The following is a 101,966-nucleotide window of genomic DNA, read 5'->3' on the forward strand; positions in this document are numbered from 1 at the left end:
CACCATCCCAGGCACTGACCTCCTCTAGCTTTTCAAAAGCCCCAGTTAGAAGCTGCTTGGTACAATCAGATGAAAGTGGGGGCTTTGTGCTTTATCCAAGCCTGCCTGCAAGGCAGTGGTTGGTTACAAAACTGGTAAGGACTCCTGCAGCTAGTACTGCCTTTCATGAGCACGTAGAAGTTGTAACAGAAGTGCTTGATTCTTGGAGCTGCTTCTTGAGTGAAGTCTCCCTTATTCTCTCCCTGATATGCTGATATAGAAAAAGGGAGAATAATTCTTTCCTGGGGACATCCATTTCTCTAGCTATGGGGGTCTGACAACATCAAAAGTGTAAAAACTTTTAGGTTTTGTATCTGACAGGACTCTGGCCTGCCATGGAAAGCTTGCCTACACTGGTAGGAAAATGATGTCTTGTTGCTGGCTGCCTCTGCTCACCAGCACCCTGGCTCTCCTGCCCATCCAGGCTCATCAGCCCTAAAAGCAGCTCACCTGTAGACGTCAAGGTTATATGGCTCTGGGGCCACCTGATTTAGCAGCTGGGGAGAGAGGACGTGTGAGCAAGGGCACTGAAGTACTTTGCAGTCATGTAATTGAATGTAAAAAGGTTCAGACTGACATTAAGCACACAAAGGCACACACATGAGCTGGGATAGGGGAGATCTTAGCTCTCTCAAAGTGTTGGAAGACCCTTACTGGTGACATAACTTCTGTGATGCCTATAGATACACATAGAAGGAGCCAGACTTCCTGATCCATCAGGGACAGCAAACCAGCTCTCCATTGTTTGTCCCTGCTGGGCATTGCTGCCCTGGGGGATGCACTGTCCTGTGGGGCACCTTGCTTCTCCCATGGCACAGCTTTTTCGGTCTGTGCTCACCTCCCTTCCTGGCCCACACCACTGTGAGCCTCGCTCCTGTGAACCCCTTCTATGCATCTCGTTCCCATGGCAGGAGCTGCCTTGGCATTTCATTTACCATGCAATAAAATTCAGTTTCAAACATATTGCTGAGGAACCCTTGGCTGCCAAGGGCAGAACACCATTTTCAGCTGTGAAAACCTGGTTTCTGAGCACATCTAGTTTCCAAAAAATACACATTGTAGATATATGGATACGTGTCTTCTAGGGAAGAAATACATGATACATAGCATTCCTATAGAAGAAATTCCATAGCTTTATTTTTGTTTTAGGTCCATTATGCCGTACTTCTGAAAGATATTTGTCGGCTGAATATGAGCCAGCAGTGTGCTCAGGTGGCCAAGAAGGCCAACAGCATCCTGGCTTGCATAAGAAACAGTGTGACCAGCAGGGCTAGGGAGGTGATTGTCCCCCTGTACTCGGCTCTGGTGAGGCCGCACCTCGAGTACTGTGTTCAGTTTTGGGCCCCTTGCTACAAGGACATCGAGGTGCTTGAGTGGGTCCAGAGAAGGGTGACAAAGCTGGTGAGGGGCCTGGAGAACAAGTGCTACGAGGAGCGGCTGAGGGAGCTGGGCTTGTTCAGCCTGGAGAAAAGGAGGCTCAGGGGTGACCTTATTGCTCTTTACAGATACCTTAAAGGAGGCTGTAGTGAGGTGGGGGTTGGCCTGTTCTCCCACGTGCCTGGTGACAGGATGAGGGGGAATGGGCTTAAGTTGCGCCAGGGGAGTTTTAGGTTGGATGTTAGGAAGAACTTCTTTACCGAAAGGGTTGTTAGACATTGGAACAGGCTGCCCAGGGAAGTGATGAAGTCACCATCCCTGGAAGTCTTTAAAAGACGTTTAGATGTAGAGCTTAGGGATATTTGTTTTAGTGGGGACTGTTAGCGTTAGGTCAGAGGTTGGACTCGATGATCTTGAGGTCTCTTCCAACCTAGAAATTCTGTGATTCTGTGATATCTGGACAATGCATTTAAGCAAGATGGAGTAGGGTAAGAACAGCTGCCAGCCATCCAGGTGTTGACATTCACCTATGCTGTATGCATATGACATTCTGACATCCATGTAAGCACACCCATGTTTCATGAACCTATGTATTCTTCAGTAGTGTATCTTGGGTAGGGACTGATTTTTTTTTTAAATGCACAAATTTCAGTATGGCCCTGACCCTCTGAATCAGGGAGAAAACTGCATCATTATATGCCTTGAAAGAAATAAAAGAAGTTCTGTGCAAAACCTTTAAAATTTTTATTCTCTGATTCCTCTTCAGTCCATTATGTGTTATTAACTACTATTATCACTGATAGCATAAAGATGTAAACGCTTATTTGTTCACAGCTTTATATACAACATCACAGAAAAGGCTGTTAGGTATGTGACATTAAAAACCGAAAACAAAAAAGAACAAAAAAGCAAAATCAGAGGAAATGTATGGTGAATTACAGTATGAAAAGGAAATCTATTTACACACTTTAATCTATACAACATCATAGTCTGTACAATTTGTAAAAAATAATCACATTCATTTACATCATCTTTAATTTTTACTGAACTTGACAGATAAAAAGTTATGAAGACAACAAAAGAGAATTTCAAAACAATGCTCATATTGATGCTCCAGGAGAAAAAAAGCTGCAGGTTATAAGAAATTTACTACAGTGTTTTGGGAAATAAAGGAGTTTGGGACATTTCAGTCACTGGTTTAGCGGACAATGGAAATGTTACCAACTTAGATTTAACTACATGCTGTTATCGTTGGGCAGAACCAGGTTCAACACAGAATGGTTAAAGCATATAAAAAAATGCTCTTTTAAATGTTGTGTTGATGTAATCCTATAACACATCAGAATTTATTATTATCATCATTAATTCAATACTTTTTTTATTCAATACTTTCAATACTTTTTTTTTTTTTACTCGACAGAATAGCACTGTGTACTAACTTCTGCTATTTGGTTATGTCAGGGTCGTACTGACAGCCCACAGCTTATATAGGCACTCATGGTAGTGTGAAGGTACTTCATTAGTAAAAGGTCTTCCTGTATCGCAGACAGCAATTGCTCAGGCAATAACCCTTACTTACACAGAAGCCTTCTCTGCAGGTTACTTGCCAGTTGTATTTTTTAATCAGGCATATTTAATGCTTATTTTTTTTTAAAGATGTCTGAACAAAACCTGTGGAAAGTGAGTTTGGACTTTACTCACGATCAGTGCTAAAATGGACAAATTGAAAGTCAACAGGAAAAGTTTTTTAGGACTCACAAAAATAAGAGACAAATAATGGCAATGACTCATCTCATTCCGAACACTTGGAGTGTGAGACCTGTGCACTTAGCAATGCCTTATTTCATAAGCAGTCAGACATTCTCCAGTTTGCTGAGGCTCTGATTCTTGCTTTCCCCTTCATCATGTTAAAGGCAGAGGGAAGCCGGTCTTGGGGTGTATCAGGATGTGGAGTCAATGCTCAGATGGGCAGGCTGCCTCTGACTTGACTCTAGAACGATTTTTGTAAAGTGTTTTGTCACCTTTTGCCACCAGTAAGTTACTGCCACTAAAGTACAGTTCCAACATATGCTTAAACTGAGCAGTTCCTCAGCTGGCTATGTGCAGCACTCATCACCACCCTGGTCGGGTGCAATCTGTTGGGCTCATGTGAACTCCAGAATGGTGTGCATGGAGTACTTACTTAAATATGTCTAACTCAAAATGTCATGAAAGCCATCACAGCTCTCAATGGCTAAAAGGATGCTTTCCACAATCCTAAGGTTATTTTGCAAAGCACATTACTGCACCTAAGCCAGACTCCAAGGTCAACATATTTTAAACAAGTTATTACTATATACAGAAAAAAGAAAAAAAAAAAAAATAGGCCAGTAATGTTTTCACTTTATACCATTAACCAGTTCCTGGTCAGCAGCTGAAATGACTATGCACAGATTGTAATGATATGACCAGGTGAACTGCAAGTGGGAGTGAGAAATGTGGTCAATGGTGTGTGCACTCCTGAAGGGATATACTGGAATACTTCCACCTTCTTGTGGCTGAAACCATTACAAATTGAATGGGGCACAGAAGAGAAACGAAAAAAATGAGAAAATGCCTTGCAGTCAGGGTTTTAGAGATTTTACATGTTTAGTTTCTTGGGGAATTAAGACTTGATTTCAGCAATGATTCAAAAGACTTCACTTAAAGAAAATTTCTGGTATTCAAGAGCACTTTGTTTTGGTGTATGACCCCTCTACAAAAGACAAAAAGCCAAACACCTAACATAATACAGGAAACAACTGAAAGTTGAAACCAGGCAAATCAAAACAAGACAGAAGGCCATTGGTTTTATCATGTAAGGCAGTCAACCACAGGGACATCCCACCAAATGAACTGAGGGATCCTCCATTGCTTGAACTTTAGAATCACATTTTTGAAAGATAACTTTGACCAACCAAGTTATTTAACCTAAAAATCAGTATTTAGGTATCATCTACTATCAATGTAACTGAATGGCCTCTTCTGGAGAGCTCTGTTTAACCTAACTGTAGATGTGAAGTGAGAAATATAAGTTCTATTCTATTCTATTCTATTCTATTCTATTCTATTCTATTCTATTCTATTCTATTCTATTCTATTCTATTCTATTCTATTCTATTCTCATTGTATAGTAAGTACAGAGAAAAAGGTGGTTTAGTTTACATGCTTGAGCAACTGAACAAAGGATGAAGCATTTACAACTAGTGCCTATCTCTCTATGAAGACTACTGAAGGCACTTAAAAAAAGAGTCTTTAGCTCAGAAAAAGATATCTACCTTTTAGATACCTAAACCAGGACAGATGAATCTCACCTGAGTTTATCAAGCACCTAGATGAAATCGGCGATTCTGAAAAGGAAAATTTAGGTCAACTCTCTGTATATTTGGATTTTGGTCACAGTTAGCAACTGAAGAGTAATCTGTCACTGTTCCTCATGGATCATTAGCAGGTAATGCTGATACAAATCACTTAGAATGAATGGTGCCACCATTCAAAGCCTGTCAATGGCTTTTTAATGGGCACAAACAAACAAACAAATAGTTTTCCTGCTCTGAAGACTTTATGACTCAGTTTGGACCCTTCCACCAAAGGGAGAAAGGCAGTAAAGCAATAACGATGAGCAGGAGAACTAAGTGACAAGGCCATGTGAGCAAAGCACATGCCTGCCTAAGAATTATGTTTAGGGATGACAGAGGGCTGAATGATGATTGAGGCCTTTTGACCCTCAGAAAACCACAGCACAAAGCAGGACCATTTAACTCCAGTTTTGTGCAACATCAAAATCAAAATGAAGCCATGAGAATCTATCTTGTTTCTTTGCATTGTAAAGATGCAAAACACTGATCAAGTACTAGATTCATCAACTGGTTTTCAGTTTGTGCATACATTTTAATATACTGTGTACCTGTGTGTGAAAAGGCAGCCGGAAGTCAAGCAGATCCCATAATGATGGGGTTGACGCTGGAACTTTGCATAAGGTTATTTGAAGATCAGAATTTTCTGGAAGTAAAGTGAAGTAAGCACAGCACCTTCTGGGCTTTTATAGAGATAGTTCTCTCTAGGATACAACGAATTCTAAATACATATCATTGGTGATGCATCTTGCACAATAGACTGATGGAACTGATGCTTTAAGTCCCTATATCTATAATGTTTTTCTCTCTCTGTGTCAACTCAAAGAACCTCCTTTGAACGTAATGATAAGTGTGTTTGAATGCTTGTCAGGCAGGTGCACCTGTCCACTCTAGGAATTCCAGGAAAAAAAAAAAAAAAAAAAAAAAAAAAAAAAAAAAAGTACAATGTGCATTTCAAATCTCAGGGAGCTGAGCAGTCCCAATGACACTTCAGTCAAAGAAGCCTGAAGTGTGTAGTTTGAGGTACAAGAGCAGTCCCCAGAGATCAAACGTGTCTTCATATACTTGCAGAGTTTGTTGATAAAGTTCTTTAGAGATCCAGGAAGAAAGCCTAAAGGTTAGTAGCTGTTTCTGAGACTAAAGCCTTTGGGAATATGAATATATGTGGTTTGAATACAGGTGAAGGGGATCTTTTGACTCTGTAGGATTGCCATTAGGCAGCCTACTTCACTCCAGAATTTCATATCTCACCAAGTGACAGTCTATAACACTCTGAGTAACTGAAGGTAATTGCTAACTTCTTTAAAGTCAAATTTGGCGAAGTAACGACTCATCTACTGATTATTGTTTATCAATACCTAGATATACCTAGAATACCAGACAACACCTATTACATGGAGGTTGGTTTCATGCAACACTCATGAGTGCAGCCCATGGGACAGTCATGGAGCATTTACTCTCTTTGATCTGACATAACAATGTATCACTCCAGGGTAACCCCATCAAAAATAAATTGTGTTTGACAGATAAATAGCTAAATTAAATCAGAGCAAGAGGTGTACAGACATTTTAATGGCTGCCAACAATATTCTCAGTCTTGTTAGTATGTTCAGGAGTGTACGTGTATGACTGCCAAGACATACTCTTGCTGTCATTCTTCCCCTTCCCTGGCAATATTATTGACCTTGGATTCTGCTGGCTCCCTATGATCTATTATCTGAAATATCAGTGGAATTGCTTTTATCAATCAGAGGTACTCATGCAAATGTACATTATTCCCACTTGTTACTTAGAGTGGACATGGTGAAGCGTGACATGAGAAGTAAACATCACTGGGTTTATTTCTTTTAAGACTGCAAATGTTCCATGTGTATTTCTAAGAACTTATCAGTTCTACACCTTCTTTTAGAAAGTGGCAACATAAGAGGCTTGGTGTTGTTGAGAATTCCTTCTATTTATGCCCTTTATAATATTTTTTATGGATTGTGATTATTTATTTATTTATTTTTGCTGGAGTCATGGGCAGGACTGAATCAGCTTAGATAGATAAAGAATAGTATTAAGTTTAAAAAACTTGTAATATTCCTTAAATGGGAGTTATATCTTTATTACAATATTCCTTGTTTTAGCTGCCAAGTATGTAGTTCTAGAGATATACTTCAATGAAACTATTATATAAAAATGATACTTTCAATGGGTAATGTGATCCAAGGCTATTTATCCTATGCCAGACTGTTCTAGCAATAAAGCACCTCTTCAGAAAATTGTTTAATAAAAGATCAACACAAATCTCTTTGATTTTAAACAGAAGAGTACAACTGGTGATTACAACAGCACTATTGGCAAATGCTGATGTTTTGATCAAAACTATTACAGTAGCCATTTCTATGTGGAAGGACTGTAAAGGTAGTCCTACTTTCTGCATCAAAACATAAAAACCAGCCACTTTCAGAAGGGACTCAAACTCTGTGGAACATCATCTTTGAAATTCATACAATTAGCCAAGAAGCACTGCTTTTTTTTTCTTTTTTTTTTTCCTTTCTGTATGATGTTAATGATTTCCTAGATTAGCACATTAAAGTCCCAGTGTAGTTAATTATAGCCTTACATTTTTCTTTTGTTTTCCATAATTAGGAAGGAATTTCCTGGTCCTTAAGGAAATAAATGCTACCTCAAGTATAAATATAATGTAAGAAATTTTCCTGCTTCCCATCATAACCTTTTCAACATGTACCAAAGTAGTCTGCATTGAATGGGATCCCACACATCTGTCTCATAGACTGGTTGGAGGGAAAAGGGACCATTACAGCAAATGAGTTTTTGTATAGTTATGGCTAGTAAATGGCAAGAGAACATCAGAATTAATGTGAAAGTCGTAAAAAAAAAAAAAAAAAAAAAAAAAAAAAAAAAAAAAAAAAAAAAAAAAAGCAGGAAGCATGCATGGGGCAGGTGTTTCTGTTATTACCTGGTTGGCTGCACAAACCAATTTCCCAAATACCAACATGTAGAAAAGCAAAGCACTAAATTTTACATTTTAGAAAATACCTCATCAAGCTGCATATAACAAATGATATAACCCACAGTTTTTGCATGTTTGGGGGGACATAGTTGACTTAGATCATGGTGGTCTCTGTCTGCACAAATGACTGAGCCCTTGAATTCCGGTGGAGCTGAGAAACACTTTCTGATCCATTTCGAGAAATTGAAGAGCTGTGGAGTCTGTAATCTCTGCCTGCTGTCTGCTTCCAGCACAAACTCCGCCATTTTCTTTTCAGCTCTCCTTGTACCTGTGTTAAAAAGTCAATGCACAAGATGGGCTGAAAACATCCTTTCTATGTGAGGAACTTTTCCACATTTATTGGCTATCAGATGGGGAGCTCTGGGAACAGCTTCTAAACAGGTTTTACAAAATTGAGAAGGCTGTGCCTACACTGTCTGTGAGAAGCCCCAGGGCCACTTTCAAAATCAGATTTGCATCACTTGTGCTGCCACAGTGGCTTTTATTAAAATACTAGCTAGTTATTAATCACTTGTACTTAAAACAAAATCAAGTTATTAGGCCCAAATGAGGCATCTCATGAATACCAAAGACCAAACTAGCGCTCAGGAGACCTGTATGTCAATTCCCTGTGCAAGCAAGTGCCTTTTTCAGACAGATTCCTCCTGTCATACACTGAATGCTGTTTAATATATATTGTACCTTAAAAAGTGGCTGGAACAAGGAAGGAATCAACAGGAATTCCTTCCATCTTCCTTAGTCAAGATGAGAAAAGCTGCTACATGCCGAGCACATCTGAAAACCTGCTGCTGTGCTGGAGTTAGATTCTCTCAAATTACCCCTAAATACCTACTAAAAGATATTTCTGGTTTTGGATGATTTTCTAGTCTTGTTGCACCTCACTTGCACAATACACATTACTTGTACAAAGGCTAGAATTAGTTCACACCAAATAAAGATGCCCTTACTAATACCTCAATTTGCAAGGAATTAGATTTCAAATGGCTCTTAAGTCTCCACCCAAACACGCTAATTTCTCCCATTGCACAGAAATGTATATTCTATAAACAGGAATGCAAACATCTGCTAAATCAGCTTCTTGTTACATAGACTGTAATTATTGGGACACTTATACATTTATTGAAAAAAATAGCTTATATCCTCAGTAGGAAAGGTGAGACTTACCTCACTGTTCAAAAAACAATACAGGACTGCAACAATCAACCCCTGGAAACAGACAATATTCATTAGTTAGTATGCAGTATTAACCTAAGTCAATAAATCTTGAATAAAAACCTTAAAATTTACCTGAAAAGATCCCAAACACAACTCAAAGATTATTTTGTAAGTGCTGGAAGTGCGTTCAGGAAACAGAGCAAACACTGTGTAGTGAACTCCAAATAATGGAATAAGCAACAATGTGGATTTTGCAAGTCTCCTGGGTAAATAAAACAGAAAAATAAATAAATAAATAAAACGAGTTTAGTGATAAATTGTTATTTTACTAACATAAGAAGCTGATGCAATGTTGTTTCAATAAACCTCATATAACTTCAGTTTTATAAACAAAATGACACTTATGAGTAAGTGTCATTTACTGATTTTTTTTTCCTTTCAAGCTTGCTATGAGATTAGCCACACAGTAACATTATAAATTAATGTGTGCAGTTCCATGCTGTATTTGATCTTACAGATCTTGCAGTCTTCCAAAAGCTGGTAAAAAGCTGCAAGGCCTTTCTAAACCAAAAGACCCTTTTTCTGTTGACCTCTGGACAGCCGCTGGGGTTGGATTTAGATGGTCTTTAAGGTCCCTTCCAACCCAAACCATTCTGTGACTCTATGATTCTATGATTCTATTCCTTAGGACCATGTTTTGACAAACTGCCTGTGAATCCACTGAGATGCTGAATTGCTAATTATCCCTTATCTGTCACTCAATTCACTCTAATAACATCAGTTTTATAGATTATACAGGACCAGTCATGCATGATTATGGATGTCTGGTATCGGATGAAATTCAAGAAATTGTAATGTTGAGTCCCAGAATTCATCACTGTTTTGATGAATATAACCAGATTCAACAAATAAAGGAAGCTGCTGTGATTTCACCTATGTTAATAGAAAAAAGTCACAGTGTCACAAGCAGTTTTATTTATTTATTTATTTATTTACTTCCTTTGCATAAAGTGTCCCAGAGTGCATCTGTTTATGTGGAAATAATCAGTTCTGACAGCAAAGTTTCTCAAGAATAGTAAAACCCTCACACTTAAAGGAGATACCAGTAAGTGGGACCAACAGGGTTTCTGTGGCAGAAGAAATTCATTTACAACTGAAGATGATGATGTCAGCAATTTTCCTGTTTTCCCAAGTGAAGAGGAAAAGTGATTTTATTTCAACTTAACCCATCCCACTGCAAAAGTAAAATAAGCAATGAAAAGGACAGAACCAGGTACAAGCAAATGGGACACAGGAAGGGAAGAAAAACTTGAAACGAGTAGTATTTGTTTTAAACTCACCTTTCACTTCTGATTCATTCTTGTTTAAATAATTTTTGTCTAGGTGATATAACTTCCTGTATACTTCATTTACATTTTAGTGAAGGAAAGAACCAGGCAAAAATAGCCTTATTCTTCTCTATATTTTAGAAAGTGCATTTGCATTTTGAAAAATGAGCCTCCTAGACCTTTGATTTGATCTGTAGAAGCACTATTTCTTGAGGAGGTTAATCTACTGTTCCCATGGGTATCTGCTAAAGACCATCCAATCCAAACTTAATCAGGCAATCAATTGCTAAAAGCAAAGAATTCACAGACCTAACAATGAAGGACAAGGTTGCTATTACAAGCACTACAGTAAACTGTCAAAAATAATGGGACACAATGATAATGATAGCTAGAAAATGCCTCATTTTCATAAAATATGTTAATACCACAGGGAAACAAAAAAAATTTTGTGTCACAAAAAGTAAACTTGAGTAGATTTCCTGCCTGTATGTATATATGTATATATGTATATATGTATATATGTATATATGTACATATGTATATATGTATATATGTACATATGTATATATGTATATATGTATATATGTATATATGTATATATGTAATTGTGTTAAATAATGCTGTGGTGACTGCATAATTTCCTTTAGGTTGATTTAACTCTCCCAGATGTTCAATTAATTCAATCAACAAGCACACACAAAAAAGGAACTGTGTAGGTCTGTGAAGCACAGCCTTCTGCCTATCTAGTAGCATCTTCTTGATGCATCAAAATTCTTTTTACATTTAAATATGTCACACATTGTAAAACACAAAATGTCCTCTTGGCTTTAAAGTTATCCTTTACTGTAGCACACTATGATCTTTGCTGTTTTAGAACAGCAAATTCAGGAATTCAGTATTTTTTAATTAAAGAAAAGAGGTATTATCCAGGAGCCCATTTCCAAATGATACTTGTATGGTTTTGAATTTTCAGCGATCATCTTACTTTTTGTCACTGAAACATCATATTAGTGTCAAAAAGTGCCAATTCGGAGTCTATATTTGGGCTTTCAAATAAGACCTAGTAAAACAGAATCTTGATTACAGGTTACAGTATTCAGCAGCTACTATAATAAATAATAATAGCTGATATGGTAATATAACAAAGAACAAATCCAATTTTAGCAATGTATTTAAACTACCCCCCAAAATTCTGTGATTCTAAAGCTGTGGAAATAACAGATGTTAGGATTAAATGATGAAATCAGAACACAAAAAAAGAAAGCCTAAACAGAAATTATGTTGATCTAAATCAGAAAGTTTTTGTTGTTGTTGTTGTTGTTGTTTTGTTTTGTTTTGTTTTTTAACTCTGAAAAAACAAAGACACTATTTTAAATCAAAGATGCTATTTCTTTTTCTTTTATTTCTGAGAGCAACATAACTTCCTTCCAGCTCTTAAAATGCATGTAAGTATTAAAGTGTATTTTGGAAATGGAAAAAAAAAAAAATATATATATATATATGTTTTAAAGTAGATTGAAGCAATAAATTTTGATCTTCCAAAAACTTTTTTTGATCTTGAAATATAATAGATATACATTAAATGAAAGATAGTACTCCTCATATTTCTTGCATAAGCATATTATTCATGGAATTAGACTCAAATTCAAGAGTAGTTTCTTGGCCGTTATGAAATTGCTTTTTTTTTTTTTTTACTGAATTTGGTATTTGAAAAAAAGTTAAACTCTACTTCAACATAATGTTAAGATTTTTATTAAACCACATTTAAAAGTAGTTACTCCTGAATTAAATGTAGTTATAGTATCATAGCAATGGCTGCTAACAGGTTTCAGCACAGTAAATCTTACCAAGATTATTTTGGTTCTGTATGTAATTTCTAAAAATATGACTCACTTGTACTGTGACTGGTCATTTCCTCCAACATCTGGAGATCTTAACTTCTGCAGTAAGATTCTTATAATACTGATGAAAAGTATAAAATTCAACTGCAAAGAAAACAAATAGAACAGTGATTTCTGACTTCTCCATTCCATACGCAGCACAAAGAAATGCTTATCAAGTCAGACTAATCAACTCAGCAGCGAGTGTTTTATATCTCCTGCCAGAACATGTTAAGCTCTACACTGTCAAACCTATTGTCTGTTTTCTGCCTCACTAGCTTTGTTACGTCCAGTGCACCTCTACATGGCTACCAGTTCCAGTCTGGCTGGCTAAAGCCTTTCAAAGCCCTAGTTGTCAGCAATGACCTTCTTCCAAAATCTCAGTTGGTCTCAAAACAGATTTCTTGTCAGGATGGGATGTGGGATGTGATCTGGTGCCATCAAGCATTGCCCTAAATTTTCATGTGGATTCACAACTGGAAGCCCAAAGGACAACACGAGTCCCATATAGTTTTGACCCTCTCTTGCTTCTCATGTTAACTTTTATTATTTTCTGACTGGATTAGGGGAAGAGAAGTTCGTTGCATAAGTGATCTGCCCACTCCCATCAAGCATGAAGAGAACTTTTCACATATCTGTCTGCCTTGGGTACTGATGATCACTGATGAATGAAGGAACTGAATCCTTGCTGTTGAAGATTTTAGTTTCATAACATTTCTCTGAGACGCAACAGTAGTATTGTCTTCTTTCATAGAAGGAGAATGGAGGCATTTCATTATAAACATTATGATCAAGTCCTGATCAGTCTAGAACATTCAAGATAAAAATTCAGTAGATCCTAAATCTCATTCTCATAGTATCTTTGTTGGCGTCTTGCATCTTGTGTTCACCATGTTTTCAAGTTGAATGACTTTTTGTGTCTTCTCTGAAATACCCAGTACAATTTGTGATGTTAATAAATGAACTGTGATAGTAACAACTGCATATCCCCCTGTACTTTATACTTTGTTTGAAATGACAGGTAATGTGAAGTGACAGAAACTGACAGGGATTAAATAAAAAGCTGGGAAACTTCAGTATTTTTGAAAAAGAAAAATAAAAAAGAAGACGTTAGAAAATATAGGCCTTTAATGAAGGCCTTTAATGAAGTAAACACACCTTATTCAGGAGGTAGACAAATTTCAAGTTGTACTTGATTAAAGTCTCCTATAAAAGTAATAGGTAGCAGCCAGTATTCTTGGTGATTTTATCTACATAATTACATATCACAGCATAGTGTACAGATCAATGGAGATACATTTAGTATGGTACTTGCACTGGAGCTATTATTTGTGAACAAGGAGAGAGCTTCCACTTCATTGTATATATGTTAGCCACAAAATAGGAGAAAATAGAAAAAAAAATCTTTACTCTGCATTTGCACAGAAGCAGAATATCTTATTATTCTTGACAGGTCTCCCTGTTTTCTACTGCAATAGTCATCCTAGTACAACTGTTATTCTTTTGGATTCTGAGGCATCACATCAGCTGCCAAACTAGACACAGGTGACTCACATTCTTGACTGTCATTCATGTACTACCTCTACATCTGTTTTCAAACATGTCTCTTTCTCTCTGTAAACACAGTTTTGGATTAATGAAAAACATGCGTTCTTGTTTGGAGTTTGTAAGACTCCTTGACACTAATGACCTTGTAAATCCAGCCAGAGGACACTGGGTATTGGGATCTAAAAGTTGCAACTGCCACTGCCTTACTGCAGTGCAGCAATTTAATTTATGTAAGATTATCATTGAATAAATCATTTGTTAAAATCCTTTGAAATATACATCTGATCTAGAATAATATGTTTCAATGAAATATGAAACAAGCAGCGCCCTAAAGTTTCACTTTTAGTATTGCAGCTTTTCAGCCCTGTAAAACGACAAGACAAGAGACAGTGGGTACAAACTGAAACACAGGAGGTTCCACCCTGGTATCAGAAAATGTTTTAACTTGTTTTTGCTGAGGGTAACCAAGCACTGACACAAGTTTCCCAGAGAGGAGATCTTCAAAAGCCACCTGGACATGGGCAAGCAGCTTTGGGTGTCCCTGCTTGAGCAGGGGGTTGGACCAGTGGACTTCCAGAGGTCCCTTCCAACCTCAGCCATTCTGTGATTTTGTGAAGATCCTCTGAGCATGACATCTTTAAATAGAGTATAATATGTATATTGTTAAATGAGTATCTAAGAACAGTATAAAAAGAAAATAATGTGAATGCAGAGAAACTGCAAGAGTGATGACAAATGATGCCTCTTTGTTGGAATAACACCAAGATGCTGCTGATACTCTTTTTTACTTGCTGACTTCCGAGTTTTTGAGTCTAAATACATGGCCTGAGCATGCATCATTTAAACTATCTTCATATTGCTCTTGATATTTAGTCTATCACACTAGCTGCAATGTGAGATGAACATTTTTCAGATACTTTGAAGTAATGTAAGTACTGTTTCCACCTGAACACCACTCTTTCTCAAATGAAAGCAGTTTATTGTAGTAGAAGTATGGAGAAGGCAGCTGTGGAAGCATTTGCCAAATGGGTGGTACTCCAAATTAACTGTCTGGAATAGTCATCTCCAATTAAACAACTTTGAAATGTGTACAGCATGATGCATGGAAACCTGCCAGCTAACTTTTCTCAAGCCAATATTGTCAGAATGAGATGCCAGGGAAGGCTTCTGACACACTGCATTAACTGAAGCCATTCCCACTTTGAGAAGTGACTTCAGAACTCGCTCTCACCAAACTATTTATTGTTGGGTGATAACAGCATAGATAATACAGTCTTCTAACCAGTGAAAATGTTTGGAGGTAACAGAGAAGTCAATGGAAAAGAGTGAATATGGCATGAAGACGAAGTGAACTTCCAGGTAAATCAAATGCAGTTAACCTACTGCTTCCTATTTGATTTCCTCCTTCTTTCAAAAGTATATTCATGGCATTATCTTCACAAAAAGGCTCTATTCTACTGTTTTTTCTTTACCCTTCTTCCTATCTTAAAGATTTTCGGTATCACCCATTCTCTGTGTTTTTCTTCCATGCCATTACACAAGACAGTCTGTAATGGTTTTTAACTCCTGTGTTCTACTCTCCTTTATTTTCCTGAAATCCAGCTTCTCTCAGAATCCTGCTTTGCCCACCTAATTGACTAATTACAAGTCTTTGTCCTTCCTAATAATGAAACCATTTGTTACTCATCATTCTTTTCACTATTCTAAATTTTCCAATCCTTCTACATTCTCAAGAACAGACTGAAGGTTCTGTGTGAGCATGACATTGGCACATCATACTTTCATTCAGAAATGTCATGACTTTCACAACTCCTATTCAAAGAACTTGCAATGATCTATTTTAGTTTTTGAATGGGAGGCAGCACCGATTCAAATACTTTTATCTTCATATTTTATTTTTTCTTAAAGGGGAGTTGGACCCGACGATCTTTCGAGGTCCCTTCCAACCCCTTCAATTCTGTGATTCTGTAACTGAAAACACTTACGTATAATGAATACAATTTTCCCATGCATGCAGTATTTTCATTCATCAATTACTAATTTTACATGACATTTCACTAGCTACTTTTACTCTATGAATGCACTCTGCACAGCAGTACAGCAGTAAACTTGCAAGGCATCCTAGATGCCACAACAAATGTGATGTCTGCAGGTTGATGCTCCAACAAGATATGTTACTTATCCAGCAGGAAAGGGTGAGTATCACTGCTTTATATAACTCCCTGTACTTCTGAATTCTCCTTTCACAGCTTAACTTCCTAAAAGCAAAATGTGAAAATGATCAAATCTTCTGGAGACTCATCTAATCAGAGAACTAAGTGGTTTCACATAGTACATAATGTTGCCGAATCACTTGGCCATCTTTAGCTGCTCTCATCCCTAAAACATGCCACTTAAGACAAAAGACATCTCTGGAAGGCAACAGCAGATTCTAAACATGTGCATCTGGCAAACCAGGAAAGGTCATTTGCAAAATGTTTCTGCATGTTGTATGCATTCTGCATACAATCCCATTGTATGATAGCAGTAATAGAAACAGTATAAAAATAGAGCAAGGCTGTTCCTTCACCTCCGTGATTAGGGTCCATGTTTTATGATACACTGGACTTTTGCTGACTGACCAGTTAGTACTCCATTTTCTTAATGCCTGATGCGTTTACTAGTCTATGCTAAGATCCAGCTGGAGTTCAAGTCTGCCAATGAAGACTTGGATAACTTATGTCTCTTGGTCTAGGATTTCTTTGGAAATGTGCTGCTTTCTGGCACATGAAGTCTCATCTGTCTACCAGATAGCTGTTTAAATAGAACCTCCAGAGAACAGGCTTTTATCTTTCTGTAAACACTAGGTGGTTTGTTTTGCTTTCATCTTTGAGTATATTTTCTTTTCTCTGCACCATACCCCGTCCTCCAGCTCCTCTGAGGTACACATATCTTTTTCATGCTGTAATTCTGTTGCACACCTATTACCTGTATAATAAAACGTCTTTTCTAGGAGTCCTTACCTCATGTCATTTCACACATATATGTACTCTGTTTCTCATTAAAGACTCTAGAATTCACTCTGATGAAAATGCTAGGAAGTTCTCCCAAAATTATTTCAAAAGGACCAGACTGAAAGGAAAGCCCAAGTGTAAACGCTGGACTAGTTTGGACTCTTGAAATCGTGTATAATCTAATAACGCCTTAACTTTCTGACTGAAATGTTAAAAACAAAGCACGTGTATCTGAAATGAATTAATTTGCACTGTGACTATTTTCAGAAGTGGACATAAACAATAGAATATTATGCCCAAATTTAATCACACAATCATCACAATGAACAGGAATTTTGTTATGCTACTCCAGTAATTCTAATGAGCTCCACATATGAAAAGCTCCATGAAACATTCTCAGATAGTATTCTTTTGCAAATATTTCATGTTCATTATGTATTTCAGTAGACTACCAATTAAAGAAAGATATATACAGCTATATTTTTTTATGGCTGCAATAATATCAGATTCTTAGTTGCAGGGCTATCTATTTACAAGCAAAATCAAATCTGCATTTCATTGAAAAGTGTAATTAGATTTTTGCTTCCCCCAGGCTCATAAACAGAAGGGATGTTAAAGAAAGAACAACATACAAATAAAAGCATTTAATAGGAGGCAGATAAATTTTGAAGGCAACAAATTTTAATGGCCCTGGCATCTGTTTAACATGTCTCCTACAGTGCAATTTCTTTTCATTAAAACAGAATTCTGGCCTGTCTGTAACTAGCAGTAAAGAATAATGGCTATATGCACTGCACAATGCTGAACTGATATATAATTCATGCTTCAAAGTTTACTTACTATAATAGAAATTAAAATTGGTATTCGTATAACCCACCAGGGACCACCATGCTCATTTGTATCCCAGCAACTACAAAAAAAAAAGAGGGAGAATGGTGTTGACACTAATAACATCTGGCAAGCATGACCTATGAAGAGAAGTATTTGGTATATACAAATCAAAGAGCACTAAAAAATGTTCTAGCCTAGAATTTGGTATTTTTTTTTCTGTGTTTACTTTTTGTTTCCCTGTTTTCAATATGCATATTCAAATCAGCTGAAACACCACGCACCATTAGAAATTATGGAGATCATCGGCCTTTAGGGAAAGTAAGCTTAGTTTCACTTTGAGTCAGGATACTTCTACAGTAAGCACTTAACAATAGCCTCTAGGTAGCAGGAAGATCTAAAGCAACTGACAGATACAATTTAAATGACATAATTTCCTCGTGGGATATTTAGGTTGCGGATGGCTGAAACTGGTTTAGGAAAATATGAGACTGAACCTGAAACTTCGTCTGAAAAAATGAAAATTTAATTTTCATTGTCAGCTCAACAATTTTGGTCTGAGTACTCTGAGAATAAATATTCTAAAAGACTAATTAGAAGCAACAGCAATACCCTTCAGAGTTCCTCTAACTATGATAGTAACAATGAAGGAGAAAGGAGTTAGCCTACAGTCTACATGGTCTTGCAAGGAAAACTTAGAAATTATTTAGGACATGATTTTTCAGTATAAAAAAAAATCAATTGAAAAATATAAGACAAATCGAAAAAAACGTGAGTGTGAAAACCATTTGCCCCACTAACTAAGAAAGCTCTCCCATTCCTTGGGGCTAGCAGAAAGAAGTCTGATCTTCCTACAAAACTCTTATCTCAGCTCGCCTTCACATGGCAAGAGCCAGGCTTAGCTCTAGTTAGTGACAGTTTTACCTGAATACATGCACCTTACATTACATTGCTTTACAATTACATTACATTACATACACCTTTACATTACATTGCTTCTTTTCTGGGAATGTATTTTAGATATACCAAAAAAAAACACTAGATTTCAATCTTTTGCATTGCTAGTTAGCAAATTAGGATGCCCAGCAACTTACAACACTGTATGACAGCACTGAACTCAAGGACCCCCACTGCTATTTTAAGTAGTTTGACCTCCAAGGCAGATAGTTCTACATGTGGGTTTCAAGGGGTAACGTTAGTAATAACCTGTCTCTGCCCACTCCCGCCCTTAGCATTTCCAAATAAACAGGAAGTATAGGCTGCATGTCAAAGAGCTCCTAAACACCTGTCCCTTTACTGTCATTTCTGAAATTTTAAGTTCTGTGTTTGTCTCCTTCAGAACAGCAAACTACTTTAGGATGAACAACACCACATCCAAGGCAAGATTAGCATGGGCTAGTCTTGATGGAGGCTGTAAGCTTTCCCTCCCTGACATACTTACCCAGTGTCCTCTAAAATAATCCGTGTCACTGTCCATGTAATAATGAATATGGTAGGAATTCCTAAAGAAAAAAAAAAAAAAAAAAAGAAAAAAGAAAAAAGAAAAAAAGAGGTTTAGAGAACGATCATAAGAAAGTAAGTCCATTTTGCTAGTAAGCATCTATTTCCCAAATATGCAGCATACAGAAAACAGTTTAGTGAATGGAGGGAGAGGCCCATCTGATGAGCTATATGATGTAAACGATGTGTTTCAAATACTGTGGGGAAGTGAGCATATTTCTTATAAAAATGTAGCTATAACCACTAATACACAAAGCATGTATCTTAGATTTCTTTCAAGCTGTCCAAGTGATCTATAAGGATATAGATACAAATTCAACATTCCCAATGTATTTGCATGGACTACAATATAAAACCAAAGAGTAAATCATTTCATAAGGAACCATTCCCACACTGGTTTATTCTCATTTCCAAGCAATACCTAATGTTTTATGACCACTTATTACTGGAAGCTTTAAACTGCTCCATATATATATCATTGCACTTTCTGTAAGTGAATGGAACATGTATTTAGAAACAGATGGAAAATATTATTGTGCTTTTGTAAAAGGCAAGTAGCCTGGTGCTGTGCAACTAAACTTCCTCTCCCCCCTGCTAAATTAGGACAGCCTGAATCATAATGTTTTGTGGTGGTAGTCCCACACCATCCCATCCCTGAACAACCCATGAGTGTTGTCAGGGAGTGCAGATTGGCAGAGGTCGGAGCCAGCCAAGAAGCAAGCTAGCATTTACAGGTCTGCAGAAACTAGAGGGATGAGCATGGAGGTTTTGTGCCCACTCTCCTCCATGCCGCAGTGGCTGTACCTACACTGGAGCTCAAGAGAAGAACTAATGTACCCAAGAGCTCATGCCCACAGGCCAAAGTCATCCAACAGAAACTGCATGAATGCTTGGTATGAAATACTGAATTTGACTAATACACACATTGAATATATATATAATTGGAAGATGCTTAAGTTCTTACCCCAACCAATCAGCAGATAGACTGTGAAGTGTCTGTTGGGGGAGAATATTAGCACAAGGAGGATGTGGAGGTAAAGTCCTTCAACTAATAGCCAGTAAAAGTTTGCCATAACGCCATACTGAAAAAATACCAAAATAGCCTTGCAGCCCACCTGAAATGTGAAAACAGGGAGTAAGATTTTTTGCAGGAAAGATGCTGTATAATTCTGTTATTAATATATCCTACACATCTTAACTCTCCATGTAAAGCTAGTCCCAGGTTCAGTAGAAATTATTTTCCCTCAGTCAAGCAAATTGAGACATTTTAAGTGTTACAGTATATACATAAAAAGAAATTGAATTCTAAGGAAAAAAAAAGCACACATTTTCAATAGTTAGTTAATAAATGGCTATTAGATTAAGTGATTGTCCACTAGGTGGCTAATAAATACATTAAAATTTCATCTGTCTTCCTAACAGTAAAAATTAACAAAGCAATTGCTTTATTAGTTTTTAAAGGCTAAACTGGAAACAGTGCAAAGAATAATTTCATATGCTGAATCCTCTAAGCAGACTTAGAAAAAAAAATCTGAATGGACTTTTAAAAATTTTCTCTTTATAAAATGCTTTAGTGTTTCTTAATTAACAAGACACATAAGCATGTATCATAAAATGAAGTTCCACCATACTTAATAGTCTCTGTGCTGTTCTTCAGAATTAATTTTCAGATTTCTGCTCTGCTGATGTTCCACAGTGCTGGCTGCTGCTACTTTGGCACTTCCCAGCAGGAATCTGGGATGTGTGAATTGAACATAAAAATGCTCCTGCTGAGACTGAGCTGAGAAATGTGATGATATGGTGAATATAACAGACTAAACAAAATGGACTAAATAAAACTTTTATTTTCTTCTATTTTCTGCCTGCTTTATTCTTTTCCCCACTTTAAATACCCTTCATACCTGCACTGTTTCTGTTAAAATTCCAGGTACATCAAATACCTAAGTAACATGCTCCTTTAGTGATTGATTCCACTGTCTAAACAGGTGTCTGTTAAGTGAAATGCTCTCAGGTACCCCAGCCTTCAGCTACTGGTCCACAATGGCATGGGTCTCCCAGAGACATCTTTGCATCCATCAGCCCCGTGTGGTGTCTTGGATAACTCACTGCATCCCCAGTAACACTATGTGCCTGTATATATGTCCATATTCAGACAACTAAAGAGGAGTCCAAAGTCTTGAATTCATCTCATCCAATGTTAGCTGCCTAAAAGTAAGGCTTCTGGTGTAAGCTAGACACCTACTTGCCCCTTCTACAGCTTATAGAGACAGGTATGTCTTGAGAAAGCTCTCCTGAGATAAGTTGCCCAGTGAGAAAGACAGAAACGCAGAGAAACAGCTTAGTTCGGTCATCTTGTTTGGTAAAAGTAACTTTAGCTCCAGACTTTGTATGCATGGAAGGAATATCCATTGCAGACCAGTATTGGGCCAGAAAATATAACACGGAGAACATTAAGTATTTTAAAATGGAAGTTAAACTTTGTTTCGATGTTTATGGCTGCTTGCGAACAGATTGGCAGTGAATGTCTAAATTTTTTGTAAATCTCTTCAAAATTCCACTACAGGTTTACCACACATACTCTCCTGTATTATATACTTGACTTACATACCAGAACCCTGTGTTAAAATATTTTCCCTTCCTCCTGCAGTTAATCCTGTATCAGGCACATTTCTAGATGCTGAACAGTCTATCTTTCATTGAAGAGTCAGCCAAAATTATGGTTCTGTGTTATTCAGATCTAGTTACCCTGCATTTTGAAGTGTGCACTTTCAAGCATCTTTGTGTGCAGCAGAACTGTGGAACATCACAACCATGATGAAAGGGGTCACTCCTGCATGCTGTTATGTAAGGAAGGTAGGATCCTGCCAACACAAGACAAAACAGCCTTGCCCATCTGGTGTCAGATCACCCCACATATAATGCAGTAGACATTATTCAACAGTCCACAAAACTGGGCAAATTCATTTGCCCAGTTGCTGGATGCCTGATATAGCTGCAGGAACACTTCCAGACAAGCTGCCTTTCACCCTTCCCATCTGATGGCACTCTTAATCTTAAAATCTCCCAGGATTAATGCAGTGGTTATATTTATTCTCAGCTATAGCAGGTTGTGACTTTTTTTTGGCAGATTGACCTGCTGTCCATACATGGACATGCAAACCAACAGTAACTTCTTACTTCTTCTCTGGTTACTTCTAATAGACCTCTTGATTGGTCATTATATTCTCCGCAGAACTGTCTACACAGACAACTCAGTATTTCTGAATATTTACAAGGACCCAGGAGGAAAATTTAGTGACACAACAGTATTATACCAGGTAGTGAATAAGGTTTATTACCCATGAGGTTTGATCCTCTGCACAGGGAGTAGTGTTGGAGCTGGAATAGAGAATATCATCCTTGACTAAAACAGAGATTGCTCTTAGAATGAAGGAGAGGAACAGGTTCAGATGGATGTAGTTCCGAGTACAGTGAAGTTTCCTAAGAAATTAAAAAACAGGCATTTTAGATTTCAAGACAGAAAGGCTCTTGAACAGGCTTGTATTACTCTCTGGTTGTTTCTTAGTATATAGGAACCTTAAGAGCCTACCCTTTCTTTCTCTGTCATATTGTCAGTACTGCCTTGTTGTTTTCTTTTATCATCACCATCATCATTATGTGCTGTCCAAAATATACAAATAAAGTTTCTCTTCCACCTTTTCAGTATCACAGACCAAAAGATCACAGTGGTGTTTTAACATAAGTTGACAGTAAACATAGGTTATCATATCCTTCTGTGTGTGCACTCATTTTCTTGCAAATGAAACATTGACTAGCCTGGAAACATTTCAGAAGTGCTCCCTTCTATTTTCTTCTGGTTTCATTTTTTACTTTTTTAAACTCCTTTATTTCACTATATAATGCTTTTTTTATCCTACTATGTGAGTCTATGCAGAACAATTAAAAATACATGCAAAGCATTAGATGGCCTATCCTTCCTGTCCAGTGAGACATAAAGCTTTGCTTCTTTAGTCCAGCAGCCATGCAAAAGCCTTACAAACAAACGACAAATTAAACCTTCCAAGTAAGTGAATGGATGCTCAGGAGGAGTGAGTTAGAAGCCAAGGGCATTTCACTTAAGACACACTCCTGCTAAGATTTTTTTTTTTTTTTTTGGTCAAAACCAGAACCTTGAACTACATCAGTAATGAAGCCAGGGCATTTTAGCAAGTACGAATAATGAAAGAATGAAGATGCAATAGGATGCTATTGCTAGTCACTGTGGTGTGTGATGTCAGCTTCCAAGCAGTCTTCAGGTTTTGATTTTTACAGAACACTGAATAATGCATTCTGAAGTAACTAAAGTAAGCACAGTTACAGTGAGCATTGGGAAATAAATAATAGATCCATCTTGCTAGCCTACGGTTTGGCAAAGGACATAATACCAGGCTAAATTTATATCAGTTGTTAAAAAATCAGTGATTTCTGTGGCTGTATGTATCCTTTGCTGAAAATGGTTCTGAGAAAAACTGAAATACCACTATTACTCTGGACTGTATCACATGTTCCTATAGGACTCAGAGATATGTGCAAGATGCGAGTGGGAGAAAGTACTTTTCATGAGTGACTAACTTAGATTATTAGTTCTTCATCCCTTTCAGTAGAGGAAATTATAAATGTTAGATCTATAAAAGGCTGTCAACATTTTGGAGGCGGTGGGCAAGAAAGTCTCTTTAATTAGGGTTAGGTGTTATGATTCAGAATAACAAAAAAATGCTGGTTTTTTTTAGCAGTGAAACAAAAGGTGCTATCCTCTTTTCCTGTGATAAGGCTAAGTTATGACAGAAAAATGTCATGTGAGGAATGCTGACAGTTAATGCACGGGAGCACAGCTTATAAAAATGATTGAGATTGATATTTTTCTCCTTGCTAATAAACACATATTAGAAAAACTGACACGCTTTTGGTAAGGTTTTACTATACAGGAGTTACCCTGAAGAAAGTATATTAAGGTAACCAGAATTTCAGTGTTAGGCAGAAATATGCTATTCTACAACTTGTTTTCACTCTGAGTTGAAACAAACCAATGTTTTAAAATATCTGAAAAATACTTCTTTTCAAATCAATTGTTTTGTTTCCACTTTTCTAAAACTTTATGCCATGTTAAAATTCAGACATTCAAAATGAAGAAACATGCATTCTAAGAATGGTAAAGGCACTTCCCTTGACTAAATCAAAATTATTACTTTTGATGTTCATAAAATATTTATAGAAATGAGAGTGTGCCTGACAAATTGGCAACCTCCAAGAGAAAAGTATTGTGCCAGAAAATTTACAGTTAGCTTTAATCATAGTAAGTACATAGAGGATTATGTGGGGAGTGACACTGTGGTAACTTGAAAAATGCTGCCAGTTTAGTCAAGCAAGGTATTCTGAGACATTCAGATTGTATGTCTTTGTTCTGAGATTAGAAAATCAGCCAGAGATAAGATCCTTTTCTTTTACAATGCTTCTAAACCTGTCCTTTATATTAATAATGGGAGCCTATATACCATTTCTATAAAAATTAAAATCTAGTAAAGTGGCAACCATCTTTCGAATAAATGTAAAACAGGATATTACAACCGCATGGAAACTTCCACCAAAAACAAAACAAAACAAAACAAAACAAAACACAAACACTTTTCAATACCTAACAGTTCTGCCTTTCATGTGTTTAAAATAGCTGGTACTTTAAGCTGATGCTCTAAACTGCAAAGCCCTAAGGCTGAATCTGCTTTGCCAGACAAGACATAACAATTTATAGTGGAGTGCAGAAGTACAGCAGTAATACCTAAAAAAGAATTTCCACTTCTTTGTCATGAACACAAAGCCTACAATTAAATTAAATTCCACAACACTCCATGTTCTTTCACAAAATAATACTGCACATATTTGGGATTACATGCAGTATAATGAAGTATAATGAAGCACACATATACAAATCCAGCAATGCACAATTTTAATTATCTCTGGGTTTGGTAATATCCAGAGTTCAAAACCTAATCCTGCTGCAAGAAGTCAGGATTTTTACAACTTTACTGCTTTAACAACTTTTTAACTCACTACTTAACTACCAAATCTCCTTTAGATAGTTTGACTTAGAGAAGTTGTTCTTTGGTCTGCTTTTTAAACATAGCAAGGTGAAAGTTTGCAGGTTACATTCAGAGGTGAATATATCTCAGCAGTGAGTGAACAATCTTAACAAACTCAATATTGACGTTGTCTATAAAGAACCCTGGGAGCTGTCAGGGTAAAGTATGCTTTTTGGGTAGGAGGTGTAAATAGCTAAGTAATAAAAAGTTAAACCTTAGAGAAACATCCAAATTTTCCAGTCTCTGTCCCTAGAAAAAAAAAAGAAAATGTATGGGATGTCCTAAAATGTGTCAGAGATGTGCACAGACATACATGCATAGCCCCTTGCATTCATTTCTCTCATTGTTACTTTACAATTGCTTTAGCTGCAGTCTTACACAAGAACTGTCCCTCTGCTACTTGCTTGGGAAACCAAAACAGGGGTATTTTTACAGTTTATTTGGGTTCCTAATTATCTAGGAGTCTAGATGGATTAGGAGTCTAATACCCCTAGATTCCTGTAGGTAATCAAAAGAAACAGACAGCTTCAGGGTGAGACTTAGAAGACCTTATGAAGCCCTGAAAAAACTCTGTCTTTCCACTGACCCAATAGAGAGATTGGGAGATCTCAGCTTGGATATTTAAATTGTGAAGTTGCAGACATGAGTGAACCTGTGAAATTCTTGATCTATTTGTTACAACTGACTTCTGGAGATGGACAACATTCATATGCCTATAATATAATGTCTTCAATGTGTTATTAGGTTTTAGCAGTTTTGAAAATGCATGATTTGCCTGTAGTGTTTGGTAGTAGAAACCAAAGATAACTATGAATGACTTTTTTTTTTTTTTAAGATATTCCAAAAGATAATCATAGGTCATGTATCCGCTCGTAATCATCTCTGAATATTTAAATATTGAGAAAATTTTATGTTAGTTTGAAAGATTTACAGAACATGGCATAGGAACAGTTTATTGGAGGACTGAGGCTCTGTCAAACAAACATGCAGCCATCTACAAATTACATTCACTTTTTTTTCCTGCTAATCTGAGAGATGTATTTGCTTGTTCTTAGTGCAGAGTGGAACTGAAAAGTTGTATGAAGTTAATAATGGAGAATATAAAAGTTATTCTATTAGACAGAAGTGAAACATAGAGGCACGAAGGTAGAGAAAGTGAGAACAGCTATGATATCAGTAATAAGATTTTGCTCTTTATTTTGCCACCTGGGGATTCCTTTTCATCTCAGAAAACTCCCAGAAATAAGGCAAAAACAATACAAGCAACTGCCTTTCCCAACACTGTCTAAAGAAAACATTGTACACTCAACACTATCCTTCAGCACAAGCACCCACACCCTTGCAACTTCTCTTGGACAAATTAATGATTACCTTCAGTTACAGTACCCCTGGAGACAACTCAGAAGCTTCTGAAAAGGATGGCTGCCCACTTGTCTGGTGTTAAGACTAGCATCCTCCTAATTTTCAAGACCAATTTGTGGTATAAATTTTTAAAATCAAAGAAAAAATACTTTATAAGTCCACTCCTAAATGACCATTCTTTTTTTACATAGGCTGTGATGTCTGTACATTTTTTAAGTGCTTTGACATTTTTAAAATGATTAATACGCTAGCAAAAATCACGTTAGCATCACATTACTGTCAGCTGTTTGAGAAAAAAATGTAAAAATTATGCATTTTCTAAAAATCAGAGCAATCAGTTATCAAACAACAATTAAAACTGCCTTACCATTGTTCATATTTGCTCATGAAAAATACATACCTGAAAAGGCAAAGAATTATACTTCCTGTTGTAAGAGCAATCAGAGATACGCTGTGTCCAAGGGTATAAATTGCCTTCACCCTTACATAGAAGTTGACCTGCACAGAAATATATATATGCAGAAAGTACTTACTGACATGCAGAATTGACTGAAATTATATAATTTTCCATTAAATACACCTGGAGACTAAAAATATAGCATTGTTTTAATTCTTTGCTCTACAGAATGTGATGAGAATGTCTTACATTATTCCATCATATTTTTGCAATCCAGCACAACAAGCCAATTGACATCTGCAGAAAATTCAGCGTCAGGAACTCAGATGCACAAACTGGTGCAATTTCAGCTGATTATTCCATGTCAGTGAGGTCAAAGAAAGTATGAGATTTTAAAACTTCCATAAACAATTGAAATGAAGAATGAGCCACAGTTTGAAGGAATGTATCATCTCCAAAAAGACAATCTCTCTGTCCTTCTGCTCCAGTGTGCTTAGTAATGCATTTATACATGAGCTTAATTTTAAAGACATCTAAATCCCATTAATTTTGTAATCCATATGTTCAAATACCTGTCACCCAAACAACCCTTTCCTTATTTAGTTAAGTTCTTTGCTATAACTTGGAAAGGAATTTTTTCAACTGAGGAAAAGCAGACTGAAGCACACAGTCTGTTGATTAACTGAAGTTATGTGCAAATTTGCCAGCTACATACTATATTAAATCCCATTCTGAATGACAACATCAAATAATGCTAAATACCTCAGAATTAAGCAGCTTCTTCATTTGTGCCTACAATGAAGTCATTAGACTGAGATTGTTTTCAACTGAAGCTAAATAAAATATTAAAACTGTTAAGTTCTTTATTAGTCTGAAACTGTTTTTAATAGCAGTGTAGAATGTGCTGTGTAAAACAGACAGAATTTCAATATTTATTGCACACAGTTATAACATCCAGCTTCTAAAGCAATGCCTGTAAAAAGCAGCGAGAAAGAAATACCTTTAAATAAACTGAGTTAGCAAAAGTAAAAGTAAATCACTTAATATATTTATTTTTATAAAATTTAAAAGGCCGAGTGAAGAGGCAACTTCAGCAACTTCGACTCATGCTGAAATTAGCTGGACATTCATTTAACAAATATTATACAGATCGTGAACAAGACTAAATGAAATGTGTTAAATGAAATTAAGAAACTTGGAACTACAAGTTGTGGTTAAAGGGCAAAAACAAGGAAAACAGATTAACTGCTGTAGTTCTGAAGACTGTTCATTGCAACTGTCACGCTTGTTAGGAGCTAGAAGTGGTACGCAAGGTATCAGAGAAAACAAAAATCTCTTTTTTAAATTAGAGAAGGAAGATAATGACCTTTTTGACAGCAGTCCTGACATTATAATGCTTTGTATGCTTTACGTAATATTCATTTACTGCACAGTAAATACAAATACAAATACAAATACAAATAGAGACTTACTGAAGATTCCAGTGTAACTAGAATGACCATAATAAAGTTTTTCAGTTAAAATCCTGAACAATAAATATTGCTATAAAAAGGGGGGGGGGGGGGGGGGGGATGGAGGAGGAGAGGGGAACAGGGGGATAGGGTCCCTGACTGGTTAAAATAGTAAAAGATAAAGTATTATTTTATTGCTCTCTCTAGGACTTGACCCTATAACAAGTCTGCAGCATATTTGGAGAGCCCCACTGACTTCCTATGGACTCCGCAGGCATAAAATATAGGCTCAATTTCACCTAACATTAGGTGTCAATACTGCAAACATTAACATTTAAGATGGTGTAGTGTCTCTATAAAGCCTTCTATGAAGCTCTTACTTTAACTATATAAGCAGTCAATATGGACTTCACTGGATATATTTCTACTGAGAAGCCCCACAATGACTAATTCTAGTGTAGCTACTCACAGACTACCAGCTCGCACTTGGATGCCTGACAAAGTTCCTTTCTCTCGACATGAATCCCATGTTTGCTAAATAGGACTTCAGTGTTTCTTGAAGTTATTTCTAAGGTAGTTCGCTAGGATAATTCTAAAGTTGTGTGTGTGTCTGTTTTTTTTTTTTTTGTTTGTTTGTTTGTTTCCAAAATCAACATGATTTCACACAAAATCAGTTCTGAACTGCCCTTCAATTCCCTGCTAAAATGGCAGTATTATATTCTCCAATTTGGCTCATTTTTGGACAGCTCTAAAAACTATGCCTAGAGACAACTACTCATGAGCACTGCTGTGCTTCTTTAATTTGACTTTTGTCATAGCAAAAGGAACAACAGACAATCTCCAGGCAATTTTATGGTAATAATGTAATAGTTTCTCAGCAGCAACTACTACAGATCATGGCAGCAGGAATGTTACAAATACATTGGGCACCCTATTTCACCTATTCAACCTGACCTGCTCTGCATAATCACAAAGAAAGGATGTTCCAATAAATTACTTATTTTGGCAGCCTTATATCCCCGTCATCAGTATTCTGGGAAAAAAATGAAAATGCTGATCTTGTGCAGATCAGGAGTTGCAAATGTAGTCTGTGAAGTTTGGAAACAATGCACAGCAGAACCACAATATGTTCTATTTGTTATCATCTTGTTGGCATTTGGAGGCCCCATTAAAACACATTTCTACAGAATGTACAAACAGAAATCAGTAGGGTCTCTAAATCAAAACTTAACGTCCACTATGTAAATATTGTAAGCTTGAGGGAGATAAATGTCATTTGCAAAAGAAGTTGCAATGACAATAAATCTGTGTTGTTTAAATACTGACTGGAAATTTTTATTGTTCTCTTTCTCAGGGGAAAAAAAAAAAAAAAAAGCAGAGAGACCCTTTTACTAACAATGATGTTCAGCTAAAGAGGAGTGCTGTAATAGTAGAGTCAGGGTTTCTCCAGGTGTGCTAAAGGCATGCATGAAAAATCTGGTAAGAGTGGACACAGTGACAACTTTAAAATGCTCTCTTCTTGTACTGGGAACTACCAAGTAGCTTAACCAATGCTTAACCAAGTAGCTTTAAAACAAACAAGCATTGTCTTCCTGTAAATGGTATTTGCAGTCTTCAAAAGGTAATCAAATAATCCAGGACTTCTGATGTAAATTGTGTCCTGGCCCAGTGAAAATGTCTTCTTCCCTCTCATTCAGGTTTTTCACTGTGCTAGAAAATCTTAAAAAAGCTGTAAGGTCCCTTTCTGCTGCACAGTAGTGGAGTAGTTCTGTGAATTGGTTATAAGAACTGCTCCAAAGACAGTCTGAGGTCTGCCTGGCTAAGCAGTAGAAATAACTCCAAGATAAGTTTGTGAGTTTGACATGTGCCAGCTCATGCATTTGCTGTTAAACAGATGGTTCAGGTGACTCAAATGTATACCTCTCTAAGTACCATGGTCTCTGTTGTCCAGACTTAAGATTAGTTCTCTCTGTCTAGCACCTTCCTTTACCTCCTTACTTGATTCAAAAACTCTTGTGTTGACTTTCTCATTGCTGACATTTATATTAGGCCTTGAACCCCTTTTCTGCAGATTCTGTGAACAACTCTGCAAATATATAGAATCCTAGAATAATTTAGGTTGGCAAAGACCTCTAACAGTCCAGCTGTTAACCTAGCACTGCCATGTCTACCACTGAACCATGTCCCTAAGCACCAGATATACATGTCTTTTGAATACCTCCAGGGATTGTGTCTCAACTGGGCAACCTGTCCCAGTGGCTCACAACTCTTTCAGTGCAGAATATTTCCTCATATCCAATCTAAACCTCCCTTGGCACAACTCAAGGCCATTTCTTCTTGTCCTATCACTTGTTCCCTGGGAGAAGAGTCCAACCCCACCCCACTACAACCTCCTCTGAGGTAGTTGTAGAGAACAATAAGGTCTCTCCTGAGCCTCCTTTTCTCTAGGCTAATGAATGACCCCAGTTCCCTCATCTGCCCCTTGTAAGACTTGCTCTCTAGACCCTTCATAAGCATCGTTGTCCTGCTTTAGACATGCTCCAGCACCTCGATGTCTTGTTGAACCTCATACAGTTGGCCTCGTCCCATCAATCCATCCTATCCAGATCCCTCTGGATAGGATGCCTTGGAGAGAACTGGGCCTAATACTGAGCCTTGGGGCACACCATTTGTGAAGGGTCTGCAACTAGATTTAACTCCATTCACTCTTTGAACCTGGCCAAAGTTCTTTACCCAGCAAAATATACACCTGTCCAAGCCATGAGCAGCCAGTTACTCTGGGAGAATGATGTGAGGAACTGTCAAAAGCTTTACTAAAGCCTAGGTACACAGCATGCACTTTTCATTGCTATTTTGATGTAAGGAACCATAAGAATATTTAAATTAATTAAATACATGTACTTGCAATAAAGATACTAGCAATTTTGTTTATATAATTCTGTTGCTAATGACTACTTATCCAACGTTTACTTGAGTGATCAAATAGTCCAGCAACTCTAAGAAGTAATTTCATCTTATGCATTTCCTTTCAATAGTAGGATGTAGCTATTCTTGAATGTTTCACTTTTTTTGAGAACCCATTACTCAAGTATTTGGCTTTTGCTTGACACTGAATATAACATTAATTTCTCAAAAATGAGTCATAACATCTTTTACTATTAATTGACACAAAGGATTATCACATCTACAGGGAGTGGATTTCAAAGACTGTTCTATGGGTACACATCTTTATTGTTCTGAGTGACTAATCCAGGCTGCATAACAGACACAGACACAAGCATACTACATGTCTTACTATCACACAGAATGATGTAAGAAAATTCTGGTAAGCTATATCAGCACCTTAATGTTTAATGTCTTAAATCATATTTAGTCAGAAGTATGCATTTTACTGACCAGTTCAGAATACCACAGTTCATTGATATTCAGTCTCCTTTCAAATTCATAAAGGAAAAACAAACAGAGAATAACAACCTTCTAGCTAAGAAATATCTAAGCAATAAGAAAACCATTATTAAATTACATTTTTGCTGGTCAGAATAAATAAAATGCCAAAATTATTTACTCTGAAACAAGCATGCCAGATCTAGCACTAGCTGATTTCAGATCAGTACATGAGATAAGAACAGCTTTGTCAGTAATCATGAATGATAATTTATTACCAAGTGAGACAGGATGGAGATCTAGTCTCATCTGCCACAGTCCCACTTGCAATATTTAATGTTGTCATCATGTTTACCCAGCTTTTCTGACTTTCATAGCAACACACATACTAGCTCTCCTTCTGCAGCCAGAGATACTGATTACAGAAACAAGACCTGAAAAAAAAATGCAGTCAAGAGAGACATTCAGTTCATTCTTAAGTAGACATTACCTTTTGCTCAGCACAATCCCACTAATGTAATTAAGTACGTACTTGCCTAAATGTAGTCAACTAGTACCGCTTGAAATGCCCCATGGCATCTAAGACATCTGCATGGTAGATATGACAAAGGGCCTCTTTGCTGGAATGTAAGTGGTGCATAAAATGATGCCAGATGTTTAGGCAAACACATTAAGCCCTGTTTCCACACACTAGTGATTAGTCAGCTACATCTCAAATAAATATCGAACTTTAGGAATTCTGATTTGCAAGTTGGATTTCAGCCTTCCAGTTTTTAAAATACATGGTAAGTAAGCTTATGTAAATGACTGGAAAGAATTCAGTGTGGTTGACTGTGCAGATATGGACAAGACTGAAAGACACAAGAAACTTGTTCCAGCACAAGACCTGATATTTGCTATTCAACAAGCCCATTGCTTGCAAAACAGACACCACTTGTGTTATCATCTAATTCTCATCTGTGTATTGCATTTTTATGATGTTAATAATATTTTAAAAGGCCTAAGCATACCAGATCTAGAGAGAGATAGTATATTCTCCTTAATTTTTGTCTTGGCTTGGAAGTATTTGCTTGGGAAATATGTAAATTGTTTGGTGCCAAGTATATCACATTTATATCTATGTTTAGTCTGCAGTGCCTTTGCTCACTTTTTCCATATCTTTGCCCATCTTCACTTCAGAATGACTTGCACTGCTCCTACATTCATTTCTTCCCTTCATTGCCACCCTAGACACAGAACCTTGTATACTTACATAAATAAAGAACACAGAATCAACTGATTTACAGACAGGAATGACACAAGGTCACTCCATTCCTTAGATGGCATGCACCAAGAAGTTTATAGGAATGATTCTGGACCAGAACTCATTATTGGGAAATTGTAGGCAGACCACTGTTCCCATGGGAAACCCTCAATTCTGCTTATATGTTCTGAATTACTCCATGTCAAGAACAACTTGAACTCAATATATCTTTTCCTTTCCCTGTTCTTGGAATCACAAGGGATTCCATTACACTGAGTAAAAGCACTGACATTTATCTGCTTTATGCAATTCATATAAGATTTTTTTTTTATGGCATAATTTTTTGGAGATCCCTATAAAATCGATCTTAGGAAAAGCAATTTCACTTCCCTGTAAATATATTCCATGCCCAGGAATGTACAGTTTCTGTTTACTTCCTCAAAATAAGTTAGAATAAAGTGCTGGATAGTACAGTGAAATAACAGATGCACTAATGCATCTGTTACTGTTACATCTGTTGAATGCAACAGATGCACTTAAGCTGCTGAATTTTGCAAAGGTTAGTTCATCTGAACTAGGTACCAATTTTCTCATTATAACCTAGGAATAGAAGCAGCAGTGTTATTCATCTTGTCCTACAAGAGACATCTAAAATAATTTAGAGGGATAGTGAAGTAAAAACACCTACTTCTTCATTAAGTACAAAGGGAACCTAGAAAGACTAGAGCAGATGCAGATGATAGGTGTCTACATTTAGTCAATATGACTATCTCAGGAGTTTCTCCACTGACTTTGTTGGCCTTCCATCAGGCAGTAAAAGTATTACACAACTTTGGCTCTTTATTTAAGATTTTTTTTCCTTTATATACATATAGATATATTTTTTATTTTTTTCCCTATCTTGTTTTAAAGGCAAACATTTGAAGTTTAGCATTTGTTTTTCTTCTGTTTGGAAGTTTTTGCAACTGAGGTTCAACTCCCACAGAATTTCAGATACGTTTTCTCAGTAATAATATCATGAAAGCAACAACCCTAATATATTCTTTAAAAAAATTTCAAGTAACTACCAGTGGCTAGGTGAAATGAATAATGTAGGTCTCCTTTAGCTTAATCCATATAATGATGATATCTAATCCTTCTAAAGGGTAGGCAGCTCAACAGAACTAGTCATTCTCTCTCCTGAGAGACAGGGAGTCAGTGGAGGAGAACAAACTCTTCTATGCTATGATTCATGTTCTTCACTGTGCTCATGATGATTCAAAGCAATTAGGAGGAGAAGATTTGCATCCAGGCTCCAAAGACTTGGTCTATTTTGACAGGCACGGGCTGTCTGGAATAAATGCAGGTGTGTATATTGTACGATGTAGTCAGACAAAGTTTGTCAGTTTTAAATCTTAGTCACATGAAAGTGTGTATTTTTTTTTGTTTACTATTCAGAAATATCAGTTTTGTGATGTGTCCTTATGTTACCAATATTATTATTGTTGGTAACTACACACAATCCTATAGCAATACCAGCATGTAACACAAGAGCATGTGTCTCAAAGTTACTGAAAAATAATGAAAGAGAAAACAGTAGTGTTTGGTACAGAGATATTACAGAGAAGTAAGAGAGGAGACATTTTTTAAAATGAAATTTACCTACAGATCAGGTGTTAGTAGCTACTGATTAAGGTGTGCTTTAAATAAACAATCTTTTGAAATAGAAATATATAAAAATTATGGGTTTTTATATTCTGTTGCACCATTCTTACAATATATAAGACCTTTAATATGTATATAAAGCTGTATATGCACATATATTATGTATATTTTATAAATCAGTTAGATGCTAAGGTAGTTCAAGTAAACCTGATTTAATCAGACAATGTTCTTCAATTCAACTTAGTTCAAAACCAAAGTTTAACTGATGAAAGCATAGCCAGAGTTTGAGACTCCATCTTTTTAATTCCTTTCTTCTGTTACTATTTACATTTATTCAGAGTAAGACATCGGTGAAAGGACTTGTCATTAGCAACAGATCTACAATGAGCAAAGTTCTTCACACAGAGGACATGAACACATCCCAATTCTAGATATTATAATCTTCAGATGTTATTTTTGTTCAACATATCCTGTCCTTTTCTCTTAAAATGCATCTTGCAGAAGACAATACTGCAGAATGATTTTAGAGCATGTCAAAAAAAAAACAAACAGGATGTCCATTTCAAATTGGTTCCTTCTTAATAGCATCCCTATGTTACATTTGTGCAAATAAAAGTTTTGATAAAAACTTCAACAAAAGTTAAAATCCCTTCTCTAACACATTTTTTATCTTACAATCAATGTCTTAGAGCTATGTTGCCTCTTATTAACTCACCATATAACTTGCCTTTCTGACTTGTGCCCTCTATTTCCTGAGCTGTGAATCTAAACTTAAATAGGTAGATAGTGAGAGAATAATGTCATTGAAAGGTATTTTTTGCCTCATGGCCTCCATACCTTAGGAATAAAATACTATCTGCTGTTTTTACCAATGAAGTAAACTCCACTGTATGGAGTTCTTGACTGAGCTGTCCATAGTAATATTTCCATAATTTCCTGGAGAGTTGATATCTAATTCATAACCCCGGGTGCTCTTGGTTAAATGGACAAATTGTTCCTTTCAGGTCTGCTTTCAGCTGGCTGGTCCAGACTATGATCTATCATGTTGCCACGTTACCCAACTTTGGCTGCTGCAATTTTGCAAAGGCATTAAATGAATGGGCAATAGCAATTTGTAAGATAGTAATACTAGCAATAGTAAGAAAAAAATGAAGGATATTCCTATCAAGATTGTTCACGAACACTGAAAGAGAATGAGAGCAGTTTAAACGGATTTACAGGCTGTCTCAGAATTCAACACAAATTTGTCTAACAGCATTTCTGACATTACTGTTGTTTATATAGTGAATTTCCAAAATCAGTAGTAAATAATCTGCTAAAGAAAATGGTGAATGGTCAAGAAAACCCCTGAAGGAAAAACGGGATTCCCATGTCCTTTACTCCAGTTCTCTCCTGGCTCAGCTATTATCAACTTGTTACCGAGGTGATCTCAGTCCTTAGAAATTTCTTGGAAAATTGGGAGGGGGGAAGGAGAATACCTTGGGAGGCACTCCTGAAGGGCAGAGGAGTCCAGGAAAGCTGGACACTCTTAAAGGATGAACTCCTAACAGCACAGGAGCACGCTGTCCCCATGTGCTGAAAGATGAGCCAGAAGGGAAGAACAGCCTGGCTGAACAGAGATCTTTGGCTAGAGCTTGGGAAGAAAAAAAAAATATTTATGAAATGTGGAAGAAGGAGAGGACTACTCAGGAGGACTACAAAGAGGTCATCAGGCTGTGCAGGGAGAAAATTAGAAGCACCAAAGCCCAAGCTTAAACTCAATCTGACTTCTGCTGCTAAGGACAATAAAAAACCACATTTTTATAAATACATAAATGAGAAAAGGAGGACTAAGGAGAATCTCAATCAATTACTGGATGTGGGGGGAAACACAGTGATGAGAGATGAGGAAAAGGCTGAGCTACTTAATGCCTTCTTTGCCTCAGACTTTAGTAGTAAGACCAGTTGTTCTCTGAACAATTCAGCCCTCTGAACTGGAAGATAGGGATAGGTTTGCAGATGAAACCAAGTTACGTGGGAGTGCTGATCTACTTGAGGGCAAGAAGCCTCTACAAAAGGATCAATGGGCCAAGGCCAACTGTATGAGGTTCAACAAGGCTAAGTGCTGGATCCTGTACTTGGGGCACAACAACCCCATGCAACGCTGCAGACTGGGACAGAGTGTCTGGAAAGCTGCATCGAAGAACCTGGGGGTATTGGTCAATAGCCAGCAGTGTGCTCAGGTGGCCAAGAAGGCCCACAGCATACTAGTTTGTATCAGAAATGGTGTGGCCAGCAGCATCACTCAGGAAGAGTTTGTCCCCCTGTACTCAGCTCTGGTGAGGCCACACCGTGAATACTCTGCTCAGTTTTGCGCCCCTCATTACACAAAGGACATCGAGGTGCTGGAGCGTGTCCAAAGAAAGGCAAGGAAGCTAACGAAGGGTCTAGAGAATAAGTCTTACAAGGGGCAGATGAGGGAACTGGAGTTGTTTAGCCTAGAGAAAGGAGGCTCAGAGGAGACCTTATTGCCCTCTATAGCTACCTCAAAGGAGGTTGTAGTGGGGTGGGATTGGACTCTTCTCCCAGGGAACAAGTGATAGGACAAGAAGAAATGGCCTTGAGTTGTGCCAAGGGAGGTTTAGATTGGATATGAGGAAATATTCTGCACTGAAAGAGTTGTGAGCCACTGGGACAGGTTGCCCAGTTGAGACACAATCCCTGGAGGTATTCAAAAGACATGTATATCTGGTGCTTAGGGACATGGTTCAGTGGTAGACTTGGCAGTGCTAGGTTAACAGCTGGACTGGATGATCTTAGAGGTCTTTTCCAAAGTAAATGATTCTATGAAATTTGGTGGGTGATTCTATAGTAAGAAACATCTGAGCCATTACATTAACATTCTCCTCACACACTCCATTTATACACTACAAGTCACCTATTGAAGCAGATGGAACTATATCAGTTATATTCACTGTATTCATAGGATTTGAAAATTGAAAGGTCCTTCATCTTGTCAGATTTTGAAGACATTGTAAAACCACATAATTCAAGCTGGGAGCTGGATTATTGTATAATAACACTAACTGTGGATGTACATGTATGTATATAAATTGCATTCAGCTGCATAAACTTACAAAAGTCTTTGCAGTCTATGAACAAACTTACATGACAGGTTTTGAGAATACAGAACTGAAAATGTTACTTTAAATATTTTTCAGCCATTAGACTATAATAAGAGAGGGTTTTTAATTTGGTGTAAAGAAAGTAGTTCTGGTTTGAATTGCAGAATCAAAGAGTCTTAGAATGGTTGGAGGGGACCTTAAAAATCACCAAGTCCAACTCCCCTTCCATGGGCACAGATAGCTTTCACTAGAACAGGTTTCTCAACACCCAGTCCAACCTGACTTTGAACACTTCCCACGATGGTTCATCCACAACTTCTCTGGGCAGCCTGTTCCTGTGTTTCACCACTCTCGTGGTAAAGGATTTTTTCCTTCTATCCCATCTAAATAGTGTTTGGTTGATTGAAACATGCCCAAAGACAAAGCTGGACTTGTTTCATTCTTCTATCAGAATTTCTCTGATAGAAGTTACTTTTGTACTGTCTTGAAAAATCTGAATATATTTCAGAGAAAATCCTTTGACCAAATCTTTTGAAATTGGACTTATCTTACTTGTATCTGAGTTCAGAATTATTAAATGAAGAAAGGATGAAACCCCACATGAACTTTCTAACAAAACATCAGATATCCAGCCACACTAATGTAATAGTGCCTCTAATTTAACCTCTAGCTACATACTCAGCTTGACAGTAACTGTCAGGCAGCTTGGATGTAAAATGACTCCTGTCACTTCTACCCAGTAGGAAGAGGATGTCTTCCTGCAGAAGAAAAAAACATACATTATTTAAAATAACGTTTCTGGCTTTCTGTACACACACATGACCCCTACAACAAAAAGTCTGACTAAAACTAAAACAAGAATCCTGTGTACTTTTAGTTTAGCTTTCAGTGCCAGTAGGACTGAATCTATCTGCTGGCCATCCACCTGCCAAATGAACAAATACGAAATAGCTACATGGAGGTATAAGTCAACATTGAAGGAGCAGACAGCTAATCAGCCAAGAGTACTTTCACATTACCATAACACTGACCATGGCCATTTTGTTCAAACTAAGTACAAGCAAATAAAGAACAATTACACAATAGAAATGATTTTATCATACACATTGTGCACACAATGCACAGATTTTTAGGTAAATCTATTCTACACTTGAAAATGTGGTGAATGAGCACATTCCTTCTTTCAGGTCATTTTACTGGTCAAGTATTATATGATTTTCTACTGATCAAAAGATAGCCTTGCTTCTCAAACTATTACAAAGCTAAGTTAATGCAAATAGATCTTGAATCTGTTATTTCAAAATTTATAATTATTTGAATTTGTGTGTTAAGATTTGCAGAAACAAGTAAAATATTTAGCTGATTAGCATTACTTTACCAGGTTCAATATGAGAATGGATGTAATCCTACTCCTTAAATTTTCTGTATGAGAGTAAACAAAATATCTTACTATGCCTGTAAGACCTATGTAACTCTTACAGACTCAGAAAAAAAGGAAAAAAGGAAATGATGTTCTGAAATTATGTATTTAATAAATATTAAAAAAAAAAAAAGATGAAAACCCACATTGTGTCATGGCAGTCAAAATACAGAAAAATAAATTACTTTAGAAAAATCCTGACCTAGATATAACTATCAAATATTTGTCACTACTCTATATTATTTTACATTGTACAATTTAGAAACAGACTCTTCATATTGTATTACTCCAAAACAAATAGACAAAATAATACAAAATCTGATAACAAGGGAAAATTAATCTCTTTCATGTAATCTGGGCATATTTTATTCCTTATTCACTATTTTGTGTCAAACATAGTCTGCCATAGTTAAACTTCAGCTTAACCTCTAGGCTTAATTAAAAAAATTAGACTGACAGAAGTAAAATGAGTAAAATGAGTATAGACTGACCAAACCAGAATTTAAAACTAAATTATATATATATTTTTGAAAGATATTAACAAAGAGAAAATATCAACCCCCCTTCAGAATTTGTAACTCCATTCAAATCATAAACTGATTTAAAGCACGCATTGAAATGACAATTAAAAATTAAAGCACGGAATTGAAATGACAATTATGAAATTGAAATGACATGAAAATTTCTGCAAGTGTAACAAAAATGGCATTTTTGTAATGTGATTAAGAATAGGTGGCCTTGCAAAATATTCACATGGTTATTTGAGCAATACTGATTCCAAAACTGAAATTCAACAATTTACTTTTTGTGTTTTGAGGAAAATACTCAAATTACAACCAGTAAACCAACTCAGTTGGTGGTTAGGCACTACAAAAAACAGTAGCTTATGATTTTCACAATTGTATGGAAACATTTACATTATGTCTATTTTCTAGACAATAAAGACCTAATACTAAGAAGTTTAGACTTTTTTTTTTTTTTTTTTTTTTTGTGGCTAACTAATTTTAATAGATTTTACAAGTCTATGAAAACACTACACACAAAAATAACTTGTTTTATTATAAATTTGTGTAATTTGTGTAACTTGCCATACATTTTTGGTAAGATTTGTTCTTACGCACTCTTGTTTTGTTTACTTTTGGACAAAAAATGGACAACTTTTTCTGCTAATGCATCCTTCAAAGTTAGTTTCATGTTATTTTTATTAAGTTTAGGAGACAGAAATACTCTTTGCTTATAGAACAGACAGTGCAGAAAGTTCCTAGTAAAGGTTACAGTTACCCAGGGGATCTTTCCACGTCAGCCTTGGTTTGGAAGGACCTCTAGGGGTGAGAGGGTAATTCTGTGCTAAAAACGTGTCGAAAGAAGTGAGGTATAGGAGTGGATTCTTTGTCCAAAGGAGTTTCACTATTGACCAGATATTACCATTGACATAAAAGATGAACACAAACCTCCCTATTTATTTCATCAAAAAATATAACTACTAATATATATAACTACTAAAATATCACTACTGAAGTATGATCATTATAATCACAGATGATGCTATTTTATTTATTCTGGGGTCCAGTGTATTCCTGTAATACTGTACGTAACAGTCTAGTATTCACAAATGTGATTTTTGCAATTATATTAAAATATGAGCTCTCACGTTTTTATAATATAGGTGTCAGAGTACATTCCACAATATTCAAATGTTGATATTGGATGAATGTATCAGAAAACCTTAAACTGCACAATCAATATAAAATTATTTGGGCCTCATAAATTAGTTCAGTGCATTAGAAATACTGAAACCAGCAAATGTAAATATGAATATTACAAAAAAAAAAAAAAAAGTTCCTTCCTTTTGTAAAATTAACTTCAACAACACAGTAGCCATTTCTAAACACTTGTAGCACTTAATATGAGAGTAAAAATATATACTGAAATAAAGAAATGGATGATATGTTATGTACAATTTGCTTATTTATTATTAGGCACACATTTTTAGTTGACATGGCATGGAACAGAATTTACTAAAAATATATCTAATAAAATTTGTATTCCTCAGTATTTAACCATCTGTATATAACAAATTAATGATATCCCTTTTTCAACATGGTTCTCCTTCAGTTCACTTGAAGCCTAAATATCATCCAAGAAAAGAAGAGACCAGCAATGCTTAAAGTACCTATTAAAAATAGAGATTAATTTTAGCTGTTTAATGAGAATATCATCTTATTCAAAGTTCAAATAATAAAGGAGAGATGACAATTTTAACAACACAAAAACCTCATTACTTTCCTGTGTAAATATATACCAGTATATGTGTACCGGTGAATGTGAACATTCTCAGTATGTACAGACATTTCGCAGAGTCTGTGGGCAATCTGCAATTAATAAATTAAATTTCCACTGCACTCCCACAGAAGAGAATATCAGATTATATTCAAGCCCGGTCCTTCTCACTTGAAGCCAGTAGAAGAAGATTTTGTATTTATTTTAAGGTATACTGATCTCTTAATTGCATCTTATGAAAAAGTAATGAAAACTGCGGAATGTAATGTAAATAACAATAGCATGACTCACAAGCACACAAAACAGCATTGGTAGACAGCAACCTGCATTACATTTTCTTGAAAGGGAAGCATTCAATTTAGATTTGGGACAAATGATCTAGGGCAATGATGCACTTCATAGATAGTAGTAATTGATCTGTTTTCTAAAGGTAGCTACAGAAATTCAAGACAGAGTTTGTCCAAGTCAGACAAACCTGACCTCGCTGCCATGACTCCAACTGTCTTGGGTTGTGTACCTCGAGGAACACACCTAGGATATTATGACAGCAGCCTAAGAGTGGTTGCTTCAGGCAACTTGCCAAACAGGAGGATATTTCTTTCAGCAACAATGCTTCCACGTATACACAAGCAGTATCCTCATGTGTAATAGCACTGAGGATCTTTCTCTTCATATGACCCAAGTATTCAAATCACATAGCCTGTGACTTATATTTATTGTATGGTGTGTGATTTAATAAACCTTGGGCCAATTTAGACTAAAATTAGATAAACTGTATTGACTGACCCACTCAGTACTTTAAATAAAGTGTACATATTTCAGTCCTTTACATTCACCATGCATCTTGCCTTGTGTTAGTAATGCAGAGAGTCTAATACCCTATGAGGACAGCTAATACTCATGAGTCTAGATAAAAGATGTCAAAATATATTCACATGAAAAAAAAAGGTTGCAACAAGACTTAGGTTGGGTTAACACACCTTGACATATTTTTCTAGCATGGTCAAATCAATTCACTCATTTTGCCATTGTGGTGCCACGAGCTCAACAGAAATACACAAGGAAAAAAAGAAGATACTTATTTGAACGACTGGGATGAAGCTAAAACATGATCTTGAAGGTTAGCAGCATTTAATTTTCTTATAGGAACGAGATTGGAAGTATATAATAAAGGTTTAAATACACAGTCTTATGTGATGACAACAATTGTTCAGTCACACTTGCCAAAGTAGTCTATAAATACAGACAAGCACTGAAGACTACTAAACTAAGATCTAATATCAAATAAAACATTCTATTTAAGGATTCTGCATCAGCAACTTATTGTTAATTTCAAAATGTTATGCAAATATTTTCTTTTTATAGAATCTGCTAAAATACCATTTGACATAGAATAAAAATTGAATGCTTTAACTCTGAGTAAAATCAATGAAAACTGTGGAAACAGTGATATTTTTCATACCCTGAACAGTATCGGTGACCTTGGCAGAGAAATAATGGGTGACCTGCTTTCAGTATCTTATTTAAACTTTCTCATTTCAGTGCACTTTCAGTCTAAAAATTTGGTACCTATGAATTAATCACCTCTTCAATATTTGTTCGCCAATGTCTTTCTCTCAACCTCTTCCATAATATTCAAAATTGCTTGAAACAGGTGCATATCTGGAGATACATATGTGTGTGCATACATATGTGTGTGCATACATGCACATATATTTAAATAAATATAAATATAAAATATAAAATATAAATATAAATATAAAATATGTATGGAAATATACATACTTATATTTACACATATTTATACACATAATACACATATTTATAGAAATATACATATATATTTTGAAGTTAGAGATATAAGTCCGTATCCTAAAAGACCATAAAAATAGAGAATAAATAGTTAAAATATGTAAAAGACCAGAATAAATACTTAATTGGATATCTAATGGAAATTCATTCAGCAGTGAAGTTACAGGCAGCAACCTGCAAAGAGAGTTTCTATCTCCTCTCCAAACATTTTCTTCAGAGAAAGCATACAAAAGAAAATTTAAGACAATTAAATACAATAATTAAATAAAACAATAAGAAAAGTATTTTGTCACCTTTCCTAAAATATTATGGCCTTAGTTACTGTAACTCTGAGAGTAACCTCATACATTGCCTGCAAAGCATATTGTCACATGAAATTTTTGTGTCCAAAGTATTTTGTACCTGAAGACTTAGGATTTAATTTTTAACTCTTTTTGTTGAAATTCTAGGTCAAATGCAAATGAAATATGATGACTAATGTTGAGGAAAAACATTTTGTTTTGAGGTGCTACCACTGAGCTCTAAGATTCAAATAGAAGAAAATATCTCCTTTCTGTGTTAACAGTTGGCATTTGAATGCCTCCTGAAATCTCTGAAATCTACTGAAAGATACTATCATTATTTATATTTCCTCCCACAAAGAGATGGATTTAAACATATGCTTTCCTGTTTCCCTTTTCAGATTATATTCTGATAATTTCATCCTTTCTTTAGCTACCAAAGCCAACCAAACAGCCCTATGACAGTTGCATATTTGCATTAAAATATAGTATTTGCACAGGAACAACCTGCCCTGTGGCAAGCCAGCACCATTGTATAAATATTTATTTTTGACTTGTCAAATTGAGGTTGAAAAAGAGTTATTGCCATGTCTCACCAAAATAACCAGCTTATGATAGTCAGGCAAAGAATATTCTCAGAGCAATGACACTGGTAGATGAAAAAAGAGGACAAAGACCCTCAGGCCATGTTGCTTGAAATGCATTTTCCACTTTCCATCCCTGCAACATGCTATGCGCTCGTGTCATATAGTATCTATGGTAGATGTCTAGGATATTCTGTCCATTGTGCTGTTGCTAATGTTTTTTTTTCTGTACCTGCTTTCCATATTTCTTCTTTTTTTCTTCCTTGTTGGTTTATTATTTGCTCTTTATCAGGCTTATTCAAATGTCACTACTACTTCCTATTTCCAGTTTCTCTAGGTTAATTCCTGCAAGTACAGTCATTTCAAATTACTTGCATTTCAATTTTCATTCAAATTTTCAGTACTTGCATTTCAAATTACTACTTCAAATTACCAACAAATACGTAAAACAAAAACTGTTTTTCAATTCATACTACTTCCTTCTTCTGCTAATTAAGTAAATCTTACTACTTGAAATAATATCATTTGTTAATTTAATTTTTTTATGTCTTGACCAATTTTGCCACCATATGACAATGTTTCAGATGATTATAGTGTTTTAAAACAGCAGTTTTAGCAGTTACGTGTGTGTTATGAGCAATCAGATGACACTGATGTTTTGGAATGTGTCTACAGAAAGGACAGTAAAGCAACATATTCTATTTTCTTTATTACCTGTTTTCAACTATAGTGCTGGAAGGGCTTTTAAATACAGAAAGAGATGACAAAAACTGCATATCTTAGCTAGAAACCAGCACACCTCTGTAAAACAGCTGGAAGAGGTCTGCTATAGTTGTTCCACACATACTACAATTCAGGAAAAAACAACCAGCAAAGTATTCATGAGATGACTTCATCTGTTCATGATAACAAAAGTTCTACTGACACTGTGAGCTCATGCCTGTAAACAAAATCTTGCACTGCTAGTCTCAGCAGACAAACTGATAGAAAGTAGGTAAGATGTCATGGAAAAAGCACTACCCTCAACAACAGAAAACAAGGAATAGTTTTACAAATTGAACAAATTAAGGTTTCCATTTTTGCTATATTTAAGATATCTCAATAGCTTTTTGAACCATTTCTATTCAGTAATGCAATTTGAAGTCCAATGTAAATCTGATAACTTAAACACACACAAGTGATCAAGTGGTACATATATTATCAACAGATTATTACTTTATATACACTGTTCACAAGCCCAGTAACACTGCAGTATCAGAAATACAGACCCATGGTGTTACAGACAAAGGTGTTACTGAAATTAACACCTGTTTATAGTCTTGAGTTTCAGGAGGTCAATGAGTTCCACATTTCTGTTTTTGTCTTTGTCTTTGAAATCCAAGCATATGGCAATTGATGTTACCAAAAACATCTACAGAATTCCATTAATTCTGATAGAGCAAAATGTGAGTTATTTGGAAGCAGACCATGTTTCTTTTGAACACCAGCATCTAAATGAATAGAAAGAATGTTTTTCCTACCTTATACTCATCCTCATAGTCATTATATCCACAAGTACTGAAGATGTCAGGAAAAATATCTGACCATCCATTACTCGTACAATTTTTGCTAATATTTCCTGTAAAGCAAAATTTGAGAGTTTAAATCAGGAGGACTCAAAAGTCTGCTCATTGATGAACTGTTAATCAATCTAACATTGCCATCTTCTGTAAATAACAGAATAGAGCTAACATGCTCTATTTCCTAGCTCCCCTGCATACTCAGCCATTTCCTCTCATGTACTCTTCATTAATTTTACTTTGGCTTTTAATGTTGTTCTGAGTTGCCTTTGCACTGAAGAAAAACAAAAGCAATTCCAAGCTGTGATTGCAGGCTTCTGCTCTGGTATAATAGCTATTTCTATGACATCTGCAAAACTCTGAAATTTATTTTGTCTAAAGTATACTGAATGAAGGCTTTCAGCTCACTCTATAGAAGGGCTAATTTGTAGATAAGGTAATCTGATAGAAAAGAAATTTAAGTGATAATTGTTCTGAACTCCTATTTAAGCTTTCTTGAGAAGGCAGTAACAAATGAACTTATGAGTTATTAAAGCTCTTAAATATTAAGGTGAAAAATTACTGCTACAGCAAATTTTGGTAGGGTTGGTAATGCATTCTAAATGCCAAATTTGGTGATACGTTGAAGAACAATGAAATAAATACATATCTTGAATCTCATCCTTTGAACCAAACATTGAAACAATGTAGTTATGGAAGGTACAGGAAATGTGTAAGTATAGTTAGAAAGTAATTTTGAACAGTTTATTTCAAACTAAGCTTTTGATTGGAACTGAGAAGTTGACTCTTTTCCCCTGTAAAGTCACTCAAATGAAATTGGGACAACCCATGATACTACTCCTTACTCTAACAAATATGCACTAATGTGTATATAGTATGGAACAGCTTAAATAGAAAACTGAAGAGTCTGATGTCAAAGTAAAGGATAGTCATTAAAATTATTATAACATCCTTACAATGTTAAATCTTGAGCTACTTCCCTTCACCTTTCCTAGAGAAATTTTTATATCTATGATGCTTGAATTTATAACAACATATTGCTATGGTTTGGAGGTTACTACTGGTCTTTAACTGATATGGAGAAGTCTGTTTTCCATCACCCAGGAACAATTTTACGTGTCACAGATCAGCTTTGTCCAAAAATAACTAAATGTGTTTATATACACTCCAAACTAAAACCTTTGTGATTTTTATCTTGCTCATTGGTTACTGGAATTTCTTCTTTGTATAAAGTCTTCAGCTGAAAGTTGTAAATATCCTACCAAAGGGTTGACCAACAAACTACAAAATCTCTCTAGCTTGTAACTAGACCTTGACCTCAACCCACAGTATCTTCTCAAACTACAGAACCACTTCTGCAGTTTGGCATAGACATTACATTTTTTAAAGAAAATGTAACCTATTTATACATTCTGAAGAGTTTTCATTTTAAAAGTACATGAAGATTCTCTGATCAGGCAGAGGAACATTTTAACAGAACTACAAACTATGTCAAAGCTATTTTTGCAAGAAAAAGACTATGTATGCAATATGTTATAGTATTTTCTTCTGTAAGTATTTTAAGGCCATCTAACTTAAACAGTTAGGCCAAGTTCTATGGAAGGCATTGGGTATTTCTGTACCATCTTTCTATGCAATTAATATTTCAGATAACAACCAAACTTAAAACCTATGATGTTACTTGACACATACATTTTAATATGAAACTTCACTGAATAACTACCTGATATTCATATATGTACATTGGTATGTAATACGGAAGCACTATAGAATAATATGACTGCTTTTATAGCAAACAGTCATTTAAGGTGAAGTCATTAAATGTTCAGTAGAGAATTGCGTGGTATGCTTAAACTATAATTCTGATCATCACAGAAGAAATTAAGAGCCAGTTCTCCAAGAGCTGTGAAGATGAGATGACAACTATTTTTTTTAAATTCCCAGTTTAAAATAAGAAATCATTTAAAGAAATGTATTAAAGGTATTAAAAAAGTCTACACATAACTTGGAAGAATTCTGTGAATAATAAAGTACTCCAGATATTTTTTGTAGAAGAATTTAAATTTCCTCCCAGGAAAAAAAAATACATCTCAGTAGTCTAGATAAATAAAAAGATTTAGATTTCTCATTTATAGATATTTTGATAATTTCCTGTCATAAGATTCAAGTTAAGTTGCAATGTTCTGTATACAAATTAAATAAACAATATATTGTGGAACATAAACAAATTATAAAGGTGCTGAGATACTTAATTAGGCCATAATTGAATCACCCATGCAAGATGTTTGCTGTCTTCCTTCTCTGAAATTACAGAATTACAAGATTTTAAAAGACCTCTTAATTGAACAGGCACCTCTAAAAAAATCACCCTATTAGTTCCACAAGCGAGCAGTAAACAGGTGGCTATGAAAAAAAAGCTGTGTATAAGACAAATTATGGCAAATGATAAAAAGGAAATGACCTTTTTGTCCTGATGCCCAAGTGAGATAGAGTTTAAAACATTGTGAAGAGTTTAGATAAGAAAAAGAAAATGTTATTGTAATACAAGATACTAAGAGTTGTTAAATATCAAAAGTCTAAACTTTACATAGAGAGTAAGCATGTTCTAGCTTTTGGCAAAGAGAAGTAGTGTGATTTAATTCACATTAAGAATGTTTGATATTTATTAGTTTGCCTTGTCTTATGCCAACACAGTATTTTCTACTGAGTAATTTGAACGCTTTTATAGATTTCACAAGATTTTGTCAAGATTACACATACTCGCTCCTTTATAAACTGTTTAGACTATCCGTGATAAACTAATCAAGATTCACCAGCTCCAGGAATGAAAACCTTTGCTCATCTGTAAATTGCTTTATTTGTCTGCTTTTTACTGGAAAAAGACTTAATCAGCAGTTTTCAGAATAAAGGTATTTTATTCATATCCCAAGATAGTATTTCTGCACAAAGTTTTATTTTTAGAAAAGGGCTCCACAGACAGATTTAGAAGATTAATCATAATTAAATCACTGTGGTAAGTTTTGCGTAGTTCCTCATGACAAAGATTTCTCACCTGGGCAACAAGGATAAGAATTTTACTGCTGCATTTTGAGATACATATGTGAAAAGCTAAGATTCCATGATCTATTTTTAAAACCCCACTGACAAGGCAAAGTGCAAAATTAAACTGTAATATCACATGATATATCAACAAGATTGTGCAGAAGACAGTGGACTTAAAACAGGTCTCAGCAATCTGATGAGACAATTGGGAAGCTCCTTTCAAGTTTCACTAAAAAGCAGTATAAAAGGAATATAAAAAGCACAAAAGGAACAACCTATATGTGACCCATTGGCAACTGTTAAAGAGGTCTGCCAGGCTTGGCTGCATTAACAATTAACATAAACAGGTCATAAAAAGCAAACGATGTCTTTAGCCTGGATGAGCAGTATCAGAACGTATGTTTAGCACCTCAGAGAATACCATATGGACCACAAAGACAAATTGGTCTTTTCACAATGTATCATGAACAGCTCTTTACAAAAATAAAACCGATTGCAAGTAAACATTTAAAACATATTATTTTATCAAATACTAAAGAGCACAGCAAAAATAAACCTTAAAATGAAATACCTGGTTTTCCAGAAAAAAAACTAAATACTTTTGGGCAAGGGACAGTGACAGTCTCTCCAATCTTTGCAGGACGCCAACAAGTGATGTTATCCCAAACTCCAACACATCCTGTAACAAAAACATTAATAACAGACATGAAAGCTCAGTTTGGTTCTAACCACCCTACTGTATATATCCTGTAAATAGGTAAGACTTGGTAGAAGCTTTGGATAAGTAGTTCAAGAAAGTTTAGACTATTTAAAGAAATAGGCAAAGATAATATTTTCTATGAAATTTTTAAGGGAATCATAAGTCTGTTGATTAACCAGCTTCTTTTAAGTCAGTTAATATACTTGTTTGCAAAATGTCTCATCAAAACTATGTCATTTTGATGGCATAATGCTAAGATACATTAAAAAAATGTAACAAGCAACTTCTGAGTATTAATATAGTTTACAGGCAATCCAAAGTTTTGAGACTCTCTTAATCACTGTTTAATTAACTTTTTAATTTGCATTAACAGACAAACTGATGATCACAAAGAAATATTTAAGTAATTTGTTGAACTCAGCAACACAGACATCATGACTACATCATTACTGGAGAATTCTTGGAACAATGTGTATGTACTCACAAAATCATCTCTCCAAAACTAAGTAACAGAGAATCAAAGAATGCTTTTGTATATTTATTACAGCTGAGGGTCCAGAAACACAGGTAAGTTTCCTTTCTAAGTTAGATCCTCCCCTACATCCTGCCACTGTCACCTTTTATGCAATTTGTAATAAAGAAGATGCTATTTCTCTCTTTTATAATGCATAAATACTTGTCATAGTCGAATAGCATTATTGACTAAGTGTTGTTAGTGGCAGCTGATGGGCAGGTAAGAGGAGGGGGAAGAAGTGTTTCTCAGTTATGCCACCTGCCATCTTCTGTATTGCCTCACTGCTACAGACTACTTGTAGGCAGCTTTACTACGTGTTTTTGCTTATGCAGTAGGCTGCAGGATGGCACTGAGCAGCCAGGATGTCCTCCAGTAGTATATGGAGCTGAGCATACAGATTCATCTACTGTCCTTAGAGTAGGTCTGGTCCTGAAGTATATTCAACTGGCCAGACATGCCCACTGTTTTCTTCATGGAAGTACACGCTCTTTCACTCTCTCCACCTCTTCCTCTCCATGACTTTATTTTATGTTTTATTAGATTGGGAAAACTGTCCTGATAGGAGGCTTCTGTTAATTATAGGAGGTGGAAAGAGGTCAAGAAACAATCCTCATCCTTGTTAGATAACAGGAGGAATCCTTGTTCTGATGCAACCTCAGAAATAGCAAAACTTTTCTCAACATCCCATATACCCATGTTAGTAAGACCAGAAGATCCAAGCAATGACAATTGCTTAGGCCAGGTCCTTCTGTGTCTCTGCGTATTATGCATGAATATTTATGAAGTGAGCTCCAGGAGATGGGGTTATTTTCTAAGTCAATCTGTGAGTAAACATCGCTTGGGCAGGTCCACTAAACTTTGCTTCTTCCTTACAGTTAAAAGATCAAGAAAACTCTTCACAGCTTAGAAAAAAAGGAGTTTGGGTTATCCTCATTCTTCATTATTAAAAGAAGAAGTAGTAGTAGAAGATTAATAGTATGCTCTACTAAATTAGGCTGTGGTTGTCAAAAGGCATCTCAATATTTGAGAAAGGCCTTCCACAGTCATGCAGTTCCCACTGGCCGTGTTTCACACAACTGACACTTTTGCACTGTTCTTCCCACATTACTTATAGCTGGTGAACAAAACCACTTGAGGCTCCCGGCTCAATATCACACCTCCTTTTCAAGGTGTGGAAAGTTACTGAACAAGAATTTCAGGACACAAATTTCCATATGATTATTCTCAACTTATTAACCAAATACTATGACTTATACTGCCACCTGGACTTTTGGGCCCATACACAAAAGCAGTTTTTCCATTTGTCAGCACATTGAACATTCAGATTTACTTCACTAAATGCAGACATTGCATTCAGCGAATATAATTAGTGGAACCTAAGGTATAACTCATTGAATCACGGAATAATTGACCTTTAGTCAAGGTCAATATGAAACTGGGTCAACTTTAAACTTGTATCAGATTAGTCAGTGGTGTTTCCAGTTAAGTGTCAAAAATCTCCAAAGATGGAGATACCACAACCTGTCTGGGTAACCCAGCCCAGTGTTTGACTACTCTGTGAAGAATTTTGCCATGCATCTAACTAGGATTTCCCTTGCTACAGATTGTTTTCATTGATGTTTGGGTTTCTTTTCTTTTCTTTTCTTTTCTTTTCTTTTCTTTTCTTTTCTTTTCTTTTCTTTTCTTTTCTTTTCTTTTCTTTTCTTTTCTTTTCTTTTCTTTTCTTTTCTTTTCTTTTCTTTTCCTTTCCTTTCCTTTTTCTTTCTTTTCCTTTTTCTTTTTCTTTTTCTTTTTCTTTTTCTTTTTCTTTTTCTTTTTCTTTTTCTTTTTCTTTTTCTTTTTCTTTTTTTCTGTGCACCTCCAAGAAGAACCTGGTTCCATCTTCCCTATAAGCCCATTACATAGATGAAGACAGCAATTAGATAACTCTTCTCCAAACTGACAGCTTTCAGTCAGTCCTCATATGCCACATATTTCAGTGTCATCTGTGTGCCCTCTGCTGAACCAATTTATGTCTTTCCTGTACACAGGACGCCAGAAATGGAGCCCAGATGTAGCCTCAAAACTGCCAAATAGTTGCTTCCCTTGATCTACCAGGTTGCTAATGCAGCACTGTATACAAGTAAACCTCATCTTCCTAAGGGTGCACTGCTGACCCATGTTTAAATTTATATATTTCTAAAACAGATACCTAATAGAGTTTATAGCAATTTAATCCTAAAAATGTTTATTTCTTCCCAAGAGATTCTGAAGTTATTAATTCAGTTGCAGAATCTAGACCCTAAGTATTTGCATTTGTTCTAACTGATCCCTTGTCTGTTTAATTCTTTGTGTCTAACCTTGGTTTGTTAAGTTTTCCAGTTTCTTCAAAATGGACTAATTGCTTTGGTTCCTTTAGTAACTCTGGACTCCTAGACCAATATATCTGACTTCTTTTAACCTTACCTTAGGGTAAAGACTTAGGACTAGGAACTGTAAGAGTATTCCATCTGTATTCCAAAGTCTGCTGAGAAGTTCCTGTTCCTGTGGACAACTCACTCACTCACTCTTACCTCTTGAATGAGCGTTTTTAACAACTGACTGACAGTGCAACCTGATTCTTTGAACTCCATAATCACCTTCTTTTTCTCTTCATAAGCAAAAAGCATGTGTGCTTTTTAGTGTATCTGCCCCTACAGTTCATTCACACATTTCATTAAGAATTGGCTCACGAGTTTTACCTTACACTCCCTCTGGCACATGTAGTTTTTTTTTTTTTTTTTTTTTAGTGTTAGTAGTACACTAACACATGGCTCTGAGGCCATGCTGACTTGGCCATCTGTATGTAATTTAAAATACGAACTTTAAATCTGAGCAAGTCATCTTGATACTCATTGAAGTCAATGGGACTTAAACATGCTTAGGTGCTTTCTGAGTTTAAAATTAAGTCATACTCTCTATGATGTAACACCAGGGCTTATGCAAAGTAAAAGAATGCTAACCCTAGCCAATTCAGGTCATGCTTCCTTTCCAATTGATTTTAAGCCAGAAATAACGTCGACAACATCACATAGAAGTAATCAGAAAGACAAAGAAACTATTTTCTTCATCTGCCAGCACTCAGAACTATAGTGGCAAAATGAAACTCGTTTGGCTTGGATGGATGCACTGCTTGAGCCAGCATAAACAAATCCTGGAGTACACAAGAATAATTAGCGTCTTGTGCGACTTCAGACCTTTTTAGTTCATCCCCATTTTCAGTAACAAGTGAGAGCTGAGATGAGTCATGAAGTGTTCATGCTGGCCATAAAAGCTGATGACTTTCACAAATTTTCTCTTCTATTTAACACATACTCTGTAAGATGGTGAATTTGATACAGCAACCTGCAAACTGTTCAGAAGCCTTTACAAATTGATGCCATGCAACTAAATGGACTGGATTAAGGCTTTGCTAAAAAGGCAGCTGAACAATGTGGACTTCAGAGCTCCATTAGTATCTGCCCTGCGCCCCAATTCTTATTCAAGCTCACTTACATAAAATATCATATAGAAATATGGAAGTCCAAGTCCTATTCCAACCAAAATCATCAATAAAATTTGCAACAGATCTTGAAGCTACCTTGAAGGAAGTAAAATGATATACAAGTTTTTGATGTTCAAAATATTACAAGTCACAAACAATTTCCAGGGAATATACTTTTTACCCCAGTTTTTCCCCAGTATCCTAGGACTTTACAGGTATATACCCCAGAGAAAAGAATGACACTTTCATACTCCTTAAATCAAATAGATGAAATAACACAAAAGATGTATTTCTGAAAACAAAACAAAACAAAACAAACAAACAAAAAAAAACCACCCTACATTCAAATTCATCAGCAATCATGAAAGTGAAACCTGAGTGGCCGTCATCAGAATTCCAAGAACATTAGGTCTCGATTTATGCATATTTACTGGCTTATTTATTATTGTACAGGAAATCTGAGAAAACTGCTGAAATGTCCTGGAGGCATTTATATTTACTCAATGACTACAGTGTGTTTCTGAAAACTGGTCTATGGATGAAAGCTGAAATTCTGGTGTTACTGAACTCTGTGCTGACAGAGACTGCTGAAAGTACAACTGCTAAACAATATGCACTTTTCTGGTCTCTCAGCTTACACTTTTCCTCATTTCCCCCTCCTATTACTACATAGTTTTGACAAGATTGCAGTCATATATCATTTTCTTCTCTTAGCAAAATGTACCTGTTCTGCAGAGGTGGGATACGATTAACAAGTTCATACACTTGCATGAGTTTGTCTCTTCCACCCCAACAACATCCATCTACTGTATAGCATAAGCTTAACCATGCACAATTAAAAATAGCAATTAGTTTCCCACTGATCTTGGAAATTCAAGATGTGTCACACCTGGAGACCTAGGTGGGATTCACAAGACTTTAAGCAGATACTGCTCTTTTGCCACCATGGTCTCCTTTTACAGTTAACACGAAAACATAAAATATTGTCAGAGGGTGACAAAACACAATTCACCCCATTCTAAGACACATGAAAATAGGCCAGGTTGATCACTCCCTACAATTGACTGGTTTTCCCCAGTGGCTGTAGAGCTCCCTAAAGCGCTGCAAATATCTATACTGTTGGAAAATGAAGGCGAGATAAGGGCTAGGTTTAATGTGTCTCTGTACATAGAATATCTAGCTTGATTGATTTCTTTCTATACTCACTCTCTACTACTCTGTCAAGACATTTATTCAGTCAGTGTTAGGATTTCTGGACTGTTATTCATCACTTCCACATTTCAGAAAATCATTCAGTACGCTCATTCTCTGGAAGTTTCACCTATCTCCCGCATACATAAACCTGATTCCTACTGCCTCCAAAGGATATTAAGTAATTCTTATACAAAACATTTAAATGAATATCTTTAAGTAAGGTTTTATGCCTTAGTTATAATAAGTATTCTATCAATAATTGCAGTAATATTTTTAAAAGCTTATTAGAAAATGTCAAAAAGTAAAATGTTCCAATGTTTATTTCATATAGTCCCTGCAATTTTCTATATTTAACACATTTAACCAAAAATGTTTATTTTATTCTAAGTATCCAAAATTATATTTATGTTCATTTAAAAAAAAAATAAATTATGCTCATTCATGGATTTAGCCTCTGTCTTTGTATACAGCTGTAATAAATTCTCAAGCCTTGAATGTTTTTGTACTTTCACCTTGATATTTACACACAGAAAAATCAACTCAGCTTGCTGCTCTGCCTTGGCTCCCTAACTTTTCTGAGTATCTCTACTGCCATTCTCTTTACCTCCTACTTTACCTATTAATAAGGCTAGCAAAGGAAAAAAAAAAAAGGGGGGGGTTCTTCATCCCTATTTCTGTGACGCCTAGAAGAACTCTTCTGCACCCTACACATAAACTCTTTTCATCCTCTTCATGTCCATCAGTTACTTCCCTGGTGAGTCACTCTCAGTCACTCTCTATCCAAGCAAACAATCCATCTTCCCAGAAAATCTTTGTTCAATGACTCGCTCATAAGCTTGGCTACTGTGTCACTACTCTGATGCTCCCCCCGTTCCTCCAGATGATATTCTTAGTTAGTTGAAAAGAGATTACTTACTTATTTGAATGTTTGGTCTTTAGTGCTTGTGATGTATTTGCAGATAATTCATAGTGAAAGGAAATGTAACAGACTATAAGCATCATTTTATTTCTCTTTTCTTTTTCAGCTTATGTATTGCCACTGCATTCATCATCCTGCTGAAATCCAGTCTGCGAGCTACAAGTTTGCTTACCTATGTCTGCTTCTTCACTTGTAAAAATATGTAACAGTGGGTTTATACCGGAAAGTTTTGTTTATATACACACCTTACCCAGATATTGACCACTAGGTGGCACTTTGCATTTGTATTTAAAAATTGCCAATTCAAGGAGAAGTTTGCCATTTTTTTAAACTAAGCGTGTATGATACATGAAAAAAAAAAAAAAAAATGAAAGAAAATTTGCCAGGAAGTTGTCAGGTAGTCTATGGTTTATTTTTCAAACAGGAAACATTTTGATTTTTGTACTTAACTTGACAAAGCAAAAGCAAACTCACCTCTTACGGGCAATCTTTTCTAGACTGTAGGTCTGAACACTGCAGCATGCAATTTAGGCTGCATGAGAATTTATGAACATATAGAAACTGCAAGACTGAAACATTATGAATATATAGAAACTACAGACTTTTTTTCCTGCAATTTCACACAAGTAATAAGAAAGAAAGGAAAAGGAGGAGCTCAAGAAAAAATGAGTTAGCAAATTGGAAGCAAAGAAAACACAGCAGAACTGCTTAAAGTGGTAATAATCAGAAGACAAGGTACAAAAGCACCACTGCTCCGAGCTACTTTGCTGAAGTTATTTGCATCTGTTTGTCCAGACCCTGAACACTCCAATAGGCCTTAATGTCCCTGACCAGCATCACCTGGGGACTGCCCTGCTCCCCCTTCCCATCTAACCTCAGTTTTGGGCTCACCTTCAGCTGTCTGTCTTCAGCTTCCTCACCAATGCCTGTGCCTGCCTTGGCCTGGGCTCTGATCCACCCCAATGGTCCTGCCCAGCCATCCTGTGGCTGTGTCCAACCCTGATTCTCTGTAAAAGGCTTGATCCTGACCCTCACCCAACGGCTGATGTCCCCAAGGAGGTGCCCGATGGCCCCAGCCTGCTCTGCTCCCTGGCTGTGGGTGGGACAGGCCCCAGGAGCTGGTGGCCTGTGCTCCTGTGTACATGAGGACACGAGCTGCAAAACTGTCCAGAAGTAGCCCCATAATGCCTATGCTGAACTATAGCACTGTTGTGAAACCATGCAGAATGTATACAGCCTCTGATCAGGCACAAACACTGAGGAAACATGAATATAAACATTTTTTAATTATTGACCAACTAAAATGATTCACACACAGCAAGTAGAATTTATGGACGTTATACAGTATACACCAGATTTAACTAGTCAAACAAAATGAAAAATACAATAGGCTTTATTTCATATCCAACTAAAATGTTTTCTGTTTATAGATTTTTAAAAGCCAGTCCTATTACTAGGAATGGCAAAAATGCTGCTACTGAGGCTTCTGGGGGATTACTGGCTTTCACTAAATTAAGAAATTTCAGAAATACCATAGCTCCTTTCTGAAGAACAGTTTCCCACCAGAATATCAAAAGTATGTAAGTCAATTTTAGTTTTAAGGTAATTTACTTATTAGAGTACTGTAATGAAATACAGAAATTTTGAGCTAAACATTTGAAAAAAAAAAAAAAAGCTCTGAAAAAGAAAATACATTTCCATTCAAATTTTCTACCAAGTAAATCTTGCTGTCTAATTACTTAAAATGTTTCTTGGAGACAACAGCATATGTTTTTGTATGAATATTGTCTTATACTAGAAAAATACTCACATGTATAGGCAAAGCTGTAAGAGCTATGTTCACCTTTGTCTTGCCCCAATTCAGACATGCTGTCCATTCTTAAGAAAATATCATTAAATATCAGTCCCCTTTTCATACAGAATTCACAAAATATTAAAAGTCTGTGTAAGGTGCTGTTACTATACATTTCTGCTTGGATTACTTCTCACTCATGTGCTATTTTCTTTATTATTTGGCATTTTTTTAAAGTGCATTCAGGACTGTTTCTTCATGGCATGTGAACTTTGGATGTCATGGAGAGTAGACTGTCATGGCCAAAGCTGTCTCTATCAAGACTCAAATTCAAAACTATGTGTGTCTGGTGTTTCTTTCAGAATCTTCCAAAAGCTATAATAAATTATTTTATGGTTGTATAATTAATTTCTTCAGGGTTCCAAATGCCGTTTGTTAATATACACTGATTAATTTCTACTCACCTTTTGGAGGCATAGAAATTTTAGACCTTCAAAATTGTAGAATATCGCTCTTAGTAGCTTCATGATGTGAGATTTGAAATGAGGCTGACCAGGACATTTTCTTGGTCTTCACCATTTTTTTCACGTTGATTAGTTTTCCATAGGCAACTACACTTCCCATACCTCATTTCATTCAAAGTGCTTTCTCACCTATGGCCCAGCTCCTTAAAAGACTAGTCAGCTCACTCTGTCTTCTGTTCTCAGATAATTAAGATCTTACACCAAAGCCCAGACGTTGACAGCGTTTTATGTGGTTTCATTAACACTCCAATTAAAGGAAGCCACAAATAACCAAACATTGAAAACAGTCCCCTCAGCTTCTTAAATATTTGAAAAAGAAAAAAAAAAAAAAAAGGCATGAACCGAAATTTAGCAGCATGCCTTTTCCACAGCTAGAAAAGCAGCAACACAGCTCATAAAAGTTGTCCTGACAAGAGCTTACTGGTGCTGTGTGAAAGGAAGTTCCTTGGTCCCTCTATCTTTAAACTCCACTTTTAATGCCACCTCAGATAACTCTAAGCAGTGCTGCAGTCTAAACTATTGACTCATCTTACAGAGAGAACAGCTGCAAAAAAAAAAAAAAAAAAAAAAAAAAACATTAACTGATTAAAGACCTTGATGAGATTGGGAGGATTAAGAAAGAGGGAACCTTGAGGAGGTTCCTTTTCATGCAGCAGAAAAAAGACCTCATCCAGCTTTGTGTACATCTCTTATTTGCTGATGTGGAGGAGAAAGTGATCTTCAGGCTGGTATACTTACACTCACAGTTAGTCCTTCAGACGTATGTATGTGTGTATATGTGTGGGTTTGGAATACACGATAGGCACCTAACTGTAGAAATAACCTTAACGGCAGAGATTTGTTAGACAAACGAATTTTTCAACCAATATTTGAATCCCATTATTGTGAACAGCCTTCAGAGAAATTTGGTGCTGCAATCACTGAGGGAAATTCTGGCAGTGTAATTCAGGAGATTAGATTATAAAGTAACATTGCTTCCTCTTGCTTTAAATGTATGAATAAGTGAACATATCATTTTGGTAGTCCTGTCCATTTTAATTTCCCATTACTACGGGCATTAAGAAGCTGCTCTTTGAAAGGTTTATGAAATTCTTTCCAAAGACATTTTTCTTTCCATCTACATCCTTTCCCCAAAGTTAAGATGTCATATGTAAAAATAAATACATTGTCTGGCATATGGGTCTCACAAAAAAACATTTTGGAAAGAAAGAAATGAAAAGATTTATTTAACTGTGTAGCCACTCAAGCCAAAATGCTTTATATATTTTTTTAATTGACTTCATTTGTTCATACTGAAATCATTTTAGAACTTTTTATTGTAAAACCCTTTCATAAAGCCTAATAACTGAGTTTCAACATTGTTGATTATAAGATTTCACTTTTCATTTAAAGGTGAACAGAAATTAATCAATTGTTCTATAAAGGTAAAATTATAAATACTGAGCAAAGACAGAAACTGGCAGAGTATTTTTGTGCATTTGTAATCATTTGTATTGAGATCTTTTTTTGTGTGTGTATGTGAGAACATAAGTCATGGGTAGAATGTAAAATATGAAATAGTGTTTTCTCATATGAACCTCAAAGCCCATAAGTTACGGGCAACTTAGAATGGAATTATTCTGCCCTTCAAAAGCAGGACAGCAACAGCCAGAGGTCTCTTAGGCTTCAAGCTCAGGTGCATCCATACCTTTCATGTCAAATTATAGAAGGAGAAAACAAATGTGGATGGAAGCTAATGCTGTCTACATAAAATAAACAACTAGATTTGCTAAGATCACGATCACTACACAAACGAAGGCACTGCCATGGATCCTTGGAGAGTGTCTTTTTCCTTAAATGGAGTGTAATACTCTCCACTATGGAAGTAAGGCTAATGCCTGAAATTCCCCCAAAGGGTGCAAATGAGAAAGTCATGTGCTTTTAATATATCCTTAACATTGTTCAGAGGATGTTTACAGAGTATTTATACAGTGTTTCCTTGCAAAACCCACTATTGCTTTATTAAACCATGAAGCAAGCGGGTCCTCCATGGACTTCATCACCAATCATTTTAGGCACACTACGGAAATTATGCAGTGAAGTAACTCTTCAGCACTTTATAAAGCAGCTCATGATGACTATAATGTTTTATGGTATAAAAAAAAAAAAAAACAAAAAAAAAACACAGTCATCATTAAATCTTTCCTTTATGTATTCCTAGCACATAGATGCGAAGTATTAGTACACATACAGTATTCCACATGTAGTTGCTATTTAGGCCAAAGGGACAAACTGCCTGTCCTAGTCCTATGAACCATCCAAAACTCATTAACTGTGCATGACAGTCAAATTCTGGAGCATGTTACACAGATGTGAAGGCTTCATGGGTTCTCAAGAAGTTAATGGAAAAATTCCCACTGATTTTGATAATGCCTTCAGTGAACTTGCATTTCCAAATTCTAGACAGGATCTTGGATTTCACTGTAACTTTTGTGAGGCAGGTATCATATACTGAAGTCAGAAAAGTGTGACAAGGGTTGTATAACTGTCTTTCCTGTTCAGGAAAAAGTGAAGTGGGTTTTGTGGATTTATTGTAATGAATTATGTTTCAAGAGCAATACAAGTTTTAGGTGTGCAGCTAGAGCTTGTACTAGTTCCAGCTTGCCAATTTTCATTAGTAACTCTTCTTTATTAGCAGCCAGAGTATTGCTGTGAAAATCTGCATGTCTCTGTTCAAAATACTCCTTATATCTTAGTATGAATTCAGAGATTTTATTTGGAAAATAAGGACACATTAATATTTTAGTAAAAATATTTTTAACACAGGCTCTTCTGGACAGGTTGTTGGTAAAGGTATCTATAACATGAAGCATAGGATAAATTCTCCTGTAACATTAAACATAAAGTTTATTACCATACAGGCTTTATTACAGTCTCCTACAAAATGGAATATTCCATTTGTTTCAGTCAGGCATTCAGTTAAATTTATAAATTCTTCCACTGCTCTTTTATCTCTACCCACACGGCTAAATCAACAGCATCAAAGATACCGTCTACTTCCAGGTTATAAAGTTCTTACACAGCATTTTGTCTTCAGGAAACCCCACTCTTCCAGTAAGAAGAGGCTTTGAAGGAAATATTGCCAGAAAACCTCTTCACCAAGGAAACCCAAAATAAAACTGGCATGCATGACAAGGATATCCTTAGAGCAGCCCAGCATCTGGATCACAAAAATGCATCTTGAAGAAAACTTCACTTTCAAAACCTGGTAATAGCTAATAGCGAATTTACTAATTCATAATTTAATTCATTAAGCTAGGCTAGTAATTATTTCTCCATATGGCTTCACACTGGTATTATCTATGTAACAGACATCTCTCTTATCACTCATATAAATAAAAAAATCTAAATGTAAATAAATTATTCCATTAAGAATTTGCTTGGAAGAGAATCACTGTTATTATAATTTTTCTAATTACTGATCTGGATTAATCGAAATGAGAAATGATAGTAAAATACAAACCGATGATGATCCTTTTAATCATTGTATACAGATTGGTATTAGAATGTGCACTGAGGGATTTACAAATTCAAATCAAGAAAAGAGGTGGAGAAGGGATTATGATTTGGGACTTGTGTTTATGCTCAAAGGGCACTGCAGATGACAGGTCCTTGAGGTATCACAATCATCTTCAGAGACTATTCAAAATGGATAGATTATGGAAAAGCAAATATACTACATATCACTTAATTCAGCCAAGGAAAAAATACTGCACTTGCAGTCTTGCAAGGAACCAATCTGAGATGATATGTAACGGCACTACAACAGCAAAACTCAGGACACCAATGAGACATTTCAACTAATTTGAAGTGAAATCCTTCCAACCACTTGAAAAACATTTGACAACAGAAAGTTAGTGATTAATTTCAGATGTGACATTACTCTGTAAGAATCAAAATTTTCTTCTGAATCCCAAAATGTGCCCTTAGGTCTAAATTTTCCTTCCATTTTTTGTACATCTCACTGAGAATCCACCTTTCCTTCAATATTCTACATGTTACCAGAGGAGTGTTGGGCAAGTAATGTATACAAATGAAGCACTCCAAGAAGAACTTTTACCTTTTCACTGGGAGGGACATAGAGACTGCTGTCAGCTCACAAGTTCTGGCATATGGCTTACAAAATATAACTAATTACAAAACATTAGTACATTTGTCAGTTAAAACAAAACAAACAAACAAACAAAAACACTAATACACAAATGTAATAAATACAGATTCCAACTTTCCTAAAAAGCCCAACTTAACCAAGTTCCTGGCATCCTACATTAATGTTACAGATTTGCTTTTCATTTTCTGGCTGGATTTATCTGTCACCTTTACATTTTGCTTGCTGAACAAATGGCTTTATCCACAGCACCAGCTTAAAAGAAAACTGTCATACTTCTCTGTTTGTTTGTTTTTGATAAGATTATATTGTACTCACATGAAACTGTAGCAGGGAAATCTAGGAAAATTTTAAAAAAAATAATACATATATATATACATACATTCTCCTCTTCTTTTTTTTTCTCTGTCAAATTCCTGTCAGCTATATCTGCATCTGTATATTTCTTTCTGTCTAGACAGAAGATAAAAATGCTACAGTAACAGAGTAAATTCATTTTCTGAATGTAACACTAGTGTGCAATTTTTCCTTTGCATGACTGTGGCCTTATGCAGGTGAATCTGATCTCATGTCTAAAACATTGCTCAGTGATCTTTCCTGCCACAAGTATTTTACTTTCAACCAGTAAGACACTTGGAGTGAGACACTTGGATCCAAGGCTTTCAACTTTTCTCAGATTTGCTCTTTCTGCTGGTCCTATCATCACCACCCTGCAGCTTCTCTGCCTGTGAAAAATAGTAGCAGCAACAGCCTAAAACATCAGTGCAAATTTTCTCCCATCTAGCATGCCTAGCCCAGCACACCTCTCACCACATGTTTGCTGTGGCTGTAATTTTAAGGCAAAAAGCTTTTTAAAGCTTTTTTTTTTTTTTTAATGCATTTTAAAATACATAGAAATTATAAGCACAATACAAAGAAATATGACAACTGCAATTGAGCTAGCAAAGAAGGTAAAGGGAAAAAAACCTCAGTACTCAGTTGTCTCGACATTACAGCTCGTCTTTTCTTACCTTTGTAGTCCACTGGTTTGGCATTCTTTAGAAGTTCCATGCACCTTGTTTCCTCCTTGTGAATCTCCAACTGAAATCTGCATTCTGGATGGACACCATTCACCTGTGTCAAATTAACAAATGGGCCAGAGTCTTGAGACATGAATTAAAATGCTTTATAAAGGATCCAACTACCAATAACAAAATCCACAAGTTAAACTGATACTATTTTTGCCTAAGTATGTGCTCAACATTTTATGCACACAAACGGTGCCCATTTTAGCTTCTCACGCACTGACTTTTCAAAACAAAAGGTTAAAATAATGCACTAGAGCATACACTAATTCCTGCCTGCAGCATTCTAAGGCTAACTTTCATTTACAAGAAAATATTTAACTTTGTAGTGCATTTGCCAATACTTTCTTCCTCCAACAAAACAATGAGTTAAACTGAAGCAACAAAGTAAACACAGAACATAAAAACAAATCAAACTGCATTATCTTTGACATGGTAAATTTTGATTTTCATCCCTTTTCCACCATGTATATTTTATATCATGAAGGCCTCAGAACATGATTATTTGATTCAAGCAAGTCCTACACAGGAGAAAAAAAAAAATAAAAAAATTAAATGAACACAATATTGCCTTTACTCACTTACGGCCCTGCCCCCATTTACTTATGTCCATGGGAAGAGACAGGGATATAGATGGGGAGAGAAACAAGACACTAGGAAGCTGTGCTGATATCAGTGGGATTCACAGAGATCATAATGAAATAAAACATGAATATGCTGTTCTTCAGTCATTCTCACACTTTAAGTTACAAAGAAAAGGGTGTCATCTCTTATTTTTTCTGGGAGACATTTAATAGCAGGATCTGCTAATAGTCTCTGGTTCTTCAGACACTATTTTTCAAAATTGCAATACTTAACGAAGCTGTGATTGGGAACCTGGAATTCGGAGTTAGGACTGACAGCCTGGTTATTCCACAGGCTCCCTGTGGGCAAGCCAGTTGCACAGCTTTTAAAAATACACCATGATAACCATAAGCATAGCATAGCTTAACCGTAAGATAACAGCAGGAGATGCTACAGAAACTCCAGAAATCTGTCTCTTCTCCTCAAAGTTTGTCATTTCTTCATCTATGAAAACAGAACCTTACCTCCACTCCCTGTATTTTGACTATTTAAATTATAAGCTTTCTGGACAGGTATTTTTTTTAAAGGAATTTTTACAAATCCTTAACTTAAATTAGGATTCCTAGCCGTTACCATAGAAAGTTCAGAGTTAAACTGAAAATAACAGCATATTGTTATGTATTATGTGCTTTCCAGATAGCTCCTATTTAGAATAAATGTAAACATAATGACTTTTACTGCATTTTCCTTCCACATAACAGATTTTGTAAAAAATAAATAAATAAATAAATAAATTAAATAATAATTTAAAAAAAATGTAATTTTGTCAATTGCAAGCATTCACTAGCTGACTGTAGACCTCTTACTCATCAAAAAGTATGAGAATTAATGGGTGTTGGAAGGGTAGATTCCAGTTAATGGAAATGTTAAATAAATGAGGAGTAAATCAAAGCAGCTACTGCCCTGAATGAAATTTACAAAATAAGTACTTAGAAAAGAACCACAACTTTCCCACTACTGGTGATCTAATATTGAAGATTACTTCAAGAACATAAATTTGGTAGTACCCTAAGGTAATGCAACATTACTTTTCAAACACGGGACGCATGCCAAACTGTAACATACTTTGTTCCAATACACAGCCCAGTTTTCTTCAGATGTACTTCACCCAGCTAAAAAGATTTAGGGCTCAAGACTGTGTGGCACTGATGGTGTCCCAAAACACATCAAGAACCCCAAAGTGAAATTTGAGGGCACTCACCACCCTTCAAGGCCGGCCAGATACACGTATCTGTCTTTCCTTCTGCTTTACCAAGTGTAGGTTATTCTTTGTAAGTAGTGGTTACTGACCTGTGTGCACTGTAGTGTGTATTATAAAGGTACACAGGGACTTGGAGATCCAGCTGAAGAGACTCTCAGCATTCTTAGTGGCTGAACAACCTTTAAGGCACCCAGAATAGCAATCGGTCGGCAAAAACATTTCGTTTGACAAGTAGTTTACATTTACCTTCAGCATGTTTTCCCAACTCTTGTTGGAAATGGTCTCAGATTTTAAATTTACAGTAACAAAGCGGTTAGATTCAGAGGGTAGATTTTTATTATTTGAGGTCATGTTTTTGGAAACATTGTACTTTTAAAGACTGAAAGAAACTGAAGTTTCTTACTACTGAAGAAACACTTAAAAATATACAGATGTGGAAGGAAGATACCTTAAAAGAAACTATTTTAATATTCTGAATGCTTTTTTTAATGTTAATATCACAGAGGGATTAACCGTGCACGTATTACAATTGCTAATGACCCTCCAGACCGTACCACGGCAATGCTCTGCTGTGTCTGTGGAAACTCTCGGTGAAACAGTTTTCAGGGACAGCCGAAATAACAAAAACAACCGTGAACAACCCACAGCCCCCGGGAACTAAGCCCCAATAACCGGGAACAAGCGCCAACCCCCGGGAACAAGCCCCAGCCGCCGCCGCCCGCTCCCCTCAGCCCCGCTCGGCCGGGGCGGAGCCGTCCCGGCCCTCGAGGAGCGGCCGGGGGCGCGGGGTCCCCCCGGCACCGCCACCTGCCGGGGTGCCGGCGGGGCTGAGGAGCCCCAAATCCCTGTTGAGAAGTGGGGGACGCTCGCCGTTCTGCAGTTACAGCGGGACAAGTCGCGTATCTCCCGCCCGGAGACAGTTTGCCCAGCCGAGGTCTCTCGCACCTGCTACGGCTGCCTCGGAGCCCCCTCGGGGGAACGGGGGGAAGCTGCGAGGGAACCGCCACGGGCGGCTCCGGGACAGGAGCGGGGCAGGGCTGGAGGTGTGGAGCGAGGGGCGAGCGTTGCTCTCCCGCCGCAGGGTGACTTACCCGTCCCAGGCTCCAGCAGAGGAGGAGGAGGATCGGCAGGTTCCTCATGCCAGCCAAGCGCCGTTGGGCTCCGCTTGCCCCCTCGGAAGGCGGCGAGCAGGAGCCGGGTACCGCCGCGGCACCATAGGGCCCGGGGGCCGCCGCTGCCCGGGGCCGCCGAGCCGAGCCCCCCGCCCCGCGGGCGGCCGCCGCCCTGCGGCTGAAGGCAGCTCCCGCACCTGCCCCCGCCGCCGCCCGCTCCGGCGGCCGTCAGCTCCCGGCCCCGCCGAGTCCCTGCCCGTCTCTTCTCAGCTCCTCCTCTACGCCCCGGCTCGCTTCCCTCCCGCTTCTCTCCTCAGCCCCTCTCCGCCGCTGCCTTTTCTCCTCCTCCCCCTCGCCGCCACTCCCGCTCCCCCCATGAGGTGCGGGTCGCCCCCGCCGCCCCTCAGGTGCTGCCGCGCCGCCGTGGGGCTGTGGGCAGCGCTCGCCCCTCGCTGCCAGCCTCCAGGAGCCCGAGAAGCCCCCTCAGGCTTCTTTTTGAGGGTCCCGGGTGCCCGTCCCGACGGTGTGCCGGGGCACCGGTGCCAGCTTTGGGATTTTGGGGTCCCTGCTGCCTGTCAAAGCACCGAGGCGATCAGGCGCGGTGCCCCCGGAGCAGACCCGCACACACAAACCTACACGGTGGGGTGGGGTCGGACAAGAGACCCCTGGGCAGATCAGCAACTGTATTACAAAACCTTTCGTGCCACCTAGCTGGTTTTTTTTCGAGGCACAATGTTTTAAGGCAACTTTGTAAGATTGCCGGGCGGTTTGTACTGGGTGTAGATCTTGCTTTTGCCTCACAAGGCATTTACAATATATAATGAAGTGAGAATCGTGTTAATCCCTGTCTATTGTCACAGAAAAAGCAGAGTTCATGCGCTGGCTTTTAGCTGAGAATGAGAATAAATTAGATTTATCTTTCTGCTGTCTCACATGTGCTGTAATTTCAGTGGTGTATATTGAAAGGGACTGAGTAGGCAACATAAGACTTCTAAATAGTCTTATGCCACCCAAAATAATCAGCTATAAGAAAAGCCAAAGACACTCCTGAGACAAAGCTGAAGAGAATTTTCATATTTTTTTAATGTATTTGAGAAAATTCCCTTCATATTTTAAGAACAAAGATCTGATTATAACCTCTGCGATATCATTAAAAAGAAACACTACAAACTGTAATGAGCAGTGTTATGACCTGCATGCTGAGAGCAGAGGGACATATTAATGTAGAAATAAAAACTTCTTCTAGGATGGCATAAGATCAAGTAATGAAAATATTTTCATTACAGCAGAAAATTGTACCCCTTCAGATTTACTTTGTTCTGTATGAGACAGATGAACTGATATGTCAGATTGCACCTACTCCTAAAACAGCTGGGTCGGAGGAGAACCCGGGTATGCCGCTAACTCTCAGACTCTAAGGTCAAACCTCTTGGAAATGAAGAATTGCACGTTGCATCCCCTCAATTCCTGAGACCGGTGTCCAGGGTTCCCCTTTGGGCTCCTGGTTGCTGACACATGCTGACTGGGGATGCTCTTAGCACTTTCTTAAGAGCTATAGGGCTTTCCAAAATAGCAATCTCAAAACAATTTCTCCATTTTTTTCCCTGTTACAGGAATCTGATGTCTTATAATTTCAAGGTTTTGGAAAATCCTTACTACCTCTTTCTTTAGAAGTTATTTCTTGAACTTTGTGATGAATGGCTAAGAAAGCAGTCATTAAATGCAGTCACTCTGAAATTTCTGTGTGTCAGGGCTCTTCAGATACTTCACGTACAGCAGTAAACCCAACGGCAGTCCCTGTGTAGAGGAGCTATCAGGCAGACTGTCCACCAGCTGGACTCCCCCAGCAGCTGAGGACACAAGGGATGCCAGACACCAAATCCCAGTGTTTGATTCTTTGAGCAAATGATTCATTAGGCTGCTGAAGCCGAGTAGCCTGGGAAACCAATTAACAAATTAGTGTTAACGTTCTGTGTAGAAACAGTCTTGGGAACTGTCATCATTACTCCTTTTGTTGAATGACAGAAACTCATATCTTGGGTATAAGGCAGTCCCCATGTCCCAGAACTAGCAAAGAATTTTTGGAACTTATATACATTCTGTCAGAAGGTTTTCCGGAGTCAGATTTTTGTCATGTTTTGTTTTCAAAGAATCAGCGTTTTTGGACAAAAAGAAAAATTATCAGATATTTCCCAACCATCAACAACAACAACCATAATGATGGTTATTACTTCTGTCACTATTCCTAATGATGACTCTTTGACATGAAAGAGACAACAGATGAAAGAGATGCATCAAATACTAAGATTTTGTTTAGATACAGATGAGTGCCTTTTTTTTTTTCCTGAAGAGAATACAAATCATTCACAGATGAAGCCCAGAAAATATGGTTAGAATTCTTTTTACTTAAATGTAGCACCATTCAGTGCCAGTTGTTGAAGGAAAAAATAAAGAACAAAAAGAAACTTAAACTTGATATATGGAGATATATAAAAATTAGTCTGATACACTTATGCAACAAAGACTGGAGAGCATTATGAAGGAAGCAAGGGGGCATATAAATTTAGATAGTTTGTGTAGATTTGATATCATTTCTAAGAATGTCCTAGTGAATTTGGAGGAAAGAATAAAGAGATATTCTGTGGAGGTTGTGGAGATATCCTCTAGGCACAGACTGCACAGACATGGAGGAAAAGTATGAATTCCAAAAAAAGGGGAGAGAATTTACAAAAGAGGTTGTGGAGAAGTTTGACTGAAATGTTTATTCCTTGGAATCAGCAGGGCACAGGTGTTACAGAGGGGGCAGTGAAGTGATAACGGAAAGTTCAGCATCAGGTAACAGACCCATTGACAAGCAATGCCAAGTTCCTGCAAGCTCTGTGCTCCCCTAACACTTGGAGGAGCCAAAAGGTTTGCTCCAGTTCCAGATGTTGGAAAAGTATAACATCATAGGAAAGGTCCATGTCAGTAGTTATCCATGACAAGTACTTTCTGTTCTGCCTGGCCAGCTGTCTCTTCAGAAACCTCTAATACATGGTGTAGGCAACAAGTAGCTGATTTTTGTCAGGCACATGGAGAAGCTGACAGCTTTCCATATTGAAGCAATGACATCAGCCCCATTGAGCTGAATCTTTATTTATGTTGTTTGTGGAGTTCAAGATGTTTTGACAGTTTCCATTCTATCCACAAATCATGCTCTTGTCATGTGTATAAAGACTAAAAACCGTTGCTTCCATTGTTTAAAAGTTTTTATTTTCTTCAATCATCTAACAATCATTGTTTACTGAATTCATAACACACAGTTGCCAGAAATGCCCAAGCAGCATGAAAAACTTAGAAGGCATGTACAAGCTGTCTTAGATAACATACCACTTTCAGAGCTGGTTATCTCTTTAGCTGCTCAAGTTATTTTACATGTTTCCAGTCCTTTCTAGACCTCAAAGAGATCTTTTTCTTTCACTTTGTGCAGAACACAGTACTAAGTCAAAGTGCAAAAGGAGTGCTCTTCACACTAAGCCTTCATGAGATATTCCTAATCTCCCAAAGATTCACTCTACAGTTATCTTGCCTTTTTTTGTTGTTGTTTGTTTGTTTGTTTGTTTTTCTGCAATCCAGATGTTTACAGGAAAATTTCATCAGCAATAGAAATAGACTTTAGAGAGGGTTTCCATGAAAAAGGGGAGTTTTGCTTCTGCCTTTAATGTACATGCTGTTTGGATCTGTCGTATTGAAGAAAATGAAAGTTCCCCCAATTTTTAACCTTGGTAATTTTTCTTGAACTGTTAATGTATGATATTATTGAGCCTGGTTCAATGATCAGATCAAAGCACAACAGAAAAAGTGCCTTTTCTATGTATGTATGCCTGAGTGGGGCAAGCGATTATTGTCCAGCTTGTGCCAGTGGGAATTCAAACCTTGCCAGGCTCCAGGAGACTGTTGGCTAAAAAGCCATCTTATGAGAAGCATCAGTGTTGCTTCAGATGACCCATCAGTACCAAATGCATTCAGTTGCATTCAGAGGTGAATGTGATGTACAAATTCTCTGAATGAACAGAAGAAATATTAATCAGTGGGTTTCATCTACACTTCCAGCAGATGTTCATGTTCAAAAAGTCATCCTAGCTATTTTGAACTTTTGCTGTCATTACTGGTCATCTTCTGTCTACCTGATCTCTTGAACTCTACTCTTGTTTCTTAGACAAAGAAGCAGCGTGATATAGAGAGGAAGTTTTCTAAGGAAAGGCTTAAGTGTAATTTCAGCTTTTTCATTGTCTTCCAGTTCAATATCACCAACAGTGCCCTTCTGTTTCTATGCATGAAGAGAGCTTGAGGCTATAGTTGTTATTGTGCCTGTTAGTAGTAATGTTCAAATACCTCCATGAACTGATTTTTCATTTTATCAATGGCCTGCAAAATGACAGTTTACCAACTGTCATTACCAATACATGCCAAATACATCCAAACAGTGCAAATAACTAACCAGCAAAATAATGATATAAAGAAGTCTTCGGAGTAATCTTGCTATAATTTGCAAGTATCTTGGCTACTAAAAATATATTCCTAAAGACAGAGAAATTTTATATATATATATATATATTAAAGAAAAAAAAAAAAAGCCTTTTCTTTTTGCTACGTTAAGAACTCATATACTTTAAATTGGTTTAATTAAGATGTCTGTAACAATGAAGTCTTCAGTCTGAAGACAGGGACACTGGTCACGGAAGACTTAGAGTGTAATCTATAATAGTTAGTGTAAAGTATGCAATTTCATCCTCTCTCCCTAGAATTTGCAAGACTCTCAAGTCTTCTGTGATTTCAAAAGAGCGAGAGAAGGTCTCTTCAGAAGATTTTCCAATTTTGTGACCAGAGTATTCAGATTTTCCTATTTCCCTTATAGGCTGGTCCTTTCATAAATACCTATTGAATGCATTAAATTAATGCATATTCTGTTCATTAACATAGACAGAGAAAATAGAATCTGATATTTTAAATTTATGAATTAAATATAAATAATTTGATTATATGACATATATATATGGCTAGAAAATTCTTGGCTAATGCCATGTCAGCTGTGATTTACTACAAAGTTTCAGGTTTGATCAATGATTTTTGAGCCCTCTGTTGGACATGAAATAATTAAGTATTTATATTAGTGAAAATTACAAGTATTTTATATACTAATACAATGAAAAGAAAATTGCCCCTCTTGGTTTTAGGGTTGTTTTAATGCCAGCAAGCCCTACAGACAAACCTAAAAAAAACTCAAAAACTGCAGGAAAAAAGAACTGATAAAATGGCAAACATGGCTATAGAACTGTAAAGAAGAGTAAGTACAGGAGGGAAGACAAATGAAAAACAGAATCACATACTTTACTAAGACATATAATCTATGGAAAGAAAATGCATCAGACTTAGTCTCAATAGCTGTCAGTGAATCATTTGATACAGTGTCATACAAATAGCTAGTTAAAACTGAAATGATGGAGCTTTAAAATTTGTTATTTGGCCAAAATGGGGTAAAATGAACCTGGCAAATAATGCAGATAGGTAAACAGGTGGATAAAAAGAAATAGCAGTGAATTTCCTCAGAGATCAGGCTGGGGTCCTATTTTGTTAATTTCAGTAATGATTTTCATTCTGACAAAAAAAAAATCTCTAGTGATTCAAGATGTCAATAGAAAGCAGGATCTGGGTATCTTATGGAACTGGAACACCTGAAAATGAAGTACTACAAAAAAGTTGGAAATTTAATAGAGCAGAATGGAAGGTCATCTGCTAAAGAACAATGAACAAGTGTTTCCTCTATAAGCTAAAGTGCAGTAGCAGGAATTTGTGTGTGTACAAGTCAGTGTGTGGCAAATATTAGTGTGACATGGCTGTGAAAAACAAATGTGATCTTAGGACATAGAGGAGTGATAATTGCTGTAGAGTTAGAAAAGTAATGAAGCTAGGTGACACACAAAGGATTGTTCATATCTCGTCAAGAGTGTTGTGTATAGTTTTAGCAATCCATGGTCAAGGCAGATGAATTCAGCATGTGCAGAGCAAAGAAATTAAGACAAGAATTCTAGAGAAAGCTTGGTTCAGTAAACTGCTAAAATATAAACTGAGATAAAAGGAAAGAAAATGAATTATATAGGCTAAAGAAAATATGGCAGAAAAGCAGGTGGATTAACCTAGGTGAGAGTAAACGTAGGGATTTATATCCAGGTAGCTGTTCAGTACAAATATTTTAACAGCAATGGCAAAGAAAGAAATCGGTTTGTAGGGTAGAACTTGATCAGCCAGTGAAAAGGACTTCGTAAACTCTGTGCATCAGTAGATCAAGCTTTTCTAGAGGTCTTTCCCAAGCCCCTGTGCTATTCTGTGGTAAGCAAACCCTCTCCAAATGTTTCCATCAATATTGCTGTTCTATAGAAAATTGACTGCTGGATTCTTTGGCTTTTTGCAGAGACAATTTGGTTTTCTATATAAAGCGTCTGCCTTTGTGGAAAATTTCTATTTTCCATCACAAATAAAAAATATGATGACTATTTTGGGCAGAAATACAAATATTAAGCATTGGGATAAATTTTTCCATTTGGAGTTTTTCAAAAGCAGCATAAATTTTGCTAGAGAGGAAAAGAAGTGTACCAACCTCTACCTTCTGAGGAATTTTGTTCTGTGACACCTTCAAAACAAAGCAAATTTAAGGTCAGTTGACAAGAGTTGGATCTGGATTTTCATTTTTTGGTAATCTGGGTGTATTTGTAACAGGAACCTTATACTGGGCTCTTCTCCAGCAAGGGGGAAAATGTACTAAAGGATGATAGAAAAAGAATGAAAAATCCAGGCCACCCTTAATCTTGGTAAAGAAGGGAAGAAATAACACTGGTATAGGTAAAAGACTGAATGCTATTTTGCATGACTTTAAAATCTTGGAATAGAACCATACAACTATGTAGTGAATATTCAGTTAGAGTAAGTTACAGTTTGAGGTTGTCTTGATTCTTTTTTTTTTTTTTGTATCTTTAGAATAGAGAAAGAACATTGTTTAGGACATGATTTTATTATTATTTTTTTTTCTCTTACTCCAGGAAGAAGACTGAAGCTCATCATGCTTTAGGAATTCAGAACACCATTCTGTCAAAAACTTCAACTAACCATCAGCCTAATACAAAAAGCAAGAATTTTAGAAAGAAGAGATATGAGATTTCAGTGTCATCATCAATATGGTTTGTGATTTCTATTGCTTAGCTCAAGTCTACCCAGGAGATATAAAAGGAGAAATTTCATCTTTAGTGTAACCAAACTTTTAAAAAGTCTAAAATTGCAGTCTCCATTAAGAGAAAAATTCAATAGCATATGGTAGTAAGCACAGCCTAATAGTCCAGAGCAGTATGAGTTGAATGACATTCTAATCAGGAATGGATTAATGAAGGTCATATGAGAAATTTTCCCATGTAATATGAGGATGAGAGAAATATATGTTGACAAAGCAAACCCTTGTAATCCTCAGGAATGTTCTACAGACAAAATCAATACCACCCACTTCAGGTGTCCAAGTTAAACAGTAAGCATCTAAAAAGCAGGAAGAGTCAGGGTAGTTGTGACACAGGCTGCCAGTGTTAGTGGGTGAAGAAAGATAGGCATTCAGGTAAGCAGGGATCTGTCCACAAAATGAAATATTAGGAGCAGATGTGTGCTCTGTCATTCTGTAGAGATTGCGTGCCTTTGTCCATTCAGGATCTAGAAGGCTTTGTGAAGAACAAAGGCCTACTTGAACAGAATTCATTCCTAAAAAAAATAAAAAATAAAAAATAATAATAAAAAAAACACACTGAAAAACAGAAAATAACCTTAAAGTAGGAGGAAGTAGATATGAACTGTTGTGGTGTAGCAGTGTAAGGTTTGCTGAAGACTTCGTTTCCATGTCCAACTTGGTCCAACTTGAATCAAGGCTATTGTTGTGACTGAGAAGATTGTGGCTGGAGAAGCGTTGAGATTGTGCTATTCTCTGTCACTTAGTGGTGGTGACAGATAAGCCTCTTTCCTATTTGGTCATCTGTTTCCATGAAAATTACATCTTTGATACTTTCTCTCAGGCTGAGACAGGCTAACTGGTTTTAAAGTTGTTAAAAACAGATGGATAGAAAATAACAGCCACCCCCTCAAATATGTGCTCACTGATAGTCCTGATTTTATTACAGCACTAGTTTAAGAAAACAGAAACAGGGACCAGGACTTCCTGACACCCAGGCAATGGCAACCCTTTTTGTCTGGTCTTTTCCTGGCCACATTTGTGGCTGCATAATGGCCCAGCTTCAGGACATGTGGAGGACATCATCCAGCAGAGCCTGGTGGACTGGACATCTAGTTGTTGTGTCTAGGTTTACATGGCCCCGGACACACACATTTTTCACTTCTTGGGAAAATGCATTTATTACAGAAGTATTACACAAAATGTGTATATTACATAAAATATGGTTTCAGTAAATTTAATGAAGTGTGTGTAAGCCCTAGATGCTTACATTTTGCTTGAGAAATGTACGTACATGAGCTGAATCTTGCCCCATATTCCCTGAATCTTTCTTCACCAAATGCCAATGAACACCTGAGAATCTAACTTCAAAATCTCTTGCTCTGACTCTGAATGTCCTTGGGATTGGGTAGCTGCAATGGGTATTGAGGAAGCTCAGACTGGAATCATCGAACCCTCAGGACAAACCAAGCCTGCTCCCTTTAGCCCCACATTTGAGGCCCAATCCTGTTTACCTTGAGATCAATGGCAGCAATCCCATCGACTTCATCTGGGAGCAAAACCAAGCACTTGGCTATGGAACCATGTAAATTCTGCTCAAACATAAAAATTCTATAAACCACCCTGCTCTTTTTGAGTTGAGTGGCTTTATGATCATCAGAGAAATAATGGCAAACACTCTCCTCCTTTTTAAAGTATCTTTTGACTGCTGTAGTGTGGGACATCTTCTACACTGAGCAATGATATGCATTAGCTATATATGTCAGCAATTAGCTGACCGAATCTCCAGAACTGAAATGTCAGTTCAGTTTTTCCCCAATCACAATGGGTTGGAAACTTAGAAATTAATCCTAAGAGATGCAATTTTTCTGCTTTAATATATACTGTTTTTAATGGAATTGTGCAGCATGATTAGTGAGAGGCAAATGTCAAAATACCAGACAGAAACTGACTCACCAGTCTCAGGACTTAATATTAAGGTCAGGCTATGGAAGTACAATGGAGCTCAGTCTTTATTGCCTTGCACCTTATGTGGTGATTTACGTTTTAGCAAAATGACTGGAGTGGAAGTAATGAGCTGTTTTTCCAAATTTGACGGTGTTTAACATATTCCTTCCACAATTGTTAGAGATGACACAGGGCACAAAGCAGTTGAGACAAGAAACCAAAACAAAGGAACAAGCTCAGAATGTCCTAGATGATGATTATGAAAAACTGGGGAGATTTTCAAGTGTGTGTGTTTTTGTTTTTGTTTGTTTGTTTGTTTGTTTGTTTTGTTTTGTTTTGTTTTTTTGTTTTGTTTTTTTTTGTTTTGTTTTGTTTTGTTTTTTTTTTTAAGGCTGGATTGTGATGCTAAAGTTCTGTCCAAACAGAGCAGAGCAAGCACATACACAGTGCATGCATTCCCTTCTTAGTCATTCCACATTTTTCCCCTTTTTCCTAATGCATTTGCATATGCCAACTAGTAAGAAACCCTTAATGTTGATATTTTTTATTTGAAAAACAGCTTTCATTGCAAAGCTTTGATTGCATGGACTGCTCTAAAGTAAATGAGCTCCAAATTACATTATGCTTGAAGTAACGGCATCTACTCACTAGAAGTATCTCAGTCCACAGCAGCACAGGAAGACATGAAAGACTGTAAGATCAAATGCTAACACCAGCTTTCATGCAATGTTAAGCTTACATGTTGATGTTATTTATTTACCTCTTTTGTGTTAGTGAAAGAGCTCCCAGCTTTCACATCCTGTAAGTCTTTGGTACAGTTCTGTGCCTTAACTGATATTCATCGCCCTGTGTCATTGACTTGCATTTTGGTTGCAATATGACGATGAATTACAGGGCTCAGATTCAAAGTATCATCTACTCGTGTTCTCACTGTTTATTGTTTTGTCTTCCGGCCTTTCTGCACTGCTCTCTATCCACCTTGTTCTAACTGAACACTAGATAGCATATGGTAGTAATTTCACTCTTGTTTTCCTCGGCAGCTTGTTAAGGTCATTAACCAACTTCAACTTGTCAAGCCATGATGCTAACTTACCAGGGGAATGCAATATATGGTGAATATCTGGATTTCAAAATACCCAGCAGCTACAATTTGACCACAGTAGCCACAGTCACTTTAATACTACTTCATTTTGAATATATTGCTCATAGAGGTCACTTACCTAATTAAATTTGAAACCCTTAGTTTCAAGTTCCTTTCTGTTATTTCTGGAGAGAAAAAAAAAAAAAAAAAAAAAAAAAAAAAGTGTTTCTGAAAATGAATTGTATGTTCTACTTTTCTGTAGCTACTCTTGGATATGAAAGGTTTGCCATTCTGCCAAGGTCTGAGTGCATTGATTATGATAATGTTGTTGGGAAAAAAAGATGCAGACATGACACTGCAGAAAGGATGCATTAGGGAAAAATCAAATTCAAGGAGTTAACACAAAGTTGAAGAAATAGATGATTGGTCATAGAATGATGAGTTGCATTAAATGTTCGTGGACTGATAAAGTATGAAAAGATTTTTAGTATTCTCAACAGACATACAGTTTCTATGGAGTGTGTTGCCCTTGAGCCTCATGAGTTAAAAGATTAGTGATGACTCTGGGAAAGTCCTAGATGTTGGTGTCATTTTGAATTGTCACAGGAGCTACATAATCAAAAATGCCACTCTTGTTATTCTTGTTTTAAACAATAAGAATTACATACAGGGGAGAAAGCTCAATAAAAGGGGTGGTCAAAGGGCAAAACGGTGGCAAGCAACAAGGAAAATATATAAAGACTCTATATAGGGCAAGTGTTCAATTGTAGAAAGACAAAAAGAAATCTGGTATGGCTGTACAGAAGAGTTGGGGAGGTTATTAGAAGGAAAAAAAAAAAAAAAAGAAGAACCTTCCAAAAGCTGAAACTGTGCCCAAATGAGGAAAACCAATAAGATCGACAGATTGCACTTGAAAAAGCAGAATAGAACTGAAGATGAACTTCCAAATGAATCAGAGTCATGGCATCATAGAATGGCTAGGGTTGGAAGGGACCTTAAAGATCATCTAGTTTCAACCTCCCTGCCATGGGCAGGGATGCCACTGACTAGAGTAGGTTGACCAACGCCCTGTCCAACCTGGCCTACAGTTTGCTATGTGGCTTTCTCAGCAGACATCCAGGTGGTTGAAATACCCCATCACAATGAGAGTGTGAGTGTGATGCTTGTTGTAGGTGACGCCAGAAGGCCTTGTCAACAGGCTCCCCTTGATCAGGTGGCCTGTAGTAGACCCCAACCACTATCCTTTATTGGTTTGATCCTTAATTTTTACCCACAAGCTCTGGACCTGTTTGTGTCTGTTTCTCAGAGGCAGCTCTTCACAATCTATCCAGCTCATAAAATAGAGGGCAAAATCCCTGCCCCTCCTTCACTGCCTGTCTTTTTTGAAAAACTTGTTGCTTGTGATTGCAGTATTCCAGCATGTGTTTCATCCCACCACATTTCTGTGATAGCAATTAAGTCATAGTTTCCAACTGTGGTGGTTTCCAGCTGTTTCCCAAAGTGCCTGGATTGGTGTAGAAGAACTTCAGCTGGTCTGTTGGCCTCATCACCTTTTTAGAACAGCCCTCTCTAATTCCTTTGGGACAATTCACAGATATTTGCCTGTTGCTTCCTAAAGTGTTGGTGTTCTCTGGTTCTTCTCTGTCACTCAGAAAATTGTATCAACACTAATAGTTAAAATCTTTTCCAAACACTTCAGAAGCAGCAAGCCTGCCAGAGTATCAGTATAACAAATAGAGGATCAAAGTACATCAACATTTTTAAAAAGATAAGCTATAAAAGAAAAATTGAATAGATTTTTTACACCTGTGATCTCACCAGATGAGTCTAGAGAGCCCTTAGCAGAGCCTTGCTTGTAAGCAATGATTCAGTAAAAATTTGGTAGAAGTTATGGAACAAATACATAAAAAGAACCATAACTGCCAGGGCTGACATTATCCCCAAAGGATCCTAAAGAAATTTGCAAGTGAAAGAACTGAGCTGCTAACAATAGCATGCAATTTCTCACTTAAACCTTCTTTGATGTGGAAGATTAGCAGTAAGTTAATATGGCACAAATTTTAAACAATATTCCAAGGGAGAAAAATAGGTGGCATGAAGACAAATACTGAAAGATTGCTGGTACTCTCTCTCAATACAAAGACTAGGGGGCATGAAATTAAACTATCAAGCTATAGACAAGCAAAGGAGATTTATTTTTTTTTCCCCACACAGTACATAGACAATGAATGGACCCTTAAAGATGATGTTAGGGTTGGTAAATGTTTATACAGATTAAACATTAAAAAGAAATAATAGAAGAACAACCCACAGAAGGTTAAATACAAAGATGTTTCCTCCGGGTTAGGAAACACAAATCACTTGATTCTGAGGGAATACTTACGAAATACCAACTGTCTTTGTCCTGTTCTGACATTCTTCCTTACATTCCCTGCTGTTTGCCACTGTTCAGGACAGGGTGTTGGATTAGTATGGAAGTCCTATTGGCATTAGATTTCATTTTCTAGCAGTTTGAATAAGCAAATGTATCTTTAGCAAGTAGTTCTTTGGCAAGTAGGAAACAGTAAGAGAAGGACAAAATTCCTTCTCCAGAATCCTCCTTGGTAACCTGCAGCTGTGCAGGATCTGAGATTAGCTGTGATTTCCTGGGAGCTGAACAAGTGATGGAATTAATCCCTGTATTTTTAACTCCTCTACAGCTCTACCCAAAATATGTAAGAAGAAACTGAAAAAAGATAAAGAAACAAAGAACAGAAGGGCAGCCAGCATCAGAACTCAACCTTTTATTTTTTTTTTATTATTTTTTTCATTTTTGTTTTAGTTTTAATTTTCTCTTTGGATTTTCACATGCTGTGTAAGTGTGTGCCCATTAATAATCACCTTGCTTACTAGTTTGAAGTGCACATTTGTTTTGTGTTGACAATCAAAATTATTCATATTTTAATGATATTATATTTGCCATTTTATTTTATTTTTTAATGAATTTCTGGTGTCCACATAATTGTAAGAAATTGAAAGCTGCAATCATATTGACCTCAAAATATTTTTTAAAGGGCAGAAACAGCAACTAGCAATATGTATTAGCCAAACCCATGGTACACTGTGTTCCCAACCTAGCAAGCAGAGAAAGATCCATTTTAGTTGATATTTTATTTGGCAAATAAATTGATTCTTACACCACTTATTCCATAAATTAATCAGGTAAAATATACCTCAAAAAGTCTAGGAGTCTTATGCTTGAAGTTTAACGTAATATTTCAGAACAGGAGCTCCAAAGACTTGTAACATATCAGTAATGACCACAATAACTCACTGCTCCCAAAACAAAATTTGCATTAGCAATCAGTTAGTGTCTGCAGCATGGCTCACCTCTGTCAAGAAGCAGAACCGAAAGATCTTCCAAGATGCTTTTATTAGTTCTCGGCAGCATGAATGTGGTATTTATGTACTATATCATGTTCTCCTAAGCAAAATAATCACACGGAATTTCCCTTTAACACAACCCCTTACACAGGCTGAACATTGCAAAATCATGGAACAAAAAACAAGTGGAACATAAAGAAAAAAAAAAAAAAAGCAATATGACTCTTGAAGGGGAAACCAATATACTGTTTTGCAAAGCTACAAAGGGAAAAAGTAATAAATTTCCATGAGTCTCTGATGCGTAATGCTGCAATCAGAAGCACGCTTAGGTTTCCTCCCAGCTCAGGTGTAGGACATTCAAAAGAGGAACATCTTTTACAGGTACTGGTAGGACTGAAAAGCCTCTGGCTTAAGAACATGAGTGTCTATGTAAACATATCCATAAAAGTTGTCTCCCAAAGGAGAGCTATCCTCAAATGAATGTCAACGGTGATTTAGAACAGTCTGTGAATGTCATCCTTAGAGAGCTTGTTGTTACTCTACTAATAACTGGGAAGTTACTGGTTTAGCAAGACCAAACGAGTTACTTGGGAACATGTAGCTTCCTACAGTGATTAATAAGTAACTTGACAGAATGAGCCAATCACTTCCATATTGGTGTGGGAACTTGGGATACTTCTTCACAGACCTTAACATTGCACACAAGTTTGAGCTGGTATGGCTAACGCAGAAAAGTGGGGTATGGGGTGTTTTAGAAAAGTTTGTGTGCACACAGGAAGGGCTATTTACTTGAATCTTGTTAGGTAAATATGAGTAAGGTGCTAACTGTTCCTATAGAAGCACTGTATGTCAGGGTCATCTTAAGATATATGAAAAGACGTTATTTCTTTTTTTTTTTTTTTTAATATTCTCTATGATAGTATGGCTAGCTTTGATTGGATTCTCTCTAAAGACTATCCAGATTTCTCCCACAGGTTATTTTATTTTATTTTATTTATTATTTAAATTAAAAACAAACTTGCAGGGGTAAGTTTAAAAAAATATTGTCCAAGGAATGGCTAAAACAAATGTTTTAAAAAGGAAGAGTGCTGTAAGTCTCAACCCCAATTGCTAGTGGACAAAAGAAAAATGTGCTTCTGAAAACTCTGGGCTCAATCCTGGTACTAGCAGGCTGCTAGATGAGAAGAATTGGTATATTTCCAGCTCGTGTTCATGTTCCTGGAAGACTGTGGTTTGCAAAAGCTTTTGACAGTGTTTCTATACTTTGGCTATGCTTTAGGACTCCATCCTAAAAAGGTGCTACAAGGTGAAGCAGCCTTAACACCACAAAGCTGGACTCGGTCCTAATACAAATGGTCAAGCTGTTTAGTTAGCTCCAAATATTTATACTTTTAAAATGTACTTCAGTAACAAACTGTGTATTATTTAGCAAAGTTTTCTCTGGAATTACCCAGAAACAGAAATAAAAATTAATTTCCTGCAAGGTCAGTATTGCTGAGATGAATACATATCCTTGTTTATTATTTCTGTTCCAAACTGCTTCATTCCTCTATAATAACTTTCTCTGAAAGATAAATCTAATTTCCAAATCCTTCCTACTGAATTATAAACAAATCAGATAAACAGCTATAAACCAGTTCCATCCACAAACAGAAGATGGAGAATTTCTCCCCCAGATTTAAAAATATATAATTATGTATCAGGTCAAAGAAAATTAAATACATTCCTGAGTGTTAGCACAGGTCTTTGCTGCCATGCCAAAAGTTTTGATCAAGTCATTCTAATTTCTAAATACCTCCAATGCAACGTCTTCTATTATATCAAATCCAAGCTTTCATACTATTTACAGACCTCTATAAGGTTCTTTCTTCTTGTAGCTGTTCCTACTCATTCTGAGTCAAACCTTGCCTCATGAGTTCTTTGTTCCCAGTTACAAACATCTGTCTGGTAGTTTCTCAGAGACTTGTGCATGACCTGTCTCTATCCATTAATCAGTATTATTATGTATTAATTGCCTCTTATCCCCAGAGCCTGTAAAGTGAATGTGGGATTTTTTCGCATCTCAGAAATGCAACCACAAACACTGTGAGTGGGGGCAGCCCAAACCAACCTATGAAAAACACTGAAGACAGATCTGTGAGCAAAGGCTTCCCTGTCTCTCCATCCCATGCAATGGGGCTCTGTGGCTCAGACCAGCACATTGTGAGGTTTCATCTCTTGGACCTCCCTTGGACATAGCCACCTTCATAAAGTCCACCGAGAAGAACAATTATCATTTAGCTCCAGAGCCTTGCAATTAAAGTATCAAGTTAGCTTGCAGGCTAGCACAGTCTTTCTTTACCTGACAGGGTTTAAGCCCAACTCTCAGAAAAAGTGTATTTTTAGGGAGTGAGCATTTGTCATTTCCCATGTTAAAAGTCACTGGGAGATGATGCAGCTTTCATGAGGTCAGTCTGTAGGCCAGGGGGTGAATTCCACTCTCCAGAGCCTTAAGACTTCAGTCTCCAAGGCTGAATAAAATGAAGAGATGGTCTTGAAATTTCCTTGAGACTAAATTGTGGCATATGCTCAAAATACTGAGGAAAATATGACCAAACATAATTACTGTAATTCCAACCACTAGGGCAGGAAATAGTCAATTCTTCTCTTTTTTGTCTTCTGCAGTTGCTAATCAAGCAAAAAGTAAACTTTTTTTTAGCATCTTCCAAAATGAGACCATAGTATTTCTCAAGTCCAGCCTTTTATTTCTTTACTTCATTGCATATACATAGACACACAAGGGAATGAACTTACGAACTTGGTGCATAAGATGTTCTCCACTTCCCACTCCAGCTTGTAAAGTATTCTCCACCGCTTTCCCAAATGCGCTGTCCCAAGATGCATAAACATAGGAAAACAAGGTGAATTAAAACTAGTAGGTTAAGAAGATGGCATAAATTTGTTGCAATACTGTGTCAACATAATTTTGGTTAAGGTGCTTTCAGTTTCACATCAATTGGCCTCAAAATAATAATAAAATTGTTTTCATAGTTCCAATTCTTAGAGCATTACTTTGACATTTTCATTTTAGGGTAACATTTGTATACACTTTTCTTTATAATATTTTTTCATTTACTGACCATGGAGAAAAACATCTGTTTGGTTATAGCCTGTAAATTGTATGTCAGCTGGGTCTCAGACATTAAAGTAAGAAAATTTATCATCTCTCATGAATGTGCATACTAAGATTTAAGATGAATAGGTTTATTTGGAGATACTTGTCTGAAAATTTGAAACCCTCTCATTTAAAGTCAGTCTGGAAAAAAAAATATATATATATTTATTTATTTTATATATACATGTATATATATATATTATATATATTATAATATATATGTATATATTATATGTATAATATATATATGTATATGTATAATATGTATATATATTATATATATTATAATATATATAATGTATATATATGTATATATATATACATGTATATATATATATATATGTATATGGTTTCCTAAGGCTGTGAGCCCTTTGTGATCGCACTGCTGATATAGATCTGTTATCTGCCATTTGTAAAAATAGGTATTTCAATAGAAGGCTAATGGGTGATTTTGTTCGTCTGTCTTTCTTTTCCTGTTACTTTAGAAACCCCCATAAATATCAACCCTTACCTTATTTTGTTGGATCATATTTTGCGGAATTAGAGGTGTTTAATGTAAGTTCTTAATACCTTCTTTTTTAAATGGGATGCCAAACAAATTTAAAAGGGTTAGTCAGTTTTGGAAGTAAAATAGGGAATAATAAAGAGGCATGAAAACCCAAAACATTGTAGTTAGCATGAGAGCAAGTCCTTTCTATTCTGAATAACTCAGATTTCACTGCTTTAGTCCTTGAGGTGTCACTTCTGATATGAGGAATGCCACTATTCTACTCATTTTTCTAGGCAGACTTTATAGACTTCCCATATTAGAATAAAAGGGATATAGTTTTTTATTTTATTTTATTTTATTTTATTTATTTTATTTTTTAAGGATTTGTGTTTAGCTTTAAGTGAGAGCATGAGTGCAGGGAACTCCCATGGAAGAAAAATCTTGAGGGAGGAGCGAATTCATCAGTGCCTAATAAGGTAAGGTTCCCACTGACACTTTTCCCATGGTTAAAACATTTCTAACATTTCTGTCCTCTTTGTAGCAAGGCCTGAAGTATGATTGCATTCTTCTCCTATGTGGGGACTGATGGTTTGATAGAGCTTTTCCTTGTTTGATCCAGCTTTCACTTTCATAAAATTTCTGGGAACTTAGTATCTTTCTGTGGTAAATAAGGTGGCATGAATTTTTGGGGTTCATACTTGAATGCAAAAATCTCTGTCCTCAGTATACTTTACTGCATACAAAAGTCCACTGCAAAAAAAAAAAAAAAGAAAAATTAAATAGACCAAAAATATTTTTCCAGATACCACCTTTTTAGAATGAGACAATTGATTTATACTGCTCTAAGAATATACGCCTTCAACTTTATTTTGAGCATCTACCTTGGATAGTTATATGCTATATTTTTATTTTTTTTTCATCATGCTTCTGTTTTTCACAAAATTTTGAATATAAACGTTCACATAAAAAATATTTTACCTTTGGTATAATCATCAAATTACCAGCCTGAAACTGGATTTTTGTTGCAATTTGCATTTATTTTTTTTCTGTGAGTTGAGTGAGGACATTGTAATTCAACCAGGTGCTTACAGAAAAAAAAAAAAAAAAAAAAAAAAAAAAAAAAAAAAAGAAAGTTAAATTTACTTGAAATGCATTTCCTTGATAACTTTTTGCTGGCTTTTCCAAATTAGATACTACCCCCACTCTCAAATTCCTTTGTTGCTGGAAAAAGTATTTTCTGACCTATACTAATAGCCATCTACTAAGTATCTCATTTAGCAATAGGGTAGATATCCTTAAACAAAGACAGATGTTGAACTGATGAGATTTTTTTTCTTCCTGAAATAACTGCTGTAGCTGAGCTGAGACTTGGTAAAGGAATCAGTCAGAGAATTTTAGTTGCCTATATGGGAGGTCAGACTGCACAGTAATAATATTCCATTCTGTTTTTATAACATATTAACCTGATTTTTAGTTATTGTGCCAACATTAATTTTCTCACAAAGTGCTCACAAAAATATGTAGGAAGAAGACGGTACAAGATGAGCTTGTAATCATTGAAATAAAAGCAATCAGATTTGCAGAACTGCTAAGCTCCCACCAGCTCCTTCAGTGTGTGGTTCTTCCTCTGCTGTGACTTTAAAACACATGGAAACCTTCAATATGTAGGAAGCATAACTAGTGTTTTGCAAACGCTGCCAAACATTTGTAAAGATTCAGCACAGCCCGAGTGTTAATAAGGAGTTGTGTTACTGTGGCACCTTCAGGGACAGCTCTAGCCCTGGGCTCCATGCTGTTAGGTGCTGCTCAAACATGTACTTTCAAGAACTGCGGGCAAAAAGAAATGACTTGTCCAAGATCACAAGCCAAGTACACACTGTGTACATACCTGTTAACACTAAGGGCAGGCAGTGTTTTTGCTGCTCAGGTCCCTGAGATGAGGGATGAGACGTTCTTTGTCTGTGTTGCTGCAGGGCAGAGAACCTACAAGCTTGGTTTTCATCCCGTACCTCAGTGTTATCTAAGTCTTTCCTCACCCTGCCCATCAGCGCTGTGCAATGATTTGCAACTATAATTTTAAAACATTCTCTAAGCCAGTAAATGTAGCTGTATGGATCACTTACCCAAAATCTCTTGTTGGTTTAGGAATTTTATTCCTCTTACAAACATAAACCAAAAAACTTTAACTGTCACTTTGGTTTATTGTTCTCTGAGTCCTTGATCCAAGTTCTGCTGGATCTCAGCACACATTAAGGATAAGAGTCACATGCTCGGTGCATTAGAGCAGAAACATCTGAAGATACTGATTTTTTAATTAGCTGTCTTTGAATGCTATACAAGATCTGGATGCTATCAGGCTCTAAAAGGCTGGGAAAAATCCAGTGAATTTGAGATGCCTGGAAGTATTTTCTCTCTAAAAGTCACTTTCATGGTGACAGAAAATGTATTGCATTCAAAAATGATATTCTAAAAGACAATGAAAAAGGGAAAGAAATGGGAGAAAGGAAGGGAGGAAGGGAGGAAGGGAGGAAGGGAAGGAGGAAGGGAGGGAGGAAGGGAGGAAGGGAGGAAGGGAGGAAGGGAGGAAGGGAGGAAGGGAGGAAGATGGATGCACCACAGTGGTAAAGGCAAGCATTCAGAACTTTCTAAATGGAAGACTTGAGTTTGTCTGTAACTTGTTTTTGGTCTTTTGGTGTGTGCACTGCAGTTCGGACTGTTATTATGTGATTATATTTTTCCCCAGATCTCTGCCTCATTCAGTGCATGGATATATAACATTTCCTTTTATTTTTATTCAGTATGTGACCTTAGAGATCTTACTTAATTCGTGCTATCCAAACCCTCCTCAGAACAGAGATTTGTCAATTTTCTCAACAGCTGTTCTGTGCACTCAGAGTATTTGGATACTTCACAAATGTAATGGATTAATTTTCATAGCACCCAGCTGAGGTGAGAGGAATTATTATTAGCCCTTTGTAGGAACCTAGAGATGAAGGCCAAAAGCTAACTACCTAATTTCGTGTTCCAGGCTGAAATGCTTGGGGTCTAATTGCTTAGGACTTCTTTCAGTACTTCCTAGCAGCCTACATATTGCAATTTTAAGACACTTTGGTGACAGTGCTCCAAGCAGTGCCAGTGAAATCAACTTTGAGTTTGGCGTGATCATCCAGTCTTTTGTAGCAAAGAGAGAGGGAAGCCTGGCTGAACTTCAGCCTCTGTGATACTTATTTTCCCTTCTACTTCCAAGTGCCTGTCCACAACTAGAGTCTCAGCTCTTTTGAAAGAAAGCATGGCAAAAACTCCTCTCACACACAATGTCATCAGGCCAAGACTACCAGCATGACTGATGGCTATCATCTTCTAGGTACTGGATGCCACCTCCTGCAGGATGCCTCTATGCCAGGCTAAAGACAACAAAACACATCAGCACCTTGCATGCCCCCCTGGTGACAGCAGTCAGACAACTCTCCATGAGCTTTTTATGTATATGGGGTGTATATCTGGGAGATAAACCTTTGCTATACTATCTAGGACAGATCTCCTCAGTCCTAGCTCAAGCTTCCTTTTGCTTGTAGTTCAGCCTTCAGCTCAAAACAATGGCTTGTTTCCTCACATGAAACTGAACTGGACAGAGAAAGACAAGACAACCCACTATCAAGGAGAAAAGTAGCAAATAGATGTCGGCAGACCCACACCTCCAGTGTACAGCAGCCGTTTTACAGCTGGCACCCTCAGCAAGTAGTTTGTTACAAAAGCATAAGCCCTTCCTTGATTGTCCTTGTTCAGTTCACAGGGCTCTGGCTTCACAGGTGGAATAAGAAAGGTCTGGGAGGACCGTTTGGCCAAAATGTTCCTGTGATAAATATAACAAATAATCCCTGAATGATCTGTAGACCTTGTCTTATCAGAACGTAAGCAGTCAAATTGAGAAGAAACCAACATAAATGTTGTATAATAAGAGGATCTTTCCCTCTTTAGCATGATGAGCCTGGGAAGTCCCAAGACAGAGCTATCCGTGATAATAATGATTTAAAAAGATAAGGGGAAGGGAACTTTGTGGACAGAGTTATAAACAGGATGTAACCAGACCAAAAGACAGATATTCTTGACCTCTCCTCTGTGTCCACTATGCTCTACAGCCACCACAGGTGCATGGGTGCTCCCAGACTAGTGATGTGGAAGATCACCAAGATGTAGACCTCCTGGACCTCACCATAACACTTATGCACGTGACACCTATGCACATCTTGTTGTATTTCTTCTTTTAAAAGCTTATTTTTTCAACCATTACATTACTTAGATTAATTTTGGATGTCATTGCAAGTTGCCACAAAGGGAAAAAAACATCCATGCATATGCCATAGGGAGATATCCTGCTGATAAGTGTTTGTCATGGGTTTCAGCATGCTCTTCTGGCATATATTCAGGATTCAGGATTCCAGTTTTTGCTAACAATGAATCACATTTATATTATGCCCTGAACAATTTTTCCTCTATTTCTCCAGTTTCCTCTCTCATACAGACCCTCTGTCCCCTGCTCCCATGCCATTACTTTTTCATCCCTATAGCAGGCATATTGACAGAGCAGTGAAACTTTCTTAATGGTTTCAGCACCATCAAGAGAAAAGAGCAATTGCAAAGAAAGAAGAGCTCAAGCTGTGCAGGCGGATTGCAGTATTCTGAGTACAAATAAAATCTCAGGAGAGTTACCTAGCTATGAAATACTTGCAAGCTTCTTCTGCTGAATGATTTTTCAGAACTTTGAAATGTGCTCAAATTTTGGAAGATTTACTTAGGAATGAAGCCAGGACAATCCTCCAAACCACAGGAGTTCCCTAACTTCTCAGCAGAGGATTGTTTTAATGTGAAATTATTATAAGCAAAATGTTGCAGGGAACCTCAGACAGAGTATTAAATGGAAAATGCTAGTCAACATTGGTCAATTCTGACTGCATTAATCTCTTCTGGAATAATATATAGTTGTGGGCTTTTATTTTTTATTTTTTTATTAATGCCACGTTAGCCTTGTCATCATGACATGGGTCGGCTTTTAACAAGCAAACTTGCAGTATATTTGGACTTTTTATTAAACAGCTAATAATTGCAGACCATGGAAAGTGCTGGTACTGTCCTGAGAGTATTACAAAACAATAGTTGCTTTATTTACTTTGCAGGTACTCTTGTTTCATTTGATATTAGTGAGTTGCAGAGAACTGGAAACAGTAAGCACCTTGTTTAAAAAGAATAAAATAACACAAAAATATTGCAGTCTAGATATTATGAGCTTTAAAGTTATGCATAAATTTATTAATTAAATGATAGAACGAGGTCAGTGGCTTTTGAAGATTGTGGTATTGAACCCAGACTAGATGGCAGCTATAAAAACAAGCAAAATAGGTTTTTCCATATTGAATCTGGAAAACCAACATCCTTAAGGCCTTCAAGAAAGCAGGCATTTTGCTGTTTCAGGGGTCTTGCACACAGAGCTCTCTTTTGTTTTCACTCTTTTCGGGTTTAATCTGTAGTTGATATTTTCTGGGATTCAAACCATTGTCATCAAATCTGTGCTGTGGCAGTGAACTCAGTTTGCCAGGCACATACCTCCAGCTATGCTCCTTTTTCAGCTACAGGTGCAAAACAACAGGATTTCAAGTGCTTTCTGTCACTGCCTGTCATAGTCCTGAGCCCTGGAGTGACTGTGCAGTCAGGGATGGAAGAGAAGGAGGATGCAGAGGAGCAGGACTACATGCACGTAGTGTCAATCACAAATGGGCACTTCCCATGCTGACTGCTTTTCACACCCATGTGGCCAGCTAAGCCTCCAGTCTTCATCACTGGCTCATTAATACCAGAGAGGAGAGCTGAAGTGATGGACTCAAGTTTTAAGTGAACTGCTGACTTATATGAAAGGATATGTTGAACTTAGCGATATGGTTTAGTGGAGGACTTGTTAGTGTTAGGTCAGAGGTTGGACTCGATGATCTTGAGGTCTCTTCCAACCTAGACAATTCTGTGATTCTGTGTGATTCTGTGATACAAAATAATTTTAAAACACTTTCTGGAGTTCATGAATAGGCCAAGCTATTTGTACAGACACAGCTGATGTGTTTTCTTTCTTTTTTTTTTTTCCTAAGTGAAGTTTAATATGAAGACATGTGTTAGCTGGACCCAAAATTTCACTCACACAGCCTGTCTGAAATCGAAAGAAGGGGTGTAGGAAAAAGACAAGCGGGCAAAAGGAGAACTAAATAGCTATCATCAAGTATCATGAGATGGGTTTGTTGCAAGACTAATTTTCACAACATCAGGCTGTAGTAATCTGTTTTTCAAAAAAAAAACAAAACTGATTTGCTGGATTACTGGCTAGTAGAGGTTGTTGGTTGCTGCTTCAGTAATTGCAGACTATGTCTTGAATACCATTTTGTAAGAAGAAAAAAAGAAAAGACATTTTCAGATGCTGTGAAATATTAATATGGAATATATCAAGAAATTTCTGCAAAATCTCAGGGTTGCATTATGATACTATAATGGAAATCAGTGCAGCTGAGCTTTACCGACCAGTGTAAATTTTTTCCTGTTATAAATTCACAGCTACAAGATGTTTGTGTAACTACTTTTCTGCAGCACAGTCATCATAATATTTCATCTACAACATGAAATGATGAAGAGTCCAACAACAGTCTCTAAACAGGGAGAATTATGTTCATCTGTAGCTACTGTTAGCATTGGATTATTTCTTTCTGCAAGTCATTTACTCATTAGGAAGTGTGCTTTTGAACAACCCCAATCATCTGCAATTGCAGATCAAATTCAGAGAAAAGTTGATAATGGAAATTATTACTTAATATGCAATTGCTATATATTATTAAAAGTTATTAATAACTTTTATTGTATTAATGTAAGAGGAAAAAAGAGAGTGTGCTGTAGCTTCTGGCCTGAGTCTCCAGTGCTCTAATCCAGATAATGCTAAACAGAATACTTATTCCTTTGCTGGAAAAATATCTGTAAAAGGATTTTGTCATACAAATTAACAACATTAACAAATTAGCAGCATTTGTATTATATTCACATTACAACAGCTCCAGTCAGAACAGGATCATCTTATCACGCTAACTGTACAAACAAATGTTTCTGACCTGTAGAGCTTACAGTCTAAATTCAGACACAATAAACAAATAAAATAAATGGAGAGACTGGAGAAGAGGACAGGAGGGAAACAATGATAAGAACACTTAGTTGCATAGACCATGTACATGCATAATTGCAGCTCTATTTATAAGCTAGAACTAAACATGAGATATTAATGAGGTTAGTAATCCCTGCTGGCCAGCTGCCTAGCCATTAAAGGAAGGACAATTTGTCTGTAAGGAGAATATTCCTACACCCTGCTGTGTTGCTGAGCAGGATTTTATAAATGCCATGGGGTTTATTCAGTTTCTTAATACTGCTGGCCTTACCTTCTTCAGTCAGCTATGCAAAGTCAGAAGTAGTACCTCTTATGGCTATATATTCTCTTTCATCCACTTTAATGCTAAAACTAACGGAGCCCTTTCCCATATCATTATTTGCAAGGGGACCACTTGACCTATCAGAGTAGAAAGTACACTTCTGACCCTAGTGAGTTAAATGTTGCCTCCTTTTAAATGACAGGACATTCTGTGATTTCTGTTTTAGTGGTAGCAGAAGCTTTTAGAATATGCAGATATATTACATGGTCATAAACATGTTTCAATAATAAAAAAATGGATCGAGATCAAGTGGTCTCCTCCCTTCCTCTCTGCCTTATGAAGCTTAATCCTGATTTAAAAGACTGTAATTGCTTCTTGTGACATTGGGATTTGTTATTAACATGATGCTCTCTGCCATTTTCCACTTAGCATGTGGCCCTCAGCCCTGGGCATGGATGCACTGCTGTCCTCAGGTGATGTTTCCTCACCCTGGGATCTGTGCTGACAGACACTGAGGGGGACAGTGTGTTCATGGGAAACACACACATGTGCCTGACTAAATACTTTCCTGACAGGTAAACCTGCCTCTGGATTGCAGAAGCTGCCTCTTTCTGTGTTGGTGCCTGTCTCCTGGGAGACGGAGCTCTACTCTGCTTTTGTTCACATGAGATGGGACCTGAATACAGGGAGAAATTAGCTGTAGTTAACAGTAGCAGTCAACAGGAGGGAGGTTGATCTCCCATTTTTCCATCCACCCTTCCCTCCCTCCCATCAGTAGTTTTGAAATTGTTTCCTACCTGGGTGTAAGGCAAACTTCCACTCAGTACTTTGCTGATAAGATGCTCATGCCCTGTGAATGGTCTGATGTACGTGGAAAGACCAGCCAAGACCAGCAGGCGTTGCTTGCTGAAAAGCAGGAAAGCTGTTGGTAGGTGGGTGGTGAATTTCGAGGTAGAAAGAAGATATGTAGCAATTGTAGTCTCCCTGCACCCCATGGGAAGGGACTGCACAAACAATCTCCTGAACAATCAGTGCTCAGCACTGGGGTGCCATCACCAGTTTGAGAAAGCCGTAAAACATGAGCCACTGGAAGCAGCCCTAGGGAAGTACGAATATGTGCTTGTGTTGTTCTTGTACTCTTAACTTGGCATCTGCTGCTGGTCAGATACCAGGCTAGACAAGTCTTTGGTCTGAGCAGAGCTGTTCTTGCATTTTTATGGTCTTGTCAACAGTCACGCTAATTTCCTATGTTTAGGAACTCATCTCAGATCGAATTACTGGCTTCACCATCTACTTGAGTCCTCTTTCCTCAACCCATTCATCATGAGCCTCTCTTTCAACTTCAAGATTTTAGGCAATTTTAAAAATTATTTTCCATTTTTGTTTTCACACTGGCCCAGGTCTCTTGGGACTAGAATGGGAATAACTGAAATACTATGAGAAAGCCTTTTCTCAGGCTATTTACAGCTTATAGAGAAGCAGAAAGGACTAAAAAAAAATCATAAAAAATAACAGTTCTCACAAGACTGTCCAACCCAATTTAGCAGATAAAAGGGATTTGAATAGTTTTGAGAACTATTCAGAATTTTTTGTGGTTCTCAGTCCTGATATGATAGGTGCCTAACTCGTGTGCACTGCATGCATTTCTAGAGCCACCAGAGACAACACATTGGACTTATGCTTATTATTTAGTCACCTGCTAAGAATCAGTGTTGAATATTCCTGTGAGCCTTAATGTAACAAAATTCTTGCCCCAAAACAGAAGTCTCAAAGTCACCATTGAGAGTGTCCATGCTGTGGTTTCATTCAACAACTGAAAATTGTTTTTCAGGCAATAAGCAAAGCTACCTGTGAAGAAAAAAAAAAAAAAAAAAAAAAAAAAAAAGTCTAAAGTCTTCAAGCTTCTATACCATGACTTTTCAGACAGGGCTAAGAGGTTGTCCAGAAGGTGAGAAATTAGATCTTTTTTGTATTTCATGTCTTGCTTGAAAGCTGAAAGGACACTGGTACTGAAGAGGATTCACTACAGGTCAGTGCTTTAGCTCCTATATTTTCCCTAGCAGGAAAAGGCTGATCAGATATAGCAAGAACAGATCCAACAGTGTTGTAAGACATCTACAATCCTTGAGGTGCAACACTGGTCACAATAACTTTAATGGAAAAACTCCCATTGCCTTTAGCTGGATCCAGGTTTCTCTCAGATAATGTTGTCAATAAAGAGCTTTTTCTGTGAGGTGGCTTTAAAGAACAAAAAAAATTTATATTACAGAAATGACTGACATGGTTATAAGGAGAGTCCAGCCCACTTCCACCTCTCCTCTACCGCAACCTGAAAATAAACCCTAAATCCCTGAATCTAGTACAAAAGTGAGCTTTTGCTCCTAAGTTTTGAGCAGGTGAGTGGCTGCCTAATCAGTAGAGTTGTGGTACTCTTGCTTGAGTTAATTCTGATATGGAAGACCTTAACAAAGGCTTCTAATACTGAGAATCAGTCTGCAATGTAGTCATACCTATCACACTCAGTCATGTATCTACAACTGATTATCAAGAAGAACAGAATGGACCACAAACAGTATGACAGCACTCTGTAGCTCTGCCCTCTCTTTTTAGTCACTTGTGTAATGCTAGAGTGTCAAGGACAAGGTTTTAATAAATGAGGCCCTGTGTCATTCATCACTGCTCTGTCCAGGCCCGAAAGAAAAACAGTTTAGCAAGCCAAAATGTCAGGATAGAATGGGAAACAGCTTGATGGAGAGCACTGCATGATTTTCTACAGCTAAAACTCATGCTGAAACAAAATCTTCTCTTTTTAAATTACAACTCAGAACTTGCCTATTTGCAGCTAACATTGTAGCTGCCCACCAGCTAAGTGTGTCCCACCACGCCAAACACGAGCAGGCTAGCACTGCTTGCGCAGCAGCAGATCTGGGGACCTGTTCTCATCACACATTGCTTGTGTTTCTCTTCCTTTTTTATGGCATAGTAAAATGATTTTCTGAGCAAAGTTGGTGCAAAATCCTCAAACTGTCCCTTTGCATAGTTGAGCAAAAATTGATTAGACAAGAAGAGAATCAAGGGGGCGTCACAGTGAAAGGAAGAGTAGTCAGTGTGTCCAAGGTTAAGCCTGCATTTACAAAGTTCTTCTACTGCAGATATAGCTAAAACAGAGTCATGGTCAGATTCAATGGAAATTAATTGAGAATTAACAGCAAATTCTCATTGGATTTTTTTTTTTTCCTCTTCCAAATCATTAAGGTTTGCCCCTGGGGTAACAGAGACAGTTTATTCAGGATATAGGCAGTATTTTATGAAGGATGGGTGGGATTTGGGTGCAGTAGTGGAGGAGAGGGAGGAAGGACAAGGACCCACAGGCCATTTGGAAGTGGGGAGGGAATGCAAGGCCAATAAGGGTGATGTCAAATAGATGTGAAAGGATGGCAACAGAAATAAGAGAGTCAAGGAAAGCTTAGGCTGCATGCACATGTGGTGAGACCAAGACATCTCCCATGTCTCACTCAAGAGGAGACTTAATTCTGTTTGATCTCACACTGGCCCAAGAGAAATTCGTGTCTGAATGACACAAATATCTGTCCTGCTCTGTTTATAGCACTTTCAGTCAAAAATAGCTGGACAGGAGGGAGTCATTTAAGGAAAGCAGTTTGCTTATGAAAATGCTATTTTCCTGTTTCTATATAATTTATATACACAACCACACACTCACATGCGCATAGCTACATCTTACAAATGAGTTTTTTTTCCCTAAAGAGGCTCAGTAAAGCAAACACTCATAATATGTTCTCAGAGCTTTGCTTACTAGCAATGTTCAGAACAAAGAGCCCAGTTCAAAGTCCATTGGAATCAGTGGAAAGATGCCCATTGACTTCACTGAGATTTGGATCAGGTCCCAAGTCTCTCCCTATTTAGAAGCTGGAAAATAGGCTGCAGATTCTCAGCTGTATGTGCTGGGCTAGCTAGGCCTGAAGCGAAGTACTCAGAAAAGCCCCACATACCCACGGCTCTACCTTGCAAATGAATCTTTTGTCTCTGTCTGCTCACGGATCATTGAGTTCTTCAAAGTCAGTCAAACAAATAATGCTCCCAGTCATTGGATTTTCTGTCCTTACAAGGTTTGGCAGCTCTCAGAGATGTTATCTGCAAGATGTAACCATCCCTTTGGTCATGCCAAAAGATACAAAGTTGGTCTTCAACAATGAAAACTAATCTTTTATTTTTTGAAAATTGGGGTAGGGGAAGGAGGCAGAATATATTTTGAAGAATTTTTTTTTCAGGTTCTTTTCTACAAAACAGATATTCTTCAATCCTCCAAGAGGCTTGAATATAGCAAAGTGTCTGTGGCTTAGTCTTGGGTTAACCTGTAAATTTTCTCCTAAAGCACAGTTTTACCAAAGCAGTTTGGCAAAACGTTAAAACAAATGAGCAGTAGAAGCTTTTGGGATGTATTGACCATGCTGGTTCTTAAGTGCTTCTTGAGAATTATTTTATCTACTTTCATATTTATTTTTTTTTTTTAAACTGCAATAACATTTTGAACTAGCCCACTAGATTTTTGGTTTGCTTTGCTTTTAATCAAGACTTAAAATTGCTACTTCAAGCTTCTAAAAGGAATGGATACAAATTACAGGCTAGATCCCGTCTTTTGTCTATGAAGAGATCTTTATTTTTGAGCCATTTTAGAATCACTAAGAGTTTTCCCATTAGTTTTAGTGTGAAATCTATTGATTTTAGGCTCAGGAGAAGGGTTGATGGGAGGCAAAGGTAGCCTTGAGATGGAAGTCAGCACTGATATTTCCGCAGCAGAAGAATCCATTCCAAGTCTATTGTTTTATGCAGCATTGTGTTACAAAGTGACAATTATATGGGTGGCATAAAAATTATTATATCCTTAATTATTCATTTCTTTAAGTGCTTGGAGTTGCTCCTAATGTGACAGATGTACAAAATTGTCATGGCACCAGCAAAATGCTTTATTTTTAAAATAAGTTTATTTTAAAAAACAAACAACAACAACAGAAAAAAACACAGATGTTAGTAGTCATTTATTTTTTTGAGTTTAATTTTCAGTCAGACTCATAAGAGAATTTGTTTAATTTTCTTATCTTTATTATATTTTAACAGCAATTTAATTATTTTAGAAAAATTAATAGTTCCTCCACTTCTTTGTGTTGAATATAAGAAGAGTATTATACGATAATTGTAATGAGTGAACTACAACTGACATTAACAGAATTTGTGTCACTACACATATAAATGAAATCAGAATATTGTGTAATAACTGGAAGACAGTCTAAGAAATAACATTTTGAATACTATATTAATGAAGATGCTGACTAAAATGTTCATTTAGCTTAAGAATCTCTGTGGAAATAGCGTTCTTGTCTACTGACTTTCATGTAGTCTGGAAAATGCAAATAAGCTGATTTCCATGCTAATTCTGCCCAAATGTAGTGAGTCATATTTAAATACATCAGTTATACTTCAGTTAGAAATTGGATTTAACTTTAATGAAGCCTGATATAGCCAGAGGACTACTACCACTTTCAGGGTAGTAGTCACATCTGTAGTCACTGTGAGTGCAAAACAAGTCAAAGGCTGAGAAGAAAACTCATCTCCAACTCCAGGATTTTGAAAAACAGGTGAAGTCTGGCATCCTCCTACTTTTTGCGCACAGGAGCTCAGTTTACTAATTTGCCATCAAAAAAAGGATACCCTAAATTTTCATTGTTGGCAACATTTATCCCACCTTTTCCTTGGCATAAGGGATATTCTTTTTGTTGCAATGCTACAAGAACAGGACTCATCCCTACATTAGGGAAGTTTCTGCAGATAGTGCAGGAGTAAAACAATATTTCTCCATTCAAATATCTATTTCATAATATCTCATAATATTCCAGAATATATATATATTTCTATTAAAAAACACTATTTTTTAGCACTATTTTTTCTATTTTTTATTAAGCTGTCAATGAAGACTATACTCTTATTCTGTAAGAGTTAAACACTGGACACCAGCAATTGGAGATGCATTCATGCTGCAGAGATGATGTTTCTTGGCTGCAGGTATGCAGATTGATTTTGTGTAAGTGAAAATTTAGAGCCATGCCCTTGGTATTGCACATACATGTCATGGATCTGAGAGAAGACAAAAAGAAACCATCTCACTGAACCTAGTGCTTGCCCTCAGTAACTTAGATGTTGTATGACAGCCCTACCCTCATCGTCTTATGAACCAAAGAATGTGAATGGAAAAAATGTATGTGTGTGTGTTTGTGTAATCCTTCTTGGAGAGGAGCAATCCTCTTGAATATATGCCTTGAGCAGAGTGTCAGATTACTCCAGTTTCCCTCATTTAGCTGCCAATTACACATAGCAAACACTGAGACAATAGACTTCTTTTAATATTTCCCCTGATCCCTGGATAAGCTTCATGTTCACCGAAGAAGGTGAGTGAAAATGCTATTTATCTTTGCTGGTCTCTGTGACAATGAAGATGTTTTCTGTTAAACAAAGAGAAAAGATGACTTGGCATAAGGATTTCTAAGTCACACTAGACTAGACAAATTCGGAGAGTGACAAGAATTGTTCCTATTTGTTTCTAATAGTCAAGTAATTGTTGAGGAAATTCCTTGACATCTGATGGTATTTTCTCAGTCTTCTCATAACAAAATATGTAGTAATGGTTGATTTGGTTGCATTCAAAGTTCTTCAGGTTTTGGAGGTAGAACTGCGAGTCCTTGGTCCTGAAAACTATGACTATGCTAATAATAATTGAGGGAGTTTTACAGACAAATACAAACTTTTATTAGAATGCAAACTAAAACAAGGTGACATTAAATGGTTAGAATTCTGATTTGGAAGATAGTATAAAATGGCAATAAAAATGTATTGAAACCAGTTTTCCCTCCTATACCTGCAGTACAGTTTTTTTCCTTCAAGCTTTTACTGAGTCTGGAAAGTTTTAGTTGCTACTGGATAGCAGCAAACACTTCAAAATCTCCCTTGGTCCCTGGGAAAGCCTTGTTACAATTACAATTTCTGCAATACATTTCTGAATGTATTTGCTCCCTGCATCTTTTGCTATCTCTCACCTCTGTTCTCTCTCCTGTTTTTTGTACCCTATATTGACTGTCCATCCCTTCACATGTAGCATAGAGGTTTCTCCAGCAGACCATACTCCATACTCAGCTTTTCCTTCCCTGAAAGCAATCCCTTGGGAGAGACCTTGGGGCCTTTCAATGACCCAGTCCCAGAGATGTCAGCCAGAACAAAAACTACAGGCAAGTATTCTTTTTTGTCTTCTTTTCACAAGCTTTTAAATGCCATCACAACACTGTCCTGGTTCAAACTTAACTGATTATATGATTAAACTGTACCAAACAGGTGAAATGTAAATGTCCTTGCTACAGTGACCCATTTTGACAATGTCACCTTGATCCCATAGTCTGTCATTTTTTCCAGGTCATTTTGGTCAAATAAAATTATGTTATTTCCTTGCATCCTGTTTTCTGCATGTTGGAATAGGTTCAACTGGAACAGTTTTGAGCACAGCCCATCTCCAGAACAATTCGAAGCTTTGTGCTGAGGGAGTTCTCTGAAGAGATGGGTGCAGAGCTGTTAAGCTTAAGACATACATTAATTTCCTTTTCTCACTTAGGACTCTGTGCTCTTAAGTACAATAGTGTAAAAATAGGGAAATCATACCTATGTTTAGAGAGGAAAAAATGTTTTACTCAGGCCAAAAAAGAGAAAACAACACATTCCTCTTCAATGGATGGTTACAGACCATAGAACTTGGGAATATAGTGGAGCCTTTGTACAGCTCAGAGAAAAATACTGCAAGGTGGACTGTGTTTCTCATGTAGCCTCAGATTTTGCTTTTAGTTTGCTAGAGGTGTCTGATGAGTATGACAAGAGCTGGGTAACCTCGGGTGCAGAGCAAGGGTAAGTGTAGTGGTCCACGTTCAGGGCAAGGCTTTAGCAGTTTGAAGCATCTAACATCACCAGATCAGATAAAGCATGTAACTCTTAAGTTCCTAAATCTTTAGATGTAAGCTTAAGTTTCTGAAAGTTAACTTATCCTGGAAGCTGTGAAGAAATAATTCCAACAGGCCAGTTGGGTAAAAAAAAAAATAGCCATTTGAAACTGAGGTAAAAATTTAATTTCCTTTTAAGGTTGTTATATTTTGCTATATGGTGAGAAGGAACTTCAATGTAGAGCATTCAGGATTTCACAGGGTCTGGTGGGCTACAGTTTTTGTTCACTACTAAAATCTACCCAATGTGTTAAGCATATCACTTTGATCCAATTTCTATTTTATTTAATTCTTAAATGTTGTCCTCTACAATGTTTCGTGTGTGAATAGACTAATTTATTTTTTTATTTTTTAAGGGGAAGAGGACCATCCTGTTAGAACTGGCAGTCTCTGTTTACCCTTCCAGCAGCATACAAACTTTAAAAATTCCCATAACTACCTGATATTTATAGGCACATTTATTATCCAAAGCATAATTTTACTTGTGGGAAGGCACACAAATGCCATGAGTTACAGAACTTCTGTTTTTTGTTGTTGTTGTTTTTTGCTTGTGTTGTTGTTTTTTCCTCCAATATTTCTTTGAATATATTATTCTTAAATTGGAGTCACTTCACCTAAGAAGGAAGTATCAGAACAGAGCTATTGGTCCCCTTCTACCAGCAGTTTATAGTAACAGGGACTTGGGAAGAAGCAATTCATTCCAGCTGTCTGGGATATTTAAGTGAGAGAAGTCCTCTTCAGGACTTGTTTTTGTTTCATCATTATTGGTAGATGGTGTTTAGATGTGCTACATACATTTCAAATGGTGATTACTAAATGAATTTAATTTTACACTGCTTATGTAAAAATACTTCACACATTCTGGGTAATATTTTGATGGATTTAAAAAGAAATACCTATACTTCCTGATTACAAAGATTTAACCTATTCTTTCTGAGAAGAGTCTTCAATCTGAGGACTCAAAGAGTTTTTGTAACAAAAATATTTTAATATGAAGAAAGAAATAAGTTGCGTCAGTTACAGAGATAATGAAAATAATGGTTTCATGCAGAAATTTTAGTTTAGTTGCACAAAACTATACTATGAACACCAATGGTCTATGCAGTTGGTATCTAGGTTGTGGTTACAGAATTGCAGAATCACAGAATTTCTAGGTTGGAAGAGACCTCGAGATCATTGAGTCCAACCTCTGACCTAACGCTAACAGTCCCCACTAAACCATATCCCTAAGCTCTACATCTAAACGTCTTTTAAAGACTTCCAGGGATGGTGACTTCACCACTTCCCTGGGCAGCCTGTTCCAGTGTCTAACAACCCTTTCGGTAAAGAAGTTCTTCCTAACATCTAACCTAAAACTCCCCTGGCACAACTTAAGCCCATTCCCCCTCGTCCTGTCACCAGGCACGTGGGAGAACAGGCCAACCCCCACCTCACTACAGCCTCCTTTAAGGTATCTGTAAAAAGCAATAAGGTCGCCCCTGAGCCTCCTCTTCTCCAGGCTGAACAAGCCCAGCTCCCTCAGCCGCTCCTTGTAGCACTTGTTCTCCAGGCCCCTCACCAGCTTTGTCGCCCTTCTCTGGACCCGCTCAAGCACCTCGATGTCCTTCTTGTAGCGAGGGGCCCAAAACTGAACACAGTACTCAAGGTGCGACCTCACCAGAGCTGAGTACAGGGGGACGATCACCTCCCTAGCCCTGCTGGTCACACTGTTTCTTATGCAAGCCAGGATGCCGTTGGCCTTTTTGGCCACCTGAGCACACTGCTGGCTCATATTCAGCCGACTATCAACCATCACTCCCAGGTCCTTCTCTGCCTGGCAGCTCTCCAACCACTCATCTCCCAGCCTGTAGCTCTGCTTGGGGTTATTGCGCCCCAGGTGCAGGACCTGGCACTTGGCCTTGTTGAACTTCATGCAGTTGACCTCAGCCCATCGGTGCAGCCTATCCAGATCCTCCTGCAGAGCTTTCCTACCCTCAAGCAGATTGACACAGCGCATAGCTTGGTGTCATCTGCAAACTTACTGAGGGTGCACTCAATGCCCTCGTCCAGATCATTGATGAAGATATTAAAGAGGACCGGCCCCAGCACCGAGCCCTGGGGGACGCCACTAGTGACTGGCCTCCAACTGGACTTGACTCCATTTACCATGACTCTTTGGGCCCGGCTATCCAGCCAGTTTCTAACCCAACGAAGCGTGCGCCAGTCCAAGCCAAGAGCAGCCAGTTTCTTGAGGAGAATGCTGTGGGAGACGGTGTCAAAAGCCTTGCTGAAGTCAAGGTAGACCACATCCACAGCCTTTCCTTGGCCACCCAGCGCGTCACTTTGTCATAGAAGGAGATCAGGTTCGTCAAGCAGGATCTGCCTTTCATAAACCCATGCTGACTGGGCCTGATCGCCTGCTTGCCCTGCAAGTGCCGCATGATGACTCTCAAGAGGATCTGCTCCATGAGCTTCCCTGGCACTGAGGTCAAACTGACAGGCCTGTAGTTTCCCGGGTCTGCCCTCCGGCCCTTCTTGTAGATGGGCGTCATGTTTGCTAGCCGCCAGTCAACTGGGACCTCCCCCGATAGCCAGGACTGCTGATAAATGATGGATAGTGGCTTGGCCAGCTCCTCTGCCAGTTCTCTCAGTACCCTTGGGTGGATCCCATCCGGCCCCATCGATTTGTGCACATCCAAGTGCCGTAGCAGGTCACCAACCAGTTCTTCGTGGATAGTGAGGGCCACATCCTGCTCCCCATCCCCTTCCACCAGCTCAGGGTACTGGGTATCCAGAGAACAACCGGTATTGCTGCTAAAGACTGAGGCAAAGAAGGCATTGAGTACCTCCGCCTTTTCCTCATGTCTTGTAACTAAGTTTCCCCCCCGCATCCAGTAAAGTATGGAGGTTCTGACATTACTTGTGGACAATCCCCATTTATAGTGCAGTCAGAGGATTTGTGTGTGCTATTCTCCTATTTTTAAATATATATATATATATATATATAAAAAAAAAAAAAAAAAAAAAAAAAAAAAAAAAAAAAAGCCTATACATAAATCTAGGTACTTTGGATAAAAACAGATTTTTTTTTCCATATGGGAATGTTACCCCAAATGAGAAACACAGCAAGAAGGAGCAGACATACAAGTAAATGAAGCAAAATTCCATTTCTGACAGTGGAAAATAAAGAAAATATGATGTGT

The 101,966-nt window shown here is 37.1% G+C and overlaps 1 protein-coding gene across 1 annotated transcript; it reads right to left on the bottom strand.

The window, feature by feature from the left end:
* Positions 1–2,136: 2,136 nt before the first annotated feature.
* Positions 2,137–66,304, bottom strand: VIPR2 (vasoactive intestinal peptide receptor 2). Its single transcript, XM_084511198.1, has 13 exons — positions 65,990–66,304; positions 63,020–63,122; positions 49,289–49,396; positions 45,637–45,734; positions 26,917–27,014; positions 22,380–22,521; positions 20,006–20,156; positions 18,983–19,043; positions 17,554–17,623; positions 12,186–12,277; positions 9,097–9,226; positions 8,974–9,015; positions 2,137–8,077 (listed from the first exon to the last, which is right to left on the bottom strand). The coding sequence occupies exons 1-13, from the start codon at positions 66,035–66,037 to the stop codon at positions 7,904–7,906; spliced, it is 1,317 nt and encodes a 438-aa protein (XP_084367324.1). The 5' UTR covers positions 66,038–66,304; the 3' UTR covers positions 2,137–7,903.
* Between the last annotated feature and the right edge of the window lie 35,662 nt (positions 66,305–101,966).

The sequence above is a fragment of the Aythya ferina genome (genome assembly GCF_964211825.1).
Source record: "Aythya ferina genome assembly, chromosome: 2".
In the NCBI taxonomy this organism is placed as follows: domain Eukaryota; kingdom Metazoa; phylum Chordata; class Aves; order Anseriformes; family Anatidae; genus Aythya; species Aythya ferina.

Excerpts from the sequence above, each read along its gene's own strand:
- VIPR2 (XM_084511198.1), bottom strand. The coding sequence starts at position 66,037 with ATGAGGAACCTGCCGATCCTCCTCCTCCTCTGCTGGAGCCTGGGACGG. Across the intron at positions 45,735-49,288 it reads TTTTTTTTCTGGAAAACCAG|GAAATATTAGCAAAAATTGT; the intron begins GTATTTCATTTT and ends TTTGCTTTACAG. Across the intron at positions 19,044-20,005 it reads CTATCTGCTGATTGGTTGGG|GAATTCCTACCATATTCATT; the intron begins GTAAGAACTTAA and ends TTTTTTCTTTAG.